Here is a 144,179-nt window from a genome sequence, read left to right as displayed (position 1 = left end):
GGTAACAAAACAAAACAAAAAACGCTTGACTAAGGTTTGGTAAAGATTGTGGTTATGGTGAAAGAAAAGAAAGAAAAGGAACATTAACTGTAGGTTTGTGAGAGGACACAACTCAAGTCTACCACATGATAGTCAACTGTCCTTGCTTACTTTCTGCCTTGCTAAAGAGCAGACTACTTCCTGCATTGGCACTGAATGTTGGCATTGGATGGAAATGACAAATGACAAGATCATGACAAGCAAAATAGTCCTCAGTATACTGGGCTGAGCCATGCAGATAGTTGTGGGGGTGTTTGCCTGTATTTGAGTTTTGTTCGTGATTCTCACAGCATTAAAAATTACATTTAAAAACACTCTTGTCTCTTTTCATAAACGGTGTCCTCAATACACTAGATAATTCACAAAACACACAATTAATAGATTTCTTTGACAGAAACTAGTGACATTTGTTTACAAACCAGGGCAAATAAAACAATTTGGGTTAACTAACACTTAAATATAGACGTATGGGTTTCTCTGTGACAGGGATAGACGGGCATTAAGACATAAGGCAGCTGAGGTCACTTGACTGGCGGTTGACTAAGGTAAGCATATCCTGCAAAGCCCATGAGGGTTTCACTGTGTCAATGTTGTGTGTTTGTTACTACACCTCTGGGCATGGAGGACTTGTGACAACTGTGCTGTACAGTACATCTGTGGTGACTGCCAGGTTGTGCAGGGTCACACTGAAAACAACAATCAATACTCAGCTATCATGTGTCACTGGTGGGATGCATGCACGCACACGCATGAATGCACATATTCTTTGCACACCATATATCATACATGGCCTGGTATCTTCCTCCTCCTTCTGTTTCTCTCCCCCTCCCCATCTCTCTTTCCCCTTTCTCTCACACAACACGTTATTTCCCCTCACATGACCATCCTGCTCTGAGCCCTCATTAATAGCTTATTGATCGCCCCCAGTGCTTTTCTTCCTCATCCTCCCCTGCCTGCTCTGTCGCAGTAGTGTCTGTATGCGATAGTGCCTGTCGATACCATCTCTTTTCATTTAGAAGCAAAAATGATGTGCAGGTGCTGCTATCTCCTTAGTAATCAAAAAAATGCATACAATAACTACAGCAAAAAGAGAATGAAGGTAGGTGTGTGTTGGTGGAAGGGGATGAGTTGAGGAAGCAGTTGGCGTCGTCGCCGTAGATAAGCAGGTGGGAAAAAAACAATATTCATCCATCAAAAAACAAAGAAGAGATGCTGTCAAGTCTCATCACACCTTGCTATGTGCATGTGCTTGTTTGCTCACGACCAAACCTCAAATCCTTGTCACTCCGCCGCCACTTCCCCACATCACTAAAACTCAGGTGTGTATCCAGCTGACTTACCTCTGCCACAAGAATACAGGCATTACAGGGGGAGATAAAGGAAGGAACAAGGATCAAAAACCAGTCCCCCTTATCCCTCCCAGTTTATTTCAACCACCCCCAGCTGAAGTGGGAGGCGGTGTCGTCACAAAATATGACAGGGATAGAGATCCACAAAGGACCTAAGCCTCTCATTCCATCCATGACAGAGAGCGCTGGAGAGGTGGGCGTCAGAGAAGGGGGCTTTGTGAATACCTGATGAGTTCAACCAAGGAGGTTCAATCAGGCCTGGGAGAGGAGAAGGAGAGGAGGCGGTGGGGAGGGGGGCAAGGCCGTCTCATCCTGAAAGGTTTTCTCCCTCCTACCGCTTCTGTTTTTCTCTCTGAATATCTTTTTCTCAATCCGCCCTCCCCTTCTCTCATTTATCTATCTTTCTCCGTCTTTACAACCTCATGCTCCTTTCACTTGGCTTCCCTCTGTCGCTCCATCACTCTCTGTCTCCTCATCCCCTGCTTGCCACGGTCCCAAGAGGGCCACTTTAGCTAAACAAGGGATTTGAAGATCAGAGGCCAATCTGCTGTGAAGGGTAAACACAGGAGACTTCTGCTGTCTTTAGAATAGATGCAATGACTTAGGAATGCAGGTATCGACTGAGTATATTCAGTGAATTGCGTGTTAAAGGGATTAATACTGATATGAGTCATTGACAGTTCTTAATTGAAAACCAGCATGAGGGAAAATGAAATGGCAATGGCAGCATGTGAATTCACATTTCTGTACTTTCACTGAATGTTTTATTCAAGTCATGAGTCTCAAGAAATTGTTATTAAGAGCCAGTATAAAAGAGAAGAGGATATAACCATAAGGCTGTCAAGCCTCAAGAACGAAGCTACACAATATTATACAAAAGACACAGATTATGACTCCTTAAATATCACTTTAATTATAATCTATTACCCATTAGTGCCAGAACAATTAGTGGATTAATGAGAATGATATACAGAAAATTGATCGATTAATCTTGAGCATGAAGGTTCATTCTTCACCTTGGAAATAGTATCTTAACAAAGCTTTGAACCCCATCTCACATCCCCATATCAACAGCTGGAGTTTACTCAGTCAAACCTCATTTACATTTTGTCACCCCATGCATCTTGTAAAGATTGGATAGCTATCTGATATCAAAAAAGTATAAATGCATCCAAGGAGAATTCAAATTCAAATTTGAAAAGGGGTAAATGCACCACTTTGTCTACGTGTAAGTACGTGCTAAGTGCTCTGTGGAAGCCCCTCACACGTTCTCTCCTTTTGTGGTTACGACAGCTGAAGTTACAGTAAAATTACACTTGAATTAGCTGTTTTTCATCTATCTGATCCATGATCAGTTCAACCACCATATGACCTGAGTGAGTGAGAGAGCATTGATCTGTATTTGTTAGGGAGTAGCATCAATAAAAGCCTGTGCTGGCTGATAAAACTCTTGTCACTCATCCATGTTGACTTATGGATGTTTGTTAGCTAGCTATAGTGATGGGAATTCTGCCTCTTTTCAGTGAGCCAGATCATTTGGCTCATCTGAGCAATAAGAGCCTGCTCTTTCGCATCCCAAATGGCTCTTGATTTAGTACCACTTCTGGCTTTAATAATTCAGCCACATTTGGCAATATTTTACACATATATAGTTTATTCAGTGTAATTATGCAAATTGTATCATTTCCAGAACACCATAATTTTACATTACTAATTAATCCTTAAATAATGTTTAAAAAATCAAACACTATAACACGTGTATTAACATTTTACTTATATTGAACTATGTTTTGTATGTTGAGGACTGGGGCAACATATAGAAGTCTCACCATGCTTGGGTATTAATGCTTTCACCAAGTGAGACATTTATTGATTGGATTTAAGAAATATGTTCACTAGCTAAATTGTTATTGTTGTAACTATACTGCTAAAGTGCATATTCTTTTAGCATTTTGGGAAATTATTAAGCAGCTTCACATGCATTATCACCAAACTATGAGCTGGAGTAGGCCTAGGGCCTACACTTATCAGCATGTAGCCCTGGACCAGTGACCTGGCTAACTGAGACATGTCAATGAATTTGTATTAAATCTCATTTCATCTGGACACAAAACAGTTGAACTGAAAAGAAAGCTAGCAAGCGGACCTCGTGACAAGATCGTTTCATCAAACTAATGGATTTATCCCTTAAGTTTTTTTAATATCAAAGAAAATGCCAGCATATCAGAGGATTTGCTGTTTCTCATTGTTAATCGTTGTAATTAGGGTTTCTTTGTGTTTTACAATGACGGTTTGATAGCAATTTGAAGGCGTCACCTTGGACTCAGAAATAAGTGGAAATTTTTCACTATTTCCTGACAAAAGATAAATTGAGCAGTTGGGGAAAAAAATGGACAGATGAATCATTCATGTAAGTAAGTGTTAGTTCCATGCCTCGTACTTATACAAAATGACCTTGACATTGGCCATATTAATTACTGAAAAAAATAACTCATATTTACTAAGCAATTAGCCCTTCACCTTAATGTCAAAATAAGTGTTGTATACCAAACCAGAAGTGATTTGTTTCTGAGGCAGCTGTGTGCAGATTAAAAAACAATGGCTAACAGAACTGCATTTTCCGCTGCTTTATTAAGACGATCTGCCTTGACATTCTTAGTGATCCAAGATAACAACAAAAGGAGCACAAAGCCCTTTTGTTGCAGTTACGTAAGACTGCTCTACTGTAAAAGGTTTGCCGTTGGTAAGGGAACCGCAACCGCATGTACCAATGACACTGAGGAACACATTAGAGGCAACGTGATGCTAAAACCGCCTGATGTAGGTGCACAACATGGTGAAAGTTGTCTGTTCACCTGAGGCTCATTCATAGAAGAAAACACTGCCTCCCTGTTTGATGTGAAACAACTATGGTGGGAAAAAGATCTACAGTGAATGTCAGACTTTCATAAAGAGCACTAATAAGCCGAAACCAGCAAAAATACTGTCCATTATTGATTTCCCTTATTAAGGAATTAGGTTTATGTACAGATAAGCAGACAATTTTGAGAAAATATAGATTCATTCAAAAGGGGCTGTGCCAAAGCATCGAGAATATACTGTAGAAGAGTTACACCAGAACTGCAAATTGTGAGCTATCATACTTGACTAAGGAGGTAGCTAACACTCCATTAGCTAGAAAAAACTTGCTCATCAAAGATGATTACTGAAATACCCACTGAGGAGATCCCACCCTGCAAAGGCCTCTATTCCCCTTCTGTGTTCATTCATAAGCCCACATGAACCCATAATGCACCGCAGCACACTTTCCTCCCACGCTTACCCCAAATCCACTGAGGTACCAGAGCTCTTCAACTAAGGGCTGGCAGAAATGGGAGAGGTGTTGGCGAGTTGCAGATGAGGCTTGGAGATGGAATATGCTAACGGGAGATGTGAGAGCGTGACGGAGATAAAGGCGGTGAACCATCAGAGCAGGTGTTAATTGGATACATCTGTGTACTGCTTTCCCACCCTTTTGAGTGTTGGAGCAAGCAAGCCACTGCCGCAGGAGGAGCAGTGGTGATGTGATGGCTGTGGACCGCAGCGGGGCATTGATTATGCACCGTCTGATCCTGGGGGAGACGGTGGCTGCAGCAGGAAGAGGCTGTGTTTAAAGAAATGCTCTAAATGCAGTCCCAACCTGTTTTACGTGGGTGTGTGGTGCGGTGCTGTGTTTGTGTGCTATTTGTGTGCATGGCTACGTGTGCACGTTCACAATTTCCCTCAAACCCTGAGGGATCAGCCTTGGGACTGAAAGGCAGCTTGGGGAAAGACTCATTATGATCGTGCCCTCGGAAGTGCTTCTCTGCGTCTCCACTGATGTCTCCTACTTGTCCTGCAGCAACTAATTTTTATCAGTTACCTGTCCAAATCTCCATCCCCTCTGTATAGCGTGTAAACACAGCAGCAGCCTGTAATGACATACAGTAGCAGTCATAACATCTCTCCCATAGCAACACTAGCGCTCTCTTCCTGGATAGTTACGGCTTTGTCTTCTATGCTAAGCGGAAATAATCAAAGTCACGATGACTGTAAGGATGAAATCAATACTCTGCGCTTTCTAGCATGCTGGAGATGGGGATTCAAACATTCATTTTGCTCTGTTAATCAGTGTGACAGGCAAGGCAACAACTAAACCCCATCAGAGGCCCCAGTTGCCACATGTCATCGTTCAGGCTTCAGGAAATGGATGTGCTTCATTTCGCCGCCCATAATATCTGCAGGGTAACTGCTCGACTCCCCCGAGGGCTTGTGCTGCTGTATTAAAACTGTCCATCGTCTTTGCGGCCATGTCTTTTGTCTTTTTGGGCGACCTACCTGGGGCCAGAGAGCCGAGGGAGTTAAGGGTTTGTGCTGGAGAACCCGCTATCTCTCCGCTCAAATATTGCTCATCTGCACGGCAACAGTGGCTGTTTGAGTCAGTCGCCTGCCGGATAAAGTCACACAAACTTGGTGAAATGGCAATGACGTGGCAAGGGATTGAAGTCAAAATATGTCGGGATGAGACGCGAGAATTAGTTGCTTTTCTTAAGAGAAATGGTGCTTTTTTTTCTCTCCCACTGGGTTTTGTACTTTATTGAAGTTCATGTTTGAGCATGAATATTACACTGATATTGCTATGCTGCATCTCTGTATCGGTGACAGTTGATTTGCTGCAAACAACTGAGAACATGAAACTGTTTGAGCAGCCTAGGTCTGAGGGATAGAAAATATTAATCTGCGTAACTCATATATGCCACAACATTTCTGTAAAAAGTTTAGTTTGTAAAATATCCAGTGATTATGACAGCCATGAGCAGGTCACTCTTCAGCACTAACACACATTAAAAAGGGAAAATAGGTCTCATATCCCTGAGTCATAAAATAATAACACGGGTGAAAGCACATTATCAGTTTACATGTTACACAGAGGCGAAAGCTGATAAGGAGGTTATATGCTGGAGAGTTTTGAGGGTGAAAGAGCATGCAGCACATAAACAAGACAGCCTGCCTAGCTCTGCATTCATTTTCAACTTTTAACAGCAGGGTGCAACCAAAATGTTTGCTCATTCACCTCTATTGTTTATTCATGCAAGAGAGCATCCTTTACGAATATTCAGGGGGCTATAAAAACAACAAGACGAAAAAAGAAGTAACATCCTGCAGTGCCTTAACATTCAGTGGTGAATATGCATTAAAAATAGTGCATCTAATTTTATTAACAAATGTATTTTAAATAGAATCACAAACATCATTACAGAGCAACCTCAGCCACACCCTAACAAACAGCAATCAGCACCCTAGGAGGAAGTTGTTTGTATTCAATATCTCTGCTATGATCCTGGATTAAATATCTCCTTTGATTTCTTTCCCCTTCTTATTGTCCTTTGTTGTTGTGTTTTTTTTTTTTTTTCTGTTTCATCATTTTTTCCCAGGGAGTAATGGATAACATCTGATACTCATCTATAACTCTCACAGCTGCCCTAAAAATGTCATCGCGGCACCACCATATCTCCCTGAGGGCCAGTATCCTTCCCCATGCTGCACCAGTGAGATCCTCGTCTTCACTATGCCTCCGCTCCCTCTCGTCTCTTCCTTGCCTTCCCCACCCTTTCAACTTGTGCTCGAAGCTGAGGCCCTCTAACGCTTCTCTCTTCTTTTTTTTCAAGCACAGAACACACGATCAGACCGGTTTTTAAACAAAGGCTTCAAAATGATGTAACTTAGTTTTTTGACTCAATGTCGCCTTTGTTGTTGATGCGGACGCCACAGCTCTGTGTTACTTGTTAACAATGTATCATAGCCTGAAAAAAGGAGGGTAGAAGCTGCGATCAGGATTTCAGCATCGATGCATGCAACTTTGGGACACGCCCACAAAGATTCGCCATGACATCCGAACTGAGATTTTTCTTAAAAATATTGTCACAGCCGTCTAAAACCAGCAGCATTTTTATGAAAGTCCTGTCCACGCTGCACCATCACTGTCTTTCAAAATGACCTGTTCATATCAGTCAAGATCACTAACCCTTTGCTAACCATGTCTTCCATCTTGCAGCCTCCCTGTTCCTGCACCACCTTCTGTTCTGGTTACTGACAACTGCAGCATATCATCCTCTGCAGAGGGAGAGGACGCCTTGGAATGAACCATCTAATTTCTCTTGCAGTGGCATCAGGATATATTATCTTGTGGCAGTTTTTCTTTCATCAGTTTCAAGTCTCCGACACTTTCGGACCATTTTTAATTGTATGAAGTAAAACAGCCACATACACGATTCCCTGAGGTGATAATGTGTATTTTTAGCAGCAACTGAGCCTAACTATTGTTCCAAGAATAGGTTTGTGATGGACATACCCTAACGAGATACTGGCCTAGTTGTAAGGTTGTGTGTTTTTTCCTAACAGTGTGTGAGCTGGTCTCCAGCATAGACCCAGTAGGATTCCAATTTATCCAGCACAGCTTGATGTCATTGTTCGATCAGCTCTGGGAGGAATGCGCCAAGGCTGACTGACTCTGCCCTTCATCAAGATATGCAGGATTAAAGTTACTGCATACCCGGGGTTCTAGGTATGTCATGAATAGTGATTCTGTAAATAAACAAACAAGTTCTGTTTATTCCAGTCACAATCGGCGTAGCTGGTATATAGCACTTTTAGATGTCCGTTGCTAGAGAAGAAGGGAAGGAGTGCAGCTGCAAAATCACCTCTGTGGCCCTGATTTGTCTTCCAACCCATCTCTGTGGCTCCCTCAGGAGAAGCTTGTGCTGCAGTCTCTACCCCAGTGTTTGCTCTTGCTTTGTTCCCTTTCTCCTTTTCTCTTTCTTCGCATTTCTTAGCTCCTTTTTACTTACTCTCTGCCTGTCTTCCTGTAACCTACATGATTCATACAGTGTTGAAAATGTAAGGTTTTTAGACACGTGTGCTCCTTAATCATGCATGTACCATCGCCTGCAGTAGCCCATATTGCTTCACTCTGATCATTTGCAGTGTCAGCCTCCCAGGTCAGAGAAGACAGCATGTTGTAAAATCCAGCCCCAGAGAGTGAGAGCTGTTGTTTCAGGCAAACAAACTTGTTCAATCACTTAAATGAAAGCTTTGTTAATTAGATTTTGAAAAGGAGGCAAGAGAAAGTACTGATTTTCAATTACTTCCAATATGAACCATTAGTCATCTAATTTGCTAATATTGGATTAGGTGGTAGCATAATGCTGGTAAGAAATATGAATACCTCCAGAGGTTTCCCCTAGAACCGGGTTCACATCAAGCTATGCAGTGCTGAACTTTTGCTTCCACATGGTGCATTTCAGGGCCAAATGGAAACTTGAAGAGATCATCTACTGCTTTAAAAATGAAAAGAGTATATGAGATGTTCAGTAGGTTATTTATTTCTTTGTTTGGTTACTTGCTTATTTCAACAAGCGTACATATAGGCTGCGAGATTCATAGTGTCCTTTTGCTGGCTGTGTTCAGAGCACATGACAAATTTTCCACTTCCCCCTTTCCTGAGATGTACAAAGAGCAGATGAGCTTATCAGCATGACCCAGATAGATGGAGGACAAGTGTTGCAGAGGTTGGTCTTGTTAAATTCCACTGATTCGTGGCTGCTAAAGAAAAACGCAGACATTATAAAGAGATAGATCAGGCTCACAAGATTTCTGGCTCCCCTGAGAATTTGCACATAGTTGAGGAGAATCCTGTTAAGATCCTGGCAAATTACAGTTTCAGCTAGCCTTGAGGAATGTGCTACCCCAAAATAAGAAACGCCTTTCTTAACACTCATCAAGGATGGATGATTCAGTGGTGATACAGCATAATGACTCTCACTCCAGGGGACTGAAAAATGCGTTGACTATGATGCTAACCTGTCTTAATAGATCTCATTGCAAGGAGTCTCTTCAAGCATGCAGCTGAGATAAATGGAGTTCAGTGCAAACTTTGCTTAAGGGCAGTAACACTCAAGCATTAGGGTATGTTGTGGTGTCGTCTGAGTTTGCTGTTACGTGAAGTGAGAGGAGGGTTCTTTTGGGTAAAGAGTGTTCTTTTGTTTGACTCCGGGGCAAATAACCTCCGACACCAATGATGATATTACTGAGACACAACAAAAGAAATGGTGCAAGCCCAGACTCTTCATCCAAGTACCCTACTATTTGATCATAACCCTGACTCATATTATAGACCATCAAATGGATCTCTAACTGATCTATAAAACAAACTATTTAGTGCACCTGTCTGTATCAAGCAAACTCCAAATAAATGCTGGTTTTCTCTTTTCTTTTAGGCATTTCACTTTATTTTGATAGGACAATAAAGAGAGACAGGAAAGGCAGGCGAGAGAGAAAGGGGATGACATACAGCAAAGGGCCTCAGACTGGACTCAAACTCAGGCCGCTGCAGTAAAGACTCCTTATAGTGCATGCCGAACCCAGTGAATGATCAGGGTGCTTAGAATTAGGTGTTTAAATATGATTTGGAGTTCTCATTTGTTGTTAATTTATTCATTTACAATGCAGAAGAGTAACAAACACAAATGTTTCAGGTCATACCCCCCTCAGTTTATAGCCTGCATACTTTCTGCATTGTAAATGCGTTGTAAATTGACAAATACTCAACTAGAAGTGTGCACTCAGTGCAGATCTCCACCAGGCAACAGATGGTGAAGCACCTACTGTAATGCCACCACAACTGGCAGATGCTACCAGTGGAGATTTACAAAGTCTTTTTACATGATATGTTATAGTGTAAGTTTTCCTATAACTATGCAAAGTTTTTAATAGTGTTTTTGTATAGTATAGTCTCAGTTTTCTTTAAAATGTATAGAACAGTGTAATGGTATTAAACCTGTATAAACTTGATAAAGAAACGGCCAATTTAAACATTGTTATTTATTTAGAACATTATAAACAGCCAGGCAGCTCTATAACAACATAATAGATATAGACATCTCCACTTTTGGAGAAACTCACTCACAAAAGCTGCAATTTTAAATCATTTACCCTTAATGTTGCCTGTTCATTCAGAGCTGATTAAATCCGCCCCAAGTAACTGAATTTAATTCCAACAAGAAACCAGTATATTCAGTTTCTCACGTTTATAACAAACCAAATTTCATGAAAATTGGTTCAGAATTAAGCTACTGTCAATTTTGTAGTGAAGCCTTCATCTCTCAATACACATTATATTTGTTTACTGGCAGAGCAGTTAAACAGCAATAAAGTTAGTTTTTTCAGGGTTTTTCAAAAATTGTGGATCACGACAACCACAAGAGGTCCTTGAAGCGTACACATCATAAATGTGCACAAAAAATATGAAGCTGATTGGTCCAGTAGTATGCAATATTAGCTGTGGAGAGATACACACGGGCACACATGCACACCTACAACTAAACTCATTACCTCCTCCAACAAATGGGAATTCTAAACGTTTTGAAAACTCTTAACTTTCCTGGTTTAAACGATGTGTGTAGCAATCATTCACTATCAGTACTGGTGAAAAGTTGAGAACCTAAGTACATTTTTGAGACAGCTTTACTTGGGATTTCCATTTTATGCTACTTTATCTACTCCACTACTCCACCTTTGGTAAAATCCAGTTTTCCAAAACCAACTACAGTTTTATATAACTCTCTACAAGGAGCCATTTCATTCTTAGGGTTGCATTCTTATTTTAACTTTAAATTTGAGAGGGGGAGACAGAGTCAGAATGAATAGTAAAGTTGTGGTCCATAAAACCATACTAATTAACTAAAAGATGTTAAAACGCTTAAAGCTGAGAGGAAGTACAGGCATTTGGTCGATTGTCAATGTAAAAATATTCTTTAGTGAAGCCTCAAGTACATTTCCCTGATAAAAATGTTCAACTTTTACAAGTTTTAGTATTTTCACATTCTGTTAAAGTGTCTGAACACTACTTCAACCACTGCTCGACTCAATATTAAATGTTCAGGCTGATAAATCTCAGCAAATCTACAACATTATGGTTCCTAAAACCTGTCAACAGCTAAAATGTGATCTATACACAGACAGACCCCCAAAGGAGAGATGACAGACAATGCGGCACAGTGCATTATGCTCTCTGATTAGGTTAGACCGCAGACTACAGGAGGTAGTTAATTTTCAGCAGAGCTGCAGCATCATCTGCCTCAGCTGCACATTTATTTGAATAAGCCAACTCTGCTGAGCGGCACATAACGCTCACTAGCAAACACCAGCGATAGAGGTGTGATAATGAAAGTAAAACAGTGGCGGGTAATTCCCATAAATTGTGCCTGATCCGACCGGTGCCTCCTCAACCAAAGCTCCCTCATCAAGACTAATGTAATGTACTGAGCAAGGAGGAACACAACCTGTTTCCAAATTGTTAACACTGCTCTCTGCAGTACGGATAAATACCTCCTGCTATTTCTCCGAGGAAACCAGAGAGATTTGAGCCACACTTCTCTGGTGACAGCATAGATGCAACAAGAGAGGCACAATGTTCCACCTCTGTGTCATCAGCTGTTCAGGAGCAAAGAAGTAGTTATTTAAAGCTCCATTAAGTCTCCACTCTGACTATAAGAAAGTGTTTTTCAGAATGTGTGATGAATGTGAAATAAAAGTGAAAGGTGTGTGACTTACAACAGTAAAAGATATTGCTTGAAGTTACCTTATATGATTTCCAGCAAACAGCTGGCTGAGAGTCGTGGTTTAACAAATTGAAACAAAATTAAACAAATGGCATATTTGAATAAACTAGCCTGCAGATGGGCCATCAAGGGATTTCAAAAATGTCACAGTTTTTTCTGATACACATAAGCACCGATGCACAGAGATGAATGAAAACCTCTACTTGTACATCCTTACTCTTCACAACGGTATGATTCATTTATTAAAGTGAAAACAGCATTTCAGTCTCAATAAATAAACCAACAATATCTTGACATGTGATGGCTCTGTGCTTGCAGTGATTGTGCATCCATTTTTAGACAATCATGCACTGGTAAGTAAAGGATTTGGTAATATTAAAGATCAGTGCCACTCCTTTTCAGATGTAAAACGTTTCTCTACTCCTTTTATGCAATGTCAATGTGAAGAGTGATCTGAGATGTGTAACTGGCCATTTGAAAGAAAATGTGGCGTTTATTCAAGTGTCCTTTTTATCTATTTTTGTGCATTTTGTGTTGAACAAGTAACGTTTGAACTGACAAACCACCAGATATTATTATTTTTCTTGATTTCTGATGATAACTGTAGTGCAAAACATTATTTTCTGTGATAATTTTGCATTTCACTTCTAACTTGGCAAACATTGTGACGTTTTGATTGTAGGTCAATAAAGTTTAACTTTCTATATAGTTGGTGTTTGTTTCCTGTGTATGCTGGTACATGTTGCTGCAAATAACTCCTTTTTCTGCTGAAGGCAACACAAAATACATCATTGCTGGTGCACTGGAGAATATTTCCCAGGAAAGATCTCCTCGGCATTGGGCATTTTAATGTAGCTTTCTGGTGTTATAGCAACTGTAGACTAATAGGACAAATGAGCGTTATTATTCAGATAAAAATATTGTGAATTATTGCTGTGAATTCCTCAAGTTGCTATTCATTTTCCAAATGTTTAAACGCACAAACAACAAAGCTACAACAGAAAGGAAAATACTGAATTTGGGTTACCTCTCTGACTTTCTAGCTTAACACTATGAGTTTTCTGCTACCTTACAGAAGCGATGTTGCCAGTCTGACAGCAATTATCAGACATGGTGGTGTTGCATCTGAAAGTTGCACTAGCTCAGCACCCAGGGGTGCCCTAGTTGGAGTTTGATTTCGAGTTTTTAGGTTTTACACAAGTTGTGTCACACAAAAGTAGACATAGTAATTTAGAACAATGGGAAAGATAACAAAACACTGTAGAAACACTGGTTTATTCTTAATGTTTGTGTAAGCCCTTTTTTTTGGAATATATTAGTCTTAGTAATGGTCGAGGAGAAGTGTGTACCGTGTATATGTGGACCACTGTGTAAGTGAGAGAGAGTGAAATCACAGGTGTGGACGCAGGGAATGAAAGAGATCCGGCCTGATAATGGGTTGAGAATGACACCTCAACTCCCCAGAGAGCTTGTCACAATGGCCGTTTTATACTCAGGCCTGGCCACACACACACATACACACTGCTACCCTCGCTCACCGCCAATATATTGAGCACTGGAAGGAAGTCATTAAAACGACAATCAGTGTTGCTTAATTACTAGGCATTGCAGAAAGATATTTGGTCTAGGGGGGCTAAGGGACAATTCTTAAACGTTCAGCCCCTTTCCAGTCAATTATGTGGGCTGAGTGTTAAAGACTCTCTCTTCTATTTCTATCCTGTTCAAAAACAGACTTAATGAAAATGCCCGGCTATCCAAGAGGCTGTGCCTTGTTAGAAGTCAAAATACAATCAACAATAGACTCTAACTTTAATTTGTGTCAGGCCTTGCTTTAATCGCCTCCCACAAAATTGCCATCAACAATAGGGGAGCGCTCTAAACAAGTCTAAGCACTAATATGGCCAGCTTTAAAATGAGCAAGCTGTGAATGCAAGTAAATACTTTTTATAGTTCATAGGGTAAAGATACACTCGCTCAATACATGCAATAAGCATTGCATTCTTGCAGAAAAAGAGAAACCTTGATTTCACTTGCAATTCAATGAGCCAATTTGATAGAATATGGCCAGAGGGATAGCTGCATAATTAGCAGACATGTCTTGAAAATGTGGAGTCTGCAGTGTTGCCTCTGTCTCCATTTACCTCCCTATAACTACTCATAAACAGAAAGTTTCTCTTCACATGGCCACAAAGAAGCATATATGTGCTCACAGGGACAGCGTGCACAGATAGTCAAGGACATGTTCACATAGAAACTGTGTCCATGTCTCTGTATCACATTCTCACAGTGCATCAACAGGCACAGCAGGAAGTGTGCCCATCCACAGTGCTTGTATCCTGATTAGTGGTGGCAGCTTCTGTGAGTGCCAGAGAAGACAGCTTGGAGGGTTTGTTTGGAATAAATGTTCCTCTCCAGGACCAGAGGATAAAAACCAATTCAGATAGCCACACATGTTCTCAGAGCGAGCGTGATCTTCGCTGAAGAGATTTAGAGCGCCATACCTCGGGACTCAAGGGTGGGAGGCGAAGGTGACCTCGAATCAACATTTCAAGAGTCAATCTGCCAAATTAAAAAACTGTTAATAACAATCCTAAGAGCAGCGGTTCACAACCTTTTTAACTTGATGTAACATTGCAATGTGTTCATTTGAATAGATTTTTAAACAGGATGTTATTTAAAACAATTAATTATATTAAAGCAGATATTGTTACAACAATCTTTCAATGTTTTGGTCAAGCTTGCGCTACCACTTTTCAACCGTTTTTCCTCTATGTTTAGCTTAGCTTAGCTTAGCCATTATATTGCACAATTTTTTCCAATACTTTAAGTTAGCTATTTCACTCATTTGTCCATTTCTTTAAGCTTTTAATCAAAATTTTAATTTCTCAACTTAGTGAATAACTAGTTTTCATGCACTCTCAATCATATTTTTTTTTTAATCAAATTATAATTCCTATTTATTCCTAATTAGTTGAGCTGCTCTACAGTCCAAGTACCCCCTGACAACTGCAGAAGTACCCCTGGGGTACAACTACCCCTGGTTAGGAATGGCTGCTTTACAGCACCTTGGCTGTAGTGTAAAGATTTGATTTATTGCCACAAAAAGTTACACTTTTAGTGAAAGGCTTGACCCAAGGAGACCTGAAAACAGTTTTGAACCTCTCAGTTCAGCCCCTTGGTTTCGGCTTTGGTGCCTGTTGTGTTTTGAGTGGTGTTGTTAGAAGTAGCCCTTTTCTCATTGGGCTTTTTCTGTCAGCTTGTTTACTTTCTTTTTAGTTGCTTCAGATTAGAACAAGCACCAGCCCGCCCCTGTCTGTTCCCGGCATGAAGTCGTTTTCACAAAAACCCCAGCATCTCAGCATCTGAACTCCTCTGGAGATGAATACATGAATGTCCAAACACCCGGCTCCAAAAAATGCTGGGAGTCAGCTCTGTTTTCTTGCACATTAGGCAAGGTCAAGGTGTAGTCTCATGAGGGGGGAATGAATCCCAAAACTTTATAAAACTCAATAAAAACACTAATAAGGCCGGATCTCACGCAAGGAAAGTGGGGGCTTCTTGAAAAAAACTGATAAATGCCTATCAAGAAGTTGCTGAATTATTTATCACCTCTGCTCTTCTGTCAATTTGTTCCTGCCATTTGGTTTTGCTGTAAATGAAATCTATTTGAGCCACAGATGGAATTCAGACAAATGGGCCATAATATAAGAAGAGGGGAATTATACGTTTCTTTTCTTTGACTCTTTTGAGTTTCGTGCAACATTACTAAAGCCCCTCAGCAAATACAATCATCTCCCAATAAGCAATTGGCAAACAGCACAGGCTTTACAAGATTTAATTACGCCTAATTGTGTCTGTTTCAGTGTGGTCCCATCAATCAGTCTGAGCCATTTCAGTCGCTTATGCATATTTAAATAGACGGAATCCTGATTCTTTGATAGTGATGAGAGCATGGGAGGAGAAAGAAAAGAATTGACGCTTATATAAGACGCAGCTTCTATACTCAACATATCAAGGCAGTCCTAGCTGGTGAGTGCACTATTGATGTTGTTGTGTTTGATCACTCGCTGCCATCTCTAGGATTCTGTATGATGCAACCACCGAGAAAGAAGATGACGTTCCAGCCCGTGGCTTAAAGAATGGCACACCACCAACAACAAATGTCACGGCATCTGCCCTCCAGACTGTTATCTGCAAACCTGTCTCACAGCCTCTGCTCTCCACATGCCTCTGTGTCATTTGGGTCCGCCCGTAAATGATGTCCCCAAAGACTAACCCCCCCCCAGCCACAGGATTAGTTCCACCTCCTCTCACCCCCTGAAGTGTTCCTCTAAAGGGCTTGAGCTGCTTTATCTCCCTTGTGTTTTTATATACCAGTGTATATTTGTGATGGTTTGGGTGTGCTGATGCACCAGCACTTTTTATTAAATCCTGCAGGTATTCCAGAATCTCCAGCATATTGTCATCCTTGATTATGGATAAGAAACAAATGGCTGCTAAAGTGGCACTAATAAATGTAAGATCCATGACAAATAAGACTTTTATTCAACATCATTTTACAGTCTCTCAGAGGCTGGACATGCTGCTTTTACTGTAACTGAGACTAACACTTTTACTTGGCTCAAGCCTGGTGAGAGCAGTCAGCTGGTTGAACTGTTGGAAAAGATCTGGGACCCCACTCCCAGCAGTGCAGCTAGTTTTTCTTTAGTTTTTTTTTTTTTTTTGTTCCATGGCTCGGGAGCCAAAATGTGGGTATTCCCATCATTTTTAGTGATTGTCTCAATTGCTCACTAGCAGGGCTGCAATCAATGATTAATTACATATAAAACAATATGCATCCATTTAAATTCCCAGAGCCCTAGATGTTGTCATTCAATTGATTATTTTGAATCTAGAGCTGAATGTTAACATTAGCACTCTAACACGCTCACACGAACATGCTCATATTCAGCAGGTATAATGTTCACCATGGTAACTATATTAGTTGTACATGTTAGTATACTAACATTTACTAATTAGCACAGTACAGCTGGGGCTTGATAGGAATGATATTAATTTATAGTTATTTGGTCATAATACAAAGTATTGGACATAAAATATTTTCCCTAATGCTGGCGCTAGATGAAAAGCTTAGGTAGTTAAGGAATCACCAGAGTTGTTCATCTTCAGAGGCAGTGGGTGCAAGGGGCTGTAGCAAATTTCATGGCATTTCATCCAATTAGCATTCAGAGATTACTCAGGGATATCTGTACCTGTATCCCTTGTGTATATCAAAGTCAGTAGGCTTTGAAGGCCACGAATAACTCTGGATTCGAATTATTTGATTATTTTATTTCATTGTGTCTGTTTGATATTTTGTGCTTCGTTTAATTATAAAACGCTTCTGTTTCGAAAAGTGCTACATCTTCACTTATACTCACAGCTCTTTGTCTGTCAGTGGAAACCTAAGCTAATGGTGAGATGTTTTCTTATGGTTTGTTTTGCCCCCTGTGAGCATGCTTCAGTTTATTACACCCTCTGTAAACCAGCAAACAATTACACACATGCAGGCAGCTGCCTATCAACCTCATGTAACAGTACACAACAGTGTGTATGATAATGAAATGAAAGTTGTCATTTTTTAAAGGCCTCTAAATGAAATGAGCATTTTCACAACATAATTTAAACTTTCATATGGAGGTAGTTTATGAAAGGTACGACTTTTATTACAACAGCTGCAGTACTTATCATTGGATCCCTGTGCAGGTCCCACAGTCTAATGATAATGCATACTTGTCCTGTCATATTTCCAGTTACTGACATTACAAAAAGAGACGGCCGAGTATTTTCTAAGACGACTTATGCATCCATTACTTTCATGTTTCATGTGTAGGAGGGAAATGATCTGCTATGTAAACGGATGGCCAGCGTGATATTTCAAAAGGTTATGCTGCGTCTTGCTCAGCGATTGTTTTCCACAGATTTATATTTGTTTAAAGGGGGGTTGTGGTTGTCAGCAATAACAAATGCACTGACAAATAACTGGGCAGTGTGCCATTTGGAATTCATTTAGCAAGACAAGGTAGAGATAAGGCACCACCCTGACTGTCAGCGAGCGACACTTCGTAAATCAGAGAACAGCATGGATGAATTACACTGGTGAGAAAGTCTCTCCTCTGAAGGACAACAGCAGTGAGTCTATTTACAAGCAGCTGGCCTACAGAATAGGTCAGCGCTCACTCCTCCTCTCTCTGTCCTTTTGAAAATGTTACACCGGGCCAAGATGCAGAGAGCGATGGAAGACAGAATAGCAACTCAAAGTGTCACTTCAGCTGCTTTAAGACCATAGAAAGGGCAGTATTTTAGTGGCTTTGTCTGTGTTTTATCACTCATTACTGTCTTGTGATCAGTGTGCCAGAGCTCTTAAATTAGACTGGCAATAAACTAGCAAAGGGTTGTTTAACAGTGTGTCTGTTAGTGATGGATACCTGCTAGAAATCAAATCAAGATTTAGTATGCACAAACTAGGGAGTTACATGACACTTTCTTGTGGTAAAAAATGGATAGCAGTATTAAGATTTAACTAACGCATTGTGGTATTGTTTTCAGAGATATGGATGAGTGATTATGAATGTCTCTATGGATCTATCTTAAATCCATTGGAAGAATTGCATTAAGGAGTGAGACAGTGATATTCAGATTTATTATCTGTAAATGTAAATTTGTTTTTGAGAAGACTGAATATGGAAAGACCGCAGAGAAAATGTCTGTTTTTGCATTAATAGAGGAGAAAATAAACAGCTTGTTTTGACATCCAGCTCGATTTTTCATAAATCACACTGCATCTTTTTCGGGTGAATACAAAGGGTGTTTGAAATTTTTATAAAATAATTTACCATAAATAATACAAGCCACTATATACAAAAGCTCATCAAGCAGAGTACATTGCACACGGATACAATGAGGACTCATCTGCCCCCTGGGCAATTTTGATCATGATTGGAGAGAGCCTTCCAGAGATAGCAAACCTCCTTATTGTGTGCTTGCGCCAGCATTGTCTGAGCCAAATGGTCTGTGCTAAATGACTTGATTTAGATCAGAACTGGAAATGGTAGTCATTTTTATTGCCTGAAATTGACCAGACATCATTTTATTAAAGTTATGATGACCTACAGAACTCAGTGTAAAAGTTAGTTTGTTAAAGGCTTTTTTAAAATGCTTTATGGAGATCTTCTCTAACTCCTGTACAGTTACCAACTATAGTTCCATACACTGATATTGCTTTTATTTTGGTCAACAAAAAAAGGGGGGAAAAGTCTGTTATGAAAGTTAGGGTAATGCTTAACATTACAGCATGCAACGTACAGCTTACTTAGTCGAGAATTACAGTGTATTCTTCTGTATGGTATACCACATTTATTTCTCTGCAAGCATTTAGTTTACATTAAGGTTATTCAAGGTTGAAAGGTTTAGAAGATGTCTTGTCTTAGCCTTAATGTTTCAATATCTCTTCAACAATTACAAGACAAATATCAGGCAATCAATAGATTATACAAACGTAAATGTCTAATGAACTTAAGCTTTTCAAACATCCTTTCACCACATTTTTAGACGTTGAATAAATAACACAGATGGTCGGATTTCACAATAACATCCTTGAACATTTCTTGATTATTGGTTGCTGCTGTGAAGTCATCATCATGACGACTCATGTTACCTGGCAAAATTCTGAATGACCGTAAACAAGTACATTGCACAAATAATAACAACTGAGCATATCCTTTTTTTCTCAAACTAACAACAACAAGTAATGCTAACTTTCAGTCTTTAAAAATGATGTAGTGGATGGCCAACCTAATAATTCCCTCCTGAAAAAGACATGTTGGGAGAGTTGTTGATGGATAGTATTGTCATTTAACTACATCTTTGGTGATTATGGGGTCAAAACAGCAGAGCAGATGTGCATTGTCAGGTATGCTGGATGCCAGGTATGTGATTGTATCACTGTAGTGAATGATAGCGTAGAATAGCACACATATTCAATAAATGGTAGAAGAGTGACACTATGTATGTGGTGAACTTACAATCCTTTGAATGAATGATGATTAATGAATTGTTTATACAAGTCATTGTTTGATTACGTGCCGTCATCCAATCATTCGTACTGTGTAGGCCTCTAATGGGTTTCTGTGGGTCTTTTTATCGCTCTTTGTCAACAGTATTACAGTAGGTTAATAACCAATTATTGACATACTGTGTAAGCTACTTTGTGTTGACCTGTTACTGTAGGCTGGCTAAAGCTATTTCTGTTGTTTGATAGTCGGAGACAGCAGGCTGTGCTGGTTTGAGTCCGGGGCAGGCTGTTAGATTTGTGTTGATAGATTTGGCACTTCATCTGCTGTCCATTTGTGTTGATCAAAGGCTGCAGGTTTGCAATTGCGTGGAGTTGTTGTGTGTCTATACATCAGTGTGTACACAAGCTGTTTTTTGGGGCAGGGGATGGGGGCACAAGAAAAATATTTGCACTGGGGCCAATTACAAATATGTTGAGCTGCTGCATTTAAGTCTTGAAGAAAAGTGCTTCTTATGTTACACAAAACTTTATAAGACAAACAAATCTGTTTAGTCTACTTTATAACCCACCTTGTATGACTTAGCACATGGCTGTGTCTGTAAGTGCCCTCTAATTGCACAGATCACCAGTGTTAGGTTGCAGAGGGTGTAACAAACTATAACATACTCACAAACATCTTAACATTGGTTTAACCTTCCACTGACAGACAAACGTGAGTGAGTATAAGTATATGTTTAGCACTTTTCAAAAGAAAAGTTACAAACAGAAACAGGTAATCACATTGGTCATGACTCTGTAAAGACACAACAGTATCAATTAAACCTCCCAAAGGAATCAAAGTGTGAGATTACATCTGGAAAATCTGGAAACACAAAACAGAAAATTCGTATTGAGGCCAGTGCTTTAAAAGTATTGTGAAGAGCACTGCTCTCCAAAATACCTGTCCAACATGTTGTTCATGCAGACCCTTCTGGTCTTCCCTCTGACTCTCGTCTAAAGTCTAATGAAACAGCATTAAACAAATACATTACATAATTTACTCATGCACTGAAATAAAGAAATCTCTTGAATCCCTTAAAATGAACTTTGAAAATGTATAGAAAATAAAATAAAAACTGCACCATGTACACAATATTTAAGTTTTACAAAATGCATTTAGTGCCAAGTGCTCATTATAGTACTCTTAGTAAGGTTTAATGTTTAAATGTACTTGATAATTTCTTAATTTTCTTCCATATTAAATACAGCCACTGCAACATTACAAATGGCACTACTGTTACACACTTATTTCCAACTTAACATTATGTAATAACATTCTATATGTCGTGTTTTTTTCTCACCGTTAGCTGTTACAAGTTCTCCTCCAAGTAATCCTCTCCCTCTGTTTCAGTGCATTTCAGGTTCATCACAACTGGTTAATTTTGTCCTCTAATCCTTCGTAACTCATCCAAAATGTTCACTAGGGTCTATATTACAGTCTTTTGAAATTCTAAATTAAGTGAAAATGTCATAATTGCTCTATTGTTGTAAAACAGCTGAAATTTTAGGCAGCAGTGTTAAATTTGCTCTCTATTGCTTGTCTATAATAGATGCTACTTATTGTTAGCACAACTACGCATATACAATGAAAAAAGTTTTATATGCCACGTCACTGTAATTACAATTACATATTTAAATTTTAAATATTTATATTTTTGCCTTTTTTTAACAGAAAACAAGTGCTTATTTGATTTTCGTTTTAAAATACAAAAATTAAAATTGAAATACAAGGCGTTTTTCTTTTTCATGGTCAAAAAGGGATGAGCGAAATTTAAAAAAATTTGATTTTCATTTTCTATTTCATATAACAAAAAATAAAATCACTAGAAAACAGAAAGGGAAAGAAGGCCTGTTTTTTCATATTCTGAGACCGGATGTTGTTATTTACAGGACGGTGCTGTGTAGAAGAAACAGTAGGCTAGTAGACTGCGGTCAAGCCAGCCGTGACTCCGATCTCCGTGGTCAAATCAGCCACACTTAAGTTTCGAGTGTACAAGTATTCTCAGCATTATAGTAAATGTGGAAAAACAGCATATTCACTTCCGGTTTTCAAAATAAAGGTATTTAGAACAGTAAGCTATAATTCAAACCTACATTTAAAATAAAATATTTGAGGTACTGTAAAAACATGGTCAAATATGCAATCTCTGGAGGCATAAATATGAGGCTTTTATTTTGGCATTTCTCCACACTGGTGCAGTAAAGATACTTGATATAAAGTGTTTTTTATTTATCAGGGGCACATGAAACACTTATTATAGCTTACCGGTTTTGAAAACCGGAAGTGAATATGCTATTTTTCCGCATTTACTGTAATGCTGAGAATACTTGTACACTCGAAACTTAAGTGCGGCTGATTTGACCACGGAAATCGGAGTCACGGCTGGCTTGACTGCAGTCTACTAGCCTACTGTTTCTTCTACACAGCACCGTCCTGTAAATAACAACATCCGGTCTCAGAATATGAAAAAACTTTTTCCCTTTCTGTTTTCTAGTGATTTTATTTTTCGTTATATGAAATAGAAAATGAAAATCGAATATTTTTGAAAATTTCCCTCATCCCTTTTTAATACCCGTTTCTGAAAGGAAAATCCAATGACCAAAAGATCCACGGACCATGTACCATCAAGTTTCCTGCACAATGCAATTCCATCAGAAATTATGAAACAGCTGTCACGCAGCCACAAAGTATTTCTTGACTGAGGATTTTTCAGTTCAGTACTACCAGGTTGTTGCTTCACACCTTTTTCTTTAATAACTGCAAGTGGTTTTCGAAAGGAAAGATAGAAAGACACAGAGCATGATATTTCATTCAGTGAACACTTGAAATTCACATCTTCACTCAAGTGGATGTTATATCAGGTAAGGTCTAACTGTAGAATTCCACAGCATTGGAGTAGTTGGCATAGTTGAGGTATGCTTTGCTCTGATCTTGATCTGAATGTAGTAGTATTGACATATATTTCATATTTATATTTGTCAGATACTTGAAATGATTACCAATCACCAATTCAATTCCGGCTTTCAACCTAGGCTGCTGGAAATGTTCTGATGGCACTGCTGCTCTTAGTGCATGTAGACAGTTTGAAATGTTCTGTCTCAATGCCAGCACAAGTTTAAATTTATGAGATCCACGGATCAAAAAGGAGTGCAGTCTCTTTACATTTCCTAGTCAAACTATATGCATGTAGTCTAACATAAACTGGCTAAACACAACCATTACCAGCAGCAAACTGTGGTGCACTTAGTAGTGTTTCTGTCTTCATTTCTCATATGTTCTTTTTTTCTTACCAGAACCTGGATGTGTGTGCACACTCCTACTGTCCCCACATTTGGCCAGAGCTTCACACCACTCACAACCCTGGAAAGTATTGTGTCCTTTGATGCATTTTACTGGTGGTCTTGGCTGAGTATCACAAAGAACGGCATTGAATTCAACCCTCAACCCTAGTGACCAACGCCATGATCCTAAAGAGTTATCATTTCCTGTACCAGGTCAAGCAAGTAGTCCACTGGCTTAACAACAAAATGGCTCACTGTCCTTTGATTTGGGTCAAATAAACCACAACTGTACCTGCCTGGGATGTCACTCTCCAGTGCATGCCCCACCATACCATACATTGTTGAGGCTTTCAATTTAATATTGAGTATAAAACAGATCATGCCCATGTTTATTAAATATACTCTTACTGTAGGGAATTCATCTGATTCTGATTCAGAATAAGCTTTGTCTCTGAGTCTGAGAGTGGAGTTTCATACTCCGCATGCTCATCAGATTCTGTATTACTGTCATCATGGCTCCTGTATGTAACTTTTAGCAGATGTGTCTCCTCCTGTGGAACATTTTCTTCAGATGGCTACTCATCGAAACCACAGAAAGGCACCCACTCTGGATCTTATCCTTCTCCACTCTTTCATGAAATCGGAAATCATATTGATCTGGAATGAAGCTTAAATTGAAATATTAAAAGGGGAAAATCACATCTAATCTGATTTTTTGGAATGAAGAACTGAGAACGGCGCAGAACCATTAGCACCAAGCGCCAAGTGAAAGCCGACACATCTGTAGTCATTGGCTTACTACTTTGCATGTACGTGACTGAGGGGGGCTGCAGTCTACAGTTAGACAATCTAGGGCTCAAAACCCAGTGCTGCCAACTTTCACATGACAAACATAGAGCTGCCAACTCTCACGCTCTTGGGCCGTTTTGGTCCCCTGCAGTTTTTACCGTCCCAAAACAATGTTACGCTATAGTAAACAGAGACTCGTCAAGCACTAGGACCAAGCGGAAAACGGCCGCTCAAGCTGAAGCCTGTGACCCTTAGTTTAGACCCGCCCACAAGCTCCTCGATTGGCTCTGCCATTTCTTGTGCGATTGGCCGTCCCCGCCCTCACTCCATCTTGCTTGCACACCGTCTTTTAGTTGCCCAGCTAATATTAGAGGTTTCATTTACATTCATGTTTGAGTCAGTGTGTATGTGCGTGCGTGTGTGTGTCCATGTTTTTTCTATATTTACATTTACATGCTTTATTGCTACATGCTTTACAAGCAGTCAAACCAGAATAGGGAACAGTAAACGTAAAAGTAGCAATAGAAAACTAGAAGAACTACTATTGTGTAGTGCGGGTGCCCGCCGGTTAGCTCAGTCGGTAGAGTTGGCGACCCATATACGGAGTTGCTGCAGCGGCGCGGGTTAAAATCTGACCTGCTACCCTTTGTGTGCAATCCCCCCTCTCTCCACCCACCATCACCGTCTCTCCACAGCTGTCTCTACAAATAAAGCCATCAAAAGGCCCAAAAAATAACAAGAAAAAAAAAAATACGTGTCCCCTCCAAAATCAAAATTTCGTCTTTGATCTGAGCAGAGACTAGGTATGTAACAATGAAATGTCGTCCAATTGAGTACTCACTCTCTTTAAATCTTGATATAAATGATTTGTTTGTTCATGTCAACATGATTTAGTGTGGTGAAAGCTGTCATAACAAGCAGCAGGAGAGCACCTTGTTAACCTCGTGGTATACTGCATGCTCACAATATCAGCTCATTGCATTGTTTATTTACTCACAGTTTAATACCATTCTAATCAAAGTATCAATCAACCTACAGGTACCTAGGTCAAATCTTAAACACTGGTCTATGAATAAGGCTTTATTGTGATACAGACAGTCATTTAGGCACAACAATCGTTTTCTGGTTGAATGTTCAGCTCAAGTCTAGAAGGCCCTACAAGTCATGATGCCGAACAGGAATCAGAATAAGTTCAGGTATTTCACATCTTTAGCAGACCACCCAAAAATCCACTAGAATGCAGGAAATCACATCTACTTAATCCAAGATTTCCTGGGGGTGGACCTTCAGCTATGTCTGATTCTCAGAATGTCACCAATATTGTCCATCTCCAGTAGGCTGCCCCTATCAGCGGCTTTGGGCCTCCCCACAAACCACCAGAATGCAGGGTGCAACATGGGTACAACATCACATGAATTCCAATTCTCTGGTATCTGAGCCACCAACTTGTATGGCTGCGTGCGCGGCATAATTTTGGCCACTCCCGACAAAATCTCACTCCAAGGTTTTTTAAAAAGTTGGCAGCTATGCAAACAACAGCGACCATTAGCTAGCTAGCTAGCTAGGTGACATGCTTTCCCAAACACCCAAAAGAACATGGCAAAAATGCAACTTAATAACTATCATTTTTAAATTTGCATGGACTTAAGAAGTCACCGTCAGTGCAGTGGTGTAGCAGAAGTAGACAGAGTCTCAGTCAGCTCTTCTTGATATTTTGCTCATGAGCAATAATTTCGTTGTGAGGAATCAGCACAAATTCTCTATTCATTTTTGAGGAGCAGCAACCTCTTCGCAGGAAGTGCAAGGCAAAGAAATACTGACATTTATAGGAGAGAACAATTTAAATTGGACTAATTTCCAATCTAAGGTCATTCTCATGTAAAACAATGCTTTTCTCTTACAACTGTCATCCAACATAAGCTGCTCTGGAAACCTGCTGTCATCGCCAACAGTATTTGTTTTCTAACTGTCAATAGTGATCACTACAAAGAGGTCTATGACTGCTTTAAAGGTTAGAACTCAAATAGAATGAAATATATCTGTGTTTGTTTTTTTTTGCTTTTTTAAGAAAACAGAAGGAATAAGTGAGTGGTGAGGTCCCCAGAGTAATCAATATCGGTCCCCATCTATGAAAATAAATTACCTCGATGTGTCTGTTTGGATTTCCTCTTCCATGAAGTGGCTGAACTTATATATACAGTGGCCCAAAGGTGCTGAACAAACTGCAAAAGCCACAATGCAAATGCAAAAGTTACAACATAAATGCAAAATGCTAAATAATACTGATAAGGCACTTTTCATGGAAACCAGGTAGGAAATACTTTTTTTCTGGGTTACACCTATTTCAGCTCATCAGAATTCACATTAATCTCACACTGCTGCAGGACATCATGGTGCACATGATGTCCTGCAGCAATGATTGCATGTCTGGAAAGCATTAGCACAGAAATCAACATGAAAATCAGTCAAAAATACAAATTGTGGACCAGGAATTTAACAGCACAGACAAATAGCATGTAGTTCCTCTGACAGTAGCCCTCCAGGCTCACAGTGCTATTTTTCCCACTCTGTTTCTTCACTTCCACTGATAACAAACAGACGCTTGAAAACCTGTGAGGGCCTAGTTTTATTCCACACAGAAAAAAATTGATCAGGAATCAATATAAGAGTCATTAAAGAATTGTACTGAAAAGCAGAATCAATAATGGCTTTGGTATCAATAAAATCTTATAATTTCCCAACCCTAATAAACATACTTCTGTGTCCACATGGATCTGTAATGTAAGATATACAACTGATGTATTTTACTGTTCTATAGTCACATGCTTAACGTAGTCTAGCTTAGCAAAGGCAAGGGTCTCTTTTTGTTTTCATTCGGTTTTAATCAATCAAAAGAATCAATTGTGCAGTATGAATTCATTAAGTTTCTCCTTGTTTTACTCTTGACAAAAACAAATTTATCTGAATTGACCTATTTGAATAAGTGAATAAATGTTAGGTACAGTGATATAAAGCTGCTTTAAAAATATAGGTTCACCAAATCACAAATTTGCTGGGCACAATATGTCTTAAAAAGTTTTAAAAGATGCAGAATAAGCATCAGTCTACCGCTATTTTGAATTTATTTTTACTTACAGGCTAGATGATGTGTCCATCTCCACCAGATTTATGTCACTAAACAAACAAATACATAAATAAGAGAATTAATGAAATATAAACATATTTGAATGTATTTCCTACAATTATAGCCACTTACGTACAGATTTCACAAACAACAAATTCTGATGTAAAAAAAAGAATGCTTATATTACGATAAATAATTAAATGTTTCTCTTGTACTTCAGTCCTACTGTAAGTGAAATGGAGACAGACATATTTACTACTATAATACTGATATTGATTAGGGACTTCTTGTTTGGAAAATATAACCTCAAATGATGCTAGCTCAGATAAAATATGTGGATTATCATTCTCAGAAGTATTCGGTTCCATAGGCAAACAATTTGTCAGCTAGAAAGCAATGAAAGAATACAGACAGACATGACTGATCCAAATTTCTTCCCACTGTGTGTCTATGTTATGCATGCAGACTCCAATATTGAACTATGCCAGAAATGTGCTGAGATATGCAAAAATTGCGGTGCAGCTCGTAATATTTGTGGCGTGATTTATTTCAATAGATATCTTTAGAGGAGACACAAGAGGAAAAAACTGCCCTTTTTATGCAAAGAAAAATAATAGTGTGGAGGTTTTCTTATCTTTTATCATTTTGCAGCCACTTCATTCCCGTCTCCAGTTAGTGGACAGAGCATGTTGTAATGTATTATTCAAAGTCACTTTACCCTTTGCTGTTTATAGAAGCTGATTCAGTTTGACACAGTTGTGCTATCGATAACACAACTTTGTCAGTACATCATTGTAAAGTCGGTGCCAAATGATTTAGTCTCAAGAGATATTCCCTGGTCCTTTTTGTGTCGTTGATAATTGCTGGCAAGTTCCCAGACATGAAGTGTTCAATTTGCTCAGCAGAAACCTTGTAATTTGTGTTAGAAGGGAAAGTGAAATCTTTAATTTTATCCAATAAAAGAATCGATTGAGGTCAGCAAGTACTTGCCATAGACTGCCAACTGAGAAAAAACATTTATTGGGCAGTAAGCGCTCAAAGCACAAGGCTGACACTATTATGTATCTTTCTTATTGTCTTGCACATAGATGAAGAGATCAAAACCAACACTGTGATAGTCGTCTCTCAATACCCTTTGGCTTCTTTTGACTTCTGTTTGTGGCACTCAGGCCCAAACAGATTAATTTGTTCTGAAGACAAAGCATAACTACACACTAGGCATTGTAGTTTTTATCAAACAGTACTCCCCAAGGAGCAGATAGGCAATTTGTTGGTAATTATTTTGTGCCTATATTTATCTTAATCAAGGTCGCAGTGCATGTGATATTAGGAGGCTTTAGACAACAATGGAGGTCTATAGCTCAAAAGAATAAACTATATAATAGTTTATAATAGTAGTACACTTTGTTGGTTTTAGTCTTTTTATGGGGTTGGTTGACAATAACAAACATATAGAATATCACCAGACCTACCCTGAAATGCACTGCAGCTGAACAAGACACGATCTGTCATGTTCTTCCCTAAACATATCAAAACAAACAAGAAACGAAACAGGAAATTACCAAAACATATTGTAAAAGACACATGAGATGAAGGAAATGAGGCCAAATGTCACCAGATTTCCATTCACAACAAAAATATAGTGCTGATGAAAATGAAATTTTTCAGGTCAGCCAGGAAGTCAGTTTATAACAACAGACTCCTTGAAGGTTACCCTGAGTATTTCATGTAGGGCAGAGAAAGTGCCCAGCTTTATTTCCTGAGCTGAGTGGCAGATACAGTACAACGCTTCATTGCGCTCAGAGCACTTTAGTCTGGGCCCAAGCATGTGGCCTTGATTTAGGTGAATGAGCACATCCCATTTATATTCAAGCAATCAGCAATCGCTCACAGAGACACATGCACACACACAATCGCATTGACTCTCCCTCTCACTCTTTCTCTCTCCTCTGCTCTCTCAGCCAGCAGTACTCATTACGCAGCTGAGACGAGTGAGAGAAAGAAAAGCAGAGACAGAGAGACCCCAGACACAGGGGAGATCTACTCCCACACCAGGCTGTTCACTCCACGCCAACAGTCAGAGAGTCAGTGATCCTGGCACCTGCTGTGTGGTGCTTGCTAACCTTCCTCTCTCTCCTCTCTGACATGGAGGTCTGGAGTGACAGGCCCCCAGACTCCAGACCTCCAGGCCCCGTAGCATCTTGCACATGCAATGCAGTCCAGACCATGTGCTGAGTGTTCCTGCTAGGGACTTCAGAGGATCAGGATGGTGGCAGTATCAAGAAACTGGGGTGCACAGGACAGGCCAAAGCTAACAAGGGACGCATTATCTTGTCTCAAGGTATTTTCCAGATTCAACCTGTGCTTGTACACACAGAAATTAAAAAACACATGTCACAACAGTGAATTATATTATTTTACTCTTAAGGATTAATGCAAGTAGAGAATATAAGGCAACCCAACATACCCCTGCTACAAATACTTTTAAGCTTATTCAATACTGTGGTAATCAACAACTATAAAATAATAAAATATCAATTAAAAATGTATAACATGGACTACTTTCATGTGAAAGGGGTCACTTGGTGAACCCACAGAGGAATATCACCCTACTCCTCCTCAGCTCTAGCTGAGTTGTTTTTGTTTTGACGCCCCCTCCAAGCAGCTGTTTTTAACAAAAAAGCTCTAAATCCCCTAATCTATAGTACCTTCCTCGCATCAAACCACAAACAGACAAAGTTAGCGACTATTTGGCGAGCACTGCTGAGCCTCTAAAGAGCCGGATATTTCCCTCAGGAGTTGGTGGAGTCCAAAACCAGACCCAAAAAGGAGAATTAGTATTTTACTTATGTAGCACCCCAACACTCTATACACCGATCAGCCATAACATTACGACCACTGACAGGTGAAGTAAATAACACTGATTATCTGGTTATCATGGCACCTGTCAGTGGTTGGGATATATTAGGCAGCAAGTAAACATTTTGTCCTGAAGGTGATGTGTTAGAAGCAGGAAAAATGGACAGTGTGAGGATTTGAGCGACTTTGACAAGGGCCAAATTGTGATGGCTAGACGACTGGGTCAGAGCATCTCCAAAACTGCAGCTCTTGTGGGGTGTTCCTGGTCTGCAGTGGTCAGTACTTATCAAAAGTGGTCCAAGGAAGGAGAAGCGGTGAACCAGAGACAGGATCATGGGTGGCCAAGGCTCAATGATGCAGCCTCACCTTGGACTTGAATGATGGGATGTTTAGGTTTGATTTCTTAATTCCTTTCCTTGAAGGTTTACCTGTTTTGTGTGATACTTTTTATAGCCTCAAACCTGAATAAAAAACAAAACTGTGCAGTGTATCACATAATAATTACTCTGTTAGATAAAAGGAAACAAAACTGTTGCTGTGTGCTTCCTGCTGGAAGTGGGGTTAATAATTGTTGAGTCTATGGGTCATAAAACCAAAAAAATTAATAAATAAATAGCTTTAAGAGGCTAGAAAACTGTGCTTCATATGAGAGTCTTGTCTCAGTTGGGTCATTACTGTTTTTCACATTTGTTATTAGAAACTCAGTCATTTGATCCATCCAATGCAGAAACTCAGTGGAGCTTAAATATACAAATGATACCAATATAGTGTTTTGTCCCTTGTACTGTAGGAGGCAGAAAAATAACAACATGACCCTAAAACTGAAAACTGAATTCCATCATAACACTAACTTCAACTTGAGTAATCAACACCTCTTTAATAGTCTCAGCAACAAAAGCAAGCTTCACAGAGGTGGTGTTTATTGCAGTGTTGCTGTATTGAATTACATTATACAGTACAGGTGTTCATGACCAAGATGGTTTACAGGTCCAGATGTTGGTGTCATGTGGTTTACATTACAGATGTTACAAAACATGGCTGTGATGCAGCTTTTAAAGAAGTGTAAGTGCCATGCTGGTTACATTTTAACAAGAGTAGGAAAGGTAGACACAATGTCAGAGCAGCTCTGTTGGAAAACCACAGGAATTAAAAGCTTCTGTGCTTCTGCAGAGTCATTGCTGTAATTATTTTTTGGGGGGAAAATTTGATAGTAGGAGGATTAGAACCCATTTTTTGTTTCTTTTTCTTTTGACAAAACTCGCTCCAATTCCTGCAGCTGTCTCTCAAGATACACACTTCACTCACATACACAGGATTATTATAGGGAGCTGTCAGCGTGGAGGATTATGTTAACAGCTTAATTAGACTACTGCCTTGCTTGCAGTGTTGATAATAGTTATTGTGTGTATGTAATTGTAGCCAATGATCAATTAGATAATATATTATGTTAAATTAATTACACTAAACATTCTGTATTTATTGGGAACTATCATTCTTCCGATCATAGACGTGTTGCACAAATATCATTTATATCAAATCCGGGGGAAAAAATGACTGCAAATGATTAACTATTATAGCAATTACACAAATTAAAGCAATACGTATGATGGAGAACTTGTTAACAGGTGGGGTTGGAGGGATGGGCTGAGATGACAAACCCATCACTGAGGCTTGCAAGTGAAGCTCAGTCTTGCCTCAGGGTCTTACCTAACCATAAATCTGAGCTTGTCCACACTGACAAAAAAAAAAAAACACAAAAGCACAACACCTGACAACGGTGCAGTTAATAATAAATGACATACTAAATGAACAATGGTTCAGTGCAAGGTTTGGTTTTGTCTGTAATTGTGTGGTTCCACTAATAATACCAACATAACAATATGCTCCATTTATGCCATGTAAGAAGAGTAAGATGAACAGGAGGACATCTTGTTGCTATAGTTACAGAAAGGTTTAGCCATTCAATCTGGACACTCAAGGTGGAGATGGTAAGGTTATTTGTTGTTGACAAACTAGATTAAAATCAGCTGCAACGGGTAGCAGTCGATTTTAATAAGTGGACTTGATTTCATTAATTGATTATTTAGATTTGTATTGCCTTGGATGGCTGTCATCAGTGAGATACACAATGACCCCATCTACACAGTTATGAAGGATAAAGACAGTTAAGTGTAGCCTGGTTGAGGTTTTTTAAATTTTTTTGACAACACCACCTAGGAGACAGCCGAGCTGAGCAGTATTTATTAACCAGAAGATGGATTTCAACTTAAATTATTTATTTAAAAATACTCAATAAAACCAATAAAATAGTAAAACTAAAAAAGATGCTTTGTGTAAAAAATATAAAAGATTTAAAAAAGATCTAATAAAAAAAGTAAAAAGGTAATAGAGTCCCTTTACAGCACTGGTTGCCCTGTGGCTGTGGGTCTGTCACTGCTTTTCTGTCCAGTCACTCCGTCAGCCCACCTCCGGACAAGAAGCAAACCGCCAGTGGGGAGCCCAACACTAGCCCTCAGCGTCCTTCTTCACCCACCCTTCACTACACCTACACAATGTCTGGACAGCTTGCACTCACCAAGTAGCTGCATGGTGAGCCCAGCTCTCCAAATGCCTCTTCTCTGTGGGTCTTCATGTGTCACTCTGTCACTTCTTCTGGCCATTCTGGTGCTGGCTGGCGCATGGAGGGGGGGCGATGACACCACCCACATGGGGCCTGGAGAGCAATGCCATGTCTTCAGTCCGTTATCACCACTGGGTCCTTCTCTCTCCTCCATCCATGATTCCATCATGGCGCACCCAATGGTATGGTGGAGATATGTACAAGCTATACCAATCACTCACAGTCCTCACCTGAACCCCAGCAGGCCTGACAATGCTGCCAGCCTCCTCCTACCTCTGCTAATTCCCTCCTGCTTCTCCCTCCTGTCTTTCAGCTCCTTGGCTCTGCCCCTTTCACTGCATAATTTCACTGAGGACTGTGGACAGGTCAAAATCACAACAAAAACTACACACACACACACACACACACACACACACACACACACACTGAAATTCAACAATACATGCAAGAACTAAACAAACTAATATAAATCATAATGGCATCTAAAGCATAATAAGCAAACATGAGATAATGCATCATACTCAAAACACAGAAACTAAAAATATAACTAATAAAATATAACACATGCAAAAGGCCACAGCCTCATGTAAGCACTTTCTGTGTTCATCTGGGAAAACTCCAGTGCACACAGGCCAAGTTAAATCCACCATGCTGGGAGAAAAGAGACCAAACATATAAAAAAAAAAAAAAAACATAGATCTTCCACACATTTTGGTCCCTGCAGTGTTCCCGCTGTGGCCTATACAGGCATGCTAGAAATGCCTGGACCCCCACAGAGGATAGATGGGAGCAAATGACATCTCCTGTCAACACTGTAACACATGTCACAGTGTCAGTAAAGGATGTCAACAGCGATACTACAGGGTACAGGGTCTCAGGGTACGCTGATGAGTGTCAGAGGAATTGCAAAATATTGTCAGGGGTTTTCTCACACTCTGCATGCCTTAACAACCAGCCCCGCTGCTCGTTTGCACACCCAGATAACAATGCTATAAAGAGTCGTTTTTTCCCTCCCATGCAGGAGTCCTCTTAAATGGAAATAAGACTCATTTTGAGAATTCATGTGTGTTATTCTTTTGGCCCTGGAAAGTTCATGTAAGGGTTTTGGAAAAACTTTCCTCCAAAGCTTCAAAACCGGAGTGCTGAAACTCTAATCTGCATTGTCACATCGATGTAGAGCCTGGAGCTGCTCCATTAACTATGATAACAGGGAGGAACAAACTCTTTTTTCTTGTTTCTGTCTATGGCAGGCAGCACTCACTGTTCACTAATACAGGCTGAACTCTCCTAGGGCAATGAGATGACATATTTTAAACCTCAATACAGCGGTTCTTCTCTTTGTATTTCCACCACCTCCGAGGCTTTAACACTTTCACTGAGGAATTTTGTTATTTTAAGCACAAAGCTGAGATTTCCAGGGCAAAATAATTCTAGTAAATGCTTAAATTTTTTGAGCGTGATTTTTTAATGAGCATGATTCAAAGTAAACTCTCCTACCCAGAGAGCTTTGCTGGGAGCTTCCACAAGTAATCTTCATTGAAATTCTCTGTCCCAATGGCTCCTTGGAGAAAATGACTCAGCAATGCATCCTTTTCCTCAACTCTCTCCCAATGTCTTTTGTCTTTTGTTATTCCATAGGTACAATGCAAGTAAAACTGTTTGTTCCACTCAATTTTCCAGGGAGAATTTCTGTTTTAATATTAACTGCAAGGGAATGTGGTGCAATCTTGTATTTTAAAAGATATTTAATATTGATACATGGCAATATATACATACATTCTGAGATAAAATCATACATTCCCTTTTTCCCCCAGTACAACTAAAAAAAGATGTGAATTATTTTGATAAATGGTAAATCACAACATGCTGCACCAATGTGTGAAACTTGATTTTCGTGTAAACAGTAGATCTGAACATATGAGAATAATTTCTTTAACCAAAATGTGTCTTCACTTAGAGCAGCCAGTTTACACTACGTGTCTGGCTTTTTCTTTCCCTCTTTTCTCTTCTTCCCAACAACCCCATCCCTCTGTTTTATCTCCTCTTTCCCCTAAATCTATGTCTCCCAGCTTGTTTTGCTGATTCCTCCTGCTCTCTCTTTCCCTCCATCTGTCTGTCTTTCTTCCCTTATCTTCCCCTGTCTCCTCCTCTATTTCCTTTACCTCTGCCTCTTCAGTCTGTCTCTCCCTTGAATCCCACCCTCTTTTAGTCTTAAGCAAAAATCCTGGCTCCCATCTTATCTCCAGCCTCCATGTAGCGACGCCAACCATGACCAAAAAACAGTGAGGACTTACATTTCCTTGGCTGGTTGCCATCTTCACTGCAGCTCTCCTTCCCCGCGGCTTCAGCTGGGTCATGTATCTGCCTGCCAGCAAGAAGAGAGTTGCAGGAGGGGAAAAAAACAGGCAACAGGTCTGCTTTCTTCGCCTTGAGTTGGCAGATTAGCACCTTCAACACCTTATCTTTTCAGAAGTTTAAGCAGTCGACTCAGCTATCGCTCGTGTACGTGTCTGTATATACAGCATATGAATATTTGTATTGAAAGGGTCAACTCATTTTTGAGTGACCTGAGGACAGACTCCAGAAAGAATTTTATGTTACCCTCGAGAGTTTTTCAAAATAAAAATAAAACTTAATTTCAAAGAAATTTCTTTTATTTATAGCACTGCTGAGAGCAACGTTTAACTATTTTACCTTTTACCTAGATTGAAATCCAAATCTATAAGAATAGGCAGGGTTGACCCTGTGAATGACATTGTGCTTATAATATGCAATATGCCCAGAGTAAAAAGAGTCTGCAGCTAAGCTTGTGGCTCTCTCAGGCTGCGCAAACTTTTCACAGTCTCTCCTTGAAGGTGTTCATAGTGTTGCACTTGTGCAAAGTGACAGAAGTAATTGAGTTGAGAGAGTAATAAGAATTCATCCTTCAGGGTGTTTGAATATTTGTACCAAATTTGATGGCAGTGCATCCAATGGTTGTTGAGATTTCACTCATAACCAAAAATGTCAACCTGGTCACGTTAGAGGAAAAGCAGAAGATCGACAAAGTTTATCCTCTGGGGATCATAAATGTCTGTACAAAATATCATCTTCCATTTTATTATTAAGGATAGAGGGTGTCTTATGCTGCACAGATTATATAAAATTGACTTCACTTGCAACCCATTCAGTAATTATTGAGTTCAGTTTGGACCAAAGTGGGCCCGACCAACTAACTCTTCCATCCAGAGCCACATCGCTAGCATGGCTGAAAAGAAAGTACATTGAAAGAACCAAATTAGCCAAAAACATGTTGCATGTATAATTGTATAAAGTTTTAAATTACAACATGAAATAAAGTAGTAACTAGTTGGCCCAATTTTGAAAGATTTTCCCAGCAGAATCCTCATTCGGAACAGTTTGAGTCTTTTTGATTTCCACTCACATTTCACAGATTAAGGGGGTTGGATGCGGGGCACTTGAAGTACTTTCAGACCAAAAACTTTTAAGTGTAAACATTAGAACTGACTGATTTTCTTCTAAATCAGCCAGTTAAAAATTACTGTAAGCCTTTGAGAATTTCACCTTAAAAATGATATTAAATCCTAGCAAGACTAAAAGCTAATACAAAGCCTCTTAGCTCTGACGATGGCTCCTTAGGTAGAAAACTTGTTAAGAGTAGAGAGGAGGTTTTTTTATGGAGCTTTAGAGTTTTTTAAGCAAAATGTACAGGAAGCGGAGACAGGATGAAAATACTCTCAAGAAAGAACAACCTTGTGTTAAGAGATGTCATTAGAGATGTATTTGGGTTACTTAGTCATTGCAGTAATCCTATCTTGTCATGAGTGTTATTTCAGCCTCAGTTTCACCTGAGCTGAGTGCAAGTCAACAAATGAGAATAAATGGATACGTGGTACATCCCTGCTGTTGTGCTGTGGGGGGTCACTGATGGGACACATTTGCATCATTGCTAGCCTGCTTTTTATTTAGCAACCCTGTTTATGTAGCCTTTTCATTATGGCTCAGAGCCATGTTCACGACATTCCAAATATTTAATCATACAAAATATTTGATGGAGATGGGTTTTCATTTATGAGGGAATCACAAAACCATAATTAAATACAGACTGAATTGTATTATAATGGTTTCATGTGAGCGTTCATGAATGACTGAAGAAGGGTGTAGTGAGACTTCTTCATCAACCAGTGACAGTCACTTATATCAGTTCTCTCTGTGTCACTGTGAGAATGTTCCTAAATCACCTCCTACGTTGAGACACCTTGCTAGGATTTTTTTCGGCAATGTTGTGAGTTTTCTCATAATGTTTATGAATATTGCCCCAAAAAATCCTAATCATATTCACAACGGTGAGAAACATTCTTCATGTTGTGTCTGGAAAGCATCATAAATTGCCATGTGTGCCCTGAAGATCCATGGTGGGTTGCAATGATCGATAAATATATTTACCATGGGTGCTGAGCGACTCATGAATTTAACATAGATAGAAAGTCTCTTTCCAAAGTCAATATGTCATTTTGAATAATTCTTTGTATAGGAAATCTCCCCTCACAGAAAAAGAAAAAAAAAAAAACATGAATGGAGAAAGCAAAATGAATTGTTACCATGCTGAATGATATATTGACCGATATCCATTCCAGGCCAGAGACAGATATTGTATTTGAAAATCATGTCTGTCGGTTATTGGTGAAATAATGCAGTCTGCAGACTGGCTATCAGCACAAAGACACAAGGCAAACAAATGTGTCTGACTCGGCAGCACCGGGTACTGGAACACACGGCCAATACCTTTTCCTGTGTGTTTGTAGCAGAACATAATTATGACACCCACGCAGTGACATTATTGCTACCCGGCTTTCTATTCTACCCAAACATTGTGAGCCTCAGCATAATAAATAATAAACAAAACTGGGAGAAAAAGAAGAGACATAGAAAAGCCAAGCCATATTTGCACTGGAAATTATGAATAATTGAATCTGGGAGGCATACACACAGATGCAGACACAGACGTGCTTGCATGCGAACACGTTCATATGCACACATGCTTTACAGACACACACACACACACACACACACACACACACACACACACACACACACATCCACACAGGGAAATAGTCCACAGGGTCTCCAGTGCCATCTAGAGTTGTTTTTCAGAAATGTGCATAAAAATGCTAATATTAGGATTATGATTTTAAGAGTTTTTTTAGTCATTGTGGCTCAAAGCAAGAAAGACTTTGCATGCTTTCACCAAGTTCATATGTTTGTCCTCCAACAACATACAATTGCCATTAAGCGACCTCAGTCTCATTGCAAATATGAGTGATTATCATTTGATTCTTGTCTTCCACTCAATGCAGCTGCATGACCCTGAAATAAAGAGGCAGGGGTAGAGAAGTAAATGACTGAATATCTCTTTTAGGCTGGATGTGATTAAAGGTTATTATAGGGAAATTAAAGCTTCTATATGTCCCACCCAGTGCCACAGTGAGTGCTGAAACTGTTCGCTCACCCTCAGCTGGCCCAGCAAACAGCAGAGGGCACTTCGAGGGCCACCATGCGCTGGTCCTTGTGTCTGGCAGCTGTGTGGTCTCCCATATGCTCACTGCAATAATGAGAAGATATGTCATTCTTCCGGCTGGCCGCTCCTGACAAAGCGAGAAGCCATGCATGAAGTTTTATCAGCTTGTCCACACCAGCAGAGTGATTATCCCTTAGTGCATCAGTGTTGCTACATGACTTGACTTTTTCTTCATTTTCTGAGAGTGGTAACAGCTTCCTCTACCATCAATTGACACTGACTACTGAGATTCTCCTGGCTGTCTCTCTCTCTCACTTCTCTGTGCAAAAACTATTTGAAGGTGTCAAATAGGGTTTTGTCTGGTAGTAGCATATCCTGTTTTCCATGAAACTGTATTATACTCGAAATATCATTTTGTTGTAATTGACAGATCACATTCTTTTCATTGTCTATGAAGTCTTTAATTATTGTTAAATATAAAAATGGTACAGAATCTAAGTGGATTTACTGAAATACTGTACGTAAGTGAAAATATACTTGTTCTTGAGTATTTCTATTTTATCTTTCTAAATCCATTGCATTTAAGAGAGAAATATTATGTTTTATTCCATTTATTTACCATGGTAAACAACAAGTAACAACTAGTAACTATAGCTGCAGTTATAGTTACTACTTGTTTAAGAAGAATAGCTAGCTGCCTAAATACAAAACATATTATCAGTCTATAAAATATGATTCATTTATATAACTTAAAGAACCCAACAATAGGCTGTATTTAATTATATAATTAGCTCCACTATGACAATAACATAGAAATGCTGCTTGCATTTGCAACACTTTTGTAGTAACAATCCAATGATATAAAGTAATAACACAACTTTTAAAGGGACTATTCTGACCATTTTTACTTCATACTTGACTATATTTTGAAAACAGTATTTTTACAGTACATTGTGGTACCTATCTACCACTGCTGTTTAGACTGTTATTTTCTGCAACCGGTAGTCAATAGGTGCACGCAGGAGCACACACAAACACATAAATTGCAGGAACTTTCAGAAACACACATCGTATCTGACAACCTTTTTCCCTATGGGAGCTGGCACAGGAACACACAAATATAAGCAGCTGTTCTTTCCACCGCTATAGACGTTAATGTTGAGTTTCCCATTGGCAGCACTTCAGATGCCATTGGCAGAATCTGTGCTCTGAACATGGCACCACTCCAGAGGCTTGCCATTTAGTGTCCCTGCCTGCACTCCCAGGTCAGGGTCATTTTCCCCTCACAGGAAATCGACTACGCTGGGTATGAGTAGAAAAAGGTAGAGCAAGGCAATTTGAGTTAGTTAAAAAAATCACTGATGCTGTGCTTTGGACGCTCTCCTCTATCTTTTTATCCTTTTTCTTGCACAGTAGAGTTGAAACTGGCAAAGAACAGCCAATACTGAGAGGAAGGGAAACTTTTAATTGGCTACACAGAGCACAGCTGTGTTTTGTTGTTCCAGCCCCAAATTCCATTTGTCAGAAGTGCAGAGCACTGTAATAGGGAGGCAGCACCTGAAACTAATACTTACTGTAAACACTGGCGACAGGATTTACAGAGGAGCGGTCACCTTCGAGAGTTATCCATCCGATGTCCTATGTAAGCTACCTAACCAATATAATAGTGGGGCAGTTATTCAAATTGTAAACTATCATATTTGTGAAAATGACAGGGGATATATAACTATTGAATGTTTAAAGGAGGTTGCGTCTGACCCAAAATATCTGCACAGGCTGCGTTCCAGTGTAACATTTACTTTGATATGTTTTATTCATTCTCCTTGACTCCAGGGAGGGGAGGAGGGGAGGCGATGTTGGGAATCAGACCGTGTTTCCAATCAGTGACAGCGTTGCCTCATTTCACTAATCATTATTCAAATGAGATTGATTTGCTTCCCCACCCCTGCACCTAGTTTGTGTGTAAAACAGTTTACAGCGGAGCCGACTGCCTCCAAGAGGGATTTGTATCGTGCCCCCCCCTCCCCCCGCTGAATTGCAGTTGAATGGTCCCCAAGTTCCTAACAATAAGCTCATGAATACTGAAGTAGTATTTTATTTTTCTCTGCCTGCCTCGATTCTATTCACTGTCATAAAAGAAATGAAATCCACTTGAAAAGGAGGCCTTTTGGATCATTTGCATGCAAGCTCGGCCTAGTAATGAAATGAAATATGACACACCAATTTAATTACTGCTTCAGAATTGTCTCGCCTCACAGTATAAATATTGATTCAGGATTCTCTCTCCTCGGATTCCCACTATTCCTTTCGCTTCTTCTTCTGCTTTTTCCATCTTTCTCATATCGTATTCCAATCTCTTCTCTGTCTAAAACTCTCTCTCCCTCTCTCTCTTTCTCTCTTGCTCTCTCTCTGTGACACGCACTCAGTGCTGCTGCCTCCTTCTCAATTTTGCCTCTCAGTCCATCCACCTCTCATCTCCTGTCCCCAGCTGCCCACTCCTCAGCCTGTCCATTCCTTATTCTGCTAGCATCAGGTGATGCATGTTATGTTGTAGGGGCAAAGACTGGCAAAGGAGCAACGAATATGAGATTCTGCCCTGGGTGTTCTTCTGCTCCAGTGTGATGATAGTAGCGCTCTATATGCATGCCTGAACTCTCAACGTTAACGGGCCCTGAAATTACACACAATTTCCATAGCAATAGGCTTTATAGAAGGCAAATGGGTCCCTGAGGGGTCCCTGGCCACGCCTTTACAGTGCAGGACAGAGCAGGGAAAGAGAAGATAGGCAGCGAGTACAAAAGCACAGAGGAGGAGTAGGAGGGGTAATTTCCCCGCAGGCATCTCCCATGTGGACTTCTATAAACTCTTTGGCCCTGCCGCTTCTCCTTGAGTGTGTGATAGGTCAGCCTCGTGGCAGACCTCAGCTCTTAGTGGGAGGGATACGAGCCCAGAGATGTGGCCCTGACTGTGAATTTGCTTCCTGTGTTGTGGCTTTCTTGCCTGGCCATCCACTGCCAAGAGGCGGCAGGAGAAAGAAGTAGAAGAAGAAGTCAAACATAAATGGAGGCTGTAATGAATTAAACACATTGAGCTAAAGATGCCCTTTTAAGCATTTAAATGGAGAAGATCAGAGAGCAGTGCTCTTAGCTCCTTGGACCTCTTTTCCTCAAAGCTTTTCTGAGTCAAAGGAGAAAAAAAACATGTAGCATCCATAAAAGCCAAGGCATTTTGTAAACAACAGATCCTTTCTCTCAAGGACTAAGTGTTTCTCATGTTTTCACAGAGCTCTTAACAGGCTGAATGCCTAACAGGGGTGTCTAAACAAGAGATGGAGAACTGAATCCTTGTTGGAGGGTTTGTCCATGAAAAGTGAAGCATCCAACAGCCCTTGTTCTCTTATTTATATAAAAATAGATTACATTTTTACAAGTCACACTTAAGATGTGAACTTTTTAATGAGTTTTAATGAAGCCTAAAGACAATTAAGAAGATGGATCTTTAAAAGTGTGTGTGCACAAAAGATCCACCTCACACCCTGAGAGGGTATATGGGCTATTAGGGAGCCTGCCTTGCAGAAAGCCTGCACTTTCAACCCACTCCTTCTCCTTCTCTCAGGGTCATGAAAACATCCATTTCCTAATGGCTCACTCATGTGAATCATCGCAATGTAGCCTAAAGAAACAGTGACAGTGCTACCCGAGCTGACGCATCATTAACACAGTATAGCTGGAGCAAAAGGGAAGGCAGAGACATGACCTGCTGGCAGATTAATCCACCAAACAGTGAAGTTAAGGTCAACGGCTGCAGCCACATACACCAGCGCACTACAGCCATAATTCTTAGTGCTAAGAGGCAAACGAAAATAACATGACTAAACTTTTCTGTAAGTTGAGTGTTAATGCAAGAGGCGTGAAAACAGAAAGAAGAATGTGGAGGGAAAGCAGATGTTTTTGTTCCTGTGATTAAACATCTCTGTCTGCAGGGATCTCACAAGCAATGATTATGCGACAACTGCAGTCTCTGATAGCTGTCTTCATGCGAGCTTACAAGGGCTCATGTTGAAATGTTGCGTTTGATCTTTCAATTAGCTTCTGCAGATCTGTTTGTGTAATTTGTACATAAAAGGAACTGAAGGACCATTTAAGGGAGAGATCAGAATTTTTGGAGGAATCACAAAAGTCCTTGCAGTCCAATTAAAAAAGCACTTGATGCTGGAAGTAGCAGCATTTATTAGCACTGAACTAAGAAAACTAAGTAGAACTGAACTAAAAAACACATGTCATTCATCTCAGCCAATGACACTGAAACTTTTTGGATGGTCAGAAAAGACTTTCAGCTCACGACAAAGACAACATCAGAATCAAAATCAGAAAATTATTATTATTATTATTAATCCATGGGTGGAAATTTGTTTTACAGTTGCTCAAGGTGCTTACACAATGTTAAAGAATAGAAATAATAATTATATTTCAATATATATAGAATAGAGATGTATATAAAGGTATATACATATAAATAAATATAATTTTTAAAATGGAAATAGAAATATAATAAGAGCATATCTACCTCATAATAATATGTAGTAAAAAAATATACAATATATGCTAATATATACAAAGTAAATGTATGCCACAGTATGTGACCGACAGAAATTAAATGAGTAATAGTAGTGAGTTTTTAAAGCTTGAAGTTTCACAGAAGTTATAAAATATTACAAAGAATGACCCAAGTATTGCACCTTTATCAAATTATTGCACATTAACCAGAGACATTTCGAGCGCCAGTTTAATGACCAAGGACTCAGAGTTTTGACACTCTGGAGTTGTACAGTTTGATGGCCAGAGGCAGGAATGACTTCCTGTGGTGCTCTGTGGTGCATCTCGACGGAATGAGTCTTGCACTGAAAGTACTCCTGTGTTAGACCAGTTCATTGTGGAGTTGGTGGAAGACATTGCCCAAGATGACAAGATGAGTCAAACTATCCCTTTAAGTATGGTTTTTACTGCCACATAGCACAAAACGACTATAATAATCTGCAGAGGGTTGATAGGATTATGCCTTAAAACTTAAAAACTAATTTTCTGCCTCATACTCTGTTTTAAAGCAAAAACTTCAAATTCCCAAAAGTCTACTGCCATTTCAAGACACCAGCATCCAGTAGTTATTCTTTTCAAGGCAAAACTGTCACTAAAGCACTATTTATATTAGGTATTAATGCAGTTTTCATTGGGATAATTATTACATCTTCACACAATGTTTCTGTGGGACCTGTGCTTTAATTACCTGTCTTACATTTCTCTAATGGGAAAATATGACTTAATTGTCTATTCTAGTCGACAATCCCTACAGAGTTTGAGATGGGTTTAGGGTGTGGGTGTGCTGCAGAGATTTGTCAGCGATGCTGTATTCCCTACTGCTCGTCTCCAGGGGAGGATTTAAGTCATCAAGTACAGGATACACCTAAGTTCCTAAGCATCTTTTGGGGTCTGATGGAATTCCTGTTTGGAAGACAGAAGGAAGCCAGTCGAAGCTTTATCAACCTGCAACTGCGTCAGTAACACTAGTTTTGCATGTGCAAGCACAGATAGAAATAGTTTGTTACAAATGCGGCCCTGTACGAGAAATCTCATCAATCTGTGTTTGTGAGGAAATGTTAAAATTTAATAGTGCCAGTAGATCGTGTATCAAACCTCTTGTTACTCCTCTCATAAAAACAACCACATGAACAGGGGTCTTGTAAATCTGCTGGCCAGTCATTAGTCAGGCCATTAGAAATGTTTGGGTCCCTGTGCATGTACTGCACTCTATTATGTTAGCTGTTGCAGAATGTAAAACCTAAATAAAGGCAATTATGTGGTTTAAGTGAACGTGTGTAATTGTGCAATAAAATTAAGGGTCTCAGCTAATTTGCAGTGAGAAAATGCTAATTTATGTGTTTCCCATACATGTGAAAGTCCATTGGGATGAAATTAATAAAAATATGTTTGATAATTTAAATTTTAATAGAGCGTAGGTGGGGAGCTTACGTCATTTAGTTCACAGTCCCTGAAGAGCTGGAAGAGCACAGAGCAAACATTTTCAGTCCATAAACTGTAACAAATTTAATTCTCTTGCATTCTCACATTGAGACATTGGGACCCTTAACCTTGCTGAATATTTTATTTTCTATTCAGATATACTGGCAAACTTGGTGCCACTACAACTTGCCCTTGCATGGTCACGAAATCTAAAAAAATAAGTGCATCTATTATGGTTGGAAAAAGAGTAACTGTTAAGAGAAGATGAGGATGATCAGTATTTCCATTCTTCCACACGGACAACTTGCAGTTGGAATGAATAATTTAAGGCATTTATATGTATTCCATACAAATAGGAAATAAATGTTGCAGTATGTGGAATATCAGGTTATTTTATTCCTTATCATAAGACCTATAAGAGATATTCAGCTTATTTACACAGGAAGGTTTCTTGCTGCTGGAATGAATAAACACAGAATAGCCAATCCACAGCAAATTCTCATCCTGATAGACAGTATATGTCAGTAATACCCTTAACATAAAGCATAGCCCCTAGACCTGCCAACAACTATTAAATAGTTTATTAAATGTCACCATGTGGACTTTGTAGCTTATTTCTCACTTGGGTAACGTATTGTATCTATTATTTATTTCCAATTTTTGACGAGGCATCCCAAGATCCCTGATTTGACACTTGAGGGAAAGCTTTCTTCTCATTCCAAGTCACCAAAGCTTCAATTTATTGGAATTCCTGTTAGGTGCTGCCAAGTTGACAGCTGGTTTTCTTTGAGGTCAACCCAGGTAGTCAAATTTTGCAGGTTTAGCAAGTTTTCACACCTGAACGAACTGACCCTCTATCTCCATGCATGGGCAGCGGGCAGAAAATATACTTTGGCTAGCAAGTCAGAAAGCTTGTCTGGGACATAATAAAGCAGGCAACATCCTTAAGCCTTCCAGTTACCAGTGCAGAGCATTTCTCTCTATCTGAACAGCATGTTGTCCCACGCAGGCTAATGTCAACTCAGCTGTTACATTTGCCCAGGCTCTCCAAATCTCCTCCTTAATTCCTCCAGCAGGCAGCTGGAATCAGCAGAGGGGACATGCCAGAGATGGAGAAGCAGGTGGCAGCCTTGCAGCCAGTCAGAGCTCTTTATATATTTTCAAAAGGTCGTCAGTCTGGAAATAAAATCTTTTTTGTAATTCCTTTTTTATAAAGTGTTCTCCTTTTCAGACCAGTAATGTATAACAGGTTGCTATCAATGATTTTAGTGGCTATTGCATATCTATGAAAGAATGTGCGAATAATATGCTTGCTACAGCACTTACATTAGCTCTGCCAGGGGACTAACCAATGTTAGATAGTACATCAGTGAGTTGAGGAGATTTCAGGGAGGGCTGTGAAGATAAGTGTAATGGCTGTTATTGTATACTAATCCAATTACAGCTATTCCATTACATTAAATTACAAAATTTCTCTTTAATAAGGTATTATTGGGGGGGGGGTCACGGTGCGGCTAGGTTTCCATGGCTACAGTCAGAAACCTGCAGTTAAATGAAATATAGAGTGGAATATAACACCTACACACACTACACAGCTTCAAGACTTCAAAATATCCCCCCCCCCATCAACTGGTGTGTTTGTCAGGCAGAGAAATCAGATGGAGTCACACTAGTCATACCCACAGTAAGAGTTCATATAATTGATGGATAGGTAGAAGATGATATTTGTCTAAACAGGCAGGCAGTAAATGGACAGGTAAGATAAAAGAAATGAGCACACATTTTATTGAGATGTTCTGGTGGAGGGAGGACTGCAGAAGGAGAGAGAGAGAGAGAGAGAGATGGGGGAAGATCCATACTGAGGTAGGACACTCTGATTAGCCAGATGAGACTATCTGCTGGGGGAAAAAAATATCTTTCCCATGACCTACACTGTCAAAACTGCTGCCGAGATCTCACATAGGACCCAGAGGAAACACACTGACAAACAAGTCAGATATAGCTGGATAAATTATTTGTCAACAATCAGCTTTATTTGCCTTCATTGTTTGCAACATGACTTCCATTCAACAGTATGTGTCCAGTTCCAAAACACTACCACATTGCTCTTTGAGACCAATTATATAAGACAGTTTGCAAACATTGAGCTTATTATTATTACTTTTGACAAGTAGCCCAAAGAGGGTTTGTCTTCCTGTTTTTTTTATATATATATATTTATTTTGGAAGGGGAATTGTGAATAAGGTATACTTGTGGCCAAAAGCATTTTTTTGTTTTTGTACCAGAATACCAATTTAATGTAGTAATGATGGCAATTATTCATCTTGACATATGGTTGAATTAAAATAATAACACCAGTGATTCTCAAATTAAGATTCCAATGTTTCCCACTAATAGATTAAATTGTGTGGAAGATAACAGTCATTAATTTCCATTTAGCTTGGCGAAAAGGTGTTTTGTGGAAATCTGTGCACAAGACAATATCCAGGAAAGTAGGACTGCATTCTAGGCTGTCAAATGAAAAAGAATAAGATATCCTAAGCGTGTCACAGGCAAACCCCTTGAGAGGTCTTGAAGTAAACATCAAGTTTGTCCCATAAGCAAATCAAGGGGAGGTGGCAATATGTGGGACGACACCTGCTGAATGAGCTTTTTCTGCTGCAGGTTTGACAAAATATTATGATGTCTTCTCTTCCTGGCTGAAATGTTTCGGATGCATGAACTTTGTTAGCTTGAGATGTGTCAACGGTTTTGCTTAAGCAGCATGAGTGAAGCTGATCTAAGGACACGCTGGCAAACAATCCTCAGTGCTGCTCCATAACTAGCCTGAAATCAGCTGCAACTTCCTGACACTACAACAAATATCCACGCTAATGCTGACAACGCACCTTAGAAGACAGGTCTGCACTGAAAACAAAGATTCATATATATCATCACATTTAGGAGTATGCCATTATCTGTATTGTCTTTTTTTACACAAGCCTAATCACTGTAAAGAGTGAGGGCCACGGAATTACAGCATACAAGCATCATCAATCTGTCACTGTCTCTGAACTCCTGCTCTTCTGGCAGAGATTCAGGCAGTGGATTAATCAAAGGAACCGTTATTGCCAAATTACTGACATGGGTTCAAAGATAAATGTCTCCTGGCTGACGCCAACTGACAGCCTCGAGAGTGATTAATTTCACTCCACCCTGGTGATTGGCAAGAGACTCAAACTGAGGATGGTACATCATCATAGTGCCACACATCGTCGCATGTTGTTGTATTTTTTCACAATCTAGATTACAGCACCAATCCTTTTGCTTTGCGAGCTAGGGCAGTGGTGAGGTGGACAACATATTCTTGGGTTTTTTTCTTTAGCAGAAGAGGCGTTGAGTGAAGCCCAAGGGTCAATGGCACTGCACTTTCTCAAAGGCCTCAATTTGAGCTGGTGACAGGATTGAGTTATGTGGTCACTGTCCTCCTGTCAGTTGCAATAAGGAAAGCAAGGCAGAGAAAAGCTCAATGTTTTTTTTCTTCTTTGTGACCGGAGCATCATATGACACAAAGATCCAATACCTGCTGTAGGCAATAAAGCGGCTGTTTTCATATCATGGAAAGACAGGTCTGCATCTTTTCCTTAGAAAAAGATTCACTTAAAAATGTGGTTGAATATGTATGTGTCCTCCCTGCAAAAGCCCATGTTGTGATGCACATTCAGTATAATATGACATCTTAAGAAATCCAGTCATAATTCTAACACTGTTCAGAAATATTTAACTGCGGCAAATTTGTCAGTGGAGCAAAAACATTATCACCTTTTGATCTTTGCCTGTTAGCCTAAACACCCCTATCAGTCTTGATATCAGTCCTGTGGAGAGAAGCAAGATCAATCAAATCCATTTTCTGGCTTTTGTGTTTATCACGCTTTAAAGTTGCAGCAGGGGCTCGCGTTGTCATAGAAACAGCCGCAGTAGAAAAAAAGGTTAGATTGTTGTTGAACTTGGTAGGATGCATGGAGTAATGAGAGTCATCATTATGTGAGATATCAGCAGCACAAGCGGAGAGGGGACTGATGCTTCTTTTGTTTGCTTGAAAAGCAAGGCCTTACAAATTAGTGTGCGCTGGTGACTGCAAATTCTCTTCCCCCTGTATGAAAATGCAGGAGAACATTGTGAGGCTCACGGACGATATTGAATCAAGGAAATATACTGCCACAGGTGCAAGGATTTGGCTGAATTCCTGTATAGTAATAAAACTCAAATGATAGAATTTTGTTTTCGGAGCTCAGAATTGGTTTGTACCGGCACCACCAACACAATCATCTCGTCTTGCTTTCCTTCAGAAATGAATCCTGTCTGGCCCACCTGCAGTAAAGCTGAGGCACGGTGTGATGTATCTTTTACTCGAGGATTGCACATTAGCATTCACACCAACTGGTGAGCTTACTGAGCGTCCCCAATACTGCTTACAATCTTTAAGACGTTAGGCTGTTTGTAACAAGTGTTTGTGCTTCAATTCAATTTTACAAAGATGTGACAGTGAGAGATCTGCGATGTGTAGAGCAATTTTCACACAAGGAAACCATGTTATTGTCTGGTACGCTTATCTTGGGCAAGAGAGGACGTTTTGTATTTTATGCAAAATCAAAATCATCTCCGGGTCTTATTTTAACAGTTTGGGTTTTTTAAATTTTTTTTTTTGGGGGGGGGGGTTTAAAGCTGCTATAATTAAAATTTGTATGATAACAATGGAATCAAACAAGTTGTGTGTATGTGAAGTTGGTTTGTAGTGACAAACCAACAGATGATTACCACCTGATTCTGTGGTTCCCCTCAGCTCTATAGAATATTTTTGCATTTTAAATATTTGCATTTAATTTGCACTCATAGTTTTTGTTTTACATCCTGCAATTTCACTGTTTTGGTTAATTCTTACCTCTCTCTTCATCTTCATCTTCAACCAAAGCAGGCAGTTGATTTAAATAAAACAACTTCTTAAAACCCACTGAATGCCACGTGGGTCAGCACCAAACACCAGTGAACATAGTGGAGCATTAACTGCTACAAAAATGTATATTTTTATTAGGAGCTGGTGGAGACCAAAGCAGAACTAAAAGGAGAGCGAATATCGGACTTACATTTGTCACATGGCCGAAAGGAAGAATCCAGAGATTCTGTTGCTCCATATCTGCTGATTGTGTAAACAGGCAACTATCTGCTAACAAGTTCACCATATCAACTTTATAATGTGATAATATGTTAATGGTGTGTTTACAGGTGACCAAAAATATCAGTTAGCGCAGAATTATGGTTTATGCATCAATGTGCACGTCAAAGTGCCTCACAGGTGACTGACAAGTTGATAAAAACTACAACATTAGAAATAATCTCTGACCTATATAAAGAAAAGCTACAAATATTTCATTATATGGGGCAGCATGATGAGAAGTTTCTTTCTGTTTCTTCTGATCACAGTATGCACTTGGTGTTGATTTCTATATTAGGCTGCTAGACAGACAAGAACATGCACCAAGTAGTGCAGGGAGTACAAAAGTTTTAGCTTTAAGCCAGATGAGAGCCAAAATGTCCATGTCAGTGGAATCAGAGTGGAATCCAGTGTTTCAACGCTGTGTAAGGTATTCATATGAAATGAGAAACAAACAGGCCGTATCTGAACCGTGGACAATGTGATTGCTGTGAGATAGGCAGTGGGGACTATCTGCAGCATAGCAGAGGAGATAAGGTGAGAAGAGCAATCTCACCAGAGGCGAACGTTTTTTCACTCAACTCAGCTGAAAGTGAATGGCTGATCTGTGTTTCCACACGCATAAACCTTGTTTAAAACCCCTGGTTCTTCGTCTTCAAAGGCTTTCCAAACTCAAGAACCACAAAGGAGCCTTTTGAAGCAATATCTCCTGGTGTTTCAATGGTAGAGCCGAGTGCCAAAAAAAATCCCTGTAAACTTGCAAATCCAACCACAGCCTGCTGCTTCACAGATGTTTAATTAAAACTGGACCCCTCTTTTTCCTTGGGGATTATGCTCCTCAGAACAGTTGTAAACATTTCAGACATTTGATATTTGTTTTTTTGGACTATTGGATTTCTAGATGCAAACAACATATCAATCTGTCTCCAATGGTTCTCCTTAATTTGCATTGCCACACCTCCAAGTGAAAGAACTGTAGCTGTAGAATATGGAATATCAAGACCTTGCTCAGTTTGAAATAAGTTTCCTGTTCAAGCACTAGAAAGAGAAGATTGGGTTTGTTTAAACACCTTTCATTAACATTTCAGTAGAGAAAGCAGAGTTACATTAGCGACCCCATTATAAGGAATGTATGCCACAGAATATGTTGACATCTACAAGCAATACAGGCTCTTGCGCAGCCACAACCAGTAGCTGGATCATGAATTTGTTTTGGTTGACAAGAGAAACCTACTGTGCACCAGTGGCACATTTGGGAAATGAGACTGATTTGAATTATGAAAATAGAGCACAAAAAACAAGCTACCATCAAATCCTGAAATATACAGTAACACGATGTGAACTATTGGACATGATTGCTACACAACAGCAAATGGTTTTGATTGGTGCAGTGAACTAGATCAAATCCAATATCATTTGGAGGAATACATGTGACAAGAGGTTCAGAGGAAGGCAATTGATAAGGGGATTACCTGACAACAGCTTTTTGGTGGGCCGATTACCCATTCTAGGATGTCAAAGGGATTTGAAGATAGGGCAGCTCTTGATTCTGGTCTGCACAAACACATACAACCATGTGTGCACAAACACACAGACATGCTGTGTCTAAATGCAGAGGCCTTGTGCCTCGTATTGCTGAGGAGAGAAAAGATTCCCCCTAGAAATCTCTCAGCAGGGCCTATATCAAAAGCTTAGAGGAGCGTCTCGCCTGCTGCAGTGAGGCTCACACCTCCGGGAATTATCCCCACAAACATGTAGCCGGGAAGAAAGGCGGTTATTGTCAAAGTGCGTTTTGATTTGAACCATAATTACATTCAATGAGGGAGAAAAAAAACAAAGCAATCTGGAGTGCTTGAGATATCACATCCATAGTTCTAATGAACTGATTCCCAATTAAAGGTGAAGATAAGATGTTAACAATAAGCAGAAAATGGAGCCTATCTTTGAGAAAATGTATGAATACTTAAACACTTGTTTAAAATGCAAAAAGGAAAAAAAGATCAGTATTTTTTCTGTGCTGCCAGCTTCCAATATCTTCATTGTATAATATCACGTTAGCAGACATTTTGTCACAATCAGTGTAAATTACTACTGTGTTCTTAATCCTTTCCTGTGTAGAAGAATGTCTACACAGTGTCACCAAGTTGTAAGAGTGGGATCACACTGAAAACTATATCTAAACATTCACATTCAAAGCTCAGCAAAGGAGGAAGGAGTAAAAAAAACTATTTGTAGAGTAACAGGTTTCAAAGTAGGCTATAGTTCAGGAGCTTTATGGAGAGGCGAAGACGTGGCGTGGTAAGGAGATGAGGCAAACAACATAAAAACACAGATTAAGGGCAGGAAGAAAGCCTAATAGTGGTAGATTATAATGGCATTACTACCTGGTGAGATACGAGTACACACAGCAGGCTTGAGGTGTCTGTGGGATGATGGGACTGACAATCAACAGCTGAGTCATATACCAGCTGAGCAGAGGGGCGAGAATTATAAAGACTGCTGCTCAGCTCCAGTGAGTCATCCTCCACTGGTTTAGACCCTTGTCAATCAGGCCATTCATTAGCTACTGTTTGTATCCATAGTTTAAGTCATATTTTGTATGTAGTTAATCATTATAAGCCAAATAGTCTATAATTTTCCCACTGGGTTTCTGTCAAGAGTACTGGAGTTGTGTTTCAATGGCCCACCAACATTTCAGTCTTAATGTGATTAGTAGAACATTATGATTAAGACATGGGTCACAAGACCACATTAATCTTATTATGATATTTATGTTAAGGCCATACAGAGATGATTAATACTAGCAATTATGACATGCACTATTAGTCACGTTGTTGGGGGCTTATTTAGACACCTTAATCCAGGTAAAATTGTTCTCCAGGGATTGTTCGAGTTGCACCATTTGCCCAGTACACCTAGAATAATTCACACAGATCCCAGTTTGAGTTGCAAAAGAACAACATCTATAATAAAAAGGGAAGATTCTTGACAGTACAAAATATTCCCCATCTACTACACAATTCCAAATAAATGAAAGGAAATATTTAGGTATTAATGCACGTAGACACTCTCATTACTACTTCCACAGTATTCCCTTTCTTGCCGAGTTTTAGACAAGAAGATCAATACCTCTCTCATATTTGTCCACTAAATGTGAATCTACAGCCTGCAGCTGGCTTTGGGTGGCCATTTCCTTCACATCAAAAAGGAGCACACTTTGCATACACAGGGACACGCAAGCAGATATTTGTTTGGTATGATCCGGTTTTAAATTTTAATTTCACCAGAATTACATAAAGGTGCATACACATACCACATAGCTGATAATAAATATACAAGATACAGCTCATGACAACGTGCCCTTCCAATTCAGATTACATAGGTCTAATAAGCATCATACAGAAACTGTTTTTATCTGGGGATAAAGGGCTTAGCCTATACATATGAGAATGAGCATTTTCAGAATTTCAGTCCAACAATCGACGTTAGCTCACGTTACGTTCTCTGTCGCTGAGAGCTTGATTGACAGTCTGGTGGTAGCAACTGTGGTGATCACGTGGCAAATCAACACATGGCTGTTGAATATTGAATATTGAATATTAAAATTTGCCATGTGTTTATAGGTCACGACACGAAAATGTGACCAATGAAATTACTTATTTTGACACACATTTTTAGCCAATAAGTATTAAACTAACGAGGTAATGTGTCAAAAGGCGACCTTTTTAGTTATTTTCTCAAAAGGAGGACAAATGAGTGTCAGGCTTAAGGCCTGGCCTGCAGCCGGACAGGGCGTTTAACAGCCGGACTGTCCGGCCTAAAGACGGACGAATGGCCACCCTAAGCTGGCTAGTTTAGCTTAGCATAAAGACTGGAAACAAGAGGACACAGCTAGCTTGGTGAAGAAGGTAACAAAAGTCACTGTCACTGCTGCACACACTTTGGTTTTTGTACAAAATAAATAAATAAGATTTAGAGGTCCACTGTACAACATTTAGAAGGATCTACTGGCATAAATTAAAGATAATATTAACAGGTATGTTTTCATTAGTGTATAATCACCTGAATATAGGAATTGTTGAGTTTTTGTTACCTCAGAATGAGATGTTTTTATCTACAGAGGCTTCGGGTCACCTTCCGTGGGGTCTGCCATGTTTCTACAGTAGCTCAGAATGGACTAACCAAACACTCCCTGTAAATAGGGCCAAACTATTTCCAGTCTTTATGCTAAGCTAAGCAAATCAGCTACTGCCTGTAGTTTCCCATTTAGTGGACAGACACGAGAGTGTTCTCGCCATTCACATTGAACTCTCAACAAGAAAACTACTGCAGGAAGTAACATAACTAAGGAATTCCATTAACTGGTTCATGTAGGCTTGTTCAGAATATCTGAATTAACTCACTGAGCCATGACCAGTATATCTAAGTAAACACTCCTACAGCAGCAGTAAATTGTGTAGTGTGCCTGATGCTGACCTAACTCATTCCAGAAGCTGCATGGTGGTCCTATGTACCTAGTTCATTTTGCCAGGCTTACCCATCCAAGTCAATTTCACAGCCCAGCTGTGGTGAGTTTTTTTCCCCTTTCGTCTCTTTCAAACTCAATTTCAAAGAGTTCTGGGAGACAGCAGTGGCCTCAGTGTTGGTCGATCAGATTTTCTCATTAATTTAAAGGCGCCGTAGATGCCTTCCGATTACGACATGAATAATAAATAGGCCTGTTAGTCTCCTTGTGGTGGGAGAAGCCCTGTTTAATTCACTGTCTATCCATGTGTATTAAGGGAACTGCTTCTCCACGGTAAAAAACCGAAACAGCTTCAGACACATGACATTGTTGTTCCAGACTTAATAAACAACCAGTCAGGATGTGTTACAGTGGGATGGGCTGTGGGGCACAGCGAAACAGTGTCAGTGTAAAACCACTAATACACACAAAATGGTATAGGTTGTGAAACTAGTGTGTCTCAAATAACATTTTCCATATGATATGTGATCTGATGGTTCACTTTCTGCTATCAGATTAAGTGAGCTTCTCCATGTTTAAGACTGATTAAACCTGTATCACTTTCTCAGATCAAAATCCTTTATGTGACTGGAGCTTATTATAGTAATTATAGATTATGACAATTATTTTCTATGGTTTTAAGAGAAAAAATGTAAAACTTAAGGAAATGGACGAATTTACATTCTGATGAAACTTTCAGTTTGCTGCAAGCATAGGGGTGCAGGGTCAGTGTACATCAATTTATGAGCTGGAAATTACACAGATCACAAATCTTTGGCTCATCAAGTGATCATCATTCAGTGGGGCCTTCCTGATTATCGTAGCATTAATGCTACATATGAAGCCACCATAAATAATTCAATAGGCTGTCTACCTCAATAAAGGACTTCCTTCTGGTCTCATATCCAGTTTGTACAACATGTTCTGCTCCTCTGCATGATGATTGTCAAGGTGTTATGTCTCCACCTAAAGGTAACCTGAGGAACTGATTGAGAGTCCAGTGTCTGAGTCCCTCATGACAAATGCTGAACTGATAGGCAGGATAATCATATAAACACTCTGAGCAGCATTTTAATCAGAGCCTATTATAGATCTCTGTCATATTTAATGATGCATTAGGTACAAGTGGATATGATTAGGCGTATGAAATTAGTGGAATTCAAGGGGGATACTGTATGCATCCAATTACACCCTCGTATCTATACAGCTTTAATAAAAAAAATAGCAGATCAAGTACAAATCACCATTAATTCAGTTGTGTATTATGCATTACAGGTAAATTTTTTATTATTCAAATTTAACATACATTTACATAATCCCAAGATAAATGTACAATGATTTGTGTGCTTCTGTACAAAACTTTTTAAAAGTGACTAAACATATCAAATAAAGTAAATAGGGGAGAAATTACATGAATTCAGAAAGTTTTTCTTTCACTTTCTCCTCAATGTTTGCATAGTATTTCATTTGGGCAAGCAGTGCTTTGGCAGTTTGAAGCTCTCCTGATAAAAAAGAAAAAGAGAGAGTGCAAAAGAAAGTTCAATCAATGACTCACTGAGTGACTTAAAGGACATGTTTCAGCATAGATCACACAACAAACAAAGGAATGAGTGGGAGGAAAAGACAATGTTTTCAATTCAGTGTCTGAATATAATACCTTTAAGCAGGGCATCGTCTATCTCCTTTGTCAAGTCTGTCAGTTTCCCTGCAAGTGAGGAGACATGTTTCAGTTCAACAAACCACATTAGAAAAATCAAAGAAACATATTGTGTTAACACAGTTTGATGTGTGCACCAGCTAGCACATGGAAATAGTAAAATATTTTAGTTTTGAAAATGGGACACAAATTAAACAGACCATGTACACAGAGATAAATCTGTCATGTATGCATGATTCATTGGTCTGACGTTTTCAACCTATGCAGTGCATATCAATGGTAGGTAATTATGCCCGATCTGTAAGTTAATAGTTATCATTACTACTACTACTACTTCTACTACTACTACTTATAATATTAATAATGATAATACTAATAAATTTTCTTGAAATCATATCCCATTTTTTAACTATTGTTTTTTCTGCACTAGCTATCCAATGTATTTACATTCTGTAATTACCTTTCTATATAGTAGTTTTCATTAGTTTTCATGTTAGTGGCAGAGTCCACCATTTCCACCCTGGATTCAAATTGCCTACATATGCACGTGAGTTTTTTTGGTTTGCACTGTAAACAGATACACCTGTTGCTCCTTTGTTGCATTTCTAACAAAGTAAGTGCTCAAGGACTGTTGGCTGTACTATTAAACCACACTTGCTATTATCATTGTTTACAACTTTAACCCTTACAACAAAGCATGTCTCAGTCAGTGTGCAGTTCAGCCAAAAAGTATTTTTTCTTTCTTATATTGTTTCATTTTATTATTTACTAGAGCGATTGAACTACTAAAAAAAGCTACATATCTGATTTGTCGACATCAATTTACCAGGTACATGCTCCTCCTGTGCTAATTTATGATCAACAATCGGCTCAAACCACTGAACCAGACTTATACTCAATAAATTGAACAGACATATGCGTTAACCTTTTGTGTCTCGGCCGATCTTATTGGCTTCTTCTGGAGTCTGTGCTTCATCAAGGGCTTCGTTGATCTCCATTAGCTCCATTAGAAACTCAGAATCAGCCCCGGAGTCAGTACCCTCTTCTATATGCATCCCCTTCAGCTCCAGCTGAAACGCAGGATGGGAGATCATTAAACTCCCTATAAATGCATGTCACTAGTCTTGACTGTCAGCTGGTGAAGATATTTGTCTGGAACAAGCGATCAGACAGAGAGAGAGCTTGCAGTTATGAAAATAGACCACTCATTAGAAGTTAAGTCAGAGCTTTCAAACTTACCATATAAAGACCACGACTCAAAGGCTTAAGCAGAGTCGTGTATGCTTTGTTCACAAGAGCCGACTGGATTTCTGAATATTCCTGTTCTCTCTGCAAAAGAGGGTTCTGTTAAGTTTGCTTCTAATGATGGAAAGTTCAGTCCCTATGCAGTCATTAAAAAAGGGAAAGAAAATCTGCATTATTGTGATTTTGACTAACGTGCTGTGCATTTGTAACAGATATTCACATTATCCACGGTAACAAATCAAACAGTCTTGAAAGGTAATAACATCTGAGCTATTTTACACTCGCCATCCCAATCTATACACTGTCAGTTTTACACACCAAATCCTTCGTGATACTGACAATTAAGTGTATGACATACAGCTTCTCTTTTGTAGTCAAGCATTTTGGGACCCTTCAAGGGATGCAGGTGTAAGTCTGACACGACAGATGTGGGGAAACATGCCAGGGAGGAAAATATCTTGGAAATGGTTGGCAGATTCGTGTACATTTTGCAGCTATCAGGTCTGTCAGCTCTTGTGAAAATCAATAGTCTCAAGCTCTGGCCCATGGGCCCATCGTGTGGAGCTGTTTCTGTAATAACAACCAGTGCAGTAGGAGGCTGCCTCGTAGCCTTGTATAAGTAATGAGTTTTCTATATATGATGAAGACCCCTGAGGCTGGAAGATGTCTAATTAAGAAAAAAATGGCCAGAGGTGCTGATAAATAAAACAGAGTCAGTACAATATTGGACAGGTTGTGTGTGAAGACACCATTTAGGCTACCCCTCCTCTCCCACAGTCTGCTGAATATGAGTTTAGCTTTCACATCATATCATGACAACATTCTGCATTGTGCTTTTCCACCTGAGTGTACAGAATAAATTACGTGCGAAGCAACACACCTCCGCTCCTCCTTGTACTCATAATGCTTATTCTTCTAAACTGCCATGCAATTTTTTTTAACGATCAACATGGGGGAAACTGGATAATGTGAAGATTTTGTCAACTGTTTACTACTTTGTGACATAATCTATAAACACATTCCACTTTGAAATGGTCAGATGCATTGGGGCAAGTCTTATTTTGTTCTGTGACATTTTTAAAGCTGCACTAGTTGAGGTTTTTATGTAAAATATAGGCCTACCTGTCTCACCAGCCTAACTGTGCTTTGGGCTGCATGTGATTTATGAAGTACATCAAACCTATTTTTCCACACAAAATTCTGGTGCACTTGTCTGCCTATAAGCAGTGAGAAATCAAAGGTGAAGAAGAAGAGAAGACCAAATGTATTTCCTCAAGAGCAGTGATTGAGTGCTTCATCCAATTGGACAAACCAATATTAGATCTCTTTCCTGTCGTTTTCCTTTAGTGTCTTTCAGTATAAATCATCACCATGATTTTGCTGTGTGCATTTTACTGAGGAAATTACATATAATTTCTTAAAAGGGCACTCAAAACAGCAGAAGCTGAGATATCTTTTATTCCCTAGTATGGATCAAGCTCTCAACCCACATCATCTGTTTTGCACATACCGTATATATTATGTCTTTATGCTTGTATACATATATGTCTGTCTTTGTGACCATAATGCAACTTGATAGCACCTTTCGTTACACCCTTCCTGCTAGGTAAACAGCTGTGTCCTCCACTCCCCAGTTTGTAACAGGCTTTCTGTTATTTATGGTCATAGCCTAAACTGAAATAACCCTGATGACATCACAATGTCATAATGTCATTAAGTTATTTTCTCTGACTCAACAAAGCTGCTCCAGAGCCATAGAAGACATTATACAACAGTACTTCAGACATCTTGTAATTGAGTAAAATCAATGGCGCGCCCCTTTACAATTACAGTTAACAGGTGCTCTTTTCTGTCGGCTGGAGTCACTAACATTTTATTTTTGTTGGCAAAATATATGTTTACATGCATTTTTTGAGAATTAAAAAAAAAAAACTGGTTAATGGATTAATCAAGGGCCCCAGATTAGTCTTCCCCTATATTTATTTTTTCCAGTTATTTTGGGATAGAAATCACACTATTTACTTTTCCTCCTTTGCCCAAATATGCTTGCTTTTAACTTAAAACTTGGATTTCAGCTTCAACTGGAAAACTTATTTCAGACTTGTAAGTCATTATTCCTCCCTTTAAAACTCTGCAAGTGAATTCAGCTGCTGACAAATGTACTTTTCTATTGACTTGTAATGACTTTCATACACTTAAAATGTACCATTAAATCAGTTCTTTATTCATCTCACACCTTTGGCCTCTCATGTTTGTGCAGAAGTTTTAATATTACATATCCTTTATTATTTAAATTGGGGTAATTCACCTTCATTTCTTTTTCCTCCTTTTAGATTTTTAAAATACAATGTACAGCATTTTATAATAGACCTTTTACACAGAAGACATCTTGACATGTCAGGAAAAGGACAGATATAATTAACAGTATAATAGTACTGTGCATGATGGATTTCTGGCCACCATTAATATCATTAGATACACCTGTGCTTTCCCTGATAAGCCCAAATATCACTTACCATACTTGGGAAAAAAAAAAAATATGAAGCTGTTAGTACTCTATACTATTACTAGATTTTACACTTGACTTCCCTCCTCCATTTCTTAAAGCAATGCTCTATTATCTTCTCACTTGTTTAGCTTTTGATTCCCTGAACGTGCTTGCCTTGACCTTGTTTATACTTTATATGCAAAGCTGCCTTATGAGGGCCTAAATTTGTCAATGTCTGTTAACAAACCCATCTTTCAACTTTGCCCGGAGTTATTCCCTTGGCCAACTCACAATGAATCATACTAACAAAACAAAAATGCACAGTCAAGTGGCCTAATAGGGACTCAGGGTCAAACCCAATTTCTTGTGTCACACTTGTACTAATAGATAGGACAGCCTCAGCTGACTCACAAACCATGTCACTCAACTGATCTCTATTTAAAACCCCTCTTACAACCCCCTCCCTACCACAGATTTCCGGCTGAAGTTGTCTGGATGCAGAGAGCGCTGGAGCTGCAAGTATCTTTTCTGCAGCTTTTGTGTGTCCAGTGTGAATGTGCAGTCACTGAAAAGAGGCAACACATGGTCACGTGAAACGTTTTGCTCACAGACTGCATTCATAAATAAAATGTTTGTGAGTAACACAGTGGGTAGTTATACATGAGAAGAAGATACTCACCAATCCATAATTTTAAAGTAGGATGTCCCATCATCAGGAGGTTGGACTACTTTGCATGACATGCAGAAAAATGCAGGTGTTTTGTCCAGAGGCTGTTTGCAATTCCAGCAGCTCACTTTGACTCGACCTGTGCAGTAGTTCCTGGGTGAACTGACTCGACCTGTGTAGTAAATTAGCTTTCTTTCCTTTCTCAAGTTCGTGTTGCTGTGCCATGTGTCCTTCTTGGGGAAGCAGGTAGACATACAATGTGCTGAACATGTAAAAGCTTCATAAACACACTGTCGCCTCGTCATCAGCCAGTTTGGGTGCAGCAATGCCCGAGATGAGCACACAATCCGCAAATAGTTTAATGACAACATTTCTGAAGCTAAAATACACTATTTGATGCTGTTGTGGGATCAATCCAAAACACAAGCTCTTCTCCTTACAGTAAAAACATGAACACCTCTCTCCCAGAGAGGGAGAGGAAGAGCTTTCTTCCTCTATGTTTGTTAAAAAGCGCCACAGTGCCTCTCGTCGTCCTGGCTGTATAATAACTCTCCCCGAGGTGCTGGAAGAAAACAACAGCTAGCAAGCTGAGCTGCTAGCAACAGTGAACGCATTTTTTTTTTAGCAACTATTTATACTAAAGTAGAGTTGGATGTGATCGCAGCACGCCAGACTTTGTAAGTTGAACACCATATCAGTTTTAATACGTATTAGCAACGTGTCGCTGTCGTATTAACTTCAGCGTTTGCCAGGATGTAAACTTCCGATAACAGGGAGAGCCGGGTGGTAGCTAGGTTAGCCCACTAGCTAACAGCATCCTAGCTTAGTTTGCTAACATGTTTTAATTGCAGAAATTGTGCTTCTTTGTGGTCGGTGGTGATAAGTAACTTGCTTTCAGATATCACTATACTCCCCCAAATGTAGTGTGTCACATTATTTTATGGCATATAGATAGAAATAGTAATAATAACACTCAGTTTTAACGTCAATTGAAGAAGCGCTGGCTCAGCCACCTAGCCAGATGACAAAGACATCCCATGCTAATGTTACGAGCGGTGACTTGATGGATAGTCGGTTCCTCTATCTAAATTAACACATGTTTCTGACAAAACAAATCACACAAAGGCACACGTTTATCGTTAAGTATTGTAGTTTAAACATAACTCGTGTCACTAATACGCATGTAAGTTAGGCAACTTTCTTGACGCGTTTTGTGTAGTAGAGGTGTATCTGTCACTTCCTGAGTGTGCTTGAAGGAAGATGAAACCACATTTTCAAATCTCAGTATCCTTGTCAGGTCTTCTATTCAACCCCATGGCGATGAGAGAGGCAATGGTCCATGAAGAGTTTTGGACACACGAAGAGTGGCTTGTCCACCAGGGTCATCACCAGGCACTGGAGCACAGATAACACCTGAATCTGGTGAGTATTTTAGTTACTGGGTGTAATTGTGTGCTGCTACACTAGCTACCCAGCCCAGGATACTTCACTAAAATAGTGCAAAAGTTTTCTCTGAACTGGGGCCAGTTTAAATATGCTTATTTGGCTCAAGGATCAGACTAGGCGTCTTGACTCCTCGCCTTTGCAGTTTCCTAACAAAGTAGAAACTCTGATGAATGCCAACTCCCGCCTCTTGTTGTGTATGTGTAGGTGTGTGTTTCTGGGGGCGGTGGGGGTGCAAAAGGTGACGGTGGAGTATTCCAGAGAGACACTGGTTGGAGACAGCAGCGTCTGTAAGGTAAACAGGATCTCCTCCTGAAGGTCAAGGGAGGTGCTTCTCAAGGCCCCCACAGACAATACTCTGGATATTATTAACGGAAATGGCTAAGAATAGAGAGCAGCGGAGCAAGGTGGCTCCTCTGGCGGTCGTGTTGTTTGGGTTAAACAAGCCAAAACGGAACATCATCTTTTAGAAGAGTGACTTCTCAAGCTTACATGCTGGGTGTGTCCCACTCACACAAGGCTAGAGGCTGATTTGGATTGGCTTTATCTCGCTCTGATGTACAGCAGCGGGCGAAGGAGTGGTTGTGGAATTCCTTTTGACTTTTTATGTATGGAGCTATTGTGTTGTACAGTTTGGGATTTGTAAGTACAACTATTTTTCAAGTGCGTTAAGTCAATTTTTATCTACCCATACACACAAATTATGTGTTTACTTATATTTCATACCAGCAACTTGGTGTTCTGGGTCTTGCTGCATGTGATCCAGTTGTAGATGTGAGGTTGCATGGATACATAAAAGATTTACTCTTAATTAGGGGCGGACGATATGGATAAAATCCTCTATTACGGTATGTCCAATTTTAGTTCTCAATATCATAACACAATACATTTCCTGGAATATAAATTAAATATTGCTAATCGATTAGATAACCACCCAGAATTGTGTGGTGTGGGCTAATGGAGCAAATTAAATACCTGGCTAACCTAACATATGCAGTGTTCAAGGATAGTTGCTGCGTTATAAACGGTAGACACATTCCTCGTAGGTGTAAAAACCTACTTGACAATAAACAATTCTGATTCTGTATTGTGAAATCTCTGATGCTTGACAAGTGAAATATGTCTCTGTGTGTGTGTGTACACATATGGTATGGAAAAGTTTGGGCACCCCTTAGGAAAATCACTGCATCAGTTTGTCACATGCTGAGCTTTTAAAGTAGCAACCTCATTTTAACATATGTTATACCTTATGGAAACAGAAACATCTCAGCAGTGAAATCATTTTTATTGGACCATTCTAACCATCCTTCGCCTGTGCCTTTCCTGTATTTTTTTCGGCCTACCACATCTTTCCTTCACAAGGACCTTTCTTGTGGCCTTCCATTTCTGCACTACATTTCCGACTGTGGAGACAGACAGTCCAAACCTTCCAGATAATTTCTTGTACCCTTCTCCTAATTCATAATAATGAATTATCTTAGTTTTTAGGTCAGTGGAGAGTTGTTTAGAGGCCCCCATGTTGCCACACTCTAAGAAAGAACCTAGGACAAGCACAGCCAGCAATTACCTATGTTAAACAGCCTTTTTCATGATTGGTTCCACATGTCTTTGTAATTGAAGGTCTCACAAGCTAATCAAAGCAATTTTGTGCTGCAGCCTGTCAGCTATAAATCCCTACAGGTCTTGAAATGAATGCGATTAAAAGGGTGCCCAAACTTTTGTACATCCCATTTTTTACATTTTATTTTATTATAATAAAACTATGTAATGCTACTCTAAGAATTTCAGTCTGGAAAACACTCAAATGTCTACATCTCTGTAGGAAAACAAATCTTGTTGCTGTGATCTTCTCTTATAAAGGTAGAGCAAATTATCATGAAATCTCAGAGGGGTGCCCAAACTTTTGCATACCACTGTATATGTGTGTGTGTGTGTGTGTGTATATATATATATATATATATATATATATATAATATATGTGTATATTGCCCACCTCTAGCCCTAGTTAGTATTGATGCAAGTATACAATACCCTGGGTCAGTATCAGCACCATTACTAACACATAGGGTATTGGCCAGTAATTACTGATCTGTGTTACTGTTTCTTTATCACTGTTGTTATTGTGTAACAGTGCAATTTTACAGACTTTTTTCAACTTTTCTTGATCTCCTTTTAATGTATCAGAGTGCAATACAGTTTTAAGTGCTTAGTTTAGGTGTCAGAAACAGCATCAGAAGAAAAAAACGTGGAATCATTGCATCCCTGCTGATTACGGTGCTCTCCCAATGAAAATCAGCCGCATAGGTTTTTCTTGATTAAGCCTCTTAAATCTGAGATGATTGTTCTGTTAATTTACTCATTTATTATGTTTATAGCTTCAAGGCAGCGGTGTCATTGCCTGTATGACATTTCTTTTTCTTTAACAACCCATTAATTATTCACCTAAATCGTGTAGGGACTAAATTAAAATGCAGACAAATGAACTTAGTATTTTATTGATGGCTGGCTTGCCATTTGGCCAAAGCATTTGAAATGCTATGTCCAGTATGAGACCCCCTTTGAAAGCAAGATTAATCGTGTCTGCTTAACAATAGTTAAATCAATAACATGGCAGCCCACGCAGTAAAGTCAATCAGGCAATTCTTTTTCACAAGTGGGAATCTCTGTTTCATTACTCATGGCAGCCTTCAACTTAACCGTCTGCAAAGTTCTGATGTATGACCTTGTTAGTTGCAATTCTGGTATTGATTTGTCGTCTTGGTATTGTGTTGTGGTTCAGGTAAAGGCTATTCAGGCATTAGAGAGAAGAACATTTTGATTTTTGTAGAAAGCCAAATCTGTTGTTTTTTTTATGTTTGACAAGGCCATGTAATTCAGTATATCGCTACATGATTCTGACTCAACTTTATTTTTTTTCCACAGATAAACCATGATCCCCATCACTGAGCTGCGGTACTTTGTAGACACACAGCCAGCGTACCGCATCCTGAAACCATGGTGGGATGTGTTCACCGACTACATCTCCATTGTTATGCTTATGATTTCTGTGTTTGGGGGGACACTGCAGGTCACCCAGGACAAGATGATATGCCTGCCCTGCAAATGGGTGGTCAATCAGACCTGCAAGAAGAACTTCAATTCTACCCTCGCCACTTCATTGTTCCTGGAGCCCAAAGGGATCCAGTATGATCTAGACCGCCACCAGTACAACTATGTGGATGCTGTATGCTATGAGAATAGATTGCACTGGTTTGCCAAGTATTTTCCTTACCTAGTATTACTTCACACCCTTATTTTCCTAGCTTGCAGCAACTTTTGGTTCAAGTTCCCACGGACTAGTTCCAAACTAGAGCACTTTGTATCCATCTTGCTGAAATGCTTCGACTCTCCATGGACTACTAGGGCGCTGTCAGAGACCGTGGTCGAAGAGAGTGACCCAAAACCAATGAAAATGAACGGCTCGATGGACCACAAGGCGTCTGTTATCAGTGAGGATGTTGAAGCAAGCGTTCCTATGCTTCAAAGGACAAAGACACGCTTTGAGCAGGGCATTGTGGATAGAACAGAAACAGGGGTTTTGGACAAGAAAGAGGGTGAACAGGCAAAAGCCCTGTTTGAGAAAGTGAAGAAGTTTCGTATACACGTTGAGGAGGGAGACATTGTGTACAGACTGTACATCCGTCAGACTATCATCAAAGTCATCAAGTTTATTTTGATAATCTGCTATACAGGGTATTACGTGCACGATATTAAATTCAGTGTTGACTGCTCTGTAAATATAGAGAGTCTGACAGGTTACAGCGTGTACCGTTGTGCTCACCCGCTGGCTACACTTTTTAAAATCTTAGCCTGTTTCTACATTAGCTTAGTAGTGGTGTATGGTTTGATCTGCATGTACACACTTTGCTGGATGCTTCGGCGCTCTCTAAAGAAGTACTCCTTTGAGTCTATACGAGAAGAGAGCAGCTACAGTGACATACCCGATGTGAAGAATGACTTTGCATTCATGATGCACATGATCGATCAGTATGACCCTCTGTACTCTAAACGCTTCGCTGTGTTCCTCTCCGAAGTGAGCGAGAACAAGCTGAGGCAGCTCAACCTCAACAACGAGTGGACACTGGACAAGCTCAGGCAGAGGATTACCAAGAACTCTCAGGAGAAGTTGGAGTTGCACCTTTTCATGCTGAGTGGCATTCCAGACACAGTATTTGACCTGATGGAGCTGGAGGTTCTTAAACTGGAGCTTATCCCTGACGTAACCATCCCCCCAATCATTGCCCAGCTGGTCAACTTGCGAGAGATGTGGCTTTACCACACACCAGCCAAAATCGAAGCTCCCGCGCTGGCTTTTTTGCGTGAGAACTTGAAGTCTCTGCATATCAAGTTCACTGACATCAAAGAGATCCCTTTATGGATCTACAGTTTGAAGAATCTTAGTGAACTCCATCTGACAGGGAATCTCAGTGCGGAGAACAACCGTTACATTGTCATTGATGGGCTCCGGGAGCTCAAGAGGCTCAAAGTTCTTCGTCTGAAGAGCAATCTGACCAAGCTACCTCAGGTGGTGACAGATGTGGGCATGCACCTCCAGAAGCTTTCCATCAATAATGAAGGCACTAAGCTGATGGTGCTCAACAGCCTGAAGAAGATGGTGAACCTGACAGAACTGGAGCTCATTCGCTGTGATCTAGAACGCATACCGCACTCAATCTTCAGCTTGCACAACTTGCAGGAGATTGACCTGAAGGACAACAACCTGAAGACCATCGAAGAAATCATCAGCTTCCAGCACCTTCATCGGCTGGTCTGCCTTAAGCTCTGGTACAACCAGATCGCCTATATTCCCATCCAGATTGGCACACTGACCAACTTGGAGAAACTGTACCTGAACAGAAACAAGATTGAGAAGATCCCCAGCCAGTTGTTTTATTGCCGCAAGCTGCGCTTCCTGGACCTGAGCCATAACAACCTAACGTATATCCCTACAGACATTGGCTTCCTCCAGAATCTTCAGTATCTGGCAGTTACAGCCAACAGGGTTAGTACCTAAATAATCACTATTTTCCATCCATTTAATTCTTTGTTGATTGTACATTTTTTATCCTTAATGGTTTGTTTTAGGGATGGGACTAAAGATTTGGGTAACTATATTGTGGTGAACTTGCATCCTCCAATGTCTAGGTTTTGTGCAACAATCTGTCTGCTGCTGAAAACATTTTAAAGTTACAAATTCTAATATCTCTCTGTTTTTATCCCATCACAACACCCTCCCCCTCCTTGAAATCCAGATTGAGAGCCTGCCTAATGAGCTGTTCCAGTGCAAGAAGCTTCGCACTTTGAACTTGGGGAACAATTGCTTGCAGTCTCTGCCATCACGGTTTGGAGAGCTGACCGGGCTGACACAGCTAGAGTTGAGAGGAAATCGTCTGGAGTGTCTGCCCGTGGAGCTAGGCGAGTGCCGACAGCTAAAGAGAACCGGTCTCGTTGTGGAGGAGGACCTCTTCAACACCCTGCCCACGGAGGTCAAGGAACAGTTATGGAAAGTTGACAAAGAACTTGCTTGAACAGGTCTGTGGCTGTGAGTGAGAACAGATACTGACCAACTGGGCCCCGACACAGGAGGGAATGCTTGTACTGTTCCAGATGGCCTGTTGAAGCAGGCAGTGGTAGTCCCGCTGCAGTGTACTGCCAGTAAGGTTGGGTATCAAGAACCAGGGCCAGTTTGGCAGAACCAGAACACTGATAGTAGCTTCAGGTTGTTCTCTTAATTCTTAACTGTTTATTTTCCTTCCTTTTACAAAACACTTCTCATGCCATCTCATTATAACCCAGTAATTATATTTTTAGCACTAATGTAGCAGTGTCATTGTGATCAGCAGCGTGTTTACATTTCATGCTTCTAAGTTATGGTGGAGAAGTTAAAGTATGCAGAACTGTGGGCCATCTTTGCTAAAGACAGAAAAAGAAAGAAAGAAGAAAAATGTCCACTTTTCACAATTACTATAACATCCGTTCTAATCAAGATCAAATAATCAGTTCACTATTGTTCAGTTTTACAAACGAGGTAGCAATGTTGTCTCTAAGATGTCTCCTTCTTAATTCCTGTGTATGGATCGTGTAACTGCAACCACCATTTGCTTGCTTATTTATTATTATTTTTACTTAACTACTAACTTCCAGTCATAATATGCAAAGGAATTAATCATGAAAGCATGACAGACAAGAGTAACTCTGTCTTTATTAATTTATTTTCTTCAGGAAGAAATGTGCAGATGTTCACTCAATATTTGACAAATCCTATGGTTATGTCACCAAATGTCGTCTTTGTAAATACAGAATGACAAATACCCCAAACTGCACAGTCCTGTTGTCTCATTAACCGACATAAATTGGTCATTCTTCTTTTGCTGTAGAGCGATGAGCTCAGTTTCAAACTGATTAAAAAATCATGAAAGTATGACGTGAGATCACAAATCAGGGACTAACTAATGATGAGTAATGTCCAGAAAGTTTATGGATTCTGAGATCCTTGTGCCTGAGAGGGTCATTGATGAGACTGTTAGTAGTGCATGTGCTGCAGAGGCGGTGGAGTTGTCTTTTGTTGGCCTTGAGTCTTGGTTAGCAGTGGAACGTGGTGTTAGACCAGAGGGTGCCATCCTTACGTGGAGCCAGTTTTGCGGAGTGCAGTGTGGGGAAGAGTTGTGTGTTTGACCTACAGTAATGCTTGAGAAAAAGCAATTATTCTTCTGAATGCCACTCAGTGGACTAGTATTATAAGACATCACCCACATACAATTACATTAGTGGAAAATCTTATCAGCGAGCAGATACCCAGCCCTTACTGCCAGTAAACTATTCAGTGGGAATTCTAATCTATTTCATGGTCATGCTGCATCCACATTGTTTGTTTGTACTAAATTGCACAAAACAAAATGAACAAAATGCTGAAAAGGTTTTGAATGAGATGAGTCATGTCTGTGGCAACATAATTAAAACTTTATACAGGACACACAGCATTGACATTGAAATGCAGCCTTGAACTATCGATAATATGTCTGCAACAAACGTAACGCGTAGCTGAAACTCTAGGTATAATTTGGATGTGAAGCACTGGACTTGTGTGTCCTAATAGCTGAGCGTCCTTGTCTGCAACTAACAAGTAAAAGAACCAGACAATATAAATCTGTTTTCTAAGCGCCTGACCTCGTGTTCATTTCAGTTTATTATAACATTGTATTATTAATATGATGTTTCTACCTTGATAAAGTGAGATTACAGCCATCCTTAATTTAACACTATTTAATTGCTATATTAGATCCATTAAGGTGAATATGTACTTTAATCTGAGTTTTTTTATGTTAAAGAAAACATTGCAATAAGGTCCAAAATGGCCATTTTTTAAACTTTATCGTCATAAAATTTTAAATTTTAGCTTTTACTCCAAAAAGCTTAAAGCTTTTTTAGAATCAAAAAAGCATCATTCCACTTAATGAAAAAATAATTGTAATTCCTACAAATGTATTTGTCATTAGCACGAAAGATTTAAGAGGCACTTTTGAAAAGAGCCATGGCTTTCAGGTCAGTTGCCTTAACTTTAATTCACTACATCTGTGTTCTGTTGTTTTTGTTAGGGCATCTGTGGAGAACAAATGATCGTACTGTTGACCATGTTTTGATGCAGATAAATGTCTGTATAGCTGCACTAGACTACCCAGCCCCAGACGATAATGGGAGTAACGGGAGAGTTTTGTCCTTTTTTGTTTTATATGTTGCTCTAATGCTTCATGTCATCACTTCTGTCGACCTTTCACAAGTAAGCATACTTGACTCCAGTTCTCAATTCGGGCAAATAAAAGATACATATGGTGTCTCAGATGTGATTAATGAGACACTCTTTTCTGTTGTAGCCTCACTTTGTGACATTGGCTGTGCTAACATTAGTTTTACATTAAATTCTACCCTAGTGCAGCTTTAACTCTCTTGAACAATGTTCCTGTGCACTGCTGACAACTTATGTAGAGTTTAAAAGTCTGAAGGGCATAAACATTGTGAATTTGATGATTAAATATTGTTTCTACAAGTCTTATTTGTAAAAATGATCTAGAAATGTAGCATTTGGGTTTAGATTTTAATTATTGAAGTGACACTAGGTCATTTTGGGAACGTGAACGTGTTTTTAGTTTTTTAATATTATTTTGTGATGGATTTGTTTGTTTGTGTAGGGGTTTTGTTTGCCAGATACACTTGACTAATGGAAACCCATCCTTGTCAGGGGGCTAAAACAAGACAAAAAGCAAGAAAAATGAATCTTAAAGTCAAAATTATAATTTAAACTTTCTAAATTGGATCTATGAGGAAGTTTCTTGACTTGTCACCTCACAGCATGCAGGTCCTGTGTTCACACCCACTGGGCCGTAAACATTTGGTCTTAGTCCCTCATAATGGTTTCATAGTTTCTCTTTCCGTTTTTTTTTTTTTTTTTCTCCCCCTGCCGTAAATGGGCCTCCATACTTTTCTGGTCAGTTCATCTAATTGTTTATTTCTCTGGTTTCAAAGTGTGTTCATTTGTAAAGTAGCGTTGAATACTTTTTTGCCTGAGAGTGACTTTTCTGCACTTGTGTTTTGCCACAATAAGCAGCACGATGCTAAAAAAAAAAAGTGGAATTCAAGATCAATGCACAGCTCTGACACAGCACAACACACAATAGGGGTTCAAATGTTTTCCCGAGACAAAAAAAAATATCAGTTTATGTTTTAATAAACCTAACTGCAAAGAAAACTTGGACAGTAGCAATATACAGTACAGTAACTGGGTTGAAAAGCATAGGAATAGTTTAAGCTATGTACATTTATTTCAGTAACATGTTTAACTATGCTATATTGTGCAATATTGCTTTTATTTAAACTATGTAAAGGTTAGTAGTAGTGTAGTTTTCTAATGTGCATGGGCATTCTTTTTGTCGCGTTCATTTTACCAAGGTGATGGTAAAAAAGTAGATTAGAAGAGATTTTTCAACCTAGAAAATGCTTTTTGCACTACAGCACCTCTCCCACACGTTACATTTAGGTAAATGCAAATAATGGTATACAGCTTAATGTATACAACACAGGTTTTCTGGGAAGGTTCAAACTGAATGACTGCCAGCCTTGAGATTAAAGTGCTGTTAGATTTAGTTTTTAAGTTTAAAAACTGCTCATAGAAGAAAATATTGATTTTGGTCTTTTACCTTTAAGTCCCAACTGGAGCATTTTAGATGACATCCAGAGCACCTCAGCAATACACCACTGATTAAGACAATCAACTAATCTAATTAAGAGTGACATCAGAAATCCTTTTGTCAAATTATAAAGCGTTGCAGTGAGGCACCGCAAGTAGATGGTCAGTACGTAATAAAAATACGTTGTGTAGGTTGCTAGTAAAGTGGTTTCAGTAGATTAGCTTTTTGTTCCATAGTTAATTTTTTCTCTTTCTTTGCATGTCCCCTCCTTTTTTTTCATTTTGTCTGTTCTGTTTTTCATTTTGACAGCTATTAGTATTATTACAATATAACTATACATTTCTCAGGAAGCCAGCTAGTACTCACTTCTTTTTTGAGTTGATTGCCTATTTTTTTATTACACCTGGTATTTTTATTAATTTAAACAGTTGTTTTATACAGTTACAGTTTTATATGCATTTCTATACATTATTTTCTAGTTTGGTGTATTTAATATTGACTGCTGGTTTAAAACAAAATGTGTTTTGTGTTTTTAAAGAAACCACTTGGTTTAACCTTGATTCTGCGTTTTTCGTCAGTGACCATGTATAAACTGAGCTGTGTTGTTTCAGAATTGTGTCTTCATTGTGATTAGCACAGATAAAGTGTGTGTATGAGTGTTATCCGTGAGTGTGTATGTTGGCATCATGAGACTTTCTCACCCCTTGATGTTCATCTTGGTTCTTTCTCCTCTTAAAATAATTATGTTTGGGTACAAATCTCTCTCTTTTTTTTTTTTTTCCCAATGTTTCCCAACTCAAATTCAAATTATAGGTGATGTACAGATTTGGCTTCATGCAGTGTTTGGTTGCCAAAAGTATTTCATTAATAAGGAAATCAGTACATCAGTATTGACATGAATGATGTGACAGTATTCTGTTTGAACATGTGTCCCATCCTCTCCTGCACACCATCCACTAGAGGTAAAATAAAATAAAATAGACTTGGTCGATCAAATTAGTCTTGGTTTGTGTTGGGTTTCAATGTTGTATTTCGGTGTTGGGCAGAGAACCTGTCGACTGCGCAGGTACTATATTAGAGATTAGTCTCTGTGAAGGTAGTAATCATTCATTCATTCATTCATTCAGAAGTTATTAGGAAGGAACCTTTAATGAAACATCAGAAGCAGGTAAGCTGGTTATAGGACAATCTTTAAACAAGGCCACCGACAATTGAACTGCTGCCATTGTTAAAGTATATTTTTTCTGCATCACTATAGCACAATAACAACTGACATGATGAGGACCTTTAAGTTGCTTTACTACCTGATGTTGATGTTTACATTAATGGATTTAATGAAATTACCCAAATCTGGTAATACTGTAGCAGGAAAAAAAAAAAAAAAAAAAAAACATTTTAAAGATGGTACACATTGCACAGAGAATGGAAAATGAACTGTCCAGGGACTCGTAGCAGGTTAATCTGTCCGTGTCTCAACAATATCTCAGGTGGAAATTCTCATTTACTGCTGTTCTTGTGTACACACACACACATATATATATATATATATATATATATATATATATATATATATATATATATATATATATATATATATATACTCCACGATATTTGTAAATAACTGAATGATTGGCACAGTATAATGGGAACAAATACACAGACCTATGTCACTTTGGTGTTGCCATGTACGACTGTAAATTCCTTCCGGAACCATTCAGCACTGGACTACTGTTCCTAGACGGACGTGTTTCTCAGACACGCTTGTCCACAGACGCGACGTTTGAAATGGTAAACTATATTGTTAATATTTCTAGTAGCTATTTGTCAACAAGTAAGTCCAAAAAGGTTTTAACACGCTATGAACTTTTACGGTTGTGTAACACGGATACGTTTGTTCGCAGCCGGTCCACAAAGGAACCTAGCTCATGTTTGCTATCTGAGCAACAAGCTAAGCTAAGTCGGAAACTAATATTAACTAACAATAATGTGTTTCTTCTGTAATGTTTGCAGGCTGTTACCCTACACACAGATCTAGGAGAAATTAAAATTGAGTTGTTTTGTGAGCGCTCACCGAAATCCTGTGAGGTGAGTCAGCTGAGCGTTGTGCTACTGGTTCCCATTCATTTCAGATCGGATGTGGGGATGGGTTGTATTTCTGCTTTTATATAATGTGTATATATATATAATGTATATATATATATAATGTATTATTACAGATATGGTTATTTTTGCCTTGCAGTTTCAATGTTTAATGGTTAGTTTTAGCAGGAAGTGTTGCAGACAGTGCTGCAGTAGTAATACTACTATTATTTTTAAAAGCCTGAACACAGCTGCTCACATTGTTTCCCATCTGTTTTTATTCCTGGCAGAACTTTCTGGCGTTGTGTGCCAGTGGGTTCTACAACGGCTGCATCTTCCACCGAAATATTAAAGGTTTCATGGTTCAGACTGGAGATCCTACGGGTACGGGGGCCATGCTTGTTGCACCTGCTGCTTTTTAAGCACTGAAATGTGAGAATCTACATCCTCACTTCCTGTTTGTTGTTGTTTTTTTTTTATTAAACCACAGGCACGGGTAAAGGAGGAACAAGTATATGGGGTCGCAAATTTGAAGATGAGTACAGTGAACACCTAAAAGTGAGTACCAACTAAGTCAAGCTTCATGGCCTATGTCAGGAAGATGTTTTCAGGGGAGCCGTCTTTAATGTGTGTTTGTCTTCTTTTTCTGCCTTCTTTTACTTCAGCACAATGTGAGAGGAGTGGTCTCCATGGCGAACAATGGCCCCAACACAAATGGCTCCCAGTTTTTCTTCACATATGCCAAACAGCCCCATCTAGACATGAAGTACACCGTGTTTGGAAAGTACGTAACATTCGGGAATGATGGGGATATAAGGGAGAGAGAGAGAGATGCTGTAAAACATTATGAGTGTGCTTGACAGTTATTGATTGATTAGAATATAATTACTAGTTGCCGCTAACCTTGTACTCTCTTCAACCTGTAGGATCATCGATGGCCTGGAAACTCTGGATGAACTGGAGAAGCTGCCCGTCAATGAAAAGACGTTCCGGCCACTGACTGAAACCCGGATAAAGGATGTGACCATTCACGCCAACCCTTTTGCCGGATAGACGACTTTCTCTTCAAAACATGCAGATAGACCTTTAACGCAGGCTGTTTCCAATAAGCCAGTTGATACAGTTTATAATAGCTTGCCAAAGTTAAAGTGGATAACTTGTCAGAGGCTATAAATTGGAGGGAGAGCACCCTCAGACCTCAACAGGACACTGCGTCTGAAACTGTAATTGCTGAGTTTTCTTAACAAGATTATGTTTTTATCCCAGCAGTTTCTGAAGGTATGACCCAAAATTTAAATGTCATTTGTCACATTAATCTCTGTCCGTGGAGTGGTGCCAGATTTTGCATCCCAAAGCTAAATTCAGGGGTATGCTTTCTTCAGTTTCTAGCAATGTATACTTATGAATTTTGGTTTGACGTGACAAAGTATCTGTAATGAAGAAGTATAGGTTATTATTCACCTATTTATCTTCATGCATCCACTGTTTGGTTCAAAAGCAGAACACAGCCCATGACTTTCCCAATGTTTTGTACTAAATAAAACTTTTGTAATTAATATATTCTGTTTTTTAGCATTAATTCGAAACATTGTCTGTGTGCAAAAGTACATATTAAATGTCTCCACTTTAAATGACACGATACTGAAAGTGTGTCTGGAGGTCCAGAGTGGTTCCCGACCGTTTTCTATCATTAACTAAACTAACGGTCTCTAACTAAATTACATATTTTATGGATATTATATATATATATATACATACATATTTCATTTTGATAACGGTACATTACTGAAGGTGCACACTAACTGCAGGAAGCTCGTGTAAAATGAATGATTTGGATGCATTTCGAGCTGATTATTTCCCATGAATATTGCACCAGAGATTAGCTTTCCTGATATTCGTTGTATATTTTTATACAATTGTCTGTATCATATATCATACAGACTTAACAGGCTTCATTTTTGACAAATTCAGTGTTTACTTCTCCCTGATGCTTGTTCTATTAGTTCTTAGGTCGTTATAACTGCATACATATTTTAAAATGTAGGATGATGGGATATAGTGTATACTGTGTGTATTATTAAAGATCTCTTACATGATTTAAAATCCAGAAGGCCCGGCGACCCCCAGTCAAGCTTTGACGGGGGTCCCGCCCCCCAGGTTGGGAATCACACACACATATATACACTACTCACAAAAAGTTAGGGATATTCCACTTTCGGGTGAAATCTATGGAAAATGTAAAAAGTTGATGCTACAGTGATATTATAGCATGAAAGTAGGGCATTTAAGTAGAAGGTCAAATTAAGATCACCTGGAGAGGTTATAGTGTATTTTATGTACATTCTGAAATTTCATCCGAAAGCCGAAAATCTCTAACTTTGTGTGAGTAGTGCATATAGTCAATGGTCTGGACAAGAAGCTGTGTTGTAGTCATTTATGAACTACAAATCAGTTAGTACCTGATACGTCAAACTGCGTCATCACTAGTGGACGAAGCGTGTCACACTGGCTGTGTATCGGAGGACTCTAACTGTACCACTTTCATTTAAAGTACATCTACGTTAAACTATGGCCGCAGACGATTCTTTTAAAGTAAGTTTACTCTGTTGCACGTAGTTGGACGCGGTTTCATTCTGACTGTCGTTTGTTGTTTCATTAAATGACTGTGTGTGTGTGTGTGTGTGTGTGTGTGTGTGTGTGCGTGTGCGTGTGCGTGTGCGTGCGTTTGTGTGCGTGTGTGTGTGTGTGTTGTAGGTGTCTTCCCTAAAGGGGAAGGTGGCCCTGATAACAGGGGCCAGCTCAGGGATCGGGGCAGGAACCAGCGTCCTGTTCGCCAAACTGGGAGCTGTGCTGGCTCTGAACGGCCGCGACGTGGAAAACCTCAACAAGATATCCAAACAGTGCACCGACTGTGGAGCTGCCGAGGTACCACACACACACACACACACACACACACACACACACACACACACACACACACACTGTTTACACTGTGCACAGGTGTTTTTGAATGTAGCTTGTAGACCAGGTAAAGTCGGAAAACATTATTAAGATTCTGCACCTATAATCAGTAGTTTGTTGAATGGAGTTTGGCATGATAAATGCCTACATACAATATTACATACAATTACAGATTAGGTTGGTATGGGATATAAATCAGAATGTAGCCTTTATATCTGTAAGGATATTTAGGAACATTGCACTTTGGGGTAAAACTATTTTAAATGTAAGTCAAATGGATACTCCTGTTCATTATGCTTTTTGGAGTTTCCCCCTGTGCTTTAGTATGTTATATAGATTTTTTTGGTGCATGTTAAAGGTCTGAAAAGTGACACAACCCAAAGTCCATGCCAAAGGGAGGTGGGCTCAGATGAGCCAGGCCTGCACAAGAGCTGATTGGCTCTTTGTTTTTACAACAAACTCCACTTTCCCTTGTTTTCCGTGTGATTTTAATATTTCACTCTAGATTGTAAGTTGCTTTGTGTCTCATGCTGTACAATAGTTGTTTAATCAGTTAACAAACATATCTTGTGTGGTTGATAATAATAATAATAATAATAATAATAATAATAATAATAATAAAGTTTATTTATACATCAGGTCATGTGCTACAGATGATCCAACAGGATGCAAACATTTTTGTATATGTTTTTTAAAGCTGCTGGAAACTGTCCGACTTAACTGCAGCTTTTTGTCCCCCCTTCCTGCTGCTGCCACCTGATCTTGTTCACTTTAAAGGCGAGGAGCAGTTCATCTGCACTGAAACAAAAAATTAGTTAAGAACCAACACGAAAGTCTTCTACTCCCACCAGCTGAGGAAGTGAAGACCCAGTGGATTAACTGTATGTTTGATGGAAATGTGGCGGAAATGTCTGGGTAGAAAATGGGTTATCAACAAGGACCAGTATAAAGCTAAGAGAGCCAAAACGTGCACTTTTAGTGGATGTGCATGGACGGTGTGCAATTGCCCTGAATAATTACGTTGCAGCCTGTTTCACAGCTGTTGACTGCAGTGCTCTTGCTTCATACTGGAGCAGTTAAAAAAAAAATTTGTCCCCATTAGTCACTTAGGCACAAGCACTTGGGAAAATATGGTGCAGGGTGAAAAATAGCAAAGTTTCTCTTTTAATATGGTGCATAGAGGCTCATGGAGCCAAAAGTGTAGGTTCTTTTGCTTCCATAGTTATACTGATACAAATTTTCCTAAGTTTTAATGTGTACTTTATTTGTGGAATGAGTCCAAGTTGAAGAGAAATATTTAAGATTTCTAAAGCTCCTCTCCACTCACTGAAAAAATTTAAATTAAAGTAATAATTAAAGTCCCATGTGTCATGAACATTATAAAGTTGGAATGGACTTCGTATATGAATGTGTGAATGAGTAGGAAGAGGTGGAAGATGAGTTGGTTTGAAGGTTTCTTCCATTGTAAGTTTAATATTTTAAAACGTTTTAATGGGATTTGAAATTATTATTTATACCCAAAATGTATAAAAGATGTTGAACATTTAAAGCAAGTTTCTAATTGAAAGTATGAATAAGTAGATAAGAATATGTGTGACTTTTGAACATTTCGTCCATTATTTTGCATGAGGAAAACCTGGGATATTTCAAAAAACTATGAGCGGTATGAATCAGAAGCGAGCACGCAATTCCCAATTCAGCTGAATATTTGAATGTTTGAATGAGAATGTGAAAGTAGTGAAGTTGCTTGTTCAGTATTGCGTGAATGTGCAAAAAATGCCCTTAAAGTTAAAACACAATTTTAAAAACATGAACGTGCGTGTGTTTAGCCGTTGCTCGTTCCCGGAGACCTCACCGATGAAGAGACGGTGAAGAAGACTGTGGAGCATACGATCGCTCACTTCGGCCGGCTGGACGTCCTGGTTAACAGTGCCGGTATCCTGGCCATGGGCAGCATCGAGACGACAGACCTGGCTCAGTACGACAAGGTCATGAACATCAACGTCAGGTAGGATCTCACCTCGCATCCTAACATCATAGAGACAGGTCAGTGCTGAGTGCACAGCAGCTGGGATCTGACAGATGAGATGGCTCCTGAATATAGTATAGTATATTTTACTTAGTATGTCCCCTAACGTTTGTTTCATATTCCAGATCTGTATACCACCTGACTCAACTCTGTGTTCCCCACCTCATCAAGACCAAGGGCTCTATCGTCAATGTATCCAGCATCAACGGGCAGAGATCAGTGGGTATTCAGCAGCTGCTCACATATTTTCAGCTACATGTCTTTAAGAATTGCGACACACTATTTTCTCTCTGTAGTTCCCTGGTGTGCTGGCCTATTGTATGTCCAAGTCGGCCATTGATCAGTTCACGCGTTGTATAGCACTTGGTGAGTGAGCCATTTTACTCCTTGTACTGTATTGTTCAGCATTGTTCACAATATAAATAACATCTCTTTTATTCCAGAACTGGCGTGTAAGCAAGTCAGAGTGAACTCTGTCTGGTAAGTGTTTCTGTGGAAAACTATTTTGTTTTTTATTGTGTTCAGTAGTTGACCTCTGATACTCTGTGAATTTCTGATATTAAAAGCATTGATATCAGTTGTTTCTGCTGGAAATGACCGTTTACAATGTACCATATGTTGTATCCCGGCTCCTGTCGCTACTCCTCAGCCCCGGTGTGATCGTCACAGATGTCCACAAGAGAGCAGGACTAGATGAGGACCAGTATGCCCAGGTAACCCATCATGTCAATACTGTATGTCACAAAAATGTATTCCTTCAGAGGTTCTGTAAACAAGCACTGGACACAGGCCCATAGCTACCATCGGGGACAACGAGGTCATGTCCTCTATATTTTTATCTTTTGTGCTCAGTTCTAGCCTGGCGTGAGTGTTACAAGTCATCCCAAACCATTTCTTTTATGTAACATACACAAAAAAATCTTATTCTACCTTTCTCACCACCAGTTTCTTGCGAAGTGTAAGCAGACTCATGCCCTCGGCAGACCAGGAGAGGTGGAAGAAGTCGCCCAGAGCATTGCCTTCCTGGCGTCCGATGCTGCCAGCTTCATCACTGGAGTCAACCTACCCATTGATGGGGGCCGCCACGCCATGTGCCCCAGATAAGATTGTGTATGCTCAGATACAGCGATGCTAATATAGAGCTTTCAACCTCTAAGTCTACCTGTGTTTTTTCCATCAAATAAGGCTGCAGGTGAAATAATCCCACTATTGCACCCAGAACTGATTGGGTGGGGGGTGTTAGGGAAGAAATAAGGCATTACTTCAAGGACACAATTTTTCTCCAGGTTGACAATGTTCGTAGCTGTCAGTTCCAGGAGTGAAATTAATAGAAGGAAGCTAAAACGCACTGCCACAAGCAGGCAGTTTAAATGCATTTTATTTTCCCACTTTGCTTTGAAACTTTCTTTGATGGGGTGAAAAAAATAAAATAGAAAGCTGCTTATCAACAAAGGTTTCAGACATTTATTGAATTACCTGTTGAGTCATTAGACTTCATTCACGCAGCATAAAACATCTGTACAGACCAAACACTGTAAGCTCATGTACCATGTGTAGTTTAGTGTTGTGTATTGTAAGAAAAATCCTCTGAGTTTATAACTTGGCGGGACTGACCGCCATTGCTGCACCTTTGAGTGAACAGTGAAAAAAAAAAGAAAAAGGACGAATGGTTAATGTCCTAAAATACAGTTGATTGTCTGGGATAGTTTTCATTAGAAAAACACATACAGACTGTAGAATCCTTAAAGCTCCAAATGACAAAAAAAAACATGATGTTGATGCCTGTTTTTAAACTGGAAAGCTAATCAGAATTTAAATAAAATTTTAAATAGAATCCACTGTAGATAATAGAGGTTGCATAATTATAGACATTTACATTTAGAGAGAGAAAAAAAAAACTTAACTTATAGTGTCAGACTCAGTGTCAGATAGTACAAAGAGTATTGAAACATCAAAATACTACTTTGAAAATATAATTTCATGAATTTGGCCTGCGTGTATATTTTACAATCTTCCCTTTTTTTTTTTTTTTTTTTTTTTTTTTTTTTGTAATGACATAGCTTTGCTGAGAGCTGACAAGAGTTTATCGTATGAGTGTCAACTGTTGCAGCACCAGGTGTCACCTCTGTGTCATCTCAGATTATATCAGATAACATCTTATTTGCTGTGAGATGAGAGGTGCTGTACGAGGTAGCATCTTGACACACTTTTCTCGGTTCACACTGTGGAAAGCTTCCTCCGCTTGAACATGGGAAGTACCACACAGCAGTTGTTTGTGTGAAGATATCTGTATAAACACGGGGTCTCTCAGCACTGGACAGTTATTATAGGCTCAAAAAGACTTACCTGGAGACAGTACGCCTGTGTGTCTGAGGCACACCGTATACCTGAATGAGTGATATGATGTTGATACTGTATATGCCTAAAGGCTGTGGAACAATAACTATTGCACTTTATATTACAATATACAGTACATATACATGTATAAATAATACTTAAACATTAAAATAGGAATAACTACATTTGCAAATGTAACTTCCATGTTTCTGTACAAATCTCTTTTTGAAAAACGTTCAGACCGTGAAGAAAATATGTTACAACATGGTCTGAGAGATGACAAAATGAGACGTTCATACTACTTCCTCTCAAAAGGGGCCTTCAGGTCTTGTGTCACACAAGCAAGTCTCTGAAAAAAAGAAGCTTATTATTGTTTTCCATAGGCTGATTAGTGCTACAAGTCTTATCTCTGCATTTTCAATGGGCCTTCTTTCTCTGGTGCCCCCTCCTGTTTCTGCAGTCCAAGCATATTTTGCAGAGAGAAAATGGGGGATCTGTTGTTCTGGAAACCGCAGCAGCATTAGTCTCCCCTTGTCCCCCTTCCTCCATGCAGTCACTCCTTTGAGGAGTATTCCCAGCCCGTTCACAGGACCCTATAAGAAGCACACGGGTCCAACCTCAAGGTGATAGCGTGCGCCAGGTTCTGTTGTCGGCAGGTTGTACATATCCACTATAGGGAGTAAGTTTGGGTCCTGGGTCTGGAAGATGAAGTGGGTCTGATGCCAGCGGCCATCTTTAATCTGAAAGTGAAGGTTGAATTATGTCACATGATGATATGATGTGTGGCCTATGTATGGAGGTAGCACAAGAACACATAAGCTTAGCTTAGCATAAAGATGAAGTAGAGGAAACAGCTAGCCTGGTTCAGTCCAAAGTTAAAAAATCAACTCATAATTAACATGTTGTATCTGCTTTGTCTAATCAGTATGTAAACAACATTTTAAAAACAACATTGTGGTTCAACAAAGAGTTAAGAAAGTTACAGCACATAACTCCCCGTAAAACCACAACATTGTTTTTGCATTTTACATTTGTTGCGGTGTAAATGAATCCATGGCAGATAAATAACAGTGTGTACCCAGCAGTCATCCCTGGGTATGAGCGGCTCCAGGAGGTCGCCTGCCTGAATCTTCTCCCCTGTCCAGGCCTTGAAGCTCACAGCGCTGGATGAGGGCTGCAGGGAGGGTCCTGCTGCCCATACAGGCGTGTTGAGGCAGTGAATGGTGATATGCTGCACAGCCTCGGTGCTCAAAAGGTGGATGAAGTTCATCTGGATACGACCCACTCCCATCTCCAACTATAAAGCAAAATAGATTTTTGATTGAGTGAGAGTTGTGAGTAGAGGAGTGGATAATTATGTTTCTCAAATAATCATAGTTTAGAAAATTATGATCATTTTAATGAGAGTTTGTTCACAAACATTCCTACTTGTTGGCGAGTATTAATCTCTGTAATAGAAGAATTTGAGCAAAGTCAATTTGGACCCCTGTTCTGTTATAAATTAGAATGAGTTACATCTGGATCACATATTGTGCCACTAAGTATGATTGTCTGTCTCCCTTGTTTCATTTACAGTTAATGCAGGCATTAAATGTCTGTTTGTGTTTGCTGTGATGTTAAGTTGCAATATCTCACAGCTGAGGTATAACCCCAAAACAAAGGAATGAAAGGAGAGTTACAGATTGTAGAGGTTTCCTTGCCATCTGAACATGCCTGTGATGGTCCCAACAGGACTAAATGGGAAACCGTAAAATTCATAGTGAGAATTATCCATCGAACAAGAGCTACAGTTTATAGTATGCAGCCAGAAAATGAACAGCTGCGCAACTTAATTTATCACATGAACATAATTTAATTTAATTTAAGCTTCTCTACTTTATGAGAAAGACAACAGAGAACATTCCCCACAAGCAGTAATGGATTTGATATGCATCCACCGTCTGCACAATAAGCTCCCAAAGTGATATGAGTTTACATTTCACTGGGTGTTTTGTCTAGCTGGAGCAGATGGCTAAATATAGAAGTGATCCAAACCTTGGATACTGTGATAGGTTTCAGGCAAGTCTGTCCGCCACCGGTGAAGTTGCACATCACCTCAATAGTGTCGGCAGCGCAGCCGAGATTTGGGTCGATCCAGTAAGTGCCTGTCAAAAAGTAGCAGCAGAGGAAACGGCTCTTAACTCGCAAAAACAAAATGAATACTAGACAGAAATCCCTGAGCTGTTTCAATGTCTCCTCACCATCGTACATCCTCTGTTCACAGTTGTAGAGGTCTCTGCAGATTCGTGCCGGGTTGTCACGGGTTCCCAGTGGGTTCTTCAGACTTTGGATCAGAGTGCTGAGATGCTGCAAGGTCTTGAAGATCTCTGTGCTCTGGTCTAACATGGGCATGTCCATGCTCTGAGAATTGGACATAAATATTGACATGATTTAAAAAAGAAATGCAATCTCTAAGTTTATATTCGATCAGATAACGTTTGGTTGGATCTCTGGTCTAAGTTTATACAGACTCTTTCAGATTAATAACCATTCGGACCATGACAATCGACATTGATTCCTTGGAATGAGTGTCCCTCAAAACTAACCTCTGGTCTCAGTGCAGCATGGGAATCAATGATGACTTGAAAGGTGGCACCAAGAGCCTCATTTGACTACCAAAGAAGACAACAAGGCAATAAGGTAACCACAACCATGGCCATTTTTACTTTTCTGTTTGTACTATAATATGACATAATTCCCAAAACCCTGAACTGCCTTTAAAGACAAACATACTTACAAGTGAGAGGGCAGAACTGGGAAGACCCTGAAAACCAAAGAGAGAAAATTGTATTATATTGACACACTTTCATTATTTTTACTTGTTGGCACATTTGCAGCAACAGCCACTCTTGTGTTTAGGAAGCAGTTCTGTGAATCCTCATCTCCAATGTTGGTGGTGGGTTCTGCTATTCTCACCTAATATGCAGATATGCACTAAAACAATCATCAATGCACAGGAAATGAGGCATGAACACACAGGGGATGAGGCATGCCAAATGCAGAAAAGAGCCGCTGGCTGAAAGCTATTTGAATCAGATCACAGCGAAAAATATGCACATCTATAACTAGTTAGATTATTCTGTAAATGACACACTTGATATGGTGAAACACAATCCCACTCATCCTAATATCATGTTAAGTTTCTATCTATCTATCTGTATATCTACATCTACCCATCGACCTATCTATCCTTAAGCAGATGCTTGAATCTACATAAAATATTTACATCACATGTATTTTTTTCATATGTAAGGTATACAAAATTAAAACTTACTGGAGGTCCAGGTGGTCCACGAGGGCCAGCGGAGCCCTGAAAATTGCATCACCACATTAGCCTTCAAATTATTTAGGACTTGGCCTTTATAGAGGATGATAAAGTAGGACATTCATTTCTTCCAGTACTGAGCAGGCAGCAGGCCAGCACAAAGAATAATGATTAAGCTACAGAAGTGAATAATTACTCACACTTGGTCCTTGCAACCCCTGTTGGAGATGAAAAAAAAGAAATCAATATTCACAAGTGGACAATCCCACAATAAGAGAATGAGTTTGAGAGCAGAGCAGATGTTATTCTATCATGTGCAGTCTAACACTGTCTTTGTGCTACTAATTCAATAGCGTCTTTATCTACTCTATGTTGAATTGCCCTCTTGCTTCTTTGTAAGCCTACACTCAGAAATCTTATTTCAACACGGCAAATCCTATTTGCACGCAGCAAACCAATACATGAATGTTGGTATTTTAGGAATGAATTGTAAATTATGCCTGTGTATGAGCGCTCAACAAACCTCTTAAAAAGCTTGAGATGAGCATGCAGCCAACATTTATCACCCTGACAGGAGTTCCACAGCAGCTAAGTGTCACTGTGAGTGTAACAACAAACAGTGGAGCACAATAGGAAATGAAAAGTGCTGAGGGCAAAGGAGCCTGAGTGGTGTGCTGTCTCCATACTAAGTATCCTATCCTGTGCTCACAGTACAGACAGAAAAGGATTCATCAAAACAGCGCCACGCACCGTCTCCCCCCGACTTCCTTTGTCACCCTGGGGTCCCTGATGGAGAGAAAGGAGACAGAGGATCACTCCATCACTGCCAAAAAGCAGAGAGAAGTCACATAAAGCTTGGCAGATAGGATGAGATATGAGGTACATACAGGATGACCGCTGGGGCCAATGATGCCAACGGGGCCCAAAGCTCCCTCCATACCCTGGAAAGCGGAGGCATGTTAGTGACTGAAGACATATATGATGGAGCATTTGATCGAGCGCTGCTTATTTTTCATGGGAAGTGTGCAGTTTGTGAGAGTTCAGTGGACTGGCACTGGCTGAAATATTGCACTGAGTTACCGAACTACCATTAATCTTCATCTTACCATCAAACCACGTGGTCCTTTCGGTCCCTGTATCCCTGCTGGGCCAAAGTCTCCTGGGGGTCCCTAGAAAGACACAATATTTGTTTTTATAACAGTGGATAAAGGTAGTTTAAAAGGGTCAAAGGTATTACGTAATCAATAACCTTTGTTGACCAATATTGACAACAAATAGGATTTACTACATTGACAAATGTCTCTGCTGCTAGCAAGTGGCAGTCACCATGTCTGAAGATGCAGTTCTTCTAGTGGACAGTAGGCGGTGGCTCTACGAAAACTCACAACCATTTCCAGACCACATACGAATTACAAACAAATAGAAATCATGCCTCAGACAAAATAAAGTATTTTGATGGACATTCAAAACAGCACTTTTTCCATTATTTTCTTGAGTTATTCTGCTGTACACAATTTGAAATTAATTTGAATTGATTGCAGCTGTTAGTAGGTTCTCCATGTCCTGTGTGCATTGCATTTCAGGACTACAGTGTCGATTACAAAGCACACTGAAAAATCAAGTGGATTTAGTATGCATACAGACAACAAAGTCTGTATCCTTGTGCATACTCAAAACATGATTCAGACTTCAGACTGTATTGAGAAAAAGTTTTCAGCTTCTCTGTTGAAAAACACAAAATATATATATTATTCATCAATTAACCACCCATTGTGCCAAATAATAACAAAACAAAATCCCATCACGATTTGAAGTGAACTGTTTGAAAATTATTCAATTTACAGTTATACGTGCTTTCCCGTCTCGCAGGTTCTATATAATACTGTTGTTGCTGTGCACCTGTCTGTCTGTCTCTCTCTCTCTCTCTCTCACCCCAACTGGTCGAGACAGACGACCACCCACCTAGAGCCGAAGGATCAAGAGTTTGGTCTAAACCTGCTCTATTTGAAAAGTGTCCAGATATAACTTCTGTTATGAATTGGTGCTATACAAATAAAATTGAATTGAATTGAAATTATATAATACGGAGACAAATAATCCTCACATAGCTAGAAACTTAAATTTTTTCGTTTAATAAATGATTACTTTGTTGCCCCTTAACTTTGGGTTATATTTTATTTGCTGACTCATCATTTCAACACTACACAAGAGCTCATAATAACTAATGTCACTTGATTTAATGTGTCTGTGGCAGTGGTGTTGTAGCAAATGACTTCATTAAGAGATATTAAAGTTGACTTTTCTGACTTCAGAACCCTGTGGGTGGTGTCACATGTTTTTATACAGTGTAATGCTAATGTCATGTATGGGAGACACCATACTAAACAGTTCTGTTAGTATATCCAAGATATAACATTCCTCCTACCAAACAGCTGCCCAAATGCTTAACAATAAATGTGCCATCAGTTTTGATCTACTCTAATATATCTGTAAAAAATAAATGGTTTGCAGCATGGCGTTTTGGCTCAATTTATCATAATTGTATCATAACAAAAAAAAAGCTTAAGTTTGATTAATGCAATAATTCTGAGTAGGTGGAAAAGTTTTACAAGAAACAAGTGTAAACAGCTTAATCTCTCCTCTTATTTAGAATTAGGGCAATATTGTTACACAATTATAACCATTCAACATCACTCCAGGTCTTTAAACACTTTGTTTCAGAGACATTATTTCTGCCCTTTTATGTGATGACTTTTCTCTAATTATTCTTATTCAGCACTAACCGAAAGCTCATCTGCTTGGAATCCTGTTCAACTCCCTCAGTCAGAAAATATCTAACATCACTCTCAGGGTTTTATATTAAAGAGTTAGACTCCAGTAAGGTTTGTTCTCTTTCTTCAGCCGGCAATAATCTATAGTGCAGTACAATGCTGTAAGTAAAGAAGACTTATGTTGTAGCAGATGTCATCCTGGGGCATGTTACAGTAATACCTAACAGTTTTCATACCCATTTTTACTCAAGACAATATAATGTAATGTTCCTCCAGACAATTTTAGCCTTTCAAACTTCACAAAAGTACCTAAACCAAAAGGCGATTTAAAGCTGCAATAGGTAACTCTTATTGAAACAACCTTATGTCATATTTTCTGAAATGAGATAATCAGTGAAAAAAAGCAGGGTTCTCTGGATCTTCCTAGTGTTCCTAATGTCTGAAAGAAAGCAACCAATCAGTATTGCTGAGGCAGTTGAAAAGGATGTCCGATCCATCCTCTCATCCCACTGTTAGGCACATGACACACCACAGCTGCCTCTAAAGCCCGGGGCTCTGTGCCCTAGGGCTGCAGAGTGCTGGAGGGGTGTCTATAAGAAGATGAGTCACGGTGAGAAGAGACTGGTGGTCTTGGTGAGGAAAGCGAGCCCCCTGAGGCATGAGGTTTTGCAGGGCAAATGGCGCTTTCTGCTCTGCTGTGGGTTTGGTGGGAGGGGCTTAGCGGAGTGTTACGAGCAGCAGAGAGACATCTGGAAGGTTTTGCATTGTGTACTGCAGCTTTAAACACAGAAATTACTCTCTGGGTCATTTGACCGGGGGTCATCGTTTTAGTTGTAAATTGAGCTTGATGGGAGCATACCTGTGGTCCAAATAAACCGAACACCCCTGGAAATCCTTGTTCTCCAGTATCCCCCTGATGAACAAAGACATGGGAAAATATCATACTGAACAAGCAAGGAAGTTGTCATGGAAAGGAATTTTAATTTTAAGCTATTTGTGCTCACTGGTTGCCCTTTAGATCCTGGGTCTCCTTGTTTCCCTGGCAACCCCATCCCGCCAATAGAGCCTCTTTTTCCTGATACACCAGTTTGACCTGGAAGACCCCTCTCACCCTGGAGAACACACACAAAAACACGTAAACACATGCACAGTCTCATCACATCCCACCCAATAACCTCTGAACAGACACCCAGACACAGTAGAAGCCGCTAGTGCAGTGACAAGCTTGTGATTCCTCACTGGCTTCCCACCAATGGACACACATTGTATTCAGTGGGGCACCTAATTAAGTAGGAAGAACCACTGCCAAGAACTGAACCTTGATCTCAACAGTTCTGGGCTGGTGCCTTTTCCCTTCATCACCAATGTGCCACTTAAAAGTTTTGAAAGTTGCATTATCACAAGACTCAGCAGAACCAAACTGCAGTTTACCTCATAACATAACATGATTGTGTGTAGATCATGACCAAATCAGAATGCAACTTTATTCCGTAACCATGTGCAGTGAGGTCAAATTAGCTGGGTCTAACAAATAAAGCCTCTCTGTGTTTCTCACTGTCATACATATGTACATTTTATGTACTACTGGCAAGGCCATGTAAATTAAGATTGTGCCAGACCATTTATATTTGCAACACTAACTTCCCAAAAGTATTGCAATAAAAATGAGCTCTTTTGAGAAATTGTGTAAAGACTTTGTGCAGAGTTTGGCATTTGAGATCAGAAAACACAAATATAAAGGCAGTGTTATGGTGCCAAGTGAGGCAGCCAAGGCAGATTAATGCTGAGCTGGCAACTTCCACTTGATATTGGCAATAAAATTGCCCGCATTGTGATCTATAAAAAAGATTGTGCCATAACTTAACATTAAGTTCTTTGTGAATAAGATCAAAACTTTGCACTCTTAGCTCAAGTGAATAAAAAGCAGTACAAAATGTTTACCCATCATTCTCACCTTCGGTCCAAAGGAGCCTTGACTTCCAGGAAGCCCTGTCACACCCGTTTTACCTGGCTGCCCAGGTTTGCCAGGTAAGCCCACTTCTCCATCTTCTCCTTGCTCACCCTAAACACAGAAGATGGTTGAACAATAATCAGAGCTAGTTTCTTTCATTCATTCAAAAGTACACCCCACACTGTATCCTCACCTTGACTCCTTTAGTTCCATCTTTTCCAGGCAGTCCATCCATGCCAGGTGGGCCCTCAAGTCCCTCCCTGCCTACAACTCCCCGTGGGCCAGGAGGACCCTCTGGACCCTGGGAACAGACAATCAGAAATGTTTATGTCAAAGCTTGCATTGGTTTCAAACTAGCGGAAACCTCCAAGGCTGGCAAGTGAAGCCACCACAAAAGTAATGGTCACTTGAGGCTGGCTGCAGAAATGATCAATCTCCAGAAGGCCCCATATTAAAATGCCCAACTCACAGCAGAAATAAACATGTTGACAGCCTGGTACAAAAATCGTTTTTGGTCTCTATAGCAAATTTCCCCATTGACAACAACTGTACGGGAGGTGCATTTTTATAGAACTCACCCGTTAAAGGCTTAAAGGCTTAAAGTTATGCATAATTAAGGGCATGGCTGCTTTGAGTGACAGGTCAGTGCCGTCAAAGGCAGCTATTTTTAAGCAAGCAGGCTATATTCAGCCCAACTCAGCTCCAAGTGAGCCCCATATTTTGGTTAGCTGGGAGCCGGCGGAGTCAGGACTGCCTAGATAGTCCACCCTTTGAACTTCAAAACAAACCTATGGGTGACGTCAACTAGACCACTGTGAGTTATGTTTGATTATATATTAAGACAAGAAATGCATCCAACTTACTGGTGGTCCTTTCATCCCAGATGCGCCTCTCATCCCGGATTTTCCTTTCTGACCCTGAAGCATAAAGAATTCATGTTCTACAGTTCTGAAGTGGTTGCATGAAAAAGCATACATAATATTGCATGCAATTATTGAGTTTTCTCTTACAAAAAAAAAATCATGCCACTATTGTTTATGCCCTTACTTGATCACCTTTGGATCCTTTCAGCCCTGGTTGTCCCTTTGGCCCAGGATGTCCCTAAAAAGATCATTACTGTTTGATTTGATTTACACTGATTAAGTTTGGACAATCTGACGGAGCAAGTTTTACATTTTAAGAGACATAAATTAGATACTTACAGGAAGCCCTGGGGCACCAGCTTCACCTCTCTTTCCATCAATACCTATGTGCCCCTGGAAAACATCATTTTATGCATTTCAATGTACAGAACATCACTTAAACTTAATTGACACTTTACCCTTTTTATTTTATTCACTTACAATGTGTCCTGGGTCACCTGGTTCTCCTCTCTCGCCTCGGTCTCCAGGAGGACCCTGGGTTCATACAGAAACAAATTAATTCAACAATCCAGACCACCACTAATAAATAACACAGGAAAAATTGGTACATGTAAGAAACTCACTCTGTCACCTTGGGGACCTGTAGGACCTTCTGCCTTACTGTCGTCTCCTTGTTCACCCTAAATAAGCGATTTAAAGTCAGACAACCACAATCAATGAAGTTTCCTTTTAAAACCCAATAGTCTGTGCAAAATCAATGCATGTGTTGTTTGAAAGAGTATAACAATGGAAACACGTTGCCCACTGTCTACATGAATGGCAAATCATTACATGCACTATTACCCACAATGATCCCATTTCATATAAATGGAGCCAATGTCTGTTCCAGCATCTTTATGGGATTCATTAAACAATAACCACGGATATGTGTATGATTTAAATAGTCATGTGTGGTGCATGTGTCAAATGAAATAAATAAACAAAGAGCTCAACAGGCATCTAAAAGTAGGAGAATAATTAGTTCTGGCCATGGGCCAAGAAAAACTTACACTTACATGGATAAAAAGCAACAAATTGTAGCTTTAGTGCTTTGAACATAACTGCGATACAGATCTGTATATTTAGCGGAAACTGGGGCATGTTTTGGTGCCAGTTACCTGGCTCTCTCAATTGACAATCATACATTTTGCAATGGCCCGTATGATAGCATGATACTGATTTAATTAGAGAGCAAGCGCAGCCATTAATTCGTAGATATTGGCAATGAGAAAATAACAAATATCCACATCCAGATGGCTGTGGCCCAGGGACAAAAAAAATGCAAATTAGCATCTCACTAAACTCTGGTGCAGTGTGTTCTATTGTGTGTTTCTCTTGTCACAATAAACACAAATGATGGTGCCCAAAATCATGAGCAGAAGAGTCCAGGTGCTTGGCTAATTATATACATTTGACAGCAGTGAGTTAATTGGATGTGTCCTAGTTCATATCATTGATCAAATTAGTGATGAATTTAGGAATATTGCAAGGACAAGACAGACAGAAGAAGCGCTAATTAGAGACACAACTGAAATTTCAATGAATGTATTAAAAAAAAAACTGACCGTGCACTCAAAGACAATGAGCTGCATGACAGTTTTACATGGTTAAGTAATCCGGCAATTACAGGCCCCCAGAGCTCGTTAGACACAATGAAAGTGCAGATGGCTATTAGGGACTGCAAATAAGTGCTGGAATGTACCTTTTCACCTTTTGGCCCTGGAGGTCCCAGGGGGCCCTGCGATCCCATGTGACCCTGTGACAAGAAAAAAGAGTTTGTGGCTCATTCCACGACTGTAACCTCCCAACCTTCACTCCAAATGGCCATGTGAAATATTGTGTTCATAATGTGAAACACTGATGAGAAACACATTTTTAGAGGTAGAGACAGAGAGAGATAAAACCTCTGCTAACTAAAAATGCAACAGTGTCATCAATTCTCTTTATCTTCATCTTTTGTTGTCTAGTCATGGTTGTGTGTCAACAATTTGACTATACTGTACTCGTAAATTATGCAATTTCTCACACCCAATTTCACCCTGAATCTATTATGTGCATACATATGGAGCAGTTCTATTTTCAGCTCTTTTATACAAGCAATTAAAAAAAAGTTTGTTAAAAATCCACTTCAAACGAAAAGCTTCTTCGCTAGTGCTGGGCGATATACCGCAACACCGGTCCATTGGTTTTTATTTCCCATAGGATATCAATTTTCCATATACCGCCATAGTGGTGCATAGCTGAAACAGCTGCTGCGATTCATTTGTTTCTTATTCGTGCAACAGAATAACTGAGAAGCCTCTATTTGAATAATTTTTATGTCAGTTTATAGTGTTTATACAACAAATGTTTCTGTTGTTTTTATAATGTTACACAATAAAAATGTTTTATGTTCTGCACACACACACACAATGGCATTGACATGGTTTCATATTGTATCTACTGTCTGGCTCAGTCATGCAAAAAAAACAAAAATCACTGTGATATACCATGAAACCTCCAGAATCTTAAAAAATACTGTACTGCCCAGCACTATTCTCCACCACCCCAATTTTGTAACTGTCTAACTATCCTCCTCATTGGTTTAGTTAGAGAGACGAGAGGTACATTTAGCTAGCTGAAAGATGCGGACATGGTTTGAGAAAACAACACCCACTGATTTATTTTCTTTTTTTGCTTTGCAAGATTTGTCTATGTATGGCCTCCATAGACCATTGAGTTGCTTTGGTGTCTACTTTCTGCCCTCTAGTGGTCAGCTTTAAGAGAAAACACAATAGGTTTTACCTCTATCCACAATGCCATTAGTCAGGATAAGAAATCTTATTTTTGGTCTGGTACATTTGATTAGTAATGAATCATGAGAAATCAAAGTTGAGTTATTGGCTAAAGACAAATCAGTGATTTGACCTGCACTACATAAAAAACTAAATCAACCAAAACTAAAGAGGGAGCACAAAACACCAGCAAATGAGATTCAGGCTGCGATTCATCAACACCACAACAATACAAGCATAGTATCTACACGCAAGTCAATAGTATCATTCAATAATGCTCTGTATGAAATATAAACCCAGATGAAAGACCTTCCAAAAATCAATCCATGCTTCTTGAACACAGGTTGGTGTGGGGAAAAAACATTTCTTGATATAGAAATAATATCAAGAAAAAGGGCCCCCACACACACACCAAACAGAATTAGGGAATATAGCTATGACATTTTGACATTACATGTTCACTCGGTAACATGCCTGACAACAAGGTGACCAAAAGCAAATCAAAAGCCTTTGATGGTCACCATTATTTACATTTATGAATTAACAGCAGATTGGTTTTGGAAGTGCTGCAGGTCCCTCACTTTCATATCATCCCATAAATACATCTATTATTCCATCACTGGTTTATAAAGATGTGCTTACCACATAACCGGATATGCCTGGATCTCCTTGTTGGCCCATTCTCCCCGGAGCACCCTAGGGATACGTATATATTTAGCCCACATCAACCAACCACCGAGCAAGTCCTTCAAACCATCTGTGGATGTCTTACCACTGGCCCGATGGTGCCTCTCGCTCCCTTCTGTCCGACAAATCCCATCACTCCATGCTCTCCAATTGGCCCAGTCTCACCCAGGTGACCTTGGTGACCCTTGCTCCCCTGGAGAGAGGCCATCAGTGAGCAGGTATGCAGTGAGTGTAAAAACTTCACCGAACAGTTGTGTGGATAGTTTGACAAATCAAACATTTATACTGAACGTCTATTTGACAAGCACTTGCAAAGCTTATGGAGGTTACTGATCTTGTTTACCACTACAGCTGAGAACTATTCAACCCCTTGAACAAGAAAGCCAACTGACACGTATCCAAGAATAAAAGGTGTATTTTAGTGTCAAGGGAGTAAACTGACAAACCTTTTCTCCTGGTTTTCCTCTTTCACCAATTTTGCCTGGTTTACCCTCCTGACCCTGGTAAAAGAAAATCGAACAGGGTTGTAAATGGACAAAAAGAGCTGTCTTTTCATAGGAATCGAATGAAATTTGGAGTTGGCTGCTGAGACACTCACCCTTACTCCCACCAGTCCAGGAGGGCCATGGGGTCCTTCCTTTCCTTTCAGACCGATTTCACCCCTGTCTCCTTTAGCTCCCTCTGGACCAGCATCCCCCTTTTCACCCTGAGTAGAATAGTAGTGGGAGTTACAACATACTGAACTATTTTGGTATAATCTTAGGCAAGGCTTTGGCCTGTTGCAGTTTTATACAATTGAATAAAATATTCACACTGGAAAAATTATGAATATATACACATATATATATACATATATATATATATATATATACATATATACACACATACATATATATATATATATATATATATATATATATACACATACACACATACATACATATATATATACACACACATACATTCTGAAGTAGCTGCACTTTCTACACTGACTGCATAGGCATGAGTAGTTTAGACAGAATGACACAAAAGCATGACTTATTTCTTGGGGAGACCCAATAGGCTGTAATTTGGAAATATTTCTAAGATGTAAAAAAAATAAAGAATGTCACAGTGACTTGACATTCTTTGAGCATCAGCTGTACATTTGATGCTACATAATCAGCACTGATCATGAGCAAAAAGGCTGTCCAACTGGAAATATGTCAATAAAAACACAAGACTGGACCAAAAAGGAGCAGAAGAAGAAGCATGTCTTACAGAAATCGTGAAGACAAGAGAAGACAAGATGAAAACCAGTGTGATGTTGTCCCACCTACTGAATATTCTAGTGAACTACACTCCAGCTCTAGCAGTAAAATGAGCACTTACCAGCACACTTCAAAACCATTTGAGACCCTTCAGCATGCTGATAGTGGAAAAATAATGTTTGTTTAGCTCTCTGTTGTAATTAATCTAAATTCCACAAGGAAATGTAGAAAATGTGTTTTTCAATCACAGCTGGTGCACTAGATGGCCATTTCTAATGATGATACGTGTCTCAAAAAAGTTCCTGGAAATAAAATACGATTTTTTCCCCCAAATAATTTCATTTAATTGATTTTAACGTAATCCTATTCTTGTACCTCGCCATCCTTCACAACACTGTTATACTCGTGTCTCTCAGCAGGCACCTCTCAACACACTGACAAACCTGTAATTCTTTCTTCCTTTAAGGTTTCGTTTTAGTTTTGAAGTGAAGTTAACTTCTCAGTAGCTTCTACTGTATTTCAAATCCTGTATCCAAAAACAGTTTTTTTCTACCTTGTTTCCTGGTCTTTCTTCTTAGCTTAGCCTTCCAGATACAACTCAATAGAGGTTAATTAATATACAAATATGGCTCCTGTCTGAATCAACTGATATTTCAGATATACAGCATAACAGACTCACTTTGGAAATGCGTATTCAATTTGCTACAGACTGCTGGAAGGAGACAATAATTGTTAAAATACTTGAACTGTTTGCTGAATTTCTATTTTAAATTTCACCAAGTAACACAACAATGAACCATGACAATACACTGATTCTCATTCCCCTAACAAATAACAGCACAAGCTGCAAATCGCTCTTGAGCTGCTGTTTTCCATCCAGGACCTGCACTGTGGCCAGCAACCACTCAAAGTAGTTTACTCTCCTGACTAACAGAAAACGTCCTGTACAGCACAGAGCTGAAACGACTCTCAGTTTGACTCTATTCTAATCCCCGCTGTTCAAGTGCGCTCACATTTTACCACCTTCTCTAAGCCAAAAGTTGTTTGTAGGGTCTCTGTCAGCCATACTTCCAGCAGTTTGGCACTGCTGAATCGGCAAGCTTTTTGTGCTTTCCATATTTTTCTTTTCTGTCACAATATTTGCCAGACATAAGAGCTCTTAAAATAGCCCTGCTATCTGTTTTCACTGAGCATCAACACAATACAGTTCCAACTGGACAAAGGCAATATCTCACAAACAATACTCCACTTGCTCCAATTACAATAAGCTGCTACAGTAAACAAGAAAGTTCACTGGGTTCACAGACATAAAGCTTCAGGAAAGAATTACACCGTGTTGAAGTTATTGATAACAATTTGATTACTGGCCAAAGTCTTGAAGCAATGTTTTTTCAATTTACTGTGGGCCTGTACAGTAAAAACACATAGTTTTATAAAGTGATAAATAAATCAACTGCTAAGTCACAACATGTTTTTTTTTATTTTTGAACTTGCCTTAGCTCCATCAGGTCCGCTTGTTCCAGCCTCCCCGTCAATGCCTGGCTCACCCTGATAGACAAATCATAAAAATATTATGGTTGTAATTAATAATTTTTTAGCGTTACATGGGCAGTAATCACAGGAAGGAAAAACAAATGTGCAGCAAGCCAATCATTGGCAAACTGTATTTGAGAAATGTGCCACTTTGTTTGCTCTGGGTTGCAAGTGACATGAATTTTTGAAGGTTTGCTCAAATAAAACCAGTGCACATTAACTAATTAAGACTTCACGCAGAGAAAACACAGGATACTCACTCTCTGGCCAATCAAACCCTGCTCCCCGATGTTGCCAGGTAGACCAATGGCACCCTGTTGGGAGAAGAAACATGATGGTTGCTTCCACCAAGGTTGTTTTTTTCAATAGTAGTCTCCCAGTGCTTCTCTACTTCCCTACTTCCCTACTAGTAACCGATAATCCTACATGCAATCTGACTTCTACTCCAGGTTTCCAATTTGCTAAAATTGTGGCACACTGTAACAGCCTGTCAGTCTAAGGGAGCATGCAGGAAAAGAGACACTGTCAGTTTCCAGGAGCTTGAAAGGGCACAGAGATCATTGTTGTGTGATTTGTGTTTACTCAGATTAAAGTATTATTTACCTGATAATAATTTCTCTACAAAATATAATGTTGTAAAAATCCTTAATAGGAGCTGCGCCCTCTCCCCAAACATAAGTACACATCGACCAGTCCAATGTGTTAGTAATCAATGAAAATATCAACAGCATAACGCCATCTTCACCTTCTCTCCAGGTTCACCGGGCAGTCCTCTCTCTCCAACCTTGCCCGGCGGCCCCTGTCCAAAACAGTCACAGCTTTTACTATTCAGTGCTAACATAAAAGTGAATTGGAGTCCTTACCCCAGCTGTGTGATCAAACTCACCCTTGGCCCCATATCCCCCAGTGGCCCAATAGTTCCTGGTGGCCCTGCCGGTCCCTGCGGAAAAAAGCAGAGGCATCAATAAAAAGGTTAAGAGTACTTTCTAATCTTGGACAAACACCTCTGAAAGTGACAGTAAAGGAGGAAAAATGTGAAAAGAAATAAGAACCAGGCAGAAAGTGTGGATTTGTGGAGATAAGTTAATCTGCAGGGCTAAGAGCCTTCAAAACACTGAGCCAAAGCTTCTGCAAGTGATGGAAACAGGCCTGCTGTTATAGAGACACATTCAGGCTACAATAAAGCTGCCTCTCCAGGAAAGAGATGGTGTAAATCAAATTGTCTCAGACTCACAACTTCTCTGCTTGTGTCTGTGAGACTTGGGTAGAATGAGAGAAAGAGGATTAGGTTGTTCGGGCCTTTCTGACCCTCATATGGGTTTCTAGGAAGCACTGAATAAAAGGTGTCAAAGTGGAAATTCAGAGTTTATATGCAAGACAAAAGGTGCACAGTAGCTGCTGGAGAGCAGCAGGTCATTAATGAGACACTACTGTGTCTGCTATATCCTCTTGAAGAGATACTGAAACTGTAACAATTTACATAATTGAACCAGATGGAGTTAGAAAACAGAAAAAAACCCTCACCAGACAGTATGCTTTAACAGTAATAACAGCACTGAATCTCAAATATAGATCCAAAATAGGGTTCATTCATGTCAGCAAATAATTAACTCACTGCCTCTCCTGCAATTCCTTTGGCTCCAGGAGGTCCCGAGGGTCCTTGAACACCCTGAAAATAATATAGCCGTTTATAACACACACACACACACACACACTACTAGTATTCATACACATGTTGAAATGCTACAACACCCACTAGAGTAACACAAGCCTCTCTGATCCACCACTGTTTCCCAAAATGAGTCCACCCCAAAAATCAAGACTGACCTAAAAGAGACCTCTGTTAGCCCCAATCACTTACTGGAAATCCCTTAGGCCCAGCTTCACCTGGCTCGCCCAGCTTTCCCTGTAGCAAAATAACACAAATGAGAAGATAAGTTCTACTCTAATAGTTGTTGTTTGTTGTTACACCATGTTAAACTCATGGGGGGTTAAATAGGCACAGTCAGCATGAGGCTAGGGCTTAATTCACTTTCTTGTGTGTTCTTGTATCCTCCTTTAGGTTTTACATAATAACAAGTCACGATTCCCATGTAAAAGAAAACTTGGATAATTAAATGTCGGGCTGCAAGTAATGATTTTTCTGTAAATTACTGTCTAGTCTTCAAATTTGAAAAAAAAAGTGAAAAGAGAAGAAAAATAGTGAAAAAGAACAAGCACAAGATGCCCATGGTTGTATTTTCAAATTATATGTTTTCAAAATCCTTTTTTTTTTTGTCCTACCAGCAGAGTGGAACTGGAGACACTGGAGGGAGTGAACTTAATGACTTAAAACAATCAGTGGTAAAAAGTAACCAAACACATTTACTCAAATACTGTATTAAAATACTTGTATTTGCCTATTCTATGCATCGTTATACTTCTACCACACTACATTTCAGAGCAAAATATAGTAATTTTAACTCTATAATAGTTACTAGTTAGGTTTTACAGTAAGATATATGATCTTACATAATTATGAGATTAAACTTTCTAATAGTATTGATAACATTAGCTCCACCTTAATCAGCAACAGTTTTCTGCATAACACTACTTTTAATACTTTCAGTACATTTTGGTGATACTTATACTACTTCAGTAAGATTTAAATGTAGGATTTAACATGTAGTAGACTTTAGCATTGTTATATTGCTACTTTTACTAAAGTCAATTATTAACATACTTTACATAGTAAAGAAGCCCAGGTTTCCTTACCATCTCCCCAGGTAGGCCCAGTTTTCCTGGTGGACCATCAGGGCCCTGCAAAGAAAACATCCAACTCAGTTAACTCAGCTTTCTGAAATCCCCTAGAGTTAAAATGTTCCCGACTGCCAAGCATTACCAGCACCATCAATATTTTAGAACTCTTTGATTTAAGGTTCTGTTGTTAGATTTGTAGTTAACAAAGAGTGTCCTCTAAAGATTCTTTAGATGTTAAAAATAGCTAATAATTACAGTCTGCTGAACAAAGCTCCTTGTAAAACTTCTCATGACTTTTTTTTCCTCTGTTATAGAAACTTGAGACATTTTGTTTACTCTTGCTTTCCGTGGGACAGATTAGATGTGCGTAGTTAGGAAGTTGAAGGCCAGACTTTGCTCTAAGGCATTTTGGCATGTGAAGTAACATCATCAATAAAGAGCCACAAACTTCAACTTAATCTGAGACTCTATAAATGTTTTACCAACCCTCAACTTTGACTTTCTGACCGTGTGCTCACCTTTATTCCAGTGGACCCTTTTTCCCCCACTGGGCCATCAGGACCCCTCAGACCCTGTACAAAGAAACAGAAGTTGTCACTGATTAATAGCTTTGGAATATTTGGCCTTTAACAGGCCTGAGGCACATGTTGTCTGACATATTAAGTCAATGAATTAGGGCACTTAATCTCCATTTTTGTCATCCCTATTTAGTGGAGCCTGGGAGGCAGTTCCCCTTCATTTTATTGTGCACTGTGGTTTAGCCCACACTGGAGAGACACCACCAAAGATTGTGGTGATTTTGCAAATACTTGGCATCTGCGGATTAGCTCCAAAGCATGCCCAATCCACACTTTGTAGACTTTGTCCCCATCTTTCCACGATCACACACAGTGGTACCGCCTGCACACTGGGGTTATTGTAAAGAAGCCTTGGGAAAAGGTCACAAATCCTGTAGCTGATTCATCCTTGCTATTAAAATTGAATCAAACTATTCAATGTCGTTAAAGGACTGACTGTCTTTTGCTGCTTTTTCATGTAAGCATCTTATATAAAAGTGATCAGAGTATAATACAGCTCCTACTTATGAGGCACAGTGGTACTAGGGGAAGTTATTGTGACTTGTTTTAGAAAATAATCTTGAAAAGCATAATGATTACAGCTGAAACTGTGTGGGAAAATCTTAAATCATCTCAATCCATTGGCTTCATTTTTTTGGAGGGGAAAGCAATATTGACTGTATGACTTATTTAGATCGACAGGGTTTACAGTGCAGACATTTACCATCCATCCCTTACTCTATGATTAGTTTTTCAGATCCATTCAACCCGAACAGGCACATTAGCTGGAAGCTCGCTGATTTTCTTTTAAAGTGCACCAATTTTAGGGCTTTTTACTTAAGACAAAACCCCTGGTGGTAATGACTTGCTTATACATCAGAGAAATACATCACGTCAAGATTGAAAAGCTGCTTAAATTCAGTTTGGATGGGAGCATAGGAGATTCTGTTTTTAAACAAAATGTAATGACAGGCTGACACGATGCTCAAGTATGATTAAACCCCCTAGAAGTAAAATGTAATAACTTAAGATGTGAGAGCAAACAAAAGTAAAGTGACAAGATTGGATACAGCCTACAAATAGCTGTCACTACTTTTCTTGGAATCCTGTGATTCACAAATGGCTATCACTCCTTTTAAGGACTACACACAGACCGCATTTTTAAAATGTGTGTGCGTCAGAATAAAGCCATTATCTTCTTTTTTGGAGGTAATATCACAATTCTGAATACAAAACATTGGCCACAGGAAAAGGTTGTTACTGATTTTTTCCCCTGTTCTTGATGACTGGGAATGACTTCAGACAGTGTAATAAGGAGACTGGTGTTTAATTGTACTGGTCTTAATTCTATATTCCAAAGCCTTGATGTAATTTTCAGCAATTATAGTTATTAAATATTACATTTATGACTGCTTGTGATATCAAGGGAGCCGTGTAAAACCAATCCACAGAATGAAATGCCTTAATTATACCACTTATTCATGTTAGATCAATTATTAATTTCAGTCCAATGATCCTACTGTGCAACCAAGGGCTATTTTCCCAAAGTAGAAAACTCAATTATGGAAAAGCCAGCGAACACTGGAATTATCCTGAGTTCATGGCAGACAAGGCAACACACATAAATTTCCATGTACAGGAACTCCACAGTGTTTTACTGTATGTAGCAAGTTGTTGGGAATATGTCCTTTAATCTTAGAATTCACATGCTTTACTAATAATACAAATTCAGATTCAACTTGTTATTTCTATGTAGAGATATACAGTGCTTTATGTTTCTTAAAGGTGTTTTCTTTGTTGCCAAGACCATGAACATCTCCAAAAAATGTCATGGCAATCCAGATATCAACTGGTTGCTGACACATTTCAGTCTGGACCAGCAGTGGAGCAACAGACACAACTACATTTCCATCTCTAGAGCTATGATGCATATCCATGCATTGGGTATAGACTGAACTGTTGTGTCATAGTATTTGGTAACTAACAGAAGTTACGTTTCACCTAATGGTTACATAACCTTATAACAGAACTTAGTTACTTACCCTCCTGCCTTTGGGTCCTCTAATGCCAATGGATCCCCGTGAACCAGGAGGCCCCTGAATGTGTGTAAAAAATATTCTTTGAGTTTGACTTTGAAAATATGGAAACTAAGATACAAGGTCTCATTCTTATTTTTGCTAACAGTGGAAAGTTGAAACCACATACATTTAGAAGTGCCATAGACTACAATATCTTTTTTTCTAACCAACCTATGTTAACAGAACTCAGCAGCTCAGTTTACACTGAGACATCACTGTTGGGTGTGTCACCTTATGGGTGGAAACAGCAGTAAAACACTGCATTTCAGCCTGGTGTTTGAGACAAGGTCAAGTTATGTAGACCACACAATGTCTGACTGTGCAGCCTCTGCTTTACATTCAGTGCACATAAAGCTATGAATATAACAGTTAACTTACTGGGATCCCTTGTGATCCAGGTAGCCCCGTGTCTCCAGGTATTCCAGTGTGACCCTGATGGATACAACATTATTTAAATCATATACATAGGATTTAAATGAAATTAGCTACCAGATTTCTGACAAAACTAGATGGTTCTATTTTATCTGCCTATCAGATGATCACTTAAATCAGTCTCTCCAAACATATCACACCCCCAACCCTTACGTATGTAGAATGAATGCCCCCTGGTACGAGAGACAGGGTCCAGACTTACTCCTTACCATCGGGCCCGATTCACCTGGCGGCCCAGGGGCACCTGTTTTCCCTCGATCCCCCTGAGGAACCACAGACAACGATTAGAGAAACATCACAAGTAGGGCAGCAACTAATAATTATTTAAATGGTCATTTCATCTGTCTGACACTTTTGAGTAATTGATTAAGCGTTCACTCTACAAAATATAAAAAAATACAATGAGCTTCAAATTGCTGGTTTTGTCTGAGAAAAACTGCAAATCTGCACATTTGACAAGCTGGTAGCAGCAAGTGTTTGACATTTTTGCTTTGATAAATGACTATCGATTCTGTCGATGTTGGACAACAAATTGTGATACTAGCAACAGGTGACAAATTGAAAGCATACTAACCTTTTCTCCAGCAATGCCCATCTCACCAACAGGCCCGACAAAACCAGGCAGGCCCTGAAGGAGAGAAAACATGCTGTCTTAAATGTCTCTTATTTCTATTGAAGTTAGGCTGCACTGCTTTGAGACTCCAACAAAACAGACACACACAGAGACACACTGTGAGCATCAGACAGAAATCAGTAGAGAGAGGGAGAAAAGCCTTTACCCTCTCGCCAAGCTTTCCGACCTCGCCAGTTATCCCGGTCTCGCCCTACAGCAAAGCAGACAATTAGCATATCACAAACTTATTCATGCCTTTCGTTTTTAGTTGAAATCAGTTGAAATGTGCTTAGAGGCCCGTTCCCCTGTGGTAACGGGGAATTAACATCTAATTTACACATATTCATATGATATATTATCATAAAAGAAAGCCGGGGAGAGAATGTTCAGTTAAGGATGACAGTGTTTCGGTGGTGGATGTGTGACTATTAGGTCTGACCTTGAGTCCATCTGGGCCTGTCAGTCCAGGGAATCCCTGCCTCCCAGGCCTGCCCTGAACAGAAAGCAAAAATGACATGGAGAAGTGTATTGCAGCTCCACACAACAAACAATAAACTCTCTATCTCCTGTAAAAAGGTGCAGTCGGTGAGTCTGCTGTCTCTCGAGAGGCCGTGGCACGAAACAAACCAACAACTGATGCCAAAACAAAAACATCCCTTTAAGAAAGTTAATGATCCATGAAACAAAGAGGCGTTTGCAGCATCAAAGGCTTCTTATTACTCACACAAGTCATTGGGTCATTTGTGTTTGTTTTCAGTAATCACTTGTGGGTTACACTTTTGGGAGATGGCAGCCTGTTGTCAGCTATTGCAAAAAGAAAGAGTTTCATTGGAGAAGTCTTCTCTATTGTTTACCCTGGGATGACTCCAAACAAACACCTTTTTTAGAACAAGATAGTTATTGTGGACTTGCAGTTCTAAGCAATCCTATTTGTCTCTTGTCTCTAAAGTCATAAGTTTCTAAAGGCCTCTTTATTCATTATATTCTATCTTCAGATACTAATAAATGAGAATATTTATCTATGTATGGTGGATATGTTTGAAAAACAAACAACAAATAGCAGTTATTTTATAGTGTCCCTCGATTTAAGAACTTTAATTGCACATTTGACCTCCCAGATAGATAGCGATACAATGATTTATTGTCAGGATTTAGGTTAAAATGTTCCTCTTCCTGTGCATTCATCATACAATGAATCAATCATCTGATAAAACTATACATTTTTGTTTGACATTTAAAAGACCATTGCTTTTGTTTATGAGTGTGAGTGATTTTTTACGATAGAAAAGAGCATAGCAATTTGCTGACCAATCTGGTAATATGAGTATACAGTGTCCAATAGGAAGTCTTTCAAAACAGCGTTAGAACAATAGAGACATCAGTCAGCCAAAGGACTTGCTGTCCATAACGGGTCATAGTTAGTGCTCTGAAGTTAAATTTAGGCAGAAACACATGGTGCACTTGTGCGTAGCAAGTACTGTGGTGTTGTGTGTGGGTCCTAAAAGATAACTGTGTTATTGTATTTTCTGACTGGTCTTGAGTTGCAGGGCTTCACCAATCAGCACTCACCTCGAGTCCAGCAGGTCCAGGTGGCCCAACTGGTCCCTCATCACCCTGACAAAAAAGAAATGTCACAAAAGGTAAGGAGGAGACAAATCACTTTCATATTTTATTTATTTTCAAAATATGTTAAGTCAACCCAACCTGAAGTCCGGGTGTTCCTCTTGGACCTGGCAAACCTCTTGTCCCTTGCTTTCCCTATGGATGAAACACTGAGTGTGAACTTTCATTTCATTTCTGCTCACTGACAATTCATATCTAAAGAGGTAATGTCACTCTACTAACCTTGGGTCCTTCGGGGCCGTTTTGTCCTGGTGGGCCAATGTCACCTGGAAAGCCCTGAGGAGATAACAATAAGTGAACCACACTCTTCATCACCACACAATAGCATCATTTATGCATACAACATTTTTATCAACATAGTCAATGGTAGACTAACATAAATATACAGCATCTAGTCAAAATATAACACTTTAAATGTTATCTGTCCTACCTCTGGGCCGGGAGGACCAGGTAAACCAAGAGGGCCCCTTTCACCAGGTTGGCCCTAAAAAATGTAACAAAGGGTGTTGACATACCATAAGCCAAAATTCACAAAATGCTATCTTACCAAAACGAACTAATGCTTTGCTGCTCCATCTGTACCCTTGCAGGGTAAAAGCACTGTACCTTTGAACATGATACATTTTTGTTCCTTCTTTACTGTACCTCTAAAAACAGCTGAAGCTGGAGTGACATGCCATTTTGGTTTTAACCTTTAATTATTCAGGGAAGGTTCTCTTTTGCAGGAACGCCCTGTGATCAGTGACGCTGTAATATTTTCCTGTACCCTAAGCTTGTTAAAAGTACAATTATGTATTTCTGTCAGCCATAATTTTGTACCTTTAAAAATTAAAGAAATGTCCACAGTTATCATCTTGATGACCTTTTTCGTACCTTACAGGGTATGTACCTTTGTGTACAGAAATGTGTACAGTGTTCATAATGTCAAATCAACCATTAGGTAAGATTGTGTGTGAGAAAGAAAGAGTAGGAACATTCTGATACATCATGTAGCAGGTCAAGCAAGCAAAAGAGTGGGTTTTCCATGCTATAGTCTCAAACCAGATCAGAGAACACTGAAAATATTAAGGTTAGTTAATACGAGTGCCAACTTTGGTGGATTAATGTTAAAGCTAAGGCCGCACATGCACTGGGAATTTGCGGGTGCATTGCTCTTTGAGGGGTTGTTTATGCCACAGCTTGATTAGCATACATTTCTTAGACCAAAGTCCTCCTACAGGCAGTGCCTGAAGTTTGCTTTTGTATACATTTGAAGATTTCCATCAACTTTTCATCAGGAGCACCAGCATTTTTTTCCTGAGTACAGACTTAAGAACAAACCACTATGCTTTCAGAACTAAATTCTTATATGAAGCAGCTGAAGAAAATAGTATGGAATCGTCTTCAATTCTTTCAACTTGTAGGAAGCTGTCTACTCACAGCATACTCTGCGCTCCATTAGATAGACAGTACTTTATTTATTTAGCAGTTAGGCATGAAAAGAAAACACATAATATAGTAGTTAGTATAATCTCTGTGAGAAGTAGTTCTATGGAGTGTAGAGATAAACTGTGCTATCACTAATCACAGATTAACAGTGCAATTTAATCACAGAGATCCCAACTCTGCCTATTAAGAGAATCATGTTTTATTATTAATGATAGTTTAGAAAATACCTGTGGTCCAGGTTTTCCGCGAGGACCTGGCAACCCAGGGGAGCCAAAGACACCCTGTAACATAAAGGTCAGCTCAGTGTAAAGAAGATGTAGGTCAAATGTAAAAAAACAAAAATTAAAAAAAATACACCAACTACATCTCTATAGCAGGAATGAAATAATTGTAAATGGACTGCACTTCTACAGAGAGCAGAACAAGGTGCTTTTCAGTAAGTCTCATCAACCCATGCACACAAACACACTGATGGTGGCACAGATTTTATACAAGGCACTGGTCTAATCATCGGGTGCAATCTGGAGTTCAGTGTCTTGATAAAAAGGACACTTGTACATGCAGATAGGATAAGCCAGGTATTAAACTACCAATCGTATTATTTATGGATGATCTGCTGTACCAGCGCATCCAGACATACACCTACCTTGTCCCCTTGGAATCCACACTCCCCTGGCTCTCCTGATAAGCCAACATCCCCCTGAGAATACACAATGAAACATAAAATAAATAAATAATCCGAATGTTAGTAAAAAATGATTCAATCAACATGCACCACAGAAGTGCTGGGTAACACAAGTCGTACATTATAGCTTTTCGCTATCTGTTAGCTGTGTCAGGAGTCTGAGATAAAATTTTATGATTTGTCACGTCTAAGATTTTTGTAAACAAAAAGTTAGTAGTCTGGGAAAGACATATGCAGATCACCTTATCACCTTTCAGTCCTGGTTCCCCTGGGTTTCCAGGTACTCCCTTGCAAGCAAAAAAGAAAACATGATTATTGAGTAGTCCTGGGATTTCCCTGTTCACTAGGGTTTCCATATTCAAGCTGTAAAATAATTGACTCCCAACACCAACCTTGTGGTCAAAGTGAGCTGAACCACTACTTGAAGACAATCACGAAAATGTAGCTTATTCATATTCTATCCATATCAAAACCACACGGAAACATAACTAAAAAAAATGCATAATTTACCTTGAGTCCTGGTGGTCCAGGTAAGCCCATAATGCCAACAGGGCCCATGTCTCCCTGCAAACAACACATGAAAAACAAATAGTTAGAACACTTTCCAGACAAATCCCTTAAATTATTTTCAAATTCATTCATCCCAGTTTGTCTGTGGCTATATTTACTGCTACTAGTACCATAATAGACCTTTTTCACAGCAGCTTTTTTGACATGAAAAAGTGGGTAAACACCGGTGTTACGAATGATACTAACTAAAGCTCCATTCATTTGGTGTAGCAGAGGCTTTGTACAATAGCAGCACACTGACTCTGATTGCCTTGAATAATTAGTAGAATTGGTTACACCTGTGTATCCTACTAGTTCATGTCAAACTAGGTGCTGTGAACAAGGTTTTTCTTACTTTAAGAAATGTTTTTTCAATTAACAATGGATGCTAGCTTTCGGCAAGGTTTTTGATACTCCGTGCTTTGAACAAATTTTGGTCGGTACCAAATAAAGGTTTAAATCCAGGACAGGTGCTCACAATACACAACAAACATGTCATTTCTGAGTTGACTATCTCAACAGAAAGATGGGGAAGAGATGTACAAGGATATCAAGTACGGATTCAGAATCAAACTATTATTAAATAGCACTGCAGCAACTGTATAAGCCACACAATCTAAAATGATAAAAATCAGTGAGAAGGACACAACAACACTCACAATAAGACCAGGGACTCCACATGGGCCAGGAGCTCCCAGTTCACCCTAAGGGGACAAAGAAAGAGAGATAAAGAAAAGATGTAACACAAGCACAGATCAGACAGAGATACAGAGCTGATACACATAAAAGCATACAGTATGATTCTATATTTTGTTTGTTTAGTGTTTTCCTCCACTGATAGCCTGAGTAATGTGTTTCTCCACTCATTTGAGCAGAGTGAGGGAGCACTTGGCACTTGACACACAGAGAGGCTTGTTGTCTAAATGATCTACCCCGCAGCCACATGCCATGCCTACATCCTCTCCAAGCTACAAATCCAATGGAGAGATGGATGACACACAGCCCAGTGTGGCCTTCCTGTCGCCTCCTCTATTTCTGTATGAATGAAAGGAGATGAATTCAGCCAAATGGAACATCCCCCCTCTTCCCTCTGGAGGCAGAGGAAATGAGGCCTGGAAGAGGCTCTCAGAGGTCAGCCAATCACAATCTAACACTGACCCTGTCTATCATGAGCAGTGAGGGTCAAATAAAAAAGGAGTAGAGGCAACTGAAACTGCTGATGTTGCCCTTAGCCCATCAGAATGGATTATGAGTGAGTTACTGGCATGGATTTGCCTCAAAGTCAGTCTTGAGCGGGAATAAAATGTTCTTTCTGTAAAACAATATGCAAATAAGCTCCAACTCTGAAATAGCGCACTAGTCCAACTGGACAGATACAAAAGAAAGTCAAGTGATGTAGTAGCATCTGTTTTTATTGTGTTTTGCATCTGCCTTCAGGAGTCTATTTTGCATTTCTTGTAAAGCATATTGTACTGAAACTGTTATATGAAATGTGCTATGTTAATTCTGAAATATGGTGAAATCTAAGTTAGGTGTTGAGTTGTAATGGTGTAATGACTTCAGGGCAGCACAAGATGAACTGCACAATACTAAAAGGGAGTAAAGCATGCATTTGTCTACATCAGTTCACTTACTGGGTTCCCATCAGGGCCAGGAGGTCCCCTCTCGCCAAAGTCACCAGGAAACCCCTGAGCACACAAAGAAACAGGATAGTCATGTAACCAGATGGGGTAGTGAGCGCTCAGGCTGTCAAAATGCCCATTTTGATGTAGAATTTATTGATATATCATATGGTTTGTCAATTAAGTTATCACACCAAACACAGGGGATCAACAAAATCATGTCAGTTTTCACACATCAGAAATTCTCCTCAAGGGGCTTTACAGTCTGCACAGCATACAACACCCTCTATCCTTATATCCCCAAAGTGTTTCCCAAAACAGAAGTTTGCAGAGTAAAGCCAACCAAATCCCATCAAATGCGCTCCATTCCTGGGAGACCGGCAGGAAATTCCACGGCTGAGTGTTTCCGAGCGACTGAGTGTCTGTGTGTGCATGCACTGGCAGGGAGCACTCAGCAGCCCACGAATCAAACCCCGAGGACTTGCCTAAATGGCTGAATAAAGCTGCTTGGCCAAGGAATTGCTGACTGCGTTCTTTTTTTTGCTTGGTGCTCGTAATTCCATTATAGAGGCTGAACAAGAGACATGATGCAGCCACGAGGCCACACGCTCAACGTGCGCTTGTCAATGTGCCAAGGTCAACATGCTACCGACGGCACTTCACGGCTCAGTACTCGCCTACAGACGGCGAGAGCTATGGTTAGGCAAATGATAAACGGCAGCATAGAAGCGACACATCTTGTTCTCTGACAACAAACGTAGAGGAAAAGATCTAATGGAAGCATGAAGACCTCAAGAGATGGCAGAGATAGCATCGTTTATGCGGCAGACTGCTGAATTAGAACATTAGGCAAATGTGAATAAAAGTAATAAGCAGTAATTGGTGCAACATGAAGCCCACAGGAAATGTGGAAAAATTTGCCTTTTTCCAAAAATGCCAATAACTGACTTGGTTTGATCAGAAACATATGCAAGTCTTTGTTCACATATTGACAACAACTTTCAGGGAGGTTGGCAAGACCCTTTTAATTATGTGATCTGTCCAAGATGTCCTGCCAGTCTGCTATGTGCCAATTATAACATTCAATAGATAAAAAACAACTTTCCTACTTTCAATCAGTGAGGGAAACACGGGAGGAGGGGGAGCTGTTAAACACCATAAAATGCACATAGTCTCAGAATTAGCTTTTTTGTGGCCTTGGTTGTTTGAGGCTTTGGGACGTGTGAATCACATGCATCTCTGTTGGATCAAACATGCCCTCTCTTGTGTCTCTTTCCAGATTTTGTTAAACTGAGTTACTGCTGACTCAGGACAGAAAAAAAAACCTCTTGCATAAAGTGACTGACCTCACTTTTCACCACAGAGGAAGAGAAATAGCTTGCTCATGACTTGGCAATTATGAGCATATTTTCCAGCCTCAGTGTATGTCACTGACGGTTGCTGCATAATAATATAGAAAAAAAACGTGTATAACCAGACTAGGCCTGGGAAAATATCAGATTTACACAAGTGGTTGTGTGCAATTTTAGTATTTTCCATGTAAGCCAGGAAGGATGGGAAATTTACTTCCAGGCGCCAATGACGATAGACTTCCCTGAGACTCCAGAGAGCCAAACCCACAACTGACACATCACATTATCATATCAGTCTAATGTAAAACATGCACAGTAATAAGCACACAGTATAACCTACAATGTTTCCTAATCAACTTCAGCCAGAAAAACATAATCATACAAGATTTATAGATGAGGAGTCGATGGTTTTAATATAAGGCTAGTCATTTCATATTTTAAAAAGGGAAATGACTGAGGATTTGAATGTAATCTGCTGACAAATGAACGTTTGTATTTCTAATACATTTAGTTACACTGTTTATGGTGCATATTTCTCCCCTGTATGACAGCCCCTATAGTAATCCCTAGCATCTCTGTGCCAGTGTGGAAGTTACCACAACTTTTCTTCGCAGATTTACGACTAAAGCTAGGAGGGACTTCACACTCGAACTAGAGCCTATGACAGAGTAATGGTCATTTAATACACTTTAAAGTAGCTCTGCACTACAGTAAGAGTCCATAGATCAAAATAAAACATCCTCACTTTCACCAGGCTGCATTAAAAATGTTCTCTGAGAAGTATGTTGAGAGAAAACTTTACCGGCCTACCCATCTTGCCCTTCTTCCCATGAACGCCAGGAATTCCCTGGAAACAGGAAAGAAAATAGAGAGTTGTGAGACAGAGAGAGAAAAATGGATATGGAGTTAAAGGAGAGACAAAAGTACATAATGTAATAACATCTAATTGGATTATAAGACTAAAAGTATTTAACCACACTAGCAGACAACATAAAACATAAAACAAACATGTTGGATGGAGTAAAAATTGAGAAACAAATTTAGGACATCAGCTTGTCAAGTTCAGGTTATACACTGTGGCTCAACTTTCATCAGTCTAAACCGTACTTTGTTGTCTTTTGAGCTGCGTGCTACATTAACATGCAAATTTTCTAATATTCAATATGAAACCTGTAGTGGGAAAATGCATTCAGGGATAAGGTTCTGAGAACGTGAAGCAAACTGTATTGTGTTGTGTTATTCTATTGTCTTTACAGGTAATTTACAGTAAAATACTTTTCCTTCATGCATGTTCATCCTCATGTATACACACTCTGGTTGTCTCACCCTAACCGTAGCATGTTAGCTTCCTGTCAGCATTAAAGCACAGCTGAGGCTGACAGAATATAATTCTGTTTTGATATACTGCAGTGGAGGTTCATGGGAATTTTAGTCTCGGCTGGGTCGGTATCCAGACAGCAGAGAGGTGTGGGATGTAGGTTGTCTTTGCCCCCAGGCTTGATCCAATACAGCATAAGGGAGCTTGCGCTACTTTGGGCTTATAATAGTGATTTGGTGAAGTGTGCCTGCAGTGTTTCAAGAATGAAATCTTTTTCTATTTCATCGTCATATAATGCAACCCAGTAGGCATTTACTGTCCCAGCCTCTAATACTCACTCTCTCGCCATCAGGACCAGGAAGGCCAAAAAGCCCAGGGATGCCAATGTGACCCTAGAGAGATAAATAAAAGACGGAGTGGAGGAACAGATGTGGCAAAATAAATGGAAAAGTAAAAGAAGGTGGACGAGGGTGCACAATGAGACAGAGCGGAGAGGGTGGACATTGTGAAGAACTGTTAGATGTCAACAACACTAACACGTCTAAAAATCTTGACAAAGACTTCAGCTGTGATACTTTGATCCGTTACACCACCGCAGGCTTCACAGGCCGCTGTTTTTTTGTTTTTTACAGTGGAGTGGTCTTGAAGAGCCAAGCCTTGAGGCAAGTGTATATGCCCATGGACTGCATGGTGCTGGCTTCCACGATGTAGTCCAAGGGCACATACCCTCACATCAGGCATCTCTGAAGATCTCTCTGTCTAAAGCTGCTCAGTGGAAGAGGAGAAAAAAAAGTGGCAAAAAAGGGCAGAAACAGAAATTACAATGACATTTAAGGAAGCTAACATCTGAATACATTATGATTATGCTTGGCAGAAGAGCAATATAGTTTTATGGTATTTGGCTAATATTAAATAGAAGAGCAAGCAGGAAAATGATTTAAAGAGAGCCAGAGTTCATTGCTCCTATAGCACTTTTAATATACTAACACCATCTGTCATTATCATCATACAGTTAACAGGGGCAGACAAGTGTCGTTTATGACACTGGCCTTTTCGTGTACCCAGACTCGTTAGGTAACTCATTTAGCAGGCATTTCACAGGTCGTTTAAGAAAGTGAAAGTTCAGAAGCTTTAATATGCAGAGAAGAGTCATGCTTCTCTCCCCTGTGGCCTTCAGTAGAAGCTGAGCGTGCTAGACAGGAACATAAAAAACAAGTAAACACAGAAAGTCCTTCTGAGGGATATACAGTATTTACTTTCAAAACACCTTTTTATTACCAGAGATCAAGCATAATGCCTTAAAAGAGTTTACATTTAATGAAACAAATCCGTGCCAAAGCTGTTATTTTTCCAACATCAACTTACCCTGACTCCTTTTGGCCCCATTTTCCCTACAGGCCCGGGTAAACCCTAAATGTAATAGATGAAAAAACATTTCTGCGGTTAGAGCTTCATTTGTGTCGCTGTGAAAGAACATTTTTTTTTTTTTAAAACTCTCAGTACTCGACGATAAGCATCAACTTTTGCATCCTTTATTTAAAATTCTAATTAGCCTCTTGGCTGGCGTTAATACTTATGCAGCATCAATTTCTCAGAGACGCTGCCAGCAAATCCATCGGTGCAGAAAATCTCCCCCTGCAACTATAAAGATCAACTCTCAGCTCAGGAGAACTCCCCACAGCCAAGTGCGACGCCTTGACATAACCAACAGCCCTAGTGATTCACAGCCCACAGATGGTAGGGGGTGCTAAAGCCTAATCCATCACACGCCACTAAGTGTCTATAGGGATCAAAGTTCAGACACAGTAAGTGCGCTAAAGAACAGAGGCAAACACAGAGACCCGTGCTTGAACTCTACGTTATCGTAAACATTCAGGAAGCGCAGGAGAGCGAATCGTTGTCCAGCTGTTTGAGGAGTTTAAATTAGCTTAAAGCTAAGAGGAAACAGATTTTTAAATGTAGAGAAAACCCTAATGCTCCCCAGCTTTGACTTCTTAAGTTAAACACTATTCCTAGAAGTGGGGCAAGGAATGACGCTCACAGTTTGGAAGGACAGAGGAAGCTTATTTGTACCCTGGGAGCTGTGGCATTAGTCACACTTTTATTACCTTTTCTTCCTTCAGAGTAGTGCTCACTATGGAAACCTTTTGACGTTTATTTCCTCGCTAGACCATTCGCCCCTGAAATTCCACCACAGGTACTTCTCAACAGCTTTCAGCAGTTTGCCTCTCATTCTGAGGCCTTTTTTCATTTTCACTGAGCTGCTACAAACTTTTTATTTGGATTAACCAATTTAGGTTCTTTGAGACTAAAATGCCAATGGCTGAGATTTTTTTGCCAGCATCCAAAATCTTGACCAAAAACAGGGTCAGTGTTTCCCTTAGAATTCCAGTTTTATTCATCATTCTGACAGTAAGCAAATATCACTAGCTCAAATCTGATTTATTAAAACAGAGAAAATATTTCAAAAAGATGAATTCAAAGAAGAGATGATATCCTACCCTCTATTTATTGTTTTATCTCTCTTTATGTGTGAATGTGTATCTCTGTTTCTGTGTGTGTGGCCCTGCACAACCAGCACCGCAACACTAGATTTACTGCACCTGCCTGCCAGGATAGCCTTTGGCCCCAGGGCTTCCATCATCTCCCCGGTCACCCTGCGGAGAGAAAGACCAAAGAGAAATCAGCACTGGAGGAGGGCGAGAGACTAAAAGAGGGAAAAGGAAGGAAGAAACCAGTGAAGTATTGTGGGAGGGAAGCTGCGCTCTGCAGAAAAAATAATGTATTTTATGCACACATGGTTTCTGTTGGGGCCTCGCTGATTACAATAATAAGACGCTTAGAAAAATAGATAATAAAAATTTTAAACAAGCATTGTATTTATGAAGCAATAAAGAACAGTCTATTGGTCCTATAGAGGAATTTAAATCTCTTAGCTTTACAATAAAGACCTTTGTTTAGTTGAGTCAGTGTTGCCTAAGGAAAGAGGCGCCACTGTAGACATTGCCACTCTAACTATTCAATTAATCCGACAGTAAGTGCCATTACAATGCGGTCGAACCACATGCTGTTAAGACTACTGTGAGCGCAGTTTTGCCTTAATATGTTTATCCTCTTCAACAGTACAGTAAAATACATGAGTCATTCCTTCCTTGTGGTGAGACCAAACCAAATGCATCCCTCTAAAGGAATGTTTAATTTAATTCTAAATGTATGGGAAGAGTAAAACGGGATTAGTTAGTGAAGGCAGAAATTACAGGCTGTTTGATCAGTATACTGGAAGCTGACCGCATTCATTATACTCTGTTTACAATTATGATTCTGTATTTTCAGTTTCCTTGGAAAAAACAAATAATTAATGTGTTACGAAAGATGAAAATGTTAATGTATTATTAAAAATGATATAAGAAATCTTGTACATGGCCACAGAGAAACAGTAGTTATAGAAGCAGTTGTAAAAGTTGTAGTAATAATGGAAGCACTGATATAATATTAGATAGATAGATAGATAGATAGATAGATAGATAGATAGATAGATAGATAGATAGATAGATAGATAGATAGATAGATAGATAGATAGATAGATAGATAGATAGATAGATAGATAGATAGATAGATACTTTATTTATCCCGAGGGAAATTCAAGTATTGAACAGCAGGATGGTTATTATTGCAACATAATCACAGAGAAGTAAAAATCAAAAGGTACCTTGTCTTTTGTTGTTGTTGTTTTTTAAAAAGCAAGTACATGTTTGGTTCCTATCTTATGTTCTAGCAGTACAAGGACATACAAGTATATGCATGAGCACACAGGTGATGCTGGTCACACTCCTGCTGACTGCAGAGGGTGATAATCCAAATGTTATTTATATATATTATATATATATATATATATATATATATAATATTTAGGATTTCTGAAGGCACATGGGTGGAGGCGCATAGTCCACACATTTCACACTCAGAATTTAGACTATGAAATAAAATGACAGAGGGTAAATACAGTGCACTAAATAGTTAATAGGGGTGATTTCAGACACACGTTAAATGCAGGTTTGATTCATTTTTTAATCAATTCATGAGGAAAAAAACGCATTGAGCAACTTTGGAGAGAAACAGTGAAAGTAAGCATCAGGTCTGTTTTACATCCTGTATATACTTATAAGTTATAAGTAGTGAGTTCAACCAAGTTAATCGGGAGTGTCTTCATTAACCGAGAAGAAATGTTTTTCTGGCACAAGGTGTCGCCAGTTATCTTCACTGGATTAGAAAACAATCAATTTGACTTCACTAACAAAAATAACAAGCCTCAGAATGCATTAACGGGCCAATCATAACTCACTGTCCTGCAAGCTCAACCATTTGCTGTTTGAGCCATTTTCCATACAAAATAGTGCAACATCTCTAGAGAGAACTCGAGGACACGGAAAGCTTTTTTCTGTTTTTTTTTCGTTGTGACACAGCACATTCTTCTCAAAGATAGTACACAGGATTTAGGCTCAGGAAGAAGGGAGAGGGAGGAGGAGGAGGAGGAGGAGGAGAAGGAGAAGGAGGAGGGATGACCTGGGGGTGTCCAAACTATTTAGCCCACTTGAACTTGTGCCAAAAAATCACTCCTTCTCTATTCCCGCCAAGATTCCAGAACACCTCATGTCTAATGTCTCGTCTCTCTAACTGTAATCCCCCACCACCCCCACGCGTCTTTTTAAACGTCCCAATGTGTTTGTATTAATATTTTCTCTCTGTCATTCTTTCCCTCCCTTTCTCCTGTTTTGAAACTATAAATGGAAAGACATGCTGGTGTCTGATGGGAACTGTCTCTGTGGACTCTTGGCTCTTCTTTTCAAAGAGTAAACATACATTGATATACAGCTAACACACGGCGCAGCCATCAGACAGACAAACAGCATGCAGTGGAATTTAGTCAGCACGATAACACTTCAAAGAAATGGAGGAGGGATTGTGTCAGAGGAACCAGAGGAATCAAGTTTTGGTTGTTTTCAGCTGTTCAGAAAATCCTCTTTGATTGTTTTTAACTGCAATGATAATATTCACACTTACACTGTTGAATGATTTTTTAAAAGGGGCAATTATGCAGCTCACATCAGAGTTTACTGTATGCACTTTCAAAATTGCATAAATTGCACAAAAAGCCCTTTCCCGTCATACTTAATGACCTTTAGGTCAATTACTGATGTGTTTACTACTGACTGGCCCAAAAGGGAGTGACATTACAACTTGGTGGTAGAGAGATAAATGTATGTATTAAACTGTGATTAGGGAGAAATAAAGTACTCACAGGTTCACCCGGGAGACCAGAAGGACCAGGATGACCTTTTTGTCCCTGTTGATAGAGAAACAAATTCGTTAGAATTTTGCACATACAACAATAAGTCAAAGTGAAAACACTATGGCATTTTATCTTATTTAAATTCTGATCACAAAGCCACAGAGAAGTGCAATGCAAAATGATGAACCTTAGAGAAAGAGATTATGTTGGGTAGAATAGCTTAAGTCAATGGTCAAATTTAATCTAATTTCTGTTGTTAGAAAGTTCATCACCTTGTGTTCAAGAGCATCTCCATCAACACCGCAGGGGCTGAAATTATGTTGAACGATTTTCCAATTGCCTTAGAGAGGACTTGACTTTGTTTCCTTATAAAAGGTTCAATAAAACAACTTAATAAAGACCTGGAAGGTTTAGCTTAAAAGGGTTCACAACAAAGACAAAGTTAATAGCTGTGAAACTAATAGACCACTTATCAGCAGAATTGGCTGGTTAACCCTAAATTAAACACTTCTTTACGATTTCTACCCAAGAACAATGCAGTTTTTATTTATTATGTCAGCACAGCTGCTTGGCCATGAGTTAGTCTAATCATTGCCACCACTACACTCTTACAAAACAATTCAAAACAATCTTGTGCTAATTAAACCAGTAAACCAATTAGACAGGAACAAGTTAAACCCAAAAGGGCAATTACTGGTCACCTTAATGCCCCGTGGTCTCAAATGAGCATGCCAGCTGGTTACAAAATGTATTCATCTTTTCACAGTCGAGGCCTACGAGAGTGCAGATAGAGTCATGTGTCATCTCAGAAGGGAAGAACACGTCTATCCCCTCAAGTGTGAAGTCATTAGCCACCAGCTGCGTTGGGCTGCCGGCAGCAGAACAAGTAAACCGCTGGCGTCCAGAGGCTGATGTAAAAACATTTGTATCGGTGTAAACAAACAAGTCACCATCAAGAGACCGATACCAAGCACTATCAAGCCTGCAGCCACAGTGTGTATACATGAGGATTAAAATCTCCTTCTGCAGACGTCCTGCGAGACATTTGGTGCTATTGATGTAAAGCAGGGCTCAACTTTAAAAGGCTACTTCATTGAGTTTATGCAGGCCCAGGTGACAATGATGAGGACAAGGAATGCAACTAAATTTAAGAATTTTTATCAAAACTGGGCTAATTGTGGTGCTGATATTCGGTTTGTACTTTCATGTGAAAAAATAATCAGGAGGTATCTTTTTTTTATATTTGGCAGAAAGTCTCTGAAACATCATTCAGGACGCAGTGTGACTCTACCACATGCCATTTTGGAAAACACATGTATTCACTTTCTTGCTGCAAGTTAGATGAGAAGATTGATACCACTCAGATGTCTGTCTGTTAAATATGAAGCTACAGCCAGGAGATGGGTTAGCTTAGCTTGGCACAAAGACAGGAAACTTAGGGAAACAGCTAGCCTGACTTTGGCTAAAGCTTAAAAAAATCCACACATTTCTACCATTGTCACTATTAAGTTATATCTTCCATGCAAAAATGTAGAAAAGTTTGTTTCCCCTGTCTTTACACCTAAAGACATGGCCCCGGATGAGCACCTAAACAAAAAAAATACTGAGATTCTTCTATTTGGTACTGACTCATCCAACTCTGAAATTAGAAACACGCTAGGTCCATTACTACAAGTTTAATACTATGCAGTGTAGAAAAATATTGACGTTCTAATTGACAGCAACCTCTCATTGAATAGCCAAATCTGTCATATGGTCATGGTTTTACACTAAGGAACACCTATAAATTGTCATTCATTCTCACCTAGATTATTGTATTAAAGATATTAACTCCCTTTTCTCCAGCAAAAAGTCTCTCTCCTCCCTACAACTGATCCAAAATGCAGCTGCCAAGATTTTAACAGGTACCTGAAAACAAGAACACATAACACAGATCCTTTCATCTTTGCACAGGCTGCCAGTTTTAGAGTGGATTTAAAAATGTTCATTATCACTTTTAAAACCTGGAATGGCCCCAAGCTCTATCTCTGACCTTTTAACTCCCTATGTGCCCTCACAGGAACTGAGGTCCTCAAATGCTGCTCAAGGCCCCATCAGGGCCCCCGAGCTGTGGAACAGCCTTCCAGAGGAGATCAGGATGACTAATCACTTCATTTAAGTATCTTCTTAAATTGCAATTTTTTTAGTCTTGCCTGCCTGTTATTCTTCTATGGAACCTTTTTGTTAACTGTCGTTTTATTTTCATTTTTATTATTGCCTTATTTTATAGTGTTTATGCTTATTCTATATATGTTACTGACGGTGCTATGGTTCTTAGTGTTTAATTCCTATTGTTTTGTAGTTTTTACCCCGTAAAGCACTTTGTAAGCCAGATTTTGAAAGGGACTTTATAAATAAAATGTATTATTATTATTATTATTATTATTATTATTAAGGTAAGTGTATTTTGGCTGAAGCTTATTTATTTCTGAAAATGTCGACCAATTCCTTTAAACATGGGTTTGGTGCTCTTTAAACTGTTCAACATGCATTATGTTTCCCATTTATCAACTTCAATTTACATACACATACCATATATAGTATCTACTCAATGCTTAAAATCAATAAAATATTCAAACCTGGAACTTTGCACTCTTCAGATCAGAATTTAAAATGAGTTTTTGTAAGTTTGAAAATCGTTGGACTGCACAACATGAGTTAATAATGATGGACCCACCGGTGGGTCAGGCAGGGTTGAGAAGCTGAGGCAGAGTGAGACTGACATGCCTGAAGCTGTTAAATAAAATCATGCTGGCATGCTGAAGTCCCAGGTTGATAAAAAAAGGCCAATATTGGTCTTGTGTATCATCTTAACTCAGAGAAGTAAATTAATAGCATGCCATTGGAACATTTCAGAAAACATACCACAGCTATCTCATACACTCAGGCCTCTGACACCATCGTGATGCGAGAACTGATCATTAAAACATCAGCAGGAAGCTAAACTTATACATTCACTGAAGTATGTAACAGAGAAGAAAAACACTCATGAGTTGATCTTTAACAAATGGTCAGAGTTTGTTCCTCAGTCAAATAAAGAGTCTCTGCAAAGGCAGAAAGAAATAAACACACTCTGAAAGGCAACTATTATTTAAGATTCAAATTTTCTGTCACATCCCCTGCAGCTTTTGGACACAGAGTGAAGCCAGATGCCGGTCCATTAACCACAGTAATTCTATCAGATGCTGCTACAGTTCTGTTAAACCTGTTATTGATGGTTATTTGTCTATTTATCTACTGACAGACAGCAATGTGCTTCGAGTTGGAAATATCTTGACAGGATTTTTGGGAGTAGATGAGTTTCCTGCTGGAGCCAAAGCAATGCAGCCACGAAAAGACAAAAGAATGTGTCTGGGCCTTCCAGCAAGACCAATACAGCTGAGTACATTAAAAGTAGAGAAGTCTGTCCTGTGTACGTGTGTGCATGTGTATCTGCATGTGTATGGTATATGGGCAGCTTTCACAGTCCTGTAAATCCATTGTGTGACACAAAAATGGCGACAGATCACATTCTCAATTAATTCTCCCTTTCTGTGAAGAGCAAACTGTTTTAATTATTGTAACTCACACCAGATTAACCCTACAGGCAAAGCAGGAGCAGCAGCAGCAGCAACGGCAGCAGTGTCTCCCCTGCTTACAGAGAAAGTAACAGACTTTCCTTGGCAGACAAAAAATACACTGTGCTTTCCATAGATTTTTATTTTTATTATAAAACAAAAACGTATTCCCACCTGGCAAGCCTCACACTCCTTTCTTGGACAAATCACACTCAGCAAACAAAGGTATGTTTTTATACAAAGCTGTAGAGCAGGAAGGAAAAATCTTGAGGGCTGCACAGCTAATAAAAAGTTGAGCGGTATTCCAGCGTGCCATGATCGGAACTGGCTGTGTAAAAGACGCACTGGTCCAGAGCTGGAAATACTCCTCACAGTGTTTTGTTTTGACACACACACACGAGTCTCTTCTTACTTTACAGCACAGACCGCTGACTGACTCCCAGGCAACCTCCCCATTACATCTTTACACATTTCCCACAGTGAGAAAGGCTTTCTCTGGCAGTGGGCCAAAGACTGAGCACAAAACTCAGCGAAAAGGTTCCATAAAGCAGCAGCAGGTCATAGTTTTACTGGCTGGTCAGACAAGAGCAAAAGAGAGAGCGAACCTCGAGCTTCATCTGTGACAGATGATGGAATTTCAGCGTAATTTGAATACAAAAGTGCCCTGTAAGGACTTTTTGCTTTCCTGTGCCAGAGTATGATCAAAAAAATCTAAGTGAGTTAAGAACAGCTGCAAGCAATGAGGTGTCTGGTGGCTTTCAGCAGAGCCAAGCTGATTGCCTTGCCTTTATTAGCTGGATACAAACTGCATTTTTATACTTTGTATGGCTGTCAGCAGTGACTTGTGGGGAATAAGTGTATTTAAGGTTAACAGATCAGAGGGAACAGAATCCCACCTGAGCGGATCATCAGAGCAGGAAAAGGGGATCTGTTACAACCACTTAACCTCTAATGTGTGCCACACCCAGCAAAGATCCCCAATTACCATAAATCAGCAGGAAGACTATCAGCTTTTTCCCATGACTACACGTTCTATGACTCACAAGGCGCAAAGAGGTCTTCCTTTTTTTTCAAGCTGGAGTCATCCCCGCTACTACACTGAATGGAGGAACTTTGAGCGAACCAGATGGTTTTTCACAGTCAGTGCTGTCCGATTGCATAACAGATTGTTGGAGCTCCCGCCAAGGCATTATTGCAGTCGTACTATTGTGTCCCAAATGAGGACGGGGTGTGTGTATGTGTGAGTGAGAGAGAAAGTTGCTTACCAAGGATTTCTTCTACTGTGTGACAGTCGTTTTCTAATTAGCATTCTTCTGGCATTAGCATTCGAAAACTGACGTTTGACCTTTTGCATTACTGATACACAGTTTTTGTTTCTTTCTATCTTCACCAGAGTATAATTCTGACAACGGACCACAAAGGAGTAGTGTGATGATAAACTGCCCAGTGTAATTTAAAGAAGAAGCCCTGTCTGAGGATTTTTTTCCACAAGCTTTTATGACTTTGTTTTTCTAAACAGATGTTCCTGCAACACTGTCAGGTAGCAGAGCAGTGATTCCCTTTGCAGAGGTTCCCTTCTTCAGTCTCATTTTACCCAGATGAAAACAGTCTGTTACTTGCAATGAAATCTACATACATAGTTATTCATTCCTAAACTAAATCTTGGAGATTACCTGACACTAAGTAAGTATAGTGGGGACCCCCGCTTGAAAAGCTGTAAACGAATTTAACACACTGGGGTTTCAGTGGAGAGCTTTTGTATCCCACAATGGTCTAAGTGTTGTTTCCAAGGTTTGTCCCCCCGATAACAACATGGGGGGAAATGCTGAATTTGTGAAATGTTTGGCAGGGAAATTAACTGCACATTGTCGCTCTTTCCACTTTTGGGAGGTAACTGATAGCAAACATGGCAGAGTTGTTGTGCAAGATTTTGTGAGGCCTGCTGTTTATTGAAATCAGCCTTCAGCAAATATTCTACTATATTCGTGTTGTTGATTATAGGAGTGAAACACTTCCACTCCACTGGCTCTGTTTTAGTGATATTTTCTTTAATGGTAACCAATCCCATGAAAACACTTAAAGACCAACATTGAAGTGATCTTACTAACAGGTATTGCCTGTGAGCTCCTGCCTGACAGAGCTCCACTCAAAAACTATCCATGTTCCTTACTGATGCAAGGTCTTGAGGTTATCCTCTTATCCCTCTGTAGTAGAAAGCAGAAGTTTAATCAAATTATCCTATTCCAGGTGTGACATGTTGTGTTCCTACATCATTAGCATAGCATATAGCATACCACTCTACTCTTGTAGACACTGGTTCAGTCAAAGGAATAATTGGATGCCGTGGCTGTAGTTCCTGCAAGGTATCATGGAGCTAAGAAGAACGTAGATAACATTGAGGAGCACATTGATGAGCCACATACATTTTGTTACGATGAACTATGGTTTATTTTTTATTTTGAGTCAATCCCACCACCATCCTGCTGCTGTAAATACTCACTAAAGCATCAAATGTGAAGCAATCTGCAGCTGAAAATACTCCTCAACAAGTGCACTATTTAGTCCTGTTTGAGAATATACAGTGCCTAACAGAGCTTTTTCAAAGATTATACAAAGTATCTGCTGTTTTACTGATTACCATCTTCAGTGGGAACCAACTGGATTAGGACTAGATATAGAGCCATAGATATATTCATATGTTAAAAAAATAACCAATGCAAAAATATTGTTTTAAACGGACAAAGTCACTCACTTCCAGAGTTCTATGACATTTGCACACTCTGCATAGTAGGGAATCCAACAGGCTCTGGCCCACTTGAGATGTGTAATTACTGTGAGTGGGATAACAGGCTTTGGGAAAAGGCCAAGGATAAAATGCATAAGGCCGTGAAGAAAACGCTCTGCTGCTAACCATCACTCTCTGTCAGGATAACCCAGCTCAGTGGCATGAAAAAAAAAAAAAAATGCAGACTAACAATCCAGAGCAGAACCAGATCCCAGAAACCACATTGATAACATGTCCTGTTTTTCAGAAGAACTGAGAGTCAGTGACACAACATGCAGGAGGAAGCATGTAAAACTTTTGTTTCCCTCAGTAATCTTCAGCTCTCCTTAATGCCTTCACCATTTTGGAGGCCTGTGATACCGATGATGTAACATCCTAAATATTCAAGCCTTTGGTATTTCAACCCACAAGGGAGCCAGAACACAGGTGTGCTCCTTGACGCCTGCATTATGTGAGGCTGCTTTCCAAACATCCATGTTTGGCTGGAGCCTCTAAACACTGCAATTTCACAGCCTTCCCCCTCAAAGGCAGTTCAGAGTGGGCCAGGGTCTAAGTTTATGTTTGATTTAGTGATCCTGGGTATACAGAACTCCATTCTCATTCACTCATTCATACAGAGTGTCTGATTTACGTCTGAAAAATATTTTGTGAATGGAAAAAGAGCACACACACAAGTACAATTTTAACTTTCACACATATGGGATAGGGCCAGTGACGGATATCAGTTGCTTCCTTGTAGATTTACATGCACGCAAACAGCAAACACACAGTTTGGGTTTGTGAGACAAATGAGATTTTCTACCTTTCGTCCATTTTGGCCAGGCAGTCCTGGGGGGCCCATGACACCAGGCTCTCCCTAAAAAAGGACAAACTGGGTCAGTACACCAAGATAATTTGCATGACTGTGTCTGCTAATAATATGTTTTCTGGAAAGAAAGATGACAATATGCATACTTTTTGTCCTTTTGGGGCTGGACCAGGGGACAGTCCATGATCTCCTTTTTGTCCCTAGAACATAAAAACAGAAAATATTTTCTTTTTCACACATTTAGAAATGCTTTTTCACACACAGACACAGGATATATCCAGCACCAACGTTCACTGCATATTTCCTGCATTGCCAAAGCATTCAATTTTGCAAGGCGCAGAGGAGTTTGCTGTTTGCATTTATACTATCATAGAGTAATGAGCTCATAGTACTCATCGGTGAGCCTAGCAGTTGTATTTACACAAACGTGCAGTCCATTTATGCCCTCCAGTGACTCGGTTTACACCAAGCCAGCATGAAGTTAAGGGGAGTGATCGTGTACATTCTTCTCCCTTTTCGGGCAGTGGGAATCCTGTCAGCACATTCTGGGTCAGCATTCAACATCAGCACTGGTGAAAGAGCGGCCCAGTTATCTATGCAATTATAATGCCAGAGGTCCATGGAGAAATAGATAATTTCCTGTGTTAGTGCTTATCATAAAGAAACAAGAATATGGAGAAAAATGTTACAGCACTGAGGTGGTTGGACCGCAATCAAACAGCTGTTATCAGCTGATTGCAAGTGCTCTGACACATTTCCTTGAACAAACTGAAGTTTGGGAGTGGGGAGGAATCCTGTATTGTGACTCACTTTGGTGCAATCCTGAAGCTAACACTTAAAAGGAGAATGGGGGCTATTGTTTTCCCAGACCTCTTATTGCGAAAGGCAACTGTTCAGTCATAGGTGGAAAGACATGCACTGCTTCAAAAGGAGTAGGTTTTAATATATTTTGTTACTGGCAAAAGTATGACGGCACTTCCAATCTACACTATATCGGCCCATTGAAACCTACATGTTCATGTCAGCTACAGCTTGGCAGTTAAAAGTCTTTGTGGGAATTTTCTCTAGAGTGATTTCTTAACAGAGCCAGGAGTGCAACTCCAGCCAAGAGCTACATACAGTACATACATGAGCACTGTGCCTTTTCACTGTCTAAGGGTTTCTGCCTGAACTCCATCCTCTGAGGAGTTTAAACTCAAATTGAAGCTAAATGAGATAACTTCTTCCGAAAGCTCAAGACCCTAGTGAGCATGTAGATTCTACTGATGCCTTCATCTATTTCATTTTTAGGTCTACTGGTAGGCTACTTACAACAGTAGGTAAATTGATCATCATCGTGTCTCAATTTATCATCATTACACCCAGATAAAGGGACATATTCAAAACTAAATCCAGCTAACACACATGTTTTGAACTGCCAGGCTGTCTGCTGTTTGAGGTTTGTGTGCAAATCGGTCAAACTGAGCCATGCCAGGTTTGGTTAGGCTCCAGTAACACATATGTACAATATAATAGTTATGGTTTTTCCCTGGTTGAAGCAAGCCAAAGCATGGTATCAATTATGTTTTTTTTATGTCGAAAGACAGTGTGGAAAAGGCTGAAATCTGAATGGATTAGGTATGGACTTACGAGCAATTTTCCATTTCATTCCAGCAAAGTCTAACATACAGACTCTATTGTGATATCAGACTGACATATTATGAAGCGGAGCAACTCTCCCTGTTGACTTGAATTCAAATCAACTGGAACACAGACTGATGTCAAGTACTTGCAAATTAGCGAGTCAGACAGGCTTAAAACTGTTGTTCTCTCCTGAAGGGAAACAAATGGCTTTTTAAGAGGCTGGAAGAGTTGTACTGCGAAGCCAAGAGGATCTGACCTCAGATATGCAAACTAAGTGAAATCACAAACAAACATTGGATGACAAAGAAAAACCACAAGAAATACTTGTTCCTCATATTTATATTGTTGTTAAAATGCCCTGCGTACATCAGTTAGATGTGGACCATAAGGCTGTCCGTAGCAAAAAAAAAACCGTCACATATATTATTATATTTTATCTACGTCATCATTTTGTACTGTTTGGAAGAGGTTTTCCCATATCTACAAGCCCACTTTAAGGATACAGCATTGTGCCGACAAGGCAGACAGTATAAGAGATCCTTAACACACTTACATCGACCTCTTAATGCACTTATGCAATTATATACAGTATATGTTTAGAGTTTAATATAAATATGAAAAGGATTTTTTGTGATCGTCAGTTTAGCATAACTAAAAATACAGACTAGTTTCCCTGCTGTGTTCTTGATGTAAAGTAACCACTAACAGCATCGGAAAAGGCTGCTGTTATTCTGTATTTTTCTTTCTCTGCAAATCTCATGAAAAGACCAAAACAAACAGTGTGGTGAGTCCATCTCTCATAGCTTCAGACTTCCTTACTCAGTCTGTGGTTCTCAGGCGCAGGCCCATTTGTTCCTACCGAAGACATAAATCCTTAAAAACAGCTAGACACTGTAGTTTTTAGAAAACGTAGTAAAATTGTGTATTTATTGGAGACTTTTGGTGTGTGTTAATGAGTATTAACAGCACAAGGCTGGTGTATGTTTTACTGGCTTAAAATAAACAAGTGTCAGTGTGCCTGGTGATGAAGAAACAGTATTTTTTTAATAGTTTAAACTTTTAAGTGTGGTTGCTGTCTATTGTTAGTCTATTAAATTGCCTGTCAATCAATTTGGAGGTGATAGCAGGTTTGCGTGCTATTCTAATTTGGGATCATGGATTGTGCTTTTAACACTTTGAGTCACAACAATGAATCAATGATTATAGTCTGGATCCTAAGTATGTTGTATAAAATTATTAATAAGTCGTACCTTCACACCAGGAGGTCCAGGGCGACCAGGGTTTCCATGTGGGCCAGGAGGACCCTGAAAATAGAGACACATGATTAAGGAAGACACTGAGTAAAGGTGATCATCGGGGTCATTGAACAGGCCTCTATTTCAGCAGGAAAGGGGGGGTTAGGTTAGTGCTCTGTGTTAGGAGGTATTCACAGATGTATGCACATATTGTTTTCTTTCCACTGTTTGCATTATGGGACAAGTCAGCGGTGCCCCGAGGTCCCTGTTTATGTATAGGTGCTCTGTGAGACGTACTGTCTCCTGCCTGCCTGTCCAAGTTATGACATATGGATGTGATTTTCCCCATCCCCACACTTTTCCACTGGTTTCTGGGGTCCCACAAAGCGAAGGCCACTCATCCATCACACCATCTGTGCCAAATGTTTTATCAAAATGGACTATCACCTGCAAGTAATGCAGTTCAGGAAGATGTACAGGAGCAGAGAATGAGGAGACAAAATGTATTTTTTTCTGGTTGAAGGGACTATAAATTCAAGCGAGCTGCAAAGAGAGATTGTTTGGAAAAATAAAGCCACAACTTCCCAAGGCATCCAAGTGAGGAGTCTTCGGTTCAACTGCGCACTTGTGTAGAGCGGGGTCTAAACACTGAGCATGGAAAATCTTCCCCAGCAAAACTGAAAGCATTGAAACATGTTCAGATGGCCTGAACAGGAAGCTACTGTAGCTTCAGCCCGTTTTTTGAGTTGTTCAGACTTTCCATGGGTTGTGAAGAAAGACCTTTTCCCCCGAGCTGGAGGTGAAAGTGAGGGATAGGATTACTCTGAGTCAAACAGACGGAGAAGGCCAAAAGGTGTAAGTGTACGGTTGGGTGATCCAGCCAGTCTCGGTCTCTGTTATTTATCTGCACTCCATTATCAGACTGTGGAGAGGAGTTAAACAGCCTGGGCAGCTCTCTTCCCCTCAAACTGGCCAGACCTCTCTCCTTGCAGGCTCTCGCTGCTGGGCATATGGAGACACTTAACAGAAGCTCATCTACAGATTTCCTCCTCCTCTTCTATTCAGAGCATTCCCCTTTTCACTCGCTGGATATTAAAACGTATGGAAGTCATTATCTCCAGATAGGAAGCAAAGGGAGGAGGAGACGTCGAGAAAAAGGGAGGTCGGGACAGAGTATTACAAATTGCATTCTCGCTAGTACATAAGGTGAGGAGGCACGGTGCTGATGACAAAGTGGGCGGGTTATCCCGATGGAAACGACTGTAATGGGGTGAATGAGTCACTTTGTCCATCTATCTTCACGTGGGTGAGAAGAGGAATGAAGCATCTCTATGCTTAATTATTAAGAAAGAACTCTTGACAAGAAACTATTTAGCGACCATTAGCAAGTAAACCCAAACTTACACAATAGCACTAATGTAAACCCAGTATTCTTCAGCACATACACAAACCCACGCTCGCACCTGAGGCCTGCAGATGAAGGGCACCTAGATGCCAAAGTTGTGGCCAGGTTTACGATGTGGGCCAAGGACTTTTACAGGGGTGACACGTGGAGGGCTACCAGTTTTATAGGCCAGTAACTCTGGGCAGACCCACTTACACTTTCACTGGATGGCACGAAAGGAAACACTATGTCTTTAGCGTATATGTTCAATATAATGTGTATGATCTTATTTATTTTATTTCTGCAAGAACTTTCGTGCCAACTAAGCACTAATGGCTTCCCTAAGATTGAAATGGTGTGGCCACTAGTAGTGGGATAAAAATTAAACTGACAATTTACTGATTTCTTTTTAGGGGGGATTATTTGATTGTGAAGTCTATAAAATAGCAAAAAATACAGCAGTCCAAATCATCAAGTATTCAAATGTTCATTAAAAAAATAGCAGCCAGGAAGTGTCATTTTTAGTCAATGCATTTTCTATAGAACGGTTAATCAACTAGTCATTTGTGTGCAACTACCTTTGAATTTTCTGTTGATGAATCACACTATGTTTCTGAAGGTGGTGTTTTTTTTATTTTATGCATCTATTTAAAACAAATTGCTGCTGCTGGAAACATAAAATGCATCACCTTCTTTGTACCAGAGGCCCTGTGCAGTAGTTAGACTTACCACATACCGAGAGCTGCAAATGTAAAGATTTCCATCAACTGGGTATTGATTAAATGTCACTGTGTACAGTGCATTTACATTAATGTTTAAGTAATACATGGAAAGTTATTTAGATTAAAGGTCATTTTACTGTCAGAAATAATTAAAGAATGAACAAACTGCCTGCTGGTATCTTCAGTGAACCCCTTGGCACTTAACTCTAAATGTGCTCCCTACTGGCTTAAGTACAAGCAACATTTGAAAACGTCTGTGTAACCAATGACAGAGAAAAACCTAATCAAGCCTCTGAGAAACTGCTCTTTCATGCACATGTAATTCATTTCAAAATAATCTAAATTTAACAACATATATAAATCAGTTCAGTTTTCTGCACTAATCAAGTGCTGGCAAAAACAGCTTCCACTGCTCTAGTCTCCACAGACTCCTTAGTTCATGTCATAATAGTGTCAACCATTATTTATACAATTATGCAATTTCTTTTCAATTTCACAGAAACCCAGCGTCACATACTGACTGCACACTGGCTAGTGCGTTTCTCTGCACAAAGCCCTCTTTGATCCGCTCTCAAGCCTCCCCTTCAGGGTCGGGTGAACTCCGGTGCTCTGCCGGGCTCACGCCTGTGGCGAGGAACGTGGACGCTCTCACGTGTAAGAGATGCCGCTCGGTGGTAGCAGTGAGACTGTCTGCTCAGTCAGACATGACACCTTACTGTCAGAGAGGTAAAGCCCTGATGGTTCTCTGTCATCCCAACTGCTGTAAAGCTTTTGTGATGAGTAAGAAGCTTACACTCTCCCCTCACAGGTCACACTATTCGACACATTTTGTGCAATAACAACTGCAGACTAGTTCACATCATATTTTAGAAGGACTTCTGACTTGAAAGGTGAAAGTGAAAGGCAGGGATTTCCAAACATTAGAGTTACTCAGAGCAAATCAGACAATTCTGAGGAGAATAAATATATCATGTCCTACATTTCTTGAGGCTTTTTAACTTAACAAATCAAAAGCGACACAATCTTGTTGTACTGTCCTTAGCGGTCTTTCCAATCTATATACACAAGTTTCTACATAATTTACCTGAAAAGTAACAAGAACAAGAACAAACAAGGAGAGAAATTGGGGCAAAAAATGGTACAACAATGCTCTAGTTTATGCATTGCAAAATGTTGATTTGGCACTTTTCAGTGTAAGTACGTCGATTAACAGTTTTAATAGACGCTTTATTAGCAGTACCAAGGATTGACGGTCACATTCAGCCTTCTTTCCTGTAAATCTCTTTCAAACAAATCTTGATTTATCTCTAAATACTTAAAGTTTCAACACAAATGGACACAAGCTTAAGTTTTATTGCAATGGGACTGTAGTTTAAGGTATATATCTGCAACACAAACCTTGTGCGTGACTTCTCAAACAGTTTAAATACTGTTCATCAACTTTCTGCATATAAGTACAGTGTGTTTAAAATATAAACCACAATGAATGTCACTTTTATTCCTAATGTTTGTATAAGCTATGCCCAGACCAGAGTCCACTTTAGAGCTTTCTGTAGATCATGTGTGTAGCTGTGAGGTATTTCTTCCTAATCACGTGAACTATCCGGGAAAAGTCTGTTGGTTCAAGAAAACAATCAGTAAAAATCTCAACTGCACCCTCAGGTTCTTTTTATTTTTTCCTTTTTTTGCTCTGAGTCAGTGTGGCCTGCAGTTGGGTCTCAAGAGCTTGATGATGAATGAACTCTATAGAGGTTGGTGTACTACTGGATAGAGCTGCTGAGCTCCAGACAGGGTCTTAAATGCCTTTAATAAGATGGGGACAAAGCCCTCTTTCTTCCTTGTTTAAAGAGATTGGGTTCCCACACAGCCCACCCCTCTGAGGCCTGACCGCAGGGCACAGTCTCACGGGCTGCGGCAGGTAGCTCCTACGCACACTCCTCAGTAGCACAATTACTCTGCAGCAGTACTTCAGCAGGAGCTCTGCAAAAGAGCAACCAAACCAGGAATCTCTCCCCTTTTTCACTGCCTTAAGTTCTAGCAGGTTTATTTTAGCTTAGCACTCACTCCAATGCCAAGTTCAACTTCTGCTTCATTCATTTTCAGATGAGCGAGGTGAACTACAACTACATACACAATCAGTTAAAGGTCTTACAAATAAATTAAAATAACAAACCGTCCTTTGGGACAAATCATCTCCCAGTTCTTATATTTCTTCTGAAAACATTAACTTAACATAACATCTGCACTCACTCTATGTGGTTCCATCAGCAGCTCACAGTTGTGGACTGACATTGAGCCCCAAAATAAGAGATATGGCACCGGAGGTCTCCAGTACAGTAGAAGCATTCACCGATGTTAACATAGGACCTATGCCTAATTTAAGTAGCATTGCTGTTTATGTATGGGATAGAAACTACTTGTTCTGGAAATATATGTGTATATAGACTCGTATTTTTTTCATGTCCATCTAATACCTACCGTATGTGTTCAATTAATTTTACATTGGCAACCCACAGATTTGTAGCTTATGGTTGTTTGCTCTCCAGCTTTACAAATGGACCTTGGCAGCAGAGAAGCACAGCTTGATCAAACCGAGAGCCAAAGCAAACTAACGTCTGGCTGAATAATGCTCTGTAATCCAAAGATGTCACTGAGTGCTTGATCAAAATGCTCAAAGGCCTTCCATATCAGTGCACTGCTAGTGGTGTAATTGCGCTATAATGCAGGTCAGACATGATTAAGGCATCATTAAGATACAGGATAATACATATGGAAGATTTTGTAGGGGAACTGAAAAGTGGTAATGGAAAAAAAGAGGAACTCTGGGAAGATAAGTAGGAAATTTGTCACTGGGAGATACTCACCCTTGGGCCCCTCTTCCCTGGCTTTCCTGGCAACCCTGGAAGTCCTTGGAGGCCCTAAAAATAAAAGATAAAAGATGTCACGGACAGAGTGAAGCAAGTCTATAAATACAAAAGAGAGTAGCGGCGAGAGTTGCTGCCTTTTGTCGTGTCATTTCAAGGGAGTCTTAAACTGTCATGAATAGTAAAAGAGAGCTTCAAGTGCTCAGGGTAAAAAATCTTGTAAAAGTCACTCAAGCTTGATATTTAATCAGTAAATACAGTACATCTCGCACTTTTTTCTGATTATTCAATAATGAAGTTAGCTGAGAGTTGCAAAGCATTGAGTCAGTGAGATGCTGGCAGGCATGAGGATGTCTTGTTAGAGGCTAGAGCAGCTCTGTCCCACTGCAGCCAATATGATTTCAGCCCAAAACCACTACAGTGCATGGACTGCAAGTCTGACTCATTGTACTGGCAGGGAGGTCTGCACTGGTTCCAGCCGCAGCCAATCACATTAATTATGGGCATCAGCTAGCTTTAAAACAATTTCATACATGGATTAGCAAAGCTCCGAAAGGTCAAATCTAATGAGGGGTCAATCTGAGGAACCTGAGTTTGCTTGAGATGTTAGGATTTGTTATTTATTTTCCCATGGCTCGACAAGTTTAAAGAAAGAGGAAAACGAAATGCGCTTATAAACAGCTTCAGGCAGCCCAGCTGAAATTGGGTTACTGTAATAATGTCAGATGTATAGAGCACTTTTGTCTGACTCGGACAGGACCAACTGCTATAATTATACTCTTTCATCCAAAAGGGCTTTTGGCAACCTTTAGATTCTTTAGACTGCAACCATCAGGCTGTCCACACATAATAAGCAGTATGAGCTGCAGGCGCTGCTGGAGTGGGCAACAAGGCAGCGCTAGAGCTCTTTATAGAATTTATAGAATTTATAAACAATAAATATTCATGACTTGAAGCTCTTGGTTAGGCTTTGACTTTAGATTGTTTTGTAACAACTAACTATTCAGTTCAAGGTGAAGGAAAGCAAATAAACACTTACTTTCAAATTTGACTACTATGTTATCTCTGAAAGCCTTTCTGTGTTTTTCTTGGTCAGTAACAAACAAGATTAAATATTTGAACCTTGAACACAGAAACAAGGTCCCAGTGGTACAAAACTCTCAAGGTAGCACCTCTCTCCAAAGCAAAACCAAAAATTCACATGGGCGCAAAGGGATGCACCAATCCAACTTTTCTACTCCCAAAAACCAACTGCAATACCTCACCTCTGATACATTTACTGAATAAATGTAAATAAAACACAGAATTTAACGATGACATTGTCAGAAACTTTAATAAAAAATTTAATTGCAGATTGGTCACGGCTGGCCGATAAAAGATCTGGTTAATTAGGTAATGGTAAAGATAACAATCCGGCGTATCAGATCAGTGATTCCCTACGCAATGTAATTCTGCCGCAGAAGGTCTTTTCAAGAACCATTCCATTATTTTATAGTTGCAGTTCAACAAGAAATTTTTCAGAGTTGTTAATCTGCGGATACATAATAAGCATCAGAACTGTAAATAGTCTCTAGACCTCGACTGAAGACTTTACTTGATAATCCAGTCATCTATTCTGATCCTCCCTTCTTCAGAGCTAAGGCCCGTTGAAGACTCATCATTATTTGTTATCTATCCGAGCTGACATGCTGCAATAGACTCTGTCATACTTACTTTCAAAGACATTCCTGCTTTTGTGAGCAGTTAAAACTTATGCCTCCTTAAACAGTTCATGGCCCATTAACATCAACCATAATCCCAGTGGAGAGGGATGAAAATGATTCAGAAGGAAATGAAAATAATTTAGATTCTGTACCTGACTCAGCAATCGGTTCAGACTTTATACCTAAACATTAGCAAGCAATACATTGGTGAAAGTCCTTCTGATCAGTTACTTCTCACTCATAAAAATGGTCTGAGTGGCTTCAGGGGAATGCAGAGCTGTGGTTTCCCTCATTGCCATAGCAGGAAAACTTTACTTAAAACATTCTTTTTGGTCAAACATGACCTAATACAAGACAGAGTAGTCTTTTTAACAATGGAAAATGTGGGTAACCATTTTGTGTTCAACACTGAGCAGTGTCTGACAGGACCATATGGTCAATATGAATGTATACAGTCTGCAGTCAACACTGGTCGATGAATGACAAGATCAAATACTTCGACTGTGTTCATCTCCAATACTTCGTTCTGAACTTAGAAAGGTCAGTCTAAAGATAAGATAAGATTAGATAAGATAAGATATTCCTTTATTTATCCCCCTTAGGAGAAATTCAGGTTGACACAGCAGCATGATGTAATGAAAAGGATTGTTACCTTTCTCTTAATTAGTAATGTTTTAATTCTAGCATTTTAACACTGAAGCTTGCGGTGTGAAGTGATCAATAGTCTGTGGTACCTGAAATGGGAAAAATACAACTCTCAGCTTCTCAGTAATGGGGACAAAGCACTGGCTTAACATTGTATAGTGCTTTATATTTTTACTCTAAATGGTTAAGCACAAGTGCTTTATCCTTTCTTACCTTTGACCCCACTTTAAAGAGTATCCATTCTCTGAGCAGTCACACTCCTCCTCAGAGGAATCTAACACCCCACCACCAGCCCTTTCACTCAGACAAACACTAACTGGCAAAAGCCAGCTATGAACCTGACTATTTCTACCACTGCTGCTAAAAAGGAAATCGCACATTAATCAGCAACAATCTGACAGGGCACCATATGGAAGTATTTCATACAAAAAAGACTGAGGACCGGGAATGGAGCAATTCTGAATCATTAACACAGCAACACATTATTGTCAAATAAGCAAACATTTCAGAGATGTAATGATTGGTGACTGCCAGATTCACAAAACCACACAACCAACAGATTCGTCAGCACCCACGTCAGCAGAAGTTCCAGACATCAAAGAAACCAACTTTTAAACAACTATTTGTCATACTTGTATAGCATTGTGATCCAAAGCTGTATTAGGAAATTGGCCTGAAGCATAGAAATGTGTTGAGTTAAAACATGCATTCATTATAATCCAAATGCCCTAATTCATAAGCTATTCATTCATAAAATAAACACTAAACGCTATCTCATAAGTAAGTCATATGATACACAAATATTCCTGCAGTGCATGCACAAAGAAGCCCTTACTCATAGGTATGATAATGAAATCCATGCATGTACTCATGCATAGATTTCAGGGGGCAGGTGTGTTTGTTTAGAGCTCCCACACTCACCGGCGGTCCTGGTTCTCCCTTTAGTCCAGGTGGTCCAGCCAGCAGTGAGAACTGGGTCGGTTCCAGGTCAAATGTTTGGAAGCCATCTGTTGCAGCTGGAGTGACTGGAATAAGTGAGGTGGGTTTGACATCCTGCACACTGGTCACTTTTGGCTCAGGTTTCTTTGAAGCTACTGTGGTCAGCTGCTTTTTATGGGGAAGGTTGGCGTTTGAAGGAGACCCATGTGCGAAAGCAGCTGTGGTCTGGAGGTTTGGCTTCATCTCGGATGGTCTGGTGGAAGCAGGTAAATCCGTACTCTCGCCAGAAGGTTTCTGAGAATTAGTATCTCCTTGCTTTGTGTCGTTTCTGGCACTGTTGTGTGAAGTTGGTGTGGGGTTTGGTGGTGTCATGCTGATCTTAAGTGATGTAGTAGCAGTTTGAGTGTGAAATTTAAATGGACTTTCCAGCCCTGGACGAACCGGTGAAGAAACAGACACAGCACCAGGTTTTGGAGTGCTCGCAGTCTGATACACAGATGTTTTGTTCAGCATCAGGGAGCGTTGAGTTGGAACAAGAATCGTAGTCCTGGTGCTTTCCTCAGTGAAGGTCGAAGTAGGTCTCTGGGCCTTTTTGGATATCTCCGTCAATGACTGTGGAGTTATATGAGTGACAGTAATGTTTGGGTCTGTGGAAAATAGAGGTAGCAGTGGTGGAAACACGGGCCGATACGTGTCGGCTTCTCTGCAATGTTTCTTAATGTAATCACAATAGTTATGAGCTGCCTTAGCAGAGGGATAAATGTCAAACTGACAGATGGCACCTTCAAACGGCACCGAGTTGTGGTTCATTTTGCCCAGCAGGAAAGAGCCCTCTGCATCCAGAGCCTCTGCCTTTTTAGAATGCAAATCTGCATGTACACTTTTCTTTCCACAAGAAGTGTATAAGAACACCTGGTGGCCTTGGATATCCAAGGCCAGACTGTGCCACTGGCCATCATGGACATCATAGTCGAAACTCACAGAGCTCCTCTGCCCCACGTGTACCAGGACCCTCCCCGGAACAAACTGCACTCCGAGCTGCACTTTCCTTTTCTTAGACAGAACCGAGAAAAGAAAAGCGCTGTTGATGCGATGAACAGACAGGCTGAGGATCAGGGAGAGGTTGGTGGAGCTGTAGGTAGCTGGGATAACAGTGCGCAGAGGAACCTGGATACGTGCCCTCGGGGTGAGGATGACTCCAGACTTGAAGGGGATGATGCCATTAGGGATGGATCGAGCGCCTGAAGATGACGACCCACCTGCCCTTCGCCCAGAAAGCCCAAGCTGCTGCAAAACATCCACATCTTCAGAGAAACAAAAGAAAGAGATGTCAGTGACTCTTAGCTTTGTAGACTTAAGGCATCTTGAGCTGCTGAAAAATATATCATGACTTATAAGCTTAAATAACACAACAGAACATATACTGGTCTTTTTTTGCCTTTTTTTCCCAAATAATTTTAATTCAGCACTTTGCTAAAGGCACTGACTGCAAAAGGTTTTAGAGAAGGGCATAAAAGGAATACTATTGCAAAATATAAATGTCAAAATAGAAAGAGAGAAAGAGAAAGCTAATTGCATGAAGCATTTGGATTTATATGCACACTTAATCTAATGCTGAGCTATTTAAAAGACAAAACCGTATTAATTTGTGTAAGACACCTATTAAGAATCTCCCACTGTGATGCACTGATCTGCATCAAAGTACAAAATGAAAAAATAAAAGTGCAGTAATATAAGTGATAATTATGTTGTGATGCCAAGCTGGGAGTTCACAAGTTTAAAGTTAGACAAATGGAAATCCTGCGGCAAAAGCAATTTAAAAAGGCTGCATAAAATTTGCGATAGGGTCACACATCAACATCCAGTTTTGGGGATTGCCGCAAATTATGTAACAGTTACATCATTCTTAATTAGACCGATCTCAGGAAACTGAGGCTGAATGGGTCCCCAGAGAGGACAGTGGTGGTAAGAGGTGTATTACTGCAGAGACAGAAAAGCCATCTCAATTTATCTGGTAATGTCTGTTGATTAAAGATGATCGCTCTGACAGCAGCCCAAGCTCATGAAAACATACTGCAGAGTTTTCTGCAGGTTTTAATTGCTACTTGCATCTCATGGGAGGAAAATGTGGGTAATTTTCACACATTACAGTGTTGTGTGTTCTTTATGTTGCTCCTAATTGGATCCACGCCTTTATGTAAGAGTTTAACTGAATCCACATTTCACTGTAGCAAGACAGAGCCTTTATTTTTGAGCAAGAGTTGTTCTCATCCTTTTAAACTTGTGACACGGCATCTCTGTGACCAGCCATTGTAGTACGCACAGAGAAAGGATAACATGATATAACAAAAAAAACCCTCTCTAGGTTGTGATACTGAATTGACACTATTTAGTAACTCACAAAAAGTAAAGCTAAAATTAGAGGAAAAAATGTTTTTGACCTCTAAGTCATCTCTCAACTCCAAAAAATGGATGTCCTTTGCAATTCCTGAACGGAACATGGTGGTCCCAAGCCCCAAACCAAGAACCACTGAAACAACAGCACCAAGGTTTTGCTAAATCTAGGATATCACTTTCAACATTCATTCAGCGCTCTTAGAAATTGAAAACTGTTTTTGGTTGAAAGATCAAAACAGACTGGAAATGTTCCCATTATCATACTATTGTCCATTGTTAGGCACCAGTACAAGTCGTCAGTAATGTAAACAAAACCTTTTTGTGTGGTTTAGCAAGGCTATTAAATAAAATGAAAATCATCACCGACCAATCAGCATATCCTGAATACAGTATGTGCAGTGTCAACACTAAAAGCTTACATATAGATTCGTCCTTTACTGGCTAATACCAAATAAATGTGGGAAAGATTAAAATAAACTGCTAAATGATGAATTATAGCTCAGCAGAGGAGAAACAAGTATAGACACACCAGACATGTTAGGAGGGAAACCCTGCTCAGTATGTGCAGGCAGTGGGAGGTCAGCTCCACTGAAAAACCCACACATGGAAAAGAAACATCAAACAGAAACTGAAAAGAACAAGGGCCGTCTTCAGCTGAATTTCCTATATGGCACTCATTTGAATTGTTAATATGGTATGAGGAAAGCAAAATTGTTCTTTCATTATGTGATTTGTGATCTACTTTCAGGGCTTTTCCTTGCATATCTAAATCTAAGCGGGTAGACTGGACCGCCTAAGGCTTTTTGTTACCTCCTGATGAGCCAGGGAAGAAAAAGAAAAAAAAAGAAGACTATAACACATCCTGGAGCCGAAGCATTGCTAAAGAATACAACTTTTATCAGAAAGCAGGCAAGAGCACAGACTAAGGCATTAAGCCATCAATGCAACATTTCCTGCAGCTGCTTCACAGTAAATATATTCTAGTGGAGAAGAAGAATAGAACAAGACACGTTTAGTGTGCTGGCACTAAGTAACACTTAACATTCAATGCAACCTGGGTTTGCAGAAAGATGAACAATGTCTTTGGAGGTTTTTGGGTTGTACTCCTTTTCTCAATAAACAGGGAGTGAATTGCTGGCCTCCGACTCAGCACATAAATGCATCTACTGGCCAGCAGATATTAGCTATATTAGATCTGAAACTCAAAAGTTTCCTTGCCACATTAAAATGGGTGATTATTTTTTTCCTGAAGGGTACGAATGAGCAATGTGAAATCCCAATACCTTACACCAGTGAGTGTATGCCCAGGTTGTATGTGTTTTATTATTTATTTATTTATTTATTTAGGAAAGCAAAATTGTTATTATTTATTTTTACACTGTGCCACTACCTCCTGCTGTGACGCATATCATCTGTATATAAAATGCAATATATAGTGTGCATATAAGCTATGTATTTTTTCTATTTTCATTATATCTTGTACTTTTCTATTCTATTTTTTATTCAACATGTATTTTCTTATCTGTTGTGTTGTATCTGAAGCTGCTGTAGTGAGTGAATTTCCCCAATATATATATATATATATGAATTATTTACTATCTTTATTATAATTCAAACTGTTTGCTTTCTGCCTAAAAAAGCTTCAAGGTACATGTGGGGGGTGAGCCAGTAACCATAAGGTTGCTGGTTAGATTCCCAGCACTTCCAGGTGAGCCACCATCTGGAAGGAGGTTGATATTGACATACTGAGCCCCGGAAACTGCTCCAGACATGCTGTACTATGGCTGACCTTGATCAGGCCCTGACCCTTCTGAGGAAATGTGTTGGCAATGTGTTTTCGCATGCCTATACAGCGATGGTAACTGTATGCAGAAGTAACGGCCCGCACGGTTAAACTCTGATGACTGCGGAGAACAGGGTACAGTACACTGAAGTACAGCCAGCACCACTCAAACAAAAAGAATACAATTGCCTCCACAGTCACTTTCCATAAACATGACTTTCACTGCAAGTCATGTTCTTATGAAACGTGCGTACAACAAAGAGTATTTGTCTTTCAAATGATGCAAGAACAGTCAGCGACAAATTTATAGTCTCCCTGGAATCTGAGAGTTTGCAAATTAACACTTCCTCCTTACACATAAATATCTATGACTCCAGGCTTGGAGGAAAATATCAACGATGAAAGCAGAATTGCAAAGTAATTGCATGAAACAGTTATCATTGAGCGCTGTGGTTTACATTATGAAAAACAAAACTGGAAACTGGGACGAGCTCAGATTGAGTAAGATCTGGCAGATTTTGATTGACAGCTGAACAACATAAGGGTCTTTAAGTTGTGTAATAGAAAGGTGACTGCATCAGACATCAAGACGTATCAGAATGTGAGTCAGCATGAGACAGAGTGCACTTTCACTTAGTATAGAAGTCATGTACCACCTTGAAAACCTTTATCAGAGATGGGTATGAGAGAAATGAGCTGAACTGCTACAGAATGGTAAAAGGTTTACCAATTAAATCCATCAAAATGTCCAAAACACCTCGGAAATGGCATTATTATAAAAGACATGTTCTTTTTTTCCCATTTTGGGGAATGTACAATGTACTTTAAGCAGCAGATACTGTTTTTTTTTATATGAGTGTGATATCTCTCGTGCTCTATTTGCACACAAAACAACAGCCATATTGTGAGGGGCGTCTGCAATTTCTTAACTAATCCAGTTCAAGTCTTCAGTACACAACATCCACTTCACAGAAAAATGCAGAGAAGAGCGGTCAATCTCCAACATCATTTAGGCTTAATATGCTTTCCAGTGAAGAGTAAACATATTTAATCAGAGTTTTTGGCCTTGATAGATCAAACAGCGATGCTGACAGGGGTACAACTGAGAGCTGTGAATGGAAAATGTAAATGCTGATCACCTCGGTCATAGATAATCCCTGGATAACAAGGATAAACATGTGCACAAGAAGGAGCCAATGATAGTAATGTACTTACTTACAGTGGTTATTTTCTTAGTGGTTATTTCGCTATTCAACCTCAAATAATTAGAATATTATCTAGTCTAGGATCTGAATAGTCTCACTGAGGTGTAATGCACAGGGTGTTCCTGAAAGTGTCACTGTAACTTCCGCTCAGCTCATTTGCTCTTTCCGACACTGTTTGAGGCACACTTCCTGCTCCATAATGTGTTATGCGTAAAAAGAAAATCACCCATCTTTTTCCTACAGTTTGCTTACCTTGTGCTTGTGCTAGCCTTAGAGAGCAGGTGCAACAGAGTATAGTCCAAAGAATCAGAACTCTCCTAAAGAGAAAGACAAAAAGGTTGTAAAACATTATGGCACATAGTCAAGGTTCAGTCAACTGACGAGATTTTTCTTTACACATATTTAATCGTTCAAGTTTTGATTGTTCAGTCAAAAGCAATGACAAAAGGTAACCAGAGTGAATATCTAACCTTTTTTGTTACTTACTAAAAACATTGGGTTATGCTTTCATTTATTTACTCATTCCTCGCTTCAAGTCCTTATAATGATATGAAAAAGAGAAGCGCAGTATAATCTTTGCATATGTTAAGATGTAATCAGCAGATGGGCCTGATTACCGTATTAATCAATTGATTGTTTTAACAATCATTATACGCCATAATCTCCTGTACTTCCTCAGTAATCAGACCTGCTGCAAGAGAACAGCAGCTCTGCTTTATTCAAAGAGGCCGACATCCGTTTCAAGCTTTGTCTTATCTTGCTGCCTGACCAGATAAGTAACTACAGAGCAGAGCACAGTGAGCACACTGCATCACCTGTAAACCTACAAAAAAGATATAAAAGAAAGTAAAATGTTTCAACTATCAATGCTGCATTTATCGCTAACACGTGAACAATAACAAACCGCCTTGGTCAAGCTTGTGCTAGGCTCTTTTTGACTACAGGTTTTTTTTTAATCCCTTTCGTGGATCTAAGAAGGTGCAGAATTTTCTCAATCCAATTTCCTCATTGATTTTTCTGTGATATCTATATCTCAAGACAGGCGATGACCGGAGCGTTGGTTGCTCACAGAGGGAGATGATACGACTCTAAAGATGTTAAATAACCTCTGATGAGTGTGGACTCACTGTATGGTTGCACTGGTTGCAGTACATGAAACTGGACGCGTGTGCAGCGAGTGGTGTTTAAAGTGAACCAGGCTCAGTGACAAGTGCCATAATGAAGGCAGTTACAGGAAATCTCTTACATTTGTGGTTATCCAGAGGGCCGCAAAAAAAACCCACTGGTCAACCACTGACACACTGACTGAAGCTTTTAAAAAAACTTCCCCTCCCTCCTCTTTATATCCCATTCACTGCTCTCACACTGACATTAGTAGAAACCACAAAAAGGGTAGGGAAAGGGGAACGGGGAAGGGGGGAGGGGGCAGTTTGTGACCAAGTCTCTCATATGTCCAGCAGGGTTATATGATGCAACATTCTGACTTTTACTTCCCCTCCCATAGGGACAGTCGGCCAACCAGCTGAGTGAGATACACAGCAGGGAGGAGAGAGAAGGGAAGAGGAAGAGGAGGAGGAGGAGGACTGTCTCCTCCTCTCATACATCTCCCTCAAATCAGTCCCAGATCATTTGGCAGCTCATTCTGATACAAGCTGCAAAGACACAACTCCAAGGAACAGTACAGCAGACAACACTGACTTCAACTGAAAACAGTTCCCATAAGCACCTCCTGCAACCTATTAAACCACACCACCTGTTCGAGTACATATCTGCCTAAACTCTCAATTATTAACTTTAAAATATGTGTTATTTCTCGAGATATAGCTTAACAAACTCTGCAACACACCACTAGTATCAACTTCTATCAATGCTACTAGCAACTTAACACGAATATCACAGTGCAGCGGGATGACTATAAGCTTATAGAGACGCAGGTGATGTTCACGAGAACGCGAAGTTCTCCGTCTTGAACCTGATAACCCATAAACACAGAGAGAGAGAGAGACAGAGAGAGAGAGACAGAGAGAGAGAGAGAGACACAGAGAGAGAGTCTATTTCGTTTATCGACTCACCCCCCGACTCCAGTGGTTTTGAGTTTGGAGTACGGGGCATTGTCCGGCTCCATAGTGGTTACTTCATTCTTTCTTGGGAGTTTTTATTACAGTCCAGACGAGGCAGATAAAGTTTTTCCATTCCAGGTGTTCCTTGAGGGTCGCGCGCGGAGGTGAACGTGCCAGGAGGCAAAAAAAAACAAAAAAACAAAAAAACAAAACAACAAATCAAACACTTTGGGATTTAACCAGCAGTGAGACTCCTGCTTTCTGTCATTGTGTCTTCTTGTCCCTGTAGTCTCCTTCCATGAGATGACACCAAATGTATATCTACATATATAAAAAAAAGACGCTCTGGAGAGCTCCACCTGTGCGCTTCCTATGTTCTTCCCTTCATCCGTTCGCGCGTTTTGTAAAGTCTACAATGAATGTCAAGGCTAGTCCAGAAGCGTTGCAGGACAAGATGACGACCTCCGTTGTGTGTGCATGTGTGTGTGTGTGTGTGTATGTGTGTGTGTGTGTGTGTGTGTGTATGTGTGTGTGTGTGTGTATGTGTGTGTCGACTACCCAAAATGAAAGTTTATTGTGGACTGAGGAGAATCTTGAGAACCGGGAAAGGGGGAACACCTCCCTCTGTCGCCCTCAGCTGACATCGAGGGAAACAAGTTTGTAGCGGAGGCGGTGCAGCGCTCCTCCGGCTGAAGGTGTGTCTTCTTCGGCAAAGCAGGACCCTCTCGGATTTGCATGTGGAAGTGTAACATAAACGTGGTGTTTGAGTGTGTGCCGCTGGTTATCATGTGTGGTGATGATGATTGAATTGACACACCCGTGAATGAGTTGTGCATCTGGAGTCCCCCCCCACCACCACCACCACCACCAGCATCCACCTCAGACCCAACTGCAGAATACTTTCACCAGACAGCAAACTGTACACTTTACTACTTTTTTTACATTGTATTACATTATGAAAGACAAATTTGTGAAATTATGAAAAAAATATGTTTCCTGTATCCAATTATAGAATCCTTTTTTATTTCCGAGGCAGGGTATAAACTACAAAACAATGCATGATTTCCATTTCTTTGTAAAAGCAAAACTGATGGCCCCTGTGGACAAAAGCAGTAGTGTTTCTACCGCCAGCTGCAAGCATTAAGAAAAACTATACAGAAAAGACAGTTTTCTCTCTGATGGTCTTTATTTATAGGTCATTAAGAGGCATCAGTATTAATCTGAGACTGTTTCTAAACGAGTGAATACTCCTTGTAGTACGTTTAAGAGTTGTGACCTAGATACATATGAACTCACTATTCTGTGTATCATCTGTCCAGGGACTACAGATGAAAAAAAAGCCTTTCAGCAAACTGACACATTCATGTCCCCATTAAATAGACTACTGACCAAATACTGTAAATAAACTTACAGTCGGAAAATAAATAAGTTGACCTTGGAAACAAAAGCCGACAAAGCAATCTCAACTCAAGGTCCACTTACTCACAGAGACTTCAGATGTATCACTCATCACAAGGTCGTGAATGAAAAGTCAACATTAAAGACAACATGGATGAGAAATTGGTGCTCAAAATATTTTAAAGTGTGAATACCTACAGTACCATGGCAACTTTTGCTGGTGGAGAGGACTGTGTTGTACAGTCAAAGCTCCACAACAAGCAACCCTTGAGTTGAGATTGTTGTTTCAAATTAATTGGTTCTCTCTTGTGGACAAACTATGTAATTGAAACAAAATTCCAAAGTTACTTATCTGCGACAAGAGAGATCTGTGATGAGTTAATATCCGCCGGTCGATTTATTGGTAAGAAAATTTAAAAAAATTAAAATACAATACATGACCTTGTTATCCCGAGCATTTTCTTCCTCATATAATCCGTATAGCTGAAGCCCAATCACAATAAAGACACTTCATCACCTCATCAATAAACCGACTCTTGCTTCTGAAATGTATTTAATTTCTTGTGGGCTGTTGGTATAACTTACTAAAAGTATAATCTTTTTTTGTCAAAACGTGCATTTGTGTAAACACGCCTACTGCTCGTACTTCACAACTGTCTGAGTCCAGTTCCGCCACGCTATGGTATACTTAGATGGACACATTTTGGCTACAACAAATTAAAGGGAAAAGTTAAAACAAAAGACCATCTTTTTGTGACAGACTTCCTTCACCTCCTGCTTCACCAACATCCACTTCCGTTCTCACCAGAGCAGAAGAGATCTGGGTTGCAGGGCTGCACTGGTTCCAGTGTGTGTGTGTGTGTGTGTGTGTGTGTGTGTGTGTGTGTGTGTGTGTGTGTGTGGCGCTGTCGTGTGCTGTGAAATTCCTCTGCCAAAGAAAGTCCTCATTGACCCGCCTTCAGCAAACACGCTATGACAGTGTCCAGGGGAGACCCAACAGAGCACCGATTCAGCTGCCTGCAACTGGATCCCTCCTCCTCACACAGAGCCCCCTCACAGTTTGTCCTCTCAGGGCCAGGAAGGAAGGGAGCTCACCACCTTGAAAGAGCACTTCCCATGTACCTGTCGGAGCTACGTCGGATGTGAGCTTTTGTTACCACGAGTTTTAGTTCACAGACAAGAAGGGCTATGTCCTCACAGCCTGTGGAAGAGTGCAGAGGAAGATCTCCAATCTGGGGTGTAATGTTTCATGGGGTTTGTAATGGTTAGTGCAGCAGCCTATGGAAGTGGTTCTCAAACTGTGTCTCAGGGACTGCTTGGAGTGTTCTTAAAGGCATGCTGGGGTGGACATGTAAAAAAAAAAAAAAAGGAATAGTTTAAAGGAATAGTTTAATATTTTGGAATGAGATAAGAAGATTGATACCA

At 39.7% G+C, this 144,179-nt stretch overlaps 5 protein-coding genes across 7 annotated transcripts; 3 read left to right on the top strand and 2 right to left on the bottom strand.

The window, feature by feature from the left end:
- Positions 1-55,277: 55,277 nt before the first annotated feature.
- On the bottom strand, positions 55,278-60,576 carry hscb (HscB mitochondrial iron-sulfur cluster cochaperone). Its single transcript, XM_051422790.1, has 6 exons — positions 60,092-60,576; positions 59,881-59,977; positions 56,919-57,008; positions 56,605-56,749; positions 55,680-55,727; positions 55,278-55,524 (listed from the first exon to the last, which is right to left on the bottom strand). Exons 1-6 carry the CDS (start codon positions 60,448-60,450, stop codon positions 55,430-55,432), a joined length of 834 nt encoding a protein of 277 aa, XP_051278750.1. The 5' UTR covers positions 60,451-60,576; the 3' UTR covers positions 55,278-55,429.
- Positions 60,577-60,612: 36 nt separating this feature from the next.
- On the top strand, positions 60,613-71,739 carry lrrc8ab (leucine rich repeat containing 8 VRAC subunit Ab). Of its 3 annotated transcripts, XM_051422782.1 has the most exons (5): positions 60,613-60,756; positions 61,377-61,501; positions 61,730-61,817; positions 64,445-66,563; positions 66,814-71,739. In XM_051422782.1, the coding sequence occupies exons 4-5, from the start codon at positions 64,452-64,454 to the stop codon at positions 67,087-67,089; spliced, it is 2,388 nt and encodes a 795-aa protein (XP_051278742.1). In that variant the 5' UTR covers positions 60,613-60,756; positions 61,377-61,501; positions 61,730-61,817; positions 64,445-64,451; the 3' UTR covers positions 67,090-71,739. The 3 variants fall into 3 exon arrangements, with proteins under 3 accessions (XP_051278742.1, XP_051278740.1, XP_051278741.1); XM_051422780.1 differs by lacking the exon at positions 61,730-61,817; XM_051422781.1 differs by lacking the exon at positions 61,730-61,817 and having other exon boundaries at positions 60,630-60,756; positions 61,365-61,501.
- Positions 71,740-72,411: 672 nt separating this feature from the next.
- Positions 72,412-74,378, top strand: ppil3 (peptidylprolyl isomerase (cyclophilin)-like 3). Its single transcript, XM_051422793.1, has 6 exons — positions 72,412-72,531; positions 72,754-72,828; positions 73,113-73,206; positions 73,313-73,380; positions 73,488-73,606; positions 73,749-74,378. Exons 1-6 carry the CDS (start codon positions 72,427-72,429, stop codon positions 73,873-73,875), a joined length of 588 nt encoding a protein of 195 aa, XP_051278753.1. The 5' UTR covers positions 72,412-72,426; the 3' UTR covers positions 73,876-74,378.
- Positions 74,379-75,263: 885 nt separating this feature from the next.
- Positions 75,264-78,968, top strand: zgc:101858 (uncharacterized protein LOC449555 homolog). The gene is made up of 8 exons (XM_051422792.1): positions 75,264-75,414; positions 75,577-75,747; positions 77,613-77,791; positions 77,938-78,031; positions 78,109-78,178; positions 78,256-78,292; positions 78,462-78,525; positions 78,758-78,968. Exons 1-8 carry the CDS (start codon positions 75,391-75,393, stop codon positions 78,914-78,916), a joined length of 798 nt encoding a protein of 265 aa, XP_051278752.1. The 5' UTR covers positions 75,264-75,390; the 3' UTR covers positions 78,917-78,968.
- Positions 78,969-79,262: 294 nt separating this feature from the next.
- col27a1b (collagen, type XXVII, alpha 1b) lies at positions 79,263-142,026 on the bottom strand. The gene is made up of 61 exons (XM_051422747.1): positions 141,369-142,026; positions 139,549-139,613; positions 133,894-135,215; positions 130,625-130,678; positions 125,670-125,723; positions 122,943-122,996; positions 122,791-122,844; positions 115,617-115,661; positions 112,921-112,974; positions 111,683-111,727; positions 110,656-110,709; positions 109,802-109,846; positions 107,660-107,713; positions 106,685-106,729; positions 105,987-106,040; positions 105,719-105,763; positions 105,438-105,491; positions 105,019-105,072; positions 103,794-103,847; positions 103,586-103,639; positions 103,445-103,498; positions 103,310-103,354; positions 102,180-102,233; positions 101,907-101,951; positions 101,702-101,755; positions 101,337-101,390; positions 101,074-101,127; positions 100,660-100,713; positions 98,579-98,632; positions 98,076-98,120; positions 97,183-97,227; positions 96,937-96,990; positions 96,208-96,261; positions 96,067-96,120; positions 95,582-95,635; positions 95,283-95,336; positions 93,137-93,244; positions 92,985-93,038; positions 92,624-92,731; positions 92,494-92,547; positions 90,780-90,833; positions 89,662-89,718; positions 89,519-89,572; positions 89,378-89,431; positions 89,223-89,276; positions 89,039-89,092; positions 88,369-88,476; positions 88,179-88,286; positions 87,229-87,336; positions 87,084-87,137; positions 84,560-84,622; positions 84,341-84,394; positions 84,204-84,239; positions 83,654-83,671; positions 83,463-83,498; positions 82,926-82,952; positions 82,735-82,800; positions 82,390-82,549; positions 82,184-82,293; positions 81,228-81,446; positions 79,263-80,889 (listed from the first exon to the last, which is right to left on the bottom strand). The coding sequence occupies exons 1-61, from the start codon at positions 141,419-141,421 to the stop codon at positions 80,743-80,745; spliced, it is 5,106 nt and encodes a 1,701-aa protein (XP_051278707.1). The 5' UTR covers positions 141,422-142,026; the 3' UTR covers positions 79,263-80,742.
- Between the last annotated feature and the right edge of the window lie 2,153 nt (positions 142,027-144,179).

This window comes from Dicentrarchus labrax, unplaced genomic scaffold, assembly GCF_905237075.1.
Source record: "Dicentrarchus labrax unplaced genomic scaffold, dlabrax2021, whole genome shotgun sequence".
NCBI classification, from domain to species: domain Eukaryota; kingdom Metazoa; phylum Chordata; class Actinopteri; family Moronidae; genus Dicentrarchus; species Dicentrarchus labrax.
The sequence above is the reverse complement of the archived record's forward strand: the minus strand, read 5'-3'. Positions and strand labels throughout refer to the sequence as shown.

Coding starts and splice junctions, on each gene's coding strand:
- hscb (XM_051422790.1), bottom strand. CDS start 60,450: ATGTTGTCATTAAACTATTTGCGGATTGTGTGCTCATCTCGGGCATTG. Junction 59,978..60,091: donor TACTTTAAAATTATGGATTG/GTGAGTATCTTC, acceptor GCCTCTTTTCAG/TGACTGCACATTCACACTGG. Junction 55,525..55,679: donor AGACGATGCCCTGCTTAAAG/GTATTATATTCA, acceptor CTTTTTTATCAG/GAGAGCTTCAAACTGCCAAA.
- lrrc8ab (XM_051422780.1), top strand. CDS start 64,452: ATGATCCCCATCACTGAGCTGCGGTACTTTGTAGACACACAGCCAGCG. Junction 66,564..66,813: donor TGGCAGTTACAGCCAACAGG/GTTAGTACCTAA, acceptor CTTGAAATCCAG/ATTGAGAGCCTGCCTAATGA.
- ppil3 (XM_051422793.1), top strand. CDS start 72,427: ATGTACGACTGTAAATTCCTTCCGGAACCATTCAGCACTGGACTACTG. Junction 73,381..73,487: donor AGTACAGTGAACACCTAAAA/GTGAGTACCAAC, acceptor CTTTTACTTCAG/CACAATGTGAGAGGAGTGGT. Junction 73,607..73,748: donor AAGTACACCGTGTTTGGAAA/GTACGTAACATT, acceptor TTCAACCTGTAG/GATCATCGATGGCCTGGAAA.
- zgc:101858 (XM_051422792.1), top strand. CDS start 75,391: ATGGCCGCAGACGATTCTTTTAAA. Junction 78,179..78,255: donor CACGCGTTGTATAGCACTTG/GTGAGTGAGCCA, acceptor CTTTTATTCCAG/AACTGGCGTGTAAGCAAGTC. Junction 78,526..78,757: donor ATGAGGACCAGTATGCCCAG/GTAACCCATCAT, acceptor TCTCACCACCAG/TTTCTTGCGAAGTGTAAGCA.
- col27a1b (XM_051422747.1), bottom strand. CDS start 141,421: ATGGAGCCGGACAATGCCCCGTACTCCAAACTCAAAACCACTGGAGTC. Junction 115,662..122,790: donor CTGGCCAAAATGGACGAAAG/GTAGAAAATCTC, acceptor CTCTATCAACAG/GGACAAAAAGGTCATCCTGG. Junction 87,337..88,178: donor AAGGCTCCTTTGGACCGAAG/GTGAGAATGATG, acceptor TGTGTTCTCCAG/GGTGAGAGGGGTCTTCCAGG.